Source organism: Mya arenaria, chromosome 4 (assembly GCF_026914265.1).
Source record: "Mya arenaria isolate MELC-2E11 chromosome 4, ASM2691426v1".
NCBI lineage: Eukaryota > Metazoa > Mollusca > Bivalvia > Myida > Myidae > Mya > Mya arenaria.
The window spans coordinates 47303092-47447270 of NC_069125.1; the positions used below are offsets into that span (position 1 = coordinate 47303092).

General features: G+C 37.6%; 6 protein-coding genes and 2 non-coding genes across 12 annotated transcripts; 5 read left to right on the forward strand and 3 right to left on the reverse strand.

Moving 5' to 3' along the window:
* Positions 1 to 27809: 27809 nt before the first annotated feature.
* LOC128232732 (protein RFT1 homolog) lies at positions 27810 to 39773 on the forward strand. Its single transcript, XM_052946448.1, has 13 exons — positions 27810 to 27944; positions 28179 to 28314; positions 28616 to 28818; positions 29562 to 29751; positions 31273 to 31374; positions 31635 to 31769; positions 32096 to 32225; positions 32632 to 32762; positions 34748 to 34892; positions 35876 to 35981; positions 36804 to 36932; positions 37187 to 37307; positions 37764 to 39773. The coding sequence occupies exons 2-13, from the start codon at positions 28210 to 28212 to the stop codon at positions 37917 to 37919; spliced, it is 1653 nt and encodes a 550-aa protein (XP_052802408.1). The 5' UTR covers positions 27810 to 27944; positions 28179 to 28209; the 3' UTR covers positions 37920 to 39773.
* A 15454-nt stretch (positions 39774 to 55227) lies between these two features.
* LOC128231405 (ETS-related transcription factor Elf-3-like) lies at positions 55228 to 68710 on the reverse strand. Of its 3 annotated transcripts, none has more exons than XM_052944195.1 (10): positions 68610 to 68710; positions 63593 to 63630; positions 63203 to 63359; positions 61996 to 62244; positions 61014 to 61124; positions 59423 to 59611; positions 58915 to 59124; positions 57923 to 58118; positions 57275 to 57404; positions 55228 to 56408 (listed from the first exon to the last, which is right to left on the reverse strand). In XM_052944195.1, exons 1-9 carry the CDS (start codon positions 68620 to 68622, stop codon positions 57299 to 57301), a joined length of 1269 nt encoding a protein of 422 aa, XP_052800155.1. In that variant the 5' UTR covers positions 68623 to 68710; the 3' UTR covers positions 55228 to 56408; positions 57275 to 57298. The 3 variants fall into 3 exon arrangements, with proteins under 3 accessions (XP_052800155.1, XP_052800153.1, XP_052800154.1); XM_052944193.1 differs by having other exon boundaries at positions 58870 to 59124; positions 68610 to 68709; XM_052944194.1 differs by lacking the exon at positions 68610 to 68710 and adding an exon at positions 65576 to 65714 and having other exon boundaries at positions 58870 to 59124.
* Positions 68711 to 70286: 1576 nt separating this feature from the next.
* On the forward strand, positions 70287 to 70378 carry Trnai-uau (transfer RNA isoleucine (anticodon UAU)). Its single transcript is given in 2 exon segments — positions 70287 to 70324; positions 70343 to 70378. It is a non-coding gene; the product is annotated as a tRNA-Ile (tRNA).
* A 1938-nt stretch (positions 70379 to 72316) lies between these two features.
* Trnai-uau (transfer RNA isoleucine (anticodon UAU)) lies at positions 72317 to 72408 on the forward strand. Its single transcript is given in 2 exon segments — positions 72317 to 72354; positions 72373 to 72408. It is a non-coding gene; the product is annotated as a tRNA-Ile (tRNA).
* A 10083-nt stretch (positions 72409 to 82491) lies between these two features.
* Positions 82492 to 88510, reverse strand: LOC128232880 (uncharacterized). Its single transcript, XM_052946662.1, has 5 exons — positions 88389 to 88510; positions 84837 to 85014; positions 83823 to 84316; positions 83385 to 83561; positions 82492 to 82666 (listed from the first exon to the last, which is right to left on the reverse strand). Exons 1-5 carry the CDS (start codon positions 88468 to 88470, stop codon positions 82539 to 82541), a joined length of 1059 nt encoding a protein of 352 aa, XP_052802622.1. The 5' UTR covers positions 88471 to 88510; the 3' UTR covers positions 82492 to 82538.
* Positions 88511 to 99509: 10999 nt separating this feature from the next.
* On the forward strand, positions 99510 to 100903 carry LOC128230876 (RNA-binding protein 25-like). The gene is made up of 3 exons (XM_052943303.1): positions 99510 to 99802; positions 100111 to 100464; positions 100675 to 100903. The coding sequence occupies exons 1-3, from the start codon at positions 99510 to 99512 to the stop codon at positions 100901 to 100903; spliced, it is 876 nt and encodes a 291-aa protein (XP_052799263.1).
* Positions 100904 to 117234: 16331 nt separating this feature from the next.
* Positions 117235 to 130531, reverse strand: LOC128230041 (uncharacterized). Of its 3 annotated transcripts, none has more exons than XM_052942023.1 (7): positions 129873 to 130531; positions 129227 to 129517; positions 123353 to 123478; positions 122677 to 123192; positions 121726 to 121812; positions 120512 to 120710; positions 117235 to 117791 (listed from the first exon to the last, which is right to left on the reverse strand). In XM_052942023.1, exons 2-7 carry the CDS (start codon positions 129390 to 129392, stop codon positions 117668 to 117670), a joined length of 1218 nt encoding a protein of 405 aa, XP_052797983.1. In that variant the 5' UTR covers positions 129393 to 129517; positions 129873 to 130531; the 3' UTR covers positions 117235 to 117667. The 3 variants fall into 3 exon arrangements, with proteins under 3 accessions (XP_052797983.1, XP_052797985.1, XP_052797984.1); XM_052942025.1 differs by having other exon boundaries at positions 122677 to 123189; positions 129873 to 130530; XM_052942024.1 differs by having other exon boundaries at positions 129784 to 129884.
* An 11113-nt stretch (positions 130532 to 141644) lies between these two features.
* Positions 141645 to 143251, forward strand: LOC128230877 (uncharacterized). The gene is made up of 3 exons (XM_052943304.1): positions 141645 to 142693; positions 142904 to 142992; positions 143211 to 143251. The coding sequence occupies exons 1-3, from the start codon at positions 141645 to 141647 to the stop codon at positions 143249 to 143251; spliced, it is 1179 nt and encodes a 392-aa protein (XP_052799264.1).
* The last annotated feature ends 928 nt before the right edge of the window (positions 143252 to 144179 follow it).

Here is a 144179-nt window from a genome sequence, read left to right on the forward strand (position 1 = left end):
GATTGGATATTGAGTTGATCTTCACTCGGGGCGTAAGTTTCATTGTGTAGCTAAAACGTAACACAAAATTGATCTGAAATAATTGGGTATAAAACGCTGAACGCTAATTTCCCCGACGTCAAAGGAATACCACGAGCTTTGCAGCTTCACGTCTAAATCCTTGTACACTGTCCGGCGAGACAAGATGTGCTCAAACACAAGCTGCATTTGGCGTTCGACTGTTCCGCCTCATGCTACATCAATAGTATTGTTGCGACCCGCGGACTGTGTACATTGGAATAAAACTACTTATCAAGATTTATGGCACGCGATCGTAAGTTTGTTCTCTTCAACTTTTAGAGTTCTTATAGCACTATAACAAATTTGCATTGTATAGTATAGTTTACGTGTAATAAATTCTGTACTGTTCTGTTCTGTTCTGATCTGTTGTTGGAATACATAATTTTGGAAAAACAGATATATTTTTTGTTGGCAGACATAGGATGCCTGTGATTTTAGTTAGAACAACAGAATTCAGTCTTGTTGGCATTAATGGGTTGTCCATTCATATATTTGGACGTAGAGATTAAATTGTTGTTGACATGCATTGTGCACCTACAGGCATTGCGTGGCTATATTAAGAAGAACAGAGAACACTGTCACAGAAAGCATAGGTTACCCTTGTTTATATTTGGAAAAAAAGAATGCCAATGATTTTATTTCGAAGAATAGAGTAAATTGTTGTTGCCATATATATGGTACAATGTTTATACTTGAAAGAACAGAGAAAATTGTTGTTGCCTATGGTTACATTAGGATATACAGAGTAAGTTGTGGAAGGCAAAGGGTGCCGGTGCCTGTAATTGGGAGATTAGAGTATTCTATTGTTTGAATATGATAGGTGTCTGTTTGGGAAAACAGAGTAAATTACTGTTAAAAGGCATAGGCCTGATAGGGTGCATGACGTTATATTTGGAGGAACAGACTATAGTGAAGTTGAAAGGCCTAGAGTGACTGTCGTTATATTTGGAGGAACAGACTATAGTGAAGTTGAAAGGCCTAGAGTGACTGTCGTTATATTTGGAGGAACAGCTAATCCTTGTTTGAATGCAAAGGATTCCAGTGGCAATATTTGTAAAAACATATTGCTGACACGAATAGAGTGCCCATGATTATATTTGGAAGAACAGAGCAAACTGTTCTTAGCAGGAGTTGTAAGACAATAAGTAATATTTGAAGAACACAGTAAATTATTTATATCAGTAAGAGAGGCCATTGTTAACTATTGAAGAACAAAGTAAAATGTTGTTGAACGGCATAGTAGTGTATTTTGCAATATTTCTTAGAACAGAGTAAATTGTTGCCTGCCATTCTTTTAATTGGAAGACCATAGTAATTTTTGAAATTTTTGAAGGCATAGGGTGCCTGTGGGTTTATTTGGATAAAGAGAGTACATTCTTGATGGCATATATATGATGAATATGCTTATATTTCGAAGAATAGAGAAAATTGTGACATATGATACCTCTGGTTATACTAAGAAGAACAGAGTAAATTGTTTTCGACAGGCATAGCGTGCCAGATGTTTTATTTTTCAAATGTGTTCCACTGGGAGAACAGAAATAATTGTCGTTGGAAGGCATAGGGTAGCTGTGTCTATATTAAGAAATAAAAGTAAGTAGTTTTCGGAAGAATAGGGTGACAATGCTCATATTAGGAAAAATAGAGGTACCCCCTTTTACGGTATTTTCGCGCATTTTTGACCGTAAGCGAGAAAGTTACACGCGTTAGGAAACGTTGACGCCGGCACGTCAAAGATGCACCGACGGTCACGCGTCACGTAGAGAATTGAAATACCTAAACGGCAATACCGCTCCCAACCGCCCCGAATTTGTGGTTACTGAGATATCGTCGGCATCAACTTTACATTATAAGGTATTGCAAAACCACTGAATAACTACGTTTTTTTTTGGTGCGAACTTTGCGGCCTTAGAAACCGGTGACCGGATAACATCCCAGGCACATCGAAAATTGCGCCACGCAGGAATGAGTAAACCATACAGAGAATATTTGGTCCCAACCTCTGCACGTGCAGGGATGCTTAGCCATCTTTGACACGAGGTACCCCATTTTACGATATTACGTGCCATTTTGACTATACAGGAGAAAATTGCACGTGTTGGGAAACGTTGACGCCGTCACGTCAGAGATGCAGCAATGGTAGCGTCACGTAGAAAATGGAGATACCTAAATGGCAAAACCGGTCCCGACCGCCCCGCGTTTGTGGTTCCGGAGATATCGTCGGCATCAACTTTACATTATAAGGCATGGCAAAACCGCTGAAAAACTACGGTTTTGAGCCCAATTTGCGGCCTGACAAATAGGTGAACGAATAACATACTATGCACACTGAAAATTGCGCCACGTAGGTATGAGCGAAACCTTCACAGCAAATATTGGTCCAAACCTCCGCCCGTGCAGGGATGCTTAGCTATCTTCGACACGAGGTACCCCCATTTTACGGCATTTTCGCGCCAGTTTGACAGTAAAGCAGAAAGTTACACGCGTTATGAAACGTTGACGCCGGCTCGTAAGAGATGCGCCGTTCATGGCGTAACGAAGGAAATCGAGAGAGCTAAATTTCAAGACCAGTACGGACCTCCTATCATTTGTGGTTTCGGAGATATCTTCGAGATTTGCGTCCTCTTACAAGGTAGGTTGGGGCATATCTTCGACACCGCATACTCCTGTTTAAAGGCATTTTTTCGCTGCATTTGAGAGTATAAATACCGTGTAGGCGAATGGAAACGGTTACGCAATGACGTCAGAGATGCGCCGACGGAAGCTTAACTTAGAAAATCGAAGGAGCTAAATTTCGAGACCAGTACGGACCTCCTATCATTAGTGGTTCAGGAGATATCGTCGAGATTTGCGTCCCCTTACAGGGTAGGTTGGGGCACGTTGAAAATAACGAAATGTCGCGAATTTGGTCATACTTTGGCGCTTTGGAAACCGGTGACCAAATATCATCCCGGGCCCCCGTCAGGTGCATCGTGTAGGGTAGAGTGTCCCCTAAATGGAAAAAGTGGTCCCAGCCGCGGCAGGTGCCGGGATGCTGAGATATCTTCGACACCGCTTCCCCAAGTTTAAGGCATTTTTCGCTACATTTAAGAGTATACTAGTAAAATAGTCGTGTAGGCGTATGGACACGGTGACGCAATGACGTCAGACATGCGCCGATGGTTGTGTTACGTAGGAAATCGAGAGAGCTAAATTTCAAGACAGTACGGACCTCTTATCATTTGTGGTTCCGGAGATATCGTCGAAATTTGCCTCCCCTTACAATGTAGGTTTTTGGCACGTTAAAAAGAGAGAAATGTCGCGAATTTGGTCATAATTTGACGCGTTGGACACCGGTGACCAAATTTCATCCTGGGCAACTCGACAGGTGCATCTTGTGGGTAGAGCGACCCCTAAAGGGCAAAACTGTTCTCAGCCGAGGCAGGTGCAGGGATGCTGAGATATCTTCGACACCGCATACCCCTGTTTAAATGCATTTTTCTCTGCATTTTGAAGTATAAAATAGCCGTGTAGGCGAATAGAAACGGTGACGCAGTGATGTCAGAGATGCGCCGACGGTGGCGTAACGTAGGAAATTGAGAGAGCTTAATTTCAAGACCAGTACGGACCTCATATCATTAGTGATTTGGAGATGTCGTCGAGATTTGCGTCCCCTTAAAAGGTAGGTTAGGGCACGTTGAAAATTACGAAATGTCGCGAATTTGGTCATACGTGTTGGAATCCGGTGACCAAATATCATCGCTGACATCCCGACATGTGCATCTTGTAGGGTAGAGCGTCCCCTAAATGGCAAAACTAATCCCAACCGCGGGAGGTTCCGGGATGCTGAGATATCTTCGACACCGCATACCCAATTTTTTTTTTTTATGTTTGGTTCCGGATATATCGTCGAGATTTGCGTCCCCTTAAAAGGCAGGTCGGGGCACGTTGAAAAGTACAAAATGTCACGATTTTATATGACTTGCTGTGGTGATAGACATATTTGAAAAGAAAACATTGACATCCTAGCCCTTTTTTGGCTCACCAGAGTCCATGGTACTTAAGATGAGACAAGGTCCGTCAATAATTGCTTAAAAATCTGATCGGAAACTACCTAGACAAATTCAATGAAACTTCGCAGGAAGCTTCCCTGGGTGTCTCTCTACAAAAATACAACAAGGAGTCACGATTGATTAACAACAACAACAATGAAATGGCTTACTTCCTGCTTTGCATTAAAAAGCATCTCCTCTGAAGCTACCAGTCCAAATTCAATGAAACTTTACAGGAAGCTTCCTTTGTTGGCCCTCTACAAAATCTAAACAAGGGGTTACGATTTATCAACAACAGCAGCAACAACAAAATGGCTGAATTCCTGTTTTGTTTTAAAAAACATCTCCTCTGAAGCTGTCACTCCAAATTCAATGACACTTTACAGGAAGCTTCCTTTGGTGACCCTCTACAACAATACATCAATTTGTCATGATTGATCAACAACAGCAACAACAAAATGACCGACTTCCTGTTTTGCTTTTAAAAATCCAAAAAACCACCAGGCAAAATTGATTTGAATGAAATTTTACAGGTAGCTTCATTGCATGACCAATTACAAATATAAAACAAGGCATCGTCATCAGTAAAGATATGTTTAAATTGCAACAATTTTATTAATGCTTTTTCACAGAGTTGTAGCCCTTTGCTTAGGTGAGCGTTGTATGGCCATCATGTCCCTCTTTTTATTGTTAGTATAGGTATTCTTACAAATACATACTTTGCCATAACAACTATAATAGAGAAGAGTTACATTGACAGAGAATTCACTGTGTCAATATATATATATATATGTGTGGTACCCTTTGTAGGACCACACATCCCAAATCCAATACCTTAATATAAACATGAATGTCCTTTGAAATCCGTATAGAAAACTCTGATCTTCTTTTCCTATAATTTCTCAGAGACTGCGAGACAAAAATGCTGCTGTTGGTAGTTTCTTATTTGTTTTTAATCAAATTAAGAAACTTAAAAAACAAATATTTTCTTCTAACCGCTTTTCCAAGAGATGAGTTTTAAGACCATATAACTGTATTTCTGTCTTTACTCTTTGAAATGTTTCTTATGTCTAAATAACTTGCTGGAGGGAACTTGTCCATGAACTGTGTCAAGTTTGTCAAAAGTTAATTGTAAAATACCTAGGGACTGTGTCACTATTGTCATAGCCCGAGTTCCAATATACCTAGTTACTGTGTCACTGTTGTCATAGCCTGGGTTCCAACATGCCTAATGACTGTGTCACTAATGTCTTCGCCTAGGTTTCGAAATGCCTAGTCGCTGTGCCACTGTTGTCATAGCCTGGGTTTCATTGCCTAGTTACTGTGACACTGTTGTCATAGACTGGGTACCAACATGCCTAGTTACTGTGTCACTGTTGTCTTCGTCTGGGTTTCGACATATCTAGGCACTGTCACTGTTGTCTTAGTCTTGGTTTCAACATGCCTAGTTGCGGTATCACTGTTGTCATAACCTTGGTTTCGACATATCAAGGTATTTTGTCACTGTTGTCTTATCCTGGGCTTCAACATGACCAGTTACTATGTCACTATTGTCAAAGCCTCTAGGTTCTGTGTCACTGCTGTTACAGCCTGGGTTTCAACATGCCTAGGTTCTGTGTCTATATTGTTACAGCCTTGGTTTCAACATGTCTAGGTATTGTGTCACTGTTGTTACAGCCTGGGTTTCAACATGTCTAGGTTCTCTTGCACTGTTGTCATAGCCTGGGTTTCAACATGACTTTATACTGTATCATTGTTGTCATAGGATGGGTTTAAAAATGACTAGGTACTCTGTGACTGTTGTCATAGCCTGGGTTTCAACATGACTCGATACTGTGTCACTGCTGTCTTAGCTTGGGCGTTTGCATGTCTAGATGTTGTGTCACTGTTGTGATATCCTGGGTTTCAACATTACTAGTAATTGTGTCACTGATGTTATAGCATGAGCGTTTATATGTCCAGATACTGTGTCACTGTTGTAAGAACCATCGTTTCAACATGTCTAGGTACTGTGTCAATGTTGTTATAGCATGTTCTTTTACACGTCTAGGTACTGTGTCACTGTTGCCATTGCATGGACTTTTACATGACTAGGTAGTGAGTCACTGTTGTCATAGCATGTGCTTTTACATGTCTAGGTACTGAGTCACTGTTGTCATAGCCTGGGTTTCAACATGTGTAGGTACTGTGTGACTGTTTTCATGGCATGTGCTTTTACATGTCTAGATATTAAATCAGTGTTGTCATAGCCGTGGTTAAAAAATGTCAATTTACTGTGTCACTGTTGTCATAACCTGGGCTTCATTATCACTAAGTACTGTGTCACTGTTGTCATAGCATGGGCTTTAACGTATCTAGGTACTGTGTCACTATTGTCATAGCATGGTCTTTTACATGTCTAGATACTGTGTCACTGTTGCCATAACATGTCCTTTTACATGTCTAGGTACAGTGCCAATGTTGTCATAGCCTGGTTTTTAAGTGTTGTGTAATTGTTGTTAAAGTCTGGGTGTCAACGTGCCTAGGTTATCTGCCATTGTTCTTACATCCTGAGCTTCAACATGTCTCGGTTCTCTGTCGCTGATGACATAGCCTGGGTTTGAAATGACTAGAAACTGTGTCACTGTTGTCATAGCATGTACTTGAAAATATTTAGGTACGTTGTCACTGTTGTCATAGTCTGGGTTTCAACATGTCTAGGTACTGTGTCACTGTTGTATATCAAATGCTTTAGGTAGTGCGTCACTGTTGTCATAGCATCGGCTTTTACATGTCTAGATACTGTTTCACTGTTGTCATAGCGCAGGTTATATTAGATGCTTAGGTACTGTGTCACTGTTGTCATATCATGGGCTTTTAAATGGCAAGGTACTATGTCCCTGATTCCATAGCCTGGGCTTCAACATGACCAGATAATGTGTCACTGTATTCATAGCACGGGCTTCAACATGACTAGTCACTGTTGTCATAGCATGGGCCTTTACATGTGAAGGTACTGTGTCACTGTTGTTATTACCCAGTTAACATGTCAAAGTACTGTTTCACTGTTGTCATAGCTTCGGTTTAAACATCTCTTGGTACTGTATCATTGTTTTACACCCTTGGTTTTAACATGCTTAGGTTCTGTGGCAATGCTGTTACAGTCTGGTTTTTAACATGTCTAGGTTCTCTGTCACTGTTGTCATAGCCTGGGTTTCAAAATGACTCGATACTGTGTCACTTTTTTCAAAGCATTCCTTTTCATGTTTAGGTCCTGTGTCACTGTTGTCTTAGTCATGGCTTCAACGTAACCAGGCACTGTGTCACTGTCGTCTTAGTCTGGGCTTCAACATAACCAGGTACTGTGTCACTGTTGTCTTAGTCTGGGCTTCAACATAACCAGGTACTGTGTCACTGTCGTCTTAGTGTGGGCTTCAACATAACCAGGTACTGTGTCACTGTTGTCTTAGTCTGGGCTTCAACATAACTAGGTACTGTGTCACTGTCGTCTTAGTCTGGGCTTCAACATAACCAGGTACTGTGTCACTGTCGTCTTAGTCTGGGCTTCAACATAACCAGGTATTGTGTCACTGTCGTCTTAGTCTGGGCTTCAACGCAACCAGGTACTGTGTCACTGTCGTCTTAGTCTGGGCTTCAACGTAACCAGGTGCTGTGTCACTGTCGTCTTAGTCTGGGCTTCAACATAACCAGGTACTGTGTCACTGTCGTCTTAGTCTGGGCTTCAACATAACCAGGTACTGTGTCACTGTCGTCTTAGTCTGGGCTTCAACATAACCAGGTACTGTGTCACTGTAGTCTTAGTCTGGGCTTCAACATAACCAGGTACTGTGTCACTGTCGTCTTAGTCTGGGCTTCAACATAACCAGGTACTGTGTCACTGTCGTCTTAGTCTGGGCTTCAACATAACCAGGTACTGTGTCACTGTCGTCTTAGTCTGGGCTTCAACATAACCAGGTACTGTGTCACTGTCGTCTTAGTCTGGGCTTCAACATAACCAGGTACTGTGTCACTGTTGTCTTAGTCTGGGCTTTAACGTAACCAGGTACTGTGTCACTGTCGTCTTAGTCTGGGCTTCAACATAACCAGGTACTGTGTCACTGTTGTCTTAGTCTGGGCTTCAACATAAAGAGGTACTGTGTCACTGTCGTCTTAGTCTGGGCTTCAACATAACCAGGTACTGTGTCACTGTTGTCATAGCCCGGGCTTTAGCATGTCTAGGCGGTAATGTGTCATTGTTGTCATAGCATTGGCTTTTACATGTCTAGATATTGTTTCACTGTTGTCATAGCATGTCCTTTAACGTGCCCAGGTTCTGTGTCATAGTTGTAACAGCATGGGTTTTAACATGTCTAGGTTCTCTGTCACTTTTATCGTAGCCTAGGTTTGAACATACCTCGAAACGTGTCCCTGATTTCATAGCATGTGCTTTTACACGTTTAGATACTGTGTCACTGTTGTCATAGCCAGGGTTTCAACATGTTTAGGTACTGTGTCACTGTTTTCATAGCCTGGATTATAGTATGCCTAGGTACTAAGTTAATGTTGTCATAGCCTGGATTTCAACATATCTAAGTATTGTGTCGCTGTTTTTATAGCCTTGGTTTCAACAAGTCTGGCTTCTGTATCACTGTTGTGACAGCCTGGGTTTCAACATATCTAGGTATTGTTTAACTGTTGTTACAGCCTGGGTTTCAATATATCTATGAATTGTTGAACTGTTCTTACAGCCTTGGTTTCAACATGCCCAGGTTCTTTGTCAATGCTGTCAAAGCCTAAACTGGGCTATGCGGTGTCGAAGATATCTCAGCATCCCTGCACCTGCCGTGGCTGGGACCAGTTTTGCCATTTTGGGGACGCTCTACTTTACAAGATGCACCTGTCCGGATGCCCGGGATAATTTTTGATCACCGGTTTCCAACACGTCAAAATATGACCAAATTCGGAACATTTCGTACTTTTCAACGTGCCAAAACCTACTATGTAACGGAACGCAAATCTCGACGATATCTCCGGAATCACAAATGATAGGAGGATCGTACTGGTCTTAAAATTTAACTCTCTCAATTTCCTACGTAACGCCACCGTCGGCGCATCTCTGACGTCATTGCGTCACCGTTTCCATTCGCTTACACGGCTATTTTATACTCTAAAATGCAGCGAAAAATACCTAAAACTTGGGTATGCGGTGTCGAAGATATCTCAGCATTCCTGCACCTGCCACGGCTGGGACCGGTATTCTCGCGCAATTTTGACCGTAAACGAGAAAGTTGCACGTGTTAGGATGCACGGTTTTGGACGCACTTTGCGGCCTTAGAAAACGCTGACCGAATAACGTCCCAGACACACGGAAAAGTGTGGCACGTAGGTATGATGAAACCATACATAGCAAAATTTGTCCCTAACTCCCCACGTACAGGGATGCTTAGCTATCTTCGACACGAGGTGCGTTCCCCTTTTTACGGTATTTTCGTGCAATTTTGACCGTACACGTCAGAGATGCGCCGACGGTCGCGTCACGTAGAGAATGGAGATACCAAAACGGCAATACCGGTCCAGACCGCCCCGCGTTTGTGGTGCCGGAAATATCGTCGGCTTTAACTTTACATTATAAGGTTTGGCAAATCCGCTGAAAAATTACGGTTTTGGGCGCACTTTGCGGCCTTAGAAACCGGTGACCGAATTATGCCCCAGACAAACCGAAAAATTCGCCACGTAGGTATGAGCAAACCCTACACAGCAAAATTGGTCCCAATCTCCGCACATGCAGTGATGCTTAGCTATCTTTGACACGAGGTACCTCATTTCACGGTAGTTTTGCGCCATTTTGACCGTGGACGAGAAAGTTACACGCGCTAAGAAACGTTGACGCCGGTGTAACGTTGTAAAGTGACCCCCATAGAATAATGACCCCCCGGTCATTATTTTATATAAAATAATGACCCCCGGTCATTATTTTATATAAAATATTGACCGGGGGGTCATTATATTATGACTGGGGGGTCATTATATTATGACTCCTCACACGTAGAAAAATGACCCCTCACGTAGAAATGTGACCCCCTATAGAATAAGGACCCCCCCCCCAATCCAAACCTTGACCTAACCTATCTAAGGTACACTTGCACAACATAATTATCTTCATCCATAGACATCGGAGGAGAGATGGCACCCGTCCGTGCATGCGTCCATACTGCACGTTTTTTTTTGACCGCAGTTAGATGGAATTGATCCAAGCTTCAGGGATTACCACTACCGATGCCTATTTGTGTGGAAAGAAAAAATGGTTAAAGTCTCCGACCGAGAATCACTTGCCCCTCACCGTTGTGAGTTCGACGCCTACCAGGGTCGTGTATGGGTGACAGGCATACAAACTGTGCGCTGCTCAGTTTATCATTTAAAACATAGGCGATGGACTGCATAGGAACGTTCCATCAACAAAATACGCAACTACTTGTTGTAATTTACGGCCTGTTTGAATATCAACAATCAAAAATATTTATAATCACAGAACTAGCTAGTTTTCAGGGGGCGAGGGTGGCTGGATTTCAATCTAGTATCGTTGGACTTCTTACCAGAACTCGTCTAATCCTGATCTGATGTAACATACTTCGATAGCTTCCTCGCCTAAGAATCGAATCTGTGCAACTGGATTAGGAGTCAACTATATAAACCTCTCTGCGATTGAAATTAAATAATTATTAATTATACAAGCAGAATCACTGTAAGTGCACTGTAAGTGACAAGTGTTTGTTAGTGATTTGAATCATTTTCGTAGTCATCAAAGTTGTATAGTGATTAAACGTCCCACACAGATTAATGGAACTAGCAATGATGAATGACTTAAAAATATTATCCCTTTTTTCTTTTCATGACCATTCGAAAAGTGGTTTTAGAAATCATTTAGCACAAAAAGGATAAGCAATTCATGCAAAAGATCTGAGTTACAGGTTAATTACAGCAACCTCTTATTATCATAAATGTTCTTTCTTCCCCAGGACTGTGTACCATTGGAACAACCTACCACTTACTGTTGCCCTCCTCCCTACCCCTGAGCAGTTCAGTGCAGCTATATTTAAGAAATGAACGCCTTCTCGCGTCGGTTCACGATTATATGAATACAACAAGTCTCGTGCATAGTTCGTAAACCCCGAAGGGGTTTACGTTAACTATGCACGCTACTTGTTGTATTCATATACCCGTTGAACTATAGCGAGAAGGCGTTCATTTCTTATATTTATATTATCATTTATATTATTTCTACTTATATCAAAAGAATAATAGTCGATTTATTGGATTATCTTCTAAGAAAATCGATTGCATCTTATTAACACGACGATCGCGTCCGTTATTCGGAAGAGCGGTGGCCAGCCCATATGACGTCACGGAGACTTGTTTATTTCGTATGTGCCAATCAGATTGCGTGACGAAATATCTCGCTCATTTTTTGAAGGAATTTAACATTAACTTGAGATATATTTTAACCTTAATTAGAAGACGTGTCGCGCACACCACCCGGATCCGCTCGTCAAAGGTCAAGGTCACACTTGGAGTCGGCGCAAAATCCGTGTCCGGAGCATAACTTCTATATGGATGGAGGGATTTTAATATAATTTGGCATAAATGTTCTCCATGGCAAGGCGGTGTGTCGCGCGAAAAAATTATGTCTCTGTGGCAAAGGTCAAGGTCACACTTAGAGGTCAAATGTCAAATAACAAGTTCAAGGTTACATAGACCTTAAAACTGAAAACGGTTTCCGCTCAATAACTTAATTATTGTTCAACCTTCAGCTGCCAAACCTGATAGGATGATCACCCATATTGAGTAAATGACCCCTATTGTTTTTGGGGTCACAATATCAAAGGTCAAGGTCATTATCATTCTTTCATCTTCACAAATGTCCATTATGAATCTTTCTGTGAAAATTTAAACCTACAAAGCGGGCTCGACATCTGCCCGTGGGCATGCAGAATGTATTTCTAGTTAACCCTTTTAAACATTCTTTTAAATCTTTTTAAACTACTCTTTAAACCTTCTTGCGATTTTGACGCGCAACCATGTCTACGTCCCCGGGGGTGTTTGACATTACCGGAAGACAGACAGACAGACGGACGGACGGACAAACGGACAGACGGACGGACATACTTCTAATTTTGACCTAATATGACTCAGTTTTAAACTCACTCGAATTAACTAGCATTCTGACCAAATTTTATAAAGATTCATATAAAAATGTGGCCTCTAGAGTGTTTTTACTTTTGTGTGAATATAGATACGGGTCTTGGTAGCATTATCGTTGAATTTGCTAGATCTGATTTTATCACATGACATCGCTTGTTTTTCATGTAATATAATCATTACGAATTTCTTTATATTTAACACGTGTAATATAACTTTGACGTGACTCATTTCCGCCAATACATTCCATATAGAAAAAAGGCGTGAAAAGCGTGCGTACTCATAGCGTTAAAAAGGGTTTATTTTATATGTTTTATTTTTATGTTTTAAGTCATGTGATAAAACGAATCTCACATTCGTTGTCAAAAAATATAATATTTTATTAAACTCGTTCAAGAAAATGTTATAAAGCTCGCCCGAGGCTCGCTATGTAACATTTTCTTGAGCTCGTTTAATAAAATCTTATATCATATGACAACTCATGTGAGATCCTATATATCCGTGGTTCGGGAGTGTTGTTCGGTATATAATAAGGACAATTTCATAAACGAAAGGACTTTTTATTTAAAACTGTATGGAATATAGAGGCGAATCCAACAAAACGTCCCAGGGTGTTGACCTGTGCTTTGGTAAAACTACATGTCACATATGTTTATATCTTAAGCTATTATTTTAGTTAGTAAATCACACAAGGTATATTTAGCACGCATTGTTATGCTCATCAGATGCAATATGTTAAACCAAATTTAGCATAAATTGTATCGTTCTCCACTGAGTTGTTGATTTATTCTTGCACGTGTCACTTATCAATTAAGTATGTTTTCGACATCGCTCCAGTCACATACTATATTGAAAATATTTGCATCCACCTCGTCAGATAACCCACGCAGCCCTTCTACATTGTAAGGCGTGTTAGTAAAAGCCTTCACATATACAGTCTTTACACTTTTGTCAAGTTTTAATAGCAAGGCTTCGTCTGCGTAACAATTCACTAAAGCAGCATCTAATATGTCATCACTTATAAGGGCGTGGTATCTTTCTGGAATGTGGTTCCGAATTCGTTTGTATGGCTTTCTTGAGAACTCTTCGCCATCTACCTCTAGCACCGGGACAAAATGGTCGCTGGAATTCTGAATGTACACTGCTCGACCCCTTAAATTACCACCAATGAGGCCTAACGGTTTGTATTCTAACCAACGCCACTGTTCCTTACTGCCATACTGTGAATAAACATACACAACGCTTCTGGTGAGAGTTGCAAAAGCAAATATCTCCACTTCTGTTCCCCAAGTGTTTTCGGAGGCCATCATTGACGTGTCTAGATATCTGGAAACCGAATCACGTGTAATGCCTTTCATTAGAGTTTCGTTTTCTTTCATGAAGTCAACAATCGCTTGCCTTATCAAGCTATGGTGTGTTTGTACGCCAAAAACTAAATAACTGAATGTTCTAAACAAACAATTGCCATCCCCACGCATGTTTACAGTTTTAGTAGGTTTGGCGTCTCGTCGTATATATTTGTCTGGACCGGATGCATACGTGTTTTTGACTGCCGACTTAAATACACTCGAGATTTGTTCCTGCCATTCTTGATTAGATGGTCTGAATTGAAATGGTTGGGGTTCTTGATTAGTAGATTCTGTAGAATTGGTAGGTTGTGTTGCAACATCTTCTCGCGATACTCTTCTCTTTTTTGGAGGGAGATTGCAGTCGTCAGATTTATCGTTTCTTTTTGCAGGTCTTTCAAACGCTTTCTCGTTTGCTTGGGTTCCTGTTTCTTTGTTTATTAGACTGTGGTCATCTTTTGGACCTTCAGTTGGTCGCTTTTCTGTGTTATCTGTAGCAGCATCGTCATTACTCTGCCTATAGCGATTCAGTCTGTTCCCACTTACACTTGTTTTCATTCCTTCTAGGAAATAAGTGCCTTTTCCAGTTACTTTTGTTATTTTGAATGGTCCTTTCCATTTTAGACCCAATTTCCCTCCTTTTCTCGTCAATTTTCTGGTGTTATGAAGAAGGACTTGGTCGCCGACTTCAAAACCTGCTGTATCGTCTTTAGGTAGTGAAGAATCGTAATATTTCTTCTGCTTCGATTGTGCCGTTTTAATATTGGACGATGCTTCTTTTCTGTTGCACGACAGTTTAATGAACGAGTCTATTCTTTCCTTTAGTGACAATTCAGAGTCTTGGTTATCATCCGATTGCATTGCTAAGTCTAGTTCTATTGGTAAGCGTGCGTGCCTTCCAAACACAAGATAGAATGGTGTTTGTTTCGTCGACTCATGTTTAGACGTTCTATAGGCAAACAGTACGTATGGTAACTTAATGTCCCAATTTTTCTGCGACAAATCTACACTGTGCACAAGCATATCGCACAAAGTCCTGTTAAATCTTTCAGTATGTCCTCCTGTTTGTGGGTGATATGCTGATGCAATTCTATGTTCTATCCCAAACTGCTTGCAAAACTTTTCATTCAAGTCGTTGCAGAATTCTCTCCCCTGATCCGTTATTAATACGCTGGGGCAACCATGTGTCGTGACAAACTTTGTGAATACTGATAGTACAGTTTCAGATGACTTGTCTGGAATCCCTTCTGCCTCTACCCATTTTGTCAAATATTCTGTTATAACGACAATGTACTTGTTTCCTGAAATGTATAAATGTAAGCATTTTACAATACTTATTTTAATCAACGATGCATTGTCAAAGACAATACTAGTATATCCCCAGCCGATAGATGTTTCTTTTCAAGTTTGAGTTTGCATAGAAACTAGAATTTCATTCTGCATGTCTACGGGCCAGCATCGCAGTTTTAAGATGTTGCATAAAAATTCCCTCATGCATATAGGATATCCTCTAGAAAAGCACTTCTAATGACCTCTGTTATCTTTACCTTTAACTGGAGACCTGGTTGATGCGTGCGACACTAGATCTCATGGTAGTTAACATTTGTGTGAAGTTATAGTAAAAAAAATCTCTTCATGCAGTTACCAGATATGCCCTGCACAAGCATTTATCAGTGATCTCTAAGAAGACCTTTACCTTTGACCCATAAACCCAGTTCATGCGCGCAGAACTAGAACTCATGGAGGTGATCACTTGTGTGAAGTTTTTACAGAAATTCCTCCATTTTCATTCAAATTGGAGTTATGGTCCGTAAAAATCAGGACGGACACATGCACGCACATATAGCGAACATCAAAACCTGGCGACTAAGGGTCGAGTTCACCGAAGGTGGGCTCGACAAAAATGGAAGGAAAATAAAAAAGCACTACTCTGTTTCTTAATAATATCTTTCTCAAGTTTACAGTTGATATGTTCTATACAAACTACTTTAAGAAAAAAATCCCCCATTCATTTCGCTTGAAAATTGCAAATTGCTAGTCAAATGCTATAACTCTTAAAAAAAATAATTGAAATCTGGCCAATAGTCTTCAAGAAATAGCCCGGAAACAAAATTTGGACGGACGGACAGACGGGACAGACGGACGGAGGGCAATCCTATCTCGGTTACACCGGTAGGGGAGTTCCATAAAAAAATTCAATGTACTTTTGGAGATATAGTGGAATCCAGTTAGGTTAAAGATGTGTTGAATGTTTTTTAAAGCAGACAGACAGACGGACGCAAAAACGAAAAAAATAAATAAATAAAAAGACGTGCATAATCTCCATATTGCCCTTTATCACTATTCCAAGTTTCATGAATTTTTTTTAAGTATTTTGAAGATATCGCGGGATCCAGATTTTCGGACGGACGGACGGACAGACGGACGGACGGACAGACTGACGGAGGGCATTCCTATAGTCCTCGTAGGGGACTAATAAGCCTGATCATATTTGACTGACAGGTCATAAACAGCTGGTACATTGACATATCAGCTGGCAACCGTCGACGGCGTTTAAGTTACAGAACTATCAAAATTTAATTTAATAAACTATGGTTTTCCCGTAAAAATACAGAACTATCAAAATTTAATTTAATAAACTATGGTTTTCCCGTAAAAATACGACATATATTTACAGTGCTTAAAAAGAAATGCAGTTGCTTTCGCACATGGCCCTGTTTCACATGGGCGGTCGCTTTGCTTGTAACTAATCGTAAACTGCGTAAAATCTATTTCAGTTTACCACCACTCAACAGGTGCATTACCGATACGTCTCTACCGCTCCAGTAACTAAAAATCTCAAGTTAAACTGACTACAATGTATTACAACGTTTCAAATGAGTACGGTGGTACAGAGGTGAAATACCCAGTAGGTTGTTTTCCACCATCATTTAGCATTAACTTCACCGTCAAACCACGTGAAGACTGGACATGGTGATTTTATCAATATAAGTATATTGTAACTTAGCAAACTGATCCTTATAGAAATATGAGTCGCATCATTACTTTTATGCATAATAGTGACTAAAAATGAGCAGTGCAACCGTTGGTACTATGTGAAGGGCGTTTTCTATGTGTAGGGGAGATGTAAAATTATGACCCCCAGTCACAGTTTATGACCGGGGGCACAATATTATGACTCTGCCTCACACAGAAAATAACCCTCATATAGTGGTTTGTGTGAGACTCATTTTCCTATGTGTGGAGGAGTCGTAATATTATGACCCCCGGTCACAGTATTATGACCCCCCGGTCATAGTATTATGACCCCCGGTCACAGTATTATGACCCCCGGTCATAGTATTATGACCCCCGGTCATAGTATTATGACCCCCAGTCATAGTATTATTACGGGGGTCATAACATTATTATGCCCTGTGGTGCCGCATAGCGGTGTTGCCGCATAAAGGTGGTCGGACTCGTTTATGCGGTGATTTTCAACGCATATAGAGGGTGACCACCTTTATGCGGCGACATGCCACGCATAAAACAACTAGATATGTGTCCATAGGACACTGGTGCACCCCTACATGATGCTTAGTAACATGTTATATCATTTGATCTTTAGCGCATATTAAGTTTGTCTTAAAAAGGTTGTTGTGCTCAAGCATGAAGAAAACTAATAAATAAATAGCAAAGTTTTAGTCACTTTTGGGAAATTTCAAACTTTAAAGTCCCATAAGGCTTTTATTTTTATGTTAAAAATGGGTTTAACATTTGTCTAAATAGGGAATGTCAACAATAAAACGTAAAGAAACACTCACTTTTAATTATCCTACATGTAAACATATAGTAAAAAGAATTAAGGGAGGTAATAAAATATTTTGTTTTCCTTATAATGCTTATTGGATATACAAATCTGTTAAAAAGCTTTAAGAAAACAGTTATTTCTTATATAATTTAACTTGAAAAATATATAATTTCTTTAGTATACTTTAGTCACAAAAATAGTGGCAGCCACTCCAAACACAAAGGCCTTATGAGGCTTTAAATTTGAAGGTCAAGGTCATTCAGAGGCCAAGGTTATCTTCATATTAATTTTTTGAAGGTCCAGTTCAAAGCTTTGTTGTGTTCAAATATGAAATTAATAAGTATATTAATACCAAAATTATTACTTCACAAATATTTCCTTATATAATGTATAGTGAATAAAACAACAAAGGGCCATAATTCTGCTAAGACTAAACGCAGCAAAAATTCCTGTCTGTACGATCATCAACATATTAAGGTTGATCATCTGTGAAAGTTTGAACAAAATCCCCCAAGCGGTGTAGGAGGAGTTGCGTTCACAATTTTTTTTCCATATATAATGTATAGTGAATAAAACATCAAAAGGCCATAATTTTGCTAAAACCAATCACAGCCAAAATTCCTGTCTTTACGATCATCTACACATTAAGGTTGATCATCTGTGAAAGTTTGAACAAAATCCACCAAGCGGTGTAGGAGAAGTTGCGTTCACAATTTTTTTCCCTATATAATGTATAGTGAATAAAATATGCCCCCACTTAAGATGGAATGACCTTCGGAACTTAAGACTTTTTCAGAGGAAGAGAGAGTGAGTACATAAAACTAGATCCTGGTCTGGTTGAAACTTCATAGAAGTAACTAGTAATTATCGTTTATGTTTTAATGGGTTTCTTTATGCGGCGAAAGGGGGCCTTTCTGCCGCCTAAACATGCCCTCTGCATGCGTTGAAAATCGCCGCATAATTTTGTTTGACCATCTTTATGCAGCAACACCGCTATGCGGCACCACAATGCCCCGACATATATTGTCTACGAGTCAAAGTCACCAGGGTCTACCAAAGCAGCCCAACAAACCGACAGACAAAACTTACCCTGATAAGAGGTTTCTAGAGGACCTATAAGGTCCATGCCCACTTGCTTGAAAGCCTCGGCGGGAACTGTGATAGGTCGCAGTGGCTTCTTTGCTTTCTTCAGGTTCACCTTTCTTTGACAGTTGTCGCAGTTCTGTATAAACGTGTGTACATCTTCGAAACATCCTTTCCAGTAAAACCTAGTCGAAATCTTTTCCCATCTGAAACAAAGCAAACATAACTATTAGTCCAGATAAGTTACCAAAATACAGTCAACCTTGCCTTAGCGACTCACTGATTTAGACAACTTCCTGCCGTATACGACCCTGTTTACGACCGCCTGACGTAAAAAAATCTATATAAAGTCACTGACTGAATTAAAAGACTCCCTGTCTGACGCCACAAACGACCGTAATGTTTGCACCCCGTGATGATAATATGGCTTAATTAAACGAATTTCATGCATTTTTCAGTCATTAACATATAGCGCTTCGGATCTTGGATTTCTTACCAGCGTGTTAACTTTACTGTGTGCTATGGCAAAAATGTTTATTTTTCTCTTTTATTATCTGAGTTAAGTCAATTTAACCATAACTTCTAATATGTCCAAAATTGGACGATCTGTGGATGCACGAGTTCATTTTATATAATCCGTACGAACAACTTTTCTTGTGAGAAAATCGAATTGGAGCTACCAACCTAATTAAAATTTCGAAATTTCAAAATCCCTGCTCCTTTTAGTATTACCAAACAATAATAAAATATGATGGAAATATAATCTCATATAAACCTATCCATTACCCGATGAATAAACGCGGGATTTGAAAACTCAACCGATGTGCAGTAATATGATATCACGGCAGACAAAATGGCTTGCAAAACAAGTAAAAAGGAATTAGACAAATAATAATGCAAATACGTATACATATTCTAAATAGGGAATATCTTATATCAATTTAAATACCATAATCCAAGAAAAAGACAGGCATCAGGATTTACAAGAACAAATAATAAATTGAAACACTTGACGTTAGTGGACCTGAATTAAAAGACTCCCAGTCATACGTGACCTTTTTGTTAAGGTCTCACGGAAAGTCACCTATTACAAGTTTCACTGTAGTATCATTACTAAAAATAAAGCTAGCCATGGATGCACCTGAGACAAGTTGAAATCCAATACATGTTGTTCTAAATGTTCTAAATGACGATAGAATTATTAGAATTAGTTTTGAGTTTACATAAGCAACTTTCAATGACTGTGGCGTAGTGGTATAATGGAAGAATGCGGAACACTACACATGTTATGATCATGGGTTCGATCCTCATAAGTGCACAGATACAACCTTTTCCTTTTCGGCGGAATTCAAATACTTTCCTGGCATTCTTATAGTTTACTTGGAGGATACTGTCTACTTATTATGTGTACTCGGACCTTATTTGAATTATACATGCAAAATCGAGATAAGTGAGGTTCTCGTGATTTAGATTTTTACATAACATTACTAAATACAAACTATGTAATTCTTTCCAAAAATGAAATAACAAGAGCTGTCACTGTAAGAGACAAATGCCCCCCTAGCACATTGACCTTAATTTGACCTTTGACCTTGAAGGATGACCTTGACCTTGAAATGTTTGAACTCAAAATTTGCAATTCTGTGAAGTTTGATTCAAATCCATTCAATAGTAAAGAAGTTATGGCTGAGACACGAAAAAATTGAACTTTGACCTTTAAGTGTGACCTTGACCTTGGACCTGGGGGACCCGAGAGTTGGATGCGACACACCGTCTCATGGTGCTTTACAATTCTGTGAAGTTTGATTCAAATCCATTCAATAGTAAAGAAGTTATGGCCAAGACACGAAAGATTTGAACTTTGACCTTTAAGTGTGACCTTGACCTTGGACCTGGGGAACTGAGAGTTGGACGCGACACACCTTCTCATGGTGCTTTACAATTCTGTGAAGTTTGATTCGAATCCATTCAACAGTTAAGAAGTTATGACGAAGACACGAAACGGGACGGACGGACGGACGAACGAACGAACGGACGAACGGACAGACAGTGCAATCACTATATGCCTCCCACTTTGTGGGGGGGGGGGGGGGGCATAAAAAAAACTTCCTCACTTGAGGTTCGAACCCACAACCGCTATCGTCATAGATCTGAACGATACCACTGGGCCAGCGACTCTATATGAGAAATTAATATCTGTAATTTCATTAAGTACAGAGCATTTTAGAGGACAATTAAATTAAAGTGAATATGCTAATGCATCAAGTAAATAAAATACTTATCAAAACAATAACATTTACCTGGAGTCATCCGATCATTACACCCCTATTTATTGACAATAAACTCGTATCTCATAATCAGCTTTTTTAAACGGACTATACTTTAATATTGCACACTGCATATCAAAATAAACCAGTATCATTTACTATTGGCATGAAAAGCGGACAATATATAGACAAAACACTTTATTTCAGTTTTATCTAATAATGGAATGATCCAAAGACCTGTTCACCTATATTATAAACTTTAAAATCAAGTACCGTTATATATTCTTTACCTTTTTCAGTATAATGGTTTTGTCAGCGAAAACCAAAATATTGCGTTCGGACTGTTCTCACAATATATTTACAGTTATTATAATCGAAAATTAATCATAACTGATACAAAGATCTAGAGCTTAATGTTAGTTTGTAAAACGACTCATCTGATACGCCTTATTTATACATACATGACTGTTTTAAAGCATGAAATAACTTTGAGAGTATCCCCTGCCTGTCGGTTGTTCGCTCTCAGTGTCCGTGTCCGTCATAATCCGTACAAGTCTAATAACAAGATAGTTGTCTCGTTATAACGAGATACTTAGTCGTTTTTACGAGATATTTATCTCGTTATTACGAGTTCAGTCACGTTTTGACGCTTTTGTTATTCAGCTTTCGTACTAATTTAAATAATCTTAAATGTCATATCTAACACAGGCTCACAGGAATCACAAGTTCCTTTTTGGTCATGATAATGAAATCATTATATCAAACTTACGTTTTTGAAACTCCCAAATGTCCTCCGTGATCTGATGCATGCATGCTCTGAATGATGTCATCTGTCTTCCCTTTCTTAACAACTTGCAAACGTTTTGATGAGCTGGTTTTCTTATAATACAACCCGTCATCAAAAATAAAAGGTTTGCACTTTCTACGAAAATTCCTCTTTTTGTTCTTGTCTTTTACAGAAACGGGATACTTCCCATTTTTTACAAACTCTACAACATCTGTGTAATCTTTCTCGTCCATGCTGCAAGGTTGGACTGACTGCTTACCACAGACCTTTATATATACACGCGTTTACGTAGAACTGCTTTCGGTGTCGCTGTCGTTTTCTTTGATGTTGAACGAGCGGCTTTTCTGAGGTAAATCAAAGGAACTATTTTTAGAAATGATGCAGTCTGCATAAAACATAAAAAACACCGCTCAGTGACATCATGGACTTTGATGTAAGTCATGGCACGAACAGTGACTGCTTAAATAGCTCCTCAAAGCCTTGCATTTTTAACACATTCGTTTTAAGCAATGCCTCCACGGTATGAACAAAGGCTATCTAACGTCAGATGAAGTAGAACAATGTTGTCTTTGAAGTTGAATCATATACAGCTACGTTAAAGCGACTTATGTATATTGTATTACATTGATGATAATTTAAATGAAATTCAAATGGAAGCAATTTTATATTTCATTTCAATAGATGTAGACACAGCAGCTTCTGCAGCAGTAACATGCAGCGGCTCCAGAAGCAAAAACAACAACAACAAATATAAAAGCCATAGAAACACGACAGTGACTTGAATTGATATAGATATGTTAGTAACAGGCTAAGTGGGGGGGGGGGGGTCAATATTTTACAGATAAAATCGGGGGGTCATTATTTTATAAGGGGAGTCAGTATTTTATAGAAAATGGTCATTATTTTATATAAAATAATGACCGGGGGGTCATTATTCTATGGGGGTCACTTTACAACGTTACACCGGCACTTCAGAGATGCGCCGACGGTCGCGTCACGTAGAGAATGGAGATACCTAAACGGCAATACCGGTCCCGAACGCCCCGCATTGGTGGTTCCGGAGATATCGTCGGCTTTAACTCTACATTATAAGGTATGGCAAATCCGCTGAAAAACTACGGTGTTGGGTACAATTTGCGGCCTTAAAAACCGGTGACCGAATAATGTCCCAGGCACACCGAAAATTGTGCCAATTAGATATGAGCAAACCCTATACAGCAATACCAATCAGGTATTTGTGTTCAATTATTTAACAAGAGTATCGTAAGCAGATGCAAATCTCGTTTTGGGCCATGCTACATATATGCACCTTGTATCTTGCAATACATAATGAATACAGAGCTTCATGTGAATACCGTTAACATCTTGTGGTCAATGTAAAAAACTAGCTTGAATTATAGATTTGTTTGCGTGCTTCTACATTCATAAAGCATAAACACATGAAACAACGGCCATCTATGCATTATGTTGTGTTTGCTTGACAAAATCGAGGACAGTAGGTTAAGGCAGCATTGTGATTTTTAAAGGGTGCTTTAAATATAAAGCTAAAAAGGTCTATCTATGGCTTCTTTTCGTTTAGAATCATGGACATTGCTTTGAAGCTGCTCTCTCACAGATATACCATTTTTACATATATTTTATTTTGTCTTGGAAAGAGCACATTTTGCGTTAATATTTGCAGACCAATGATACTAGAACCCTGACAAAAAATCAGATCGTAGATTTTAATTTTTCCGTCGGAAAATTAATGTTTTACTGTATGGCTTAAACCGTTACTAAGGATTGAAGAAAAGTGCATAAAACATGATTTTTTTAACTTGAATGTTAAAATCTGCGATCTAAATTCAAAAAAGGCTCGTTCAAAGACTTAATATTAAAAAGTTGTCAAAACGTTCAATCGTAGGGCTTTTTCCGTATAGAATCATGGACATTGTTTCTAGCGTGTGTTTTTTCAAGTGTTCTTCAACTCAACTGTTTGACATACTCCCCATAAACAGCCATGTTCTTACCTCTGCCACCCTTACTCTCACAAGAACCATCATTCTAATATTGTATTATATTGTATAATGGTCTTGTCTGCAACACTGCTCCTGGTATTTGGCATTAAACTGTGCTTGTATTTTTTTTGGTTTGGGGAGGAGGAGGCTGTAGCGGTTGGCAAGGCGGGCGGAGGGATGGGGACATATTGATCTACTTCGAATATATTACCTTTTTGTCCATTCGGTTAAATTCACTCCTACGCACAGGGTACAGAAGGTAGAAAATTCAGCTCTCTATGAGCTTATCAAATAATGCTCACACTGAGCCAATTTCTGACCACTGTGCGCAAGAGTGAATTATACTCATTAAATTATACCTCAAAATGTAAAAATATAATAGTCAATTCGAACATATTTGAAACACGAAACACAAAAAAATTAAACCGGTTATTCAACTTTTTGCAAGAATTCTGTTTAATTGAAACGTTTTTGTTTATTGTCATCTCTTGCTGCTATTTCTTTTTAAATAATAATATATCGAATTGACTGTTCGTAATCGTCATCACGTCACTCAGATAAGACAAAAAAAGGAAAACATAGTTTCAAGTTTTTCAAGTTTCAAGTTTTATTTATAATAAATCAGAAGGTCGTAGACCCATGAGGCATAAAGTGCACACTGGTGACAACTACAAATAATATGTACTCGTGCGGTAACATATTTACTAATAGTTTTTATACAAAATTAGATTTAGAACCTGCATACATTTATCGATCAACTTTTCGAGTAATTTTACTCTAACTTTTTCGAGTTTTATAAAACATCCTCCCTTTCAATCTAAGTTCGAAAATATAATTACCTAGAGCGTATGCAGGAAAAATACTAAAGTAAATAAATTGCTATCCATGTTTGTGATGTTTTATATGATTATGTTGAAATAGGATTGAAAAGGAAAATGTAATAGATATAATATGCATACATTTCAAATTCATTATGTACAATGAACAATATTCTGCCGTTAGAAATCAACGTGCATGAAAGCATACCTTAACAACAGAAGAGCTCATGCATGGACAAACTATGATAATGCCTATTATACTAACAACAGAAGAGCTCATGCATGGACAAACTATGATAATGCCTATTATACTAACAACAGAAGAGCTCATGCATGTACAAACTATGATAATGCCTATTATACTAACAACAGAAGAGCTCCTGCATGGACAAACTATGATAATGCCTATTATACTAACAACAGAAGAGCTCCTGCATGGACAAACTATGATAATGCCTATTATACTAACAACAGAAGAGCTCCTGCATGGACAAACTATGATAATGCCTATTATACTAACAACAGAAGAGCTCCTGCATGGACAAACTATGATAATGCCTATTATACTAACAACAGAAGAGCTCCTGCATGGACAAACTATGATAATGCCTATTATACTAACAACAGAAGAGCTCATGCATGGACAAACTATGATAATGCCTATTATACTAACCTGTTGGAAAATGTCTATTTAACATTATGTGAAAGCTTTGTAAACAAATACACTCGCATTCTTCAATTTTCCTTCATTTTTAGTGAAAATAAACTCTTTAAATTTGTGCATACTAGGATGCCGTAAATGAAATGATGGCAATACAGATTTTTGAATATCATTATACAATGGACCTTCAATAAAAAAAATGGTATTCGTCTTCTAAAATATTAGAGTCGATACATTTTCTTTTTTATTGTTGTAAGCATGGGTAGAGACCAATGGTTATATTTTTTAGGCTGAATGAGTAAATTGCTGATGGCAGGAATAATACGGGTCATGGTTTTATTTGTTAGAACATAGTAAATGGTAGATGGGAGGGAAAAGGGTGCCTGTGGCAATATTTGGAAGAACAGAGGAAATTATGTTTGGATTGATGACATTTCAAAGAAAATGTGTAAATTGTTGTTGGAAGGCATTCAGTGCATGCATGTGTTTATTTAAAAGAACATGTTAACGTTAGTGTTTTTTTCTTGGGAGGTATAAGGTGTCTGTGGATATATTTGAAAATAAAATATATATTCAGAATAAAAGTGTTTTTATTGAAAAGATGAAAAATAGACTTTAAAATGTTTTACTTGAAAATGATGTTATTGCTGCCAAAATTGTTTTCTTAATGTTTTACGCGCTTTCATCGACCTGTAAGCATACTATGTATAGTTTCAAAAATCGTAGAAAGAGTTGTTTACAACCAAATAGAATATTTCCTTGTTAAACATGGATTATTATACGAATTTCAAAGTGGTTTTAGATGTAACTATTCAACTGACTCCTGCCTAATTCATTTGCCCGACCATATCAAAGATCCAAATTCCAAAGGTCTATATACAGGAATGATTATGCTGGATCTTCAAAAGGCATTTGATATCGTAAAGAAATTGGTGTAGATTCAATTGAGTGGTTTCAGTCATATTTATCTGGTCGTAAACAAGTTGTCAATGTAAATAATACAACGTCTCAATTCATGAACATCTCTTGTGGCGTTCCTCAAGGAAGCATACTTGGACCGTTGCTGTTTTTTTTGTTATGTCAATGATGTGAGTATAAGCATAAGTGAAAAAAGTAAATTACTATTATATGCAGATGATATTGCTATCCTTTTCTCACACAAAGATCCGTCTGTTATTAGTAATGTACTCGGCAAGGAATTTGAAAACTGTAGTAAGTGGTTAGTTGACAACAAACTGTCTTTGCATCTTGGAAAAACAGAATGTATTTTATTTGGGTCTAAAAGGAAACTAACAAAAGTTGTTAGCTTTAATGTAAACTGCAATGGTCATAAAACCTAAACAATCCGTTAAATATCTTCGACGTATACTGGACAATGATCTCAGTGCTGCATCTATTGTTAACAATATTGTCAGTAAAGTTAATTCTCTGTTAAAATTTTTTTATAGACAAAATCGTTTTTTAGATATGAAACTAAGAGAATTGTTATGTAACTCCTTAATACAATGTCATTTTGACTATGCACCTACATCTTGGTACAGTGGTATATCTAAACAATTCAAGAACAGATTACAGGTCACTCAGAACAAAGTTGTCAGATTTATTTATGGCTATGAGTGTAGAACTTCCCTGAAAGTCTCAGCTTTCAATGATATTGGATGGCTTAATATAGAAAATAGGATAAAGCAACTACGACTTAACCATGTACATAAAATCTTTAATAGCAAATGCCCATCACACTTACATGAACATTTTACTTTAGTCTCATCCACACATTCTTACAACAGTAGACATAGTGCTGGAAATTTTAAAGTGCCACAGGCTGACAGTTTTATATTAAATAATTTCTTTTATCAAGCAATCCAGGACTGGAACAGTCTTCCAATAAAGTTAAAAGAATTGAAAAATAAAAATACTTTTAAAAAAGAAGTGAAATCACATCTCATTGTTGGTATGAAATGTGCAGAAATGGAAGATTTCCTATTTTATTAATTATTATTCATTTAAAATTGCATATCAGTTCTAAGATTTTTGTCATATTATGCTAAATTGTCATATGGTTTTAACAATCGGTTGCATTATAACTGTAAAAGTTCGATCTCAAACATTTAATCATTCTTTAACTGGTCAAGAGTTCATGCATGTTATTTTTGTATAAGAAAACCTAATTTAAAAAGCTTACAACTGAGATCTGGGCAAATAATTACATTTGTCGTAAGGACCCCATTGGAAATAAGTTGAATAACTTTAATGAATTATCCTGTGTTAAATATTTGTCACATTGAATTAAATCTTTATTAACGCACGTATGTATCCAAAAGCATTCTAATGATGTTGTGCTTTAGTATATATATCATCACTACTACTTTGTTAATCAGTCTGTGTTATAACTTTATGAGATATTTGGTTTGTTACTATGAGACCTGCAAGCAATTGTTGTTAATGACCCAGTGCCGTGAATTGTGTAAGATTTTGGAATATCGTTCTCAGATGCAGTTTTTTTGTGTTTTGTTTTATGGTTCCGTGGATAGTTTTTATGCATGAATTGGGTCACAAAATGAATATGGACTTTTTCCCTATAAAGTCATGACTTCCATGGATATGAATGTAACAGAATTGTTATATTCAGGCTGTGTAACTGCTTTACAATTCTACATATTCCTATACCGTATAAATAAATAAATAAATATATATATATATATATATATATATATATATATATATATATATATATATATACAGTATAGTTGTTTTTAACCTTACGGTGTACATTTCACAAAACAAACAAAAATTGTTCACCAAAGATGTCAGCCCCCATACGTGTCGTTCGTAATTTGGAATTCCTAGCAATTATCACGCTTGTTGAAGATACCTTTTCTTGTTTTTGACATAAATCTGAAAGTTACATTACGCAGAGAATTAATAATTTGTAAGTAAATATGATTTATAGACCTCAGTTATAAATCTTTAAATTCAGTATAATTCGGACCATACAATTTTCGGATAGTGTCTTTGTTTTGTTATTTAGTTATTGAATAACAATGGTTTAAATCCCAGTGTTTGTTATTAATTTAACAGTCTTCTTCTTTAACCTTATAATGGTTCTTTCAAAAGTTATTAATCATATTTTTGTATTGCTGTAATAGTGTAATGAAATTTACAGTTCAAGAAAATCTGACTGAAAACTGTACAGAATGAGCAGTGTACAAGGTAGAGGTGATAAGTGCCTTCTGGTTGGAGATGATAAGCACCTTCTGGCTGGAGCAGTCAAAAATGCATCGTACAGCATGGTGTTGCAGGTATCATATACAATGTAGTCCATTTAAAGTCAAGATATTTTCAATTAAACAAAAATGATAATTTAATCACCGTAGAGAATTATATGTTTTCAATAGTAAAAATACATTAATTCTTATAAACAAAAGTGTCACAGTTCAACACATCAAAATAAAGCTCTTTGGTTAAAGCACACAAAATAAAGCTACTTAGTTTTAAACTTATGTAAAAATGTTAAGAAGAGTCTCTCTATTATAAATAAGAGCTTTGTATAAAAGTTCAATTTTGTGTCCCTAACACAGTGTCATTTTCCCTCCCTTTCAGCTTTTGAGCAGGATGTTAACATTCGCCCTGAATGCATTTGTCCTGCGATATATTTCACGTGACATGCTGGGAGTTGTTAATATTCGTCTAACACTACTGTACTCTACCACGCTCTTTCTTGCCACAGAGGCATTTGACAAGGCCTGCCTTAGTCGGCTAGATACACACAACTGGTCACAAGTCATCAACCTCATGTGGTGCACGTACGTTTAAATTTACATGTTTATTGTTGTTTATGTCATGAATAAAATCACCATCGGGCATCATGATTTAATGTCATTATATATTCAGGGCTTTTTCTGCCCATTTTGGCAAAAAGACCCTAGACATTTTGGGAAAATTTGCGTCATGAATATGCAGAAATTGGGAAATTTTACAGTGAAAAGAACAAGATTTCAGTCTCCTGCGAATGAGGAAATTATAACATATTAGTTCCTTTTCCATTTCAAAAGACCCCAAATGGCTGATATTGCGTTTTAAATATCTATTGCAATAAATCATGACAGATAATATTTCATACTGATCTCTGAATGTGATGAAAATCAATGATTTCTGACTTCAATTATCCCCAAGACATTACATCACCCAATTTATTAGGATGTTGAATGAACCAGTACAGGTAAATAGACTTTCATAAAAAAAATATTTTGATTGGGATTTTTTTCTGAAGATTGGGAAATATATCATATATTCTCTATACATCAAAAGGTATGAACAGTTGTACTTCATTACAAACAAGTATATTATCATTTCAAAATGAAATTTGGAAATTATGAGTTTACTTGATCCAGATTGTTAAATACTTGCATACTTATTTTCAGTTATGCATTTCTTTTAAAAATCACTATTTCCTTTTTTTCAAATTGACTACCGGTAGCTGCTTACACAGTGTAAGTTAATGTAACATGTTATAAATGTTAAACTCTCTCTCTTACCTACCGTTCAGTGTTCCAGCCAGCCTGGTAGTAACAGGTGTGCTGGGGTGGGTGTGGGTGAACCTGCTGGAGAACCCAGAGCCCACTCTCATGCCCGGGTACAGTGTTGGAGTGGCCAGTTTTGCCCTGGCCACTGTCCTTAACTGCCTCTCTCAGCCACTCTTCGTCCTTGCTCAAAAGCACATGTTTGTCAAGCTGAAGGTAATGCACTATTATGGGAGACTGTTTTACATTTACTTGGCAACTGTGTGTCATATTATGCACCATTATATATTTGTAAAAAAAAAGAGCAGGGAATGGGCCTTAACCAGGGTCCCTGGGGTGTGGGGCATTTCTCGGGGATTTTGCCAGCAGTTCATATCCGCAGGGTGGGGCTTTACCCGTGCTTGGCTGGACTGAAAGTCAAAGTCCCAGCTATTCCCCTGACCTTGGGGGGCCATGGTTATAATTGACTGGTGCTTTACATATAGGCAACTATGAAAAATGGCTAGGACTATTGAGTAATCTGTTGTTTCTTCTTGTCAAACTTAATGGCAATTGGACTGTATTGTTAGCCTTATTAAAGCTGCAATCTTAACAGATTGAACGTTTTGACAACTTTCTGATTTATTTTTTTGAACAAGCCAATTTTTGCAAAAATCCATGGAAACCAGTTATATAGACTGCTGACAAAAAATTAGGTAGCAGATTTTTATATTTAAGTTCAAAAATTGATGTATTATGCATTTTTCTTAAACCGTTAGTAACAGCTTAAGCCATAAAACATCAATTTTCGAACTGAAATATGAAAAATTACCATTTGAATTTTTTTCAGCATTGGTTTGAAGATGTTTACGCAAAAATTTGCTCTTTCCAAGACAAAAAAAAAAAAAGTTGTGAAAATGGTATATCTGTGAGAGTGCAGCTTTAAGATAATACATGTACATATACACATAATGTTGAGCAAGTCCACTTATGTTTTATTCTTGCTTGTTAAAAAATTTATTTTAAAGCAAAAAGTTACATGTAGTCTATGTTTATTTAAAAGTGCTTTTTATGCACCCGAAGGTGGGCATATTAAAATCGCGCCATCCGTCCGTCCGGCTCTGTAACTTTCCCTTGTATGGACAGATTTTAAAATAACTTGCCACATGTGTTCCACATACCAAGACGACGTGTCGCGTGCAAGACCCGTGTCCCTACCTCAAAGGTCAAGGTCACACTTAGTGTTTATTCACAATGGAGTGCTGCATATAAGGACATAGAGTATAGGTTGTCGTGTCTGGGCTGTTACTTTCCCTTGTATGGACAGATTTTAAAATCACTTGCTATATGTGTTCCACATACCAAGACGACGTGTCGTGTGCAAGACCCATGTCCCTACCTCTAAGGTGAAAGATACACTAAGTGTTTATTCACAAGGGAATTCTGAATATAAGGACATAACAGTGTAGGTTGTCAAGCAGGGGTGGTATTTTTTTATGTTCATAGGCAATTTAAAATAACTTGCCATATGTATTTGACACGTAAAGGCAAGATCAACTTTTCATGTACTGACCTTGTTCATAGGTCAATGTCACATTCGGGGGCATTCTTCACATACTGTGACAGCTCTTGTTTTCACTATATTTAAATTTGCATTTTCTTTTATTCACCTTCAGACACTTAAAAATAAAATGTCCTGAACATATGATATATTGTTGATAAAATGGTCCCATTCATTTATTTCTTTGGTTTTTACAGGTGTTTTCACAGGGGATTGCAGAGGTGTGTAAGAGTGTCCTCACTGTGTTCCTGGTCATCTATTTCCCGAGTCTCGGCCTCTACAACTTTGCCCTTGCTCAGGTACATTGCTTCATAAATAAAAGGGTGTTGAGGATGTTTACCTGTTTTTGCTGGTTTGTTGCCAGATATAATATGTAGATATTTTGTCAGTTTTTAAAAACATTAGGTCAATAGTTTGGAAATCGTTATACAGAATATTATCTTGAAACTCCAGAAAATGCTAGTCTGATTGTAAATTTACAACTGTATATACTATAATTTTACATGTTTTCAGATTTTGAAAATATTTGTGTAATGTTTGAATGAATCTTTTACTTCAGGTGGTTTATGGAGTTGTAATTAGTCTGGTGTACTATGTCTATTTCATCTACTACATCGTTGTGTATGGCAAGAAAGATGACACATTCCCGTTTACATCAGTATCTCAGCTGTTTCCAACATCAACAAGAGATTTGGTAATGCACAAGGATGTAATGGTGTTATAGTAAATAGGATTATAATAACTTATAATTCTGTTTTCTGGTATCTTTTTTCTATTAAAGCCTCATTGATTTTAATGGATAAGTTAAAAAAGGTTATTTCAAAGAATGTCCAGAAAATAAGCTTGTCTATCGTCGAGGTGTAGCAAATATTAAAGAATTATTTGTAAAAGTTAATTTATGTTAATATGTTTTTAATTTCATCTTAATGTATATCTTTTCAGTTTATATCTGTATCTGCTTCCTAATACTTGTTATGTATTTAATGTCTGTTACTTTAAGCTTCTGTTTGTCTCTTTCAGCCTTTCATAGATCCCAGACAGGCTTGGCTTACAGTGAGCTTTTTCAAACAAAGTTTCCTGAAGCAGCTTTTGACTGAAGGAGAAAAATATGTCATGACCATTTTTGGTGTGCTCACATTTGCTGATCAAGGTATTGATCCATTTTTGAAGACTTATGTTTTAGAAATGCTTCTTCATTAGAAAAACGGTTTGATGTTGTTGTTTTTTTGTTTTTTTATGGCACATGGTTAACACATCTGAATTAAGAGATTCATGTACAATTAATATTTTTGAGTATATATATCCATAGAGATTTTTGTTCATTCAATTGTGTTTCTTGTATAATAAAACACTGAAACAGTTTTATATAGATATGATTATATAACATGAACTTTTTTAATAAAGCAATATTGTTATCATTAAAACAGAATATTGCAGTAATATGATTTCTTTTAGAAACCTAAACATCTAAACAAAGTCATCGTGGTCTTGAAGTAAGTATCTTAGTACTAAAATCTGTTTAACCAAACTAAAGAGCATAACCTGTTTTTTTGCAGGTATATATGACATAGTCAACAACCTTGGCTCATTGGCGGCGAGGTTAATTTTCCAGCCCATCGAGGAGAGCGGGTATCTTTTCTTCTCACAGCTACTCACACATGGCCAGCCTAGAGACAAACAGAAACAGGTCTACAAGTCGAGTCATGATAGAAAATATATATTTTATTGAGATTAATGGCCTGTATCTGAAAAGTCTCTATTCCAGAAACTATGGTTACTGATGATTCTAACTGGGACAAAATGCATAGTATAATAAAAAAAATCTGTGCATGTGGCGTCACAAGATACTAGCTTAACTATTCGAAGAATAAGGAGAGCATTAGTTCCCTGGACTATCCTAATGCAAATTATGGACATTTTTTCAACTGAGAAATACTGGTTAAAGTTTTGCATGTAAGCACACATAGGTAAATATCTCAGCAACTACGTGAGGTATTGCATTGAGACTTAATACAACAATACATAAACATCACCCACTGGAATAACCAAGTTAGATAACTCTATTTTGGATATAATGCAAATAATGACCCTTTATGATTTGAATTAAAATATTGTTATAGTCTTGCATGTAAATACATGTAAGTCAATATCTCAGCAACACATCATGAATTGCATTGAAGCCTTAGATATGAGTTCCCAATTATCGAACTACTAATTTATTAAGTTAGATCACTCTATTTTGCAGACAATGCAAATTATTGCCAATTTAGATAACTATATCTTGCATATAATGCAAATTATTGCCCTTTATTATTTGGCTTAGAAATTCTGGTTAAGGTTTTGCATTTTTTAGCACACATATGTTAATGTGTCACTAACTGCTTGATGTATTGTATTGAGACTTTATGCAATGATACCTCAACCATTTAACCTACTTGAATAATTTTGCATTATTACTCTATTTTGCATTATTACTCTATTTTGCATATAATGCAAGTTTTTGGCCCTTTATCTTTGAACTTGGAAATTGTGGTTAAGGTTTTGCATGTAACAATAATTAAGCCATCATTTCAGCTCATACAGTTTTGAAAATTGAGGCTTGCATTTCCAACTACCCATTCTACTTAATTATTCATGTTAGATTATAAGTATCTTCCATGGCAGAGAGTGTAAGATAGGTTCATCCCGACCCTAGTGTAGGGTGTTTTGCGGAAACGAGGTCTACTGAGTTTCCGCGAAACACCCTGTGCGAGGGTCAGGATGAACCTATCTTACATGAGCGGCTATGGTAGATGCTTTTTCTCCCACCTCAGTTCAACAAAATTAGGTAAAAATGTATTTTTTGCTGGAACTCTTTTGTGTGTAGTGAAAATAAATGTGTATGAGTCAGGATGAACCTATCTTACACTCTCAGCCATGGAAGATACTTATAATATGCATATAATGCAAATATTGCCCTTTATTATTTGACTTCAAAATGCTGGTTAATGTTTGGTACGTAAGCTCAAAGGTAAATATCTCAGCAACTGCTTGATGCATTGCATTTAGACCTAATACAACTTGATAATTTAACAAAGTTTGATCTTTGAGTACTGTTGTATTAGGTCTAAATGCAATCATCAAGCAGTTGCTGAGATATTTACCTTTGAGCTTACGTACCAAACATTAACCAGCATTTTGAAGTCAAATAATAAAGGGCAATATTTGCATTATATGCATATTATAAGTATCTTCCATGGCTGAGAGTGTAAGATAGGTTCATCCTGACTCATACACATTTATTTTCACTACAAAGATAACTCTATTTTGCAATTGTTAAACTTAAAAGCAGCAGAATAGTCAAGCACGCACACACGGTTTCAGTGACAATTCTTGTGTTTTATGGTTTTAACATAATGATTTTTTTTTTAAAGTAAACATTGGGTATAGGTTCACTGTTGTCATTGCATTCAGACAGACAGAAATACACAGGAATGTTCAGTCTTGACCAGTGTGCAATGTTTGTGTCTTGTGTTTTTTGAATTTCTTTCATATAAAATTAGAAACATAGTTATACAATAGATGTTCGATTTACAAATGTATCTTGGAGTGCTCTCATTTTCTTGTATCATTTGCTCTGATTTTGATAGATGACTGTTTATACATCCTTAAGTTGTTTCATCCTATATGCAGGATTCCTGTGCTCTAGCAGTTGATGTGCTGAGCTGTCTGTTGAAGCTGGTTGTCCTCACTGGGGCCATAATCCTTGTTTTTGGAATGGCCTACTCATATCTAGCCTTGGACCTATATGGTGGGGGTCTTCTCTCAACAGGGACTGGTAAGTGGTTGTCCTCACGGGGGCAGTAGTCATGGTGTTTGTAATTATCGTCTCACATTTTGCCTTGGACCTTTCTATTTGAGTAACAGGAGTTATAAGGCTAAACAGTCAGTACTCATGCAGATTCTATTTCAGCTGCACCCAAAAGCAGTAAACAGTTATTATCTCTTCTCTACTGCCAGGTTGGGAGTTGTTGTAGCAGAACTGTTTGTATGGGAGGATTATTTCCCGCACCTTTGTATGGATCTGTTTAAATATTTCTTCTTAATACTCTTTCTATTTTTATGGATCTGTTTAAATATTTCTTCTTAATACTCTCTCGATTTTTATGCCCACCTGTATTAAAATCGCACCGTTGTCCGTCTGGGCCAACCTAGAGGTGTTTTGGGGGTGTTTTTTATAGGGTAACTTCAACTGTAAGGAGTTTATTTGGTTATGTTTTCTATTGTGAAAAGACATAAAAAGACTCATTTTAGGGGCTGTATTAATGAAGGAAAAAACTGATAAACAAGAAATGTTGGAGCATCAATCCATTGGTCAGGCTCAACTTCTCGTGTCCAGACTGTAACTTTCTCTTTTATGCACAGATTTTAAAATAACTTGCCACGTGTGTTTGACATACCAAGATGATGTGTTACGTGCATGACCTATGACTTCTTGTCAGGGTCACACTTAGTGTTTTTTAAATATGGAATGCTGCATATAAAGAAATAAAGTATAGGATTTTGTGTCCAGGCTGTAACTTTCTCTTGTTTGGACAGATTTTAAATAACTTGCCACATGTGTTTGACATAATAAGACAACGTGTCCTGTGCAAGACCCGTGTCCCTACCTCTAAGGTCTATCCATCTGTGCATCCGGCTAAATTCCTTTCTTTATCCACACATTTCATTGCTATTGTTTTCCTTTTCTAAATGACCGCTTCAGAGGCATTCGTCACTTACAGTGAGAGCACATGTTATTTCTTATTTGGCAACTTTCAGGCCCAGTGTTGTTAAGATGGTACTGCCTGTATGTTCTGGTTATTGCCCTGAACGGGACCACTGAGTGCTTCGTGTTCGCCACCATGAGCAAACAGGAAGTTGACAGGTGAGCAGAACTATGTATTGCCTGACAGATTAAAGTTTTCACCTATAAAATAAGCCATGCTAGCATTAAAAGCCCCACTCTCTGCCTTGACCAGTGCACAGGTATTTGCCTATATTTACAAATAAAGAGATTACAAATTCAGTTGCATAAGGCCCCTTGAAATCTTCTCACTATCCTACTACCTGATAAAAAAAACTTTCCACAAAAATTAATGTCTTATTCTAAAATATTTTATTTAAGCCCAAAAAATAGACATTCAATTGTTGACAATTTGTTTAAATATTGACAATTTCCACCGCAGTTTTCATTTCATTTGACATATATGTTACATAAAGCTGTCTGAGAGTATATATCTGCCTTGCTGCAGTAGATATGGTCCCCAACAGCAGAACCAGAGTGCCTGCATTTCGAATTTGGCTACCAACTGAATAATTGTTTCATTTTCTTATTTTCTTTTTTTGTCGTTATATTTATTGGCTAATTAACATGTGGTTACTTTTCACCTTGATGTCTTCTTCGAATTGTTTTGCTGAAATACAAATGATTACATCAAAACTGCAGCTTCATTAGACAAAGTCTCTGGTCAGTTGTTATTTTATGCACTGTTATCATATTTAATTATTTATCAAAGAATTGAGTAAGTTAAAGCTCTGACATGGTTTGATTCAGTATGCATAACATACATGTAATTCCAACAAAGCTGCCAAAAGTTCCGTACCTATTTTCTGCATGTCTCAATTGTTATGTAGAACATTGGAAAAGCTACTTATTTGTATGTACTTGATTAAACTTGTTTCCAAAACATTTATTCTGAAATGGCAGATATAACCAGAAGATGGTGGTGTTTTCACTGCTGTTTTTGTTGTCGTCGCTGCTGCTGACATCTGTGTGTGGAAGTGTGGGGTTTATACTTGCAAATTGCCTCAATATGGCTGCCAGAATCGCTCACAGGTAATAAGATATTGAAGAATATTTGTTAAAAAAAAGGAATAAAAATGAATGCATAATTTTCCCCTCCTACTCTTTTAAATTATTCATCTTTCAATATGCCTGGGACAGCTCTTAACATTAAAGCATCTTTAATTTAAATGATATACTCATTATGTTAATTGCTGCGGAAAATTTAAAAAAGGCAGCAAAACTTACTTAATTAGTGAATACAATACCCAACGCTAAACTTCTATATTTAATTATCCTGTTTCCAGTATCTACTACATCCTGCAGTATTTCCGAGGTAGCAAGTTTAAACCTCTACATGATGTGATACCTCATCCAGCTGTGATAGCCAGCCTTCTAGCAGCATTGATAGCTACGCTAGCCTCTGAGGTTTTAGTGACAGCTTTTTTACAGATTTAATTGTAAAAAGAATTATAATTATGCACATTGTATGAGTCTCTTAATTTAATTGAAATCTGACAAGTTGTGGTATGAATATGTGGACAATATTACTACAGTCTATGTAAACATATATATCGAAGGGTCAAAATGTTCAAGTTAAAGGACATTTTAAATAAAAAGTAAGCAACATCGTACAACTTTATCCTAATTCATTTGCCAATCATATTCATCTGCCAACTATACTTATTTGCCAATCAGTTTTGTCTTATCCTCTTCTGAAGATATATTGATATTTTTATAAATAAGTCATTAATGGAAATGATATAATAATTATTTAATGTATTTTATATGCCATTATACTTTCTCAATACAATCTAATTAAACTATATAATCCTAGTGAAATGGTTTTCATATCACTAATATAATTATGTTATCCATTTCCAGCGTATTCTGTGCTGTGATCAGGGACTTGTGGGGCGGGTGTTACATGTTGGTGTGGGCGGGATCTGTCTGCTGGCCGTGCTGGCCCTGGTCTACCTCAAGGAGACAGCCCTGGTCACCTTCATAAAACAGCAGTACAACAACTGGCATAAACACTGAGGGAACTTTGGAATGGGGGTCTATGTCTGAATAGTGGGCTGTAATAATCAATCCAGTTACAAGTGTTATAGAAAGAAACCTGTAATACATGTACATTGAAAGACAATAATACTGGAATTGTTGGGTTTTGGTGGGTTTCACTGGGATGTAGTTTGTGATACTAACTACTGTATTGTAGAACAAGGACAAAACAGAAATATTTTACTTTTGAATTGAAAATTTGCCTCTGCTGATAGTTTCTGCGTTTCTCGAAGTACAGAGACAGACAGAAACACCGAGGGCATTTGTGAAAGGGACACTGTGTGCACTATTTCTGCTGAAAATTGTAAGCAGTAGTACAAGAACAGGATTGAAGGACATTAGGGGAGGGGAACTATGTCCTGGGATAGTAAGGACTCATTTCTTTCAGTGTTACAGTTATTGACAGGAAACAGCAGTGAGAGAGAAACAGAGTTTGTGGCAAGGAAAAGGATTGACGGTGATAGTGTTCCTTCATTCCATTGCTTTGAAACAAATGTGTCACCATCATTTCAAATTAACCCTGACTTGGAGCTGTGTTCAGTTTGACAATGTGCATACATGCCATATCCCCGGCGGAGGAAAATCCCCCGGAATTTCGATCCATCCCCCGATCTCCCGGCGGGAGATAAAAATCCCCCGGAATTTAAAAAAAAAAAAAATTACATCAGGCAATAATGACAAAGTGAAACCACAGTATGTGAGTGAAACTCTCCAAAAGGAAACTTTTACAACAAGTGATCAATTAATTTGTAGTAATTATCAAAGGCAAAGAAATATTACTCTTTTGGAAGAAAGAAATTAATAATATTTATTCTATTCTCTTATTGTCTGAAAGTCATCAAAGCTGATAGAATTAAGCACAATTTTTTTAAAGACTTTGGAGGAAGGTAACTTTAATTTAATTGTCTCGAAAACATATTTTTCCAATGTCGTATTTTGTTCTGCAAGTGCATTACAGTATGACATGACAGTGTATCATAAAAATATGATAAATCATGACATAAAATAATTTTGTATAATGAAAAAGTGAAGAGGTTTTCAAAGCAAACTATATGTGAATACATTTTTTCATACTTGCGTCTAAAAATACTTTAAAATTTCGCCAACTTAGACCTGCTAAAAAAATCCCCCTGAATACAACCAAAATCCCCCTGAATTTTCAGCCTTTTGAACAAATCCCCCTGAATGGTCTCCAGAAAATATGTCATGTATGAATGTGATTTTCAATTTTGAGCACGTACCGGTAAATGAACTGACATGATGCTGATAGCGATAAGGCTGTGCCTGCTGTTTCACCCGAACCCTTTGTAAGGGCTCTCCGACAAGTACACAGAGGCAGAATATTTATATACAGCAGTTATACTCGACAAACAGATAAAAATCGCACGAAACTTGGGTCTGTAAAGGTTAAAATTATTTGTTTTTATTAATAATGGAACTTTATTACAGTAGTAATTTAGGCAGTCTCTATCTTAAAACTCAACTTTTTGGGATACAAAACATGTATTTATTTTGAATTCAAATATAATAGATGTCTGTTTAGTAAAAATGTCAAAACTTGGGTGTGGCTGTTTTCCTTCTTTTCTCCATTAAAAGTAACTTGTTTTATTAAGTTTTGATGACAAATTGTTATTATTTATATCAATAATGACCCCATGTATCTTTTCAATGTATTAAAGGATATGCCAAACTGTCCTGTTTTATACTCTTACTTGAATTGTTTGTTTGAAAGTAATTGTTCACTTTGAATAAACATCCATGATTTTCTATCTGTTTAAAATAAATTTTAATGATATACATTTATATGTCTTTGAAATACGTGCCATGCTTATGTTCTTGTCTTGATGTTATTTCATGGTTTAAAGATACTCTCTTACTCCCAAATAAGATTTACCACAATTAATACTATCGTCTTAATATTCGAAAAAGGATTAATAAATGTCGAAAACAGTTGTTCTTATGTAGGATACCGAGTTTGAGTTGAAAGAAATGTGCATACAGCACGGTGATGCTACCTTATGGGACTAAATGTGCATACAGCACGGTATTGCTACCTTATGGGACTAAATGTGCATACAGCACGGTGATGCTACCTTATGGGACTAAATGTGCATACAGCACGGTGATGCTACCTTATGGGACTAAATGTGCATACAGCACGGTGATGCTACCTTATGGGACTAAATGTGCATACAGCACGGTATTGCTACCTTATGGGACTAAATGTGCATACAGCACGGTATTGCTACCTTACGGGACTAAATGTGCATACAGCACGGTGATGCTACCTTATGGGACTAAATGTGCATACAGCACGGTATTGCTACCTTATGGGACTAAATGTGCATACAGCACGGTGATGCTACCTTATGGGACTAAATGTGCATACAGCACGGTGATGCTACCTTATGGGACTAAAGTAGATCACAGAAAAAAATTCAGCATTCACCAATCTTTTAATATTTTTGCGTTTTCTGTTATTAAATACACGGTTACATCTTTGTTATCAGTAATATCATTTTTCAGAAATGCATTATTTAGTAAGTAGTTAAAGGTTTATAAGTCAAAATTGATGTTTGTTATACATGTGTATGTATTGATTTTGAATAAGAGTGTCACTTTAATATTTTAACTTGAATGTTTTTGTTTCTAATATAGTGGCAATCATGTGAACGAAAGGAAACAATAAAATGGAGAAAAACCTAAATTTCTGGTTAATTGTTCAAACTGTTGAACAAGTGTACGTATGCAACTACGAGCTTCGACATGCATTCGTTGAAGTTAACATTACAATAGAGGGGTCTATGGGTTGTCAGACTGAGCGTGAAAGATGTTTTATATTCCCTCCATCAATACCCACTGATATAGCTGCATACATCATGAAATAGGATGCCTCATAAAATAGGATGCCTTGTATTTAAAAAAAATGGCTGACTTGCCTAAGACAAAATGATCTGTCAATTATGACGAAGAAAGGGATCGTGTAAGTTTTTAACTTTCGATGATTTTTTTATTTATTTATATCGAAATATATCTTGTTATTTGTATTATTTCATAAAAATATGTGTTTCAATCAATGGCAATGAATCCTTTTAGGTTTTAATCACTTGCTTTTGCGGCCCATTTTAATTAATAATGGAATTAAGTACAAATTACTTTAACATTTTGATTGAATGCATACATCTACCCACTCACATTCTTGCCTAGTCTGCACATTCAATAGGAGAAAACGATTGGCGAAAGGTGAATTAAAAAAATATAGACGCTAATATGTTCCATCCGTTTATTACATTTCGCTCAGGCAAAATAAAGAGGCATTTTATAGAAGTGCCAAAAGCCACTTCATTTACACAACTTCTTAACATTGTTAATGAAATTCGATATTTACATTTATGTTCGATATTATTTTGGTCATTAAAATTGATTCCATTTTTGAGACAATATTTACTTAATTCCTTGGTTATTGATATTCCATTTCAAGCATTTCTCTTGGGAGTATATAACATTAATCCGAGACCAACAATAATTTCCGGTCTAAGATTTAATTATTACAGACTTCGTTGGAGTCTTATATCAAATGCGGCATACAACAACTCACGTATGTTATTGCCTAGTCTCCACAGTTTAAGTTAGAAAAGAATGGGAATTAATGTAATTTGTCATAGGTGATACACGTTTTGAAGACATTGCATGTATTAGATTCGTCGCTCTTATTGGACATGTCAGGGAGTGGCGAAGAGGCCCCGGATGACCGATGGTCGGCGTTCCAGGACCCTCAGCGGAACCTCACGCGCCGAGTCAAGAAAGAGGTGGACCCCGGCCCGGACCTCGAGGAATTCTTTAGAAAAGTGCTTCGTCATCGCTCCCCGAGGAAACGCCATGAGAAAATATACAAGGTATTCCTCTCAAAATTATGATTGCCTTTCTTCTACACAAAGTCTTCAATGAATATTCTTGTAATCAAAAACACTTGATCGTCCATATGGAATGCAGAAAAATTGCTTGCGAGTTCCAAACAATATAAGACCTTATACACTTCTGCTTCAACTGTTCATTGTTACAAACTCGCTCCATATTACGCTGTATTTCCTGTGACAGGTGGCAGCCCAGCTGGTGCAGCTGATCACGGGCGTCGCTTACTCGCTGACGTCAGAATGGAAGCTCTTCTTCACGTGCACAAAGGCGTCTGGCGTCAAAACCGCTCCCCTGAGGGCACTGACGCATGACTCGTATGAATGTATGGTGCCCCTAATGAGGCCATTAAAACCAAACGCCTTCAAGGTATGGGTATGTGGGATCTCGTGGTAGTTGTAGATGCCCGCCTTTCACCAAGTCCATCGCGTGGCTTTTTACATCGAACTATTCGTTTGGTGTTATACCCACAAAACGACACCATCACTTCTATCAGCTTCCGCCAGGATTGAGCTATCACGAATTTGACTAATGATATGATCTGTGTCACTAAAGGGGCACATTATAAGTTGTATCATCAGCTTAAATTGTGCATGATATCGTGCTCGTGTATCGAAGGATCTCGTGTCGTTTTGCGGGTATAACACCAACTGATATAAGAAGCTACGTGATGGGCTTCTTTCGTGAAAGGCGGACATCTTAAAATGTAGGCAATATTAAGCATTTGAAATTCAGGGTTTAGTGAAACTCTGTGCATAGCACGGGATATAAGTGGTGCCTGTTGTGCGCAATCAAAGCTGTTTTATTAATCGGTTAAGAAGACTGAAGACTACTTGGCAAGGCATTAACGTTATAAAAACTGGTTGAAAATGAGATCATTCACGATTCTGAACATGTCACTTGAGAGCAAAACCAACAGTTTTATACGGCTTGAATTGTGAATTTGAGAGATGATATTTTAAATTGTTAAAACTCCATCACCAGGTCGTCCAACGCGGCTTTGACGAGATGCCGCAGCACCGGTGCCTTGTGCAGCTGAGTCCCGGTCTGAGCCGCGAGGAGACGATGCTGGTCCGTAGCGAGTGGGAACCACACGTGGACAAGGGCGGCTTCCTGCCACCCAGGGGCATCAGTGCCTGGTTCAACACAGGTCCGTAGAGTATAAACGTTATCTTATGATAAAGAGTGGGCTCGAACCCCAGCACAGGCACATTCTCATAGCGTCCAAGGAACTACACTATATTATATATAACTGGTTCATCCTCGGGAATCCGAATCGAAAGTGATTCTAATCACCTTTTTCTCTCCTCACTATCAAGCTAAAATACATTAGTATAAACCAACTGAGGTACATACGCATATCTCCTTAGGGATGGTTCCACTGTCGTGCAGGTCTTCTTTTGAAAAACAATTCCTTTTCTGGATATGTTTGGGAGTGTGGAGCCGTTTATGATAATTACGAAATGCATTTTTAGCCATTTAACAGTTGAATAAAAGTGAAGAAATTTTCTTAAATATTTTGAAATGTGACAGTAGCTGTTGATCCATCTACCAGTATGAAAGTATTATCCGATATCATGGAGAGTATTTTAATGATATCAGCTGCCAGTTTCTGGTAACCTGCCCTGTGTATTTTACACGTCCGCAGGCGTGTCGAAGGCGTGCTCCATCCTTGAGAGTGAGAGCAACAAGGTGCGGCTGCTGCGGTTTTCCTTGGCGGCCGACGGCACGGCGCTGGTGCACGCGACACTGGTTGACCTACAGTCCGGAAATACCAACGTCGACGGAGGGATTGGCCAGCATCAAGGGGAGTTCGTGTTCACCTTGAACATATTTCCGGTGTTTATCCTGGACGAGCTGCCTTCCAGCGTCCAGCTGTGCGCTCCCGTCCCCAGCTTCGGCCAGTACATCCCCGCCCAGAAGCGTCTCCGGGAGTTAATCCGGTCGGATCTGGAGGCGGGAAACATGCTAGCTGTCCTCCAACCCAAGGCAAGGTTGCTTGCAGTAGAAGTATCAATTAAATCCGTGAACTGACAGTATTATAGATTAAAGAGATTAAAATCAAGTTTGTCATATCTTTATCGATGTAACTGCGATATCAAATAAGTTGTACTGGCATAATTGTGACAAATGACAAATTAACGTGTTTTAGACGTTACATGAATGTGTACGTCGCTCAAGATTGAGACTTTACAGACTATTGAGCATTGTTTAGTTTGACTAAGCAATGGGGCGATATTGGTATTGAATACTTTATTCATTACACTATCTACATTCATTAAACAGTAATATTATTGTTCATATCAGATCGCCTTTATCATATGATTGTCATTTTGATAATGAGATTGTTGTACCTTTTCAGAAGGAATATCATGTTGGCGCTATCCGGAACAACGCTAGCAAGGAGACGCGGTCATGGCAGGTGGACGTCAGCCTCACGGAACATCACCTGTTCACCATTCTAAATGAGAACAACCAGGGGATCAACTTCCGCCACATGCTCATTATCTTCAACATAATTCGGGAGCAGTTTCCGGCTGAGCTTGGCAAACTCAACAACGACATTCTAATAAACGTTTTGTTCACCATGACGCACAAGAATCTTGGACGTCTGACGTCAGTACAAGACTGGTTCCTGGAAATGATTGCCACCATCGTCCACGGCTTCTCCATCAAATTCTTACCCTCCTACTACCACAGACGGCTCAATTTGGTGACGCTGCACGGTCTGGTACCGTCGGAACTTGAGACGGCCGCGGGAAAGCTCCGAGAGGTAGCGTACGCCGTCAAGGCGTACCCCAAGCGGATATACGACTTCACCGGATATGCCGAAAAGAAGAAAGGACGAGGGGACAGCAGTGGCAGTGATAGCAGCGAATCGGAAAGCGACGGCGAATCTGACGGCGATGGTGGTAATGATGGAAAAGACGAAAAAGATGGGGAAAATGAATCAAAAGAAACAAAAAAGTCTCAAGATGGCGGTACAAGTGAGGCTCATGGAAAGGAAATAGAGGCATAAAAGCCAAAATAAGATGCGTTTGATATTGAGTTTATAATAATGATATAAGTGTTATTATTAATGTCACTTTGTGCATTTTTCAGATGGTTTCTAGTCTTATTGTTTTCATTTGTATGATGGTGTGGTTTGTTCCTGTAAAAGTATAGGCATTTCCCTATGCCTAGAGAGCTAGAGGCAAGAAGAAAGACAACTTCGCAGGGAATCAATCACGACTGTGGAACTGGATTATAGACCGTTTGATTGTCATGTGAAGCGCGGCGTAGCACATGTCCATGTCTGTGTTAAAGTTAGGGTGTTCGCAAATGCCTGTCTCGTCGTTTTCCGGCTTATCTTTATAACAATAAGCACAATTTAGGGGAATTATGCGAAGGACCGGTTATCCAGCGACTAGGCAAAAAAACGCCATTGATTGACGGAATGTATTATACTATTTATAATTAGGATCTATATTAAGGAGATAAGAAAGAAATAAACAAATGTATTTCATGGCTTTACAATCTAGCTGAATCATTCTATCCTTATTTGGACTCGTAAATTTATAGTGAATGGTGTCAAGTATAAATCTGTCAAAACTACTTTATGCGTTTGATAAATGGTTATGATTAAATGGCCGGGTATTTGTACGGATGTAACGTGCAGAACACAATAAAAGCCAGTGGAACGAATAATAGAAATATAAATAAATACGATTTAACATCGTAAAGTGTACGTATCATAATAATAATGTTTCCTAGTTTTTGCACAGTTCTCACCAAATTTATAGAACGTTTTTTGTCCAGAAAAGAAAGAAATGAATAAAAGTAAGAAATTTAAGACGTCTGCAAACAGGGCAATTAAATATTTACGAATTTATTTTTTATTTATGTTCAGTTCATTTTCAAACCTAATACAAATCAAGCTGAAAAAATAAATGCATATTAACAAATAAATATGTCCCTAATTATCTTAAGACGTTTGTAGAAATGTTTGCGTTGTACATCATTTAAATCCACGTCTAAAACAAACGATCTATAATAGGTGCCTCCCAATAAACTTTGCTGAATCGAAGACCAACAGGAATTCACTACCCCACCACCACAACCTTTTTTGTGAATTACTGATTAAGGGATCGCATGCCCACGACGTGACCCCACCCCCTTCTAACGTTAATTCCTTGCCGCCCCTGTCGTGTTTTAAGCTCAAGGGTTTATATAACATGTAATTTGACGGTGACATTATTAATAACTAGTACAATGCTGGCAATACTAAACACAGATTCATTCCTTAGGTATCGTTTTCAAAGTTATATAAAAAGAACAAATAGCAATAATCTCGACGAAAGAAGATTCGAACTCAATATTTAATGCACTGTTCTTGATGACGGTGAAAAATTAACACTATATATAGGTTAAATTTACCCAAGGGGATTATTGCATTAATATTTACCACATTTGCCCCAAGGGTGAATTTTACTCATATAAACTGCGTAATAGTTCTGAGGTTCAATTCTTTAAAGTTTATTAATACATCCTTTGCAAATTGTGTAGGTGTTATAAAGACGAAAGATATGATCAAAATGCATTTGTATTTTTAAAGTCCTTCTACAAATTTAATATGTTTTGTGTGACAATACTACCCAATCAACAATACATTGTGGTTTTGTGGTTATTGCTTCTATTTCAAGAAATACACTTGCATTTTTGTAACCAGGAACTGAATTTAATTCACTATTTGTCATTATTTTATTGAATATCTTTCTTATCAATCACGAAACCACAATACATCGTTGCTTGGATAGTCAGGCTGGAGTATCTTGAGTCATTAGTTGAATAGTCAGACTGGGGTATCTTAAATTGAGTCGTTGGTTGTGCAGTCAGGCTGGAGTATCTTGAGTCGTTGGTCGGAAAGTCAGGCTGGAGTATCTTGTGTCGTTGGTTAGGTAGTCAGGCTGGAGTATCTTGAATCGCTGGTCGTGTAGTCTGGCTAAAGTATCTTGAGTCGTTGGTTTTGCAGTCAGGCTTGCTTATCTTGAGTCGTTGGTCGGAAAGTCAGGTTGGAGTATCTTGAATCGTTGGTTGGGTAGTCAGGCTGGATAATCTTGAATCGTTGGTTGTGTAGTCTGGCTAAAGTATCTTGAGTCGTTGGTTTTGCAATCAGGCTTGATTATCTTGAGTCGTTGATCGAGAAGTCAGGTTGGAGTATCTTGAATCGTTGGTTGGGTAGTCAGGCTGGATAATCTTAAGTCGTTGGTTGTATAGTCAGGCTAAAGTATCCTAAGTCGTTGGTTGGGTAATCAGGCTAAAGTATCTTGAGTCGTTGGTCGGAAAGTCAGGCTGGAGTATCTTGAGTCGTTGGTTGGGTAGTCAGGCTGGAGTATCTTGAATCGTTGGTTGTGTAGTCAGGCTAAAGTATCTTGACTTGTTGGTTGGGTAGTCAGGCTGGAGTATCTTGAGTCGTTAGTTGGGTAGTTAGACTGGAGTATCTTGAGTCGTTGGTTGGGTAGTCAGGCTGGAGTATCTTGAGTCGTTGGTCGGAAAGTCAGGCTGGAGTATCTTGTGTCGTTGGTTGGGTAGTTAGGCTGGATTATCTTGAATCGTTGGTTGTGTAGTCTGGCTAAAGTATCTTGGGTCTTTGGATTTGCAGTCAGGCTTGATTATCTTGAGTCATTGGTCGGAAAGTCAGGCTGGAGTACCTTGTGTCGTTGGTTGGGTAGTCAGGCTGGATTATCTTGAATCGTTGGTTGTGTAGTCTGGCTAAAGTATCTTGGGTCTTTGGATTTGCAGTCAGGCTTGATTATCTTGAGTCGTTGGTCGGAAAGTCAGGCTGGAGTATCTTGAATCGTTGGTTGGGTAGTCAGGCTGGAGTATCTTGAGTCGTTGGTTGGGTAGTCAGGCTGGAGTATCTTGAGTCGTTGGTCGGCTGGAGTATATTGAGTCGTTGGTCGGAAAGTCAGGCACGAGTATCTTGTGTCGTTGGTTTGTAGTCTGGCTTAAGTATCTTAAGTCGTTGGTTTTGCAGTCAGACTTGATTATCTTGAGTCATTGGTCGGAAAGTCAGGCTGGAGGATCTTGTGTCGTTGGTTGGGTAGTCAGGCTGGATTATCTTGAATCGTTGTTTGTGTAGTCTGGCTAAAGTATCTTGGGTCTTTGGATTTGCAGTCAGGCTTGATTATCTTGAGTCGTTGGTAGGAAAGTCAAGCTGGAGTATCTTGAATCGTTGGTTGGGTAGTCAGGCTGGAGTATCTTGAGTCGTTGGTTGGGTAGTCAGGCTGGAGTATCTTGAGTCGTTGGTCGGAAAGTCAGGCTGGAGTATCTTGTGTCGTTGTTTGGGTAGTCAGGCTGGAGTATCTTGAATCGTTGGTTGTGCAGTCTGGCTTAAGTATCTTGAGTCGTTGGTTTTGCAATCAGACTTGATTATCTTGAGTCGTTGGTCGGAAAGTCAGGCTGGAGTATCTTGTGTCGTTGGTTGGGTAGTCATGCTGGATTATCTTGAATCGTTGGTTGTGTAATCTGGCTAAAGTATATTGGGTCTTTGGATTTGCAGTCAGGCTTGATTATCTTGAGTCATTGGTCGGAAAGTCAGGCTGGAGTATCTTGTGTCGTTGGTTGGGTAGTCAGGCTGGATTATCTTGAATCGTTGGTTGTGTAATCTGGCTAAAGTATCTTGGGTCTTTGGATTTGCAGTCAAGCTTGATTATCTTGAGTCGTTGGTCGGAAAGTCAAACTGGAGTATCTTGAATCGTTGGTTGGGTAGTCAGGCTGGAGTATCTTGAGTCGTTGGTTGGGTAGTCAGGCTGGAGTATCTTGAGTCGTTGGTCGGAAAGTCAGGCTGGAGTATCTTGTGTCGTTGGTTGGGTAGTCAGGCTGGAGTATCTTGAATCGTTGGTTGTGTAGTCTGGCTTAAGTATCTTGAGTCGTTGGTTTTGCAGTCAGGCTGGAGTATCTTGAGTCATTGGTCGGAAAGTCAGGCTGGAGTATCTTGTGTCGTTGGTTTTGCAGTCAGACCTGATTATCTTGAGTCATTGGTCGGAAAGTCAGGCTGGAGTATCTTGAGTCGTTGGTTGGGTAGTCAGGCTTGATTATCTTGAATCGTTGGTTGTGTAGTCTGGCTAAAGTATCTTGGGTCTTTGGATTTGCAGTCAGGTTTGATTATCTTGAGTCATTGGTCGGAAAGTCAGGCTGGAGTATCTTGTTTCGTTGGTTTTGCAGTCAGACCTGATTATCTTGAGTCATTGGTCGGAAAGTCAGGCTGGAGTATCTTGAGTCGTTGGTTGGGTAGTCAGGCTTGATTATCTTGAATCGTTGGTTGTGTAGCCTGGCTAAAGTATCTTGGGTCTTTGGATTTGCAGTCAGGTTTGATTATCTTGAGTCATTGGTCGGAAAGTCAGGCTGGAGTATCTTGTGTCGGTGGTTGGTAGTCAGGCTGGATTATCTTGAATCGTTGGTTGTGTAGTCAGGCTGGATAATCTTAAGTCGTTGGTTCGGTTGTCAGGCTGGAGTATCTTGAATCGTTGGTTGTGTAGTCTGGCTTAAGTATCTTAAGTCGTTGGTTTTGCAATCAGACTTGATTATCTTGAGTCATTGGTCGGAAAGTCAGGCTGGAGTATCTTGTGTCGTTGGTTGGGTAGTCATGCTGGATTATCTGGAATCGTTGGTTGTGTAATCTGGCTAAAGTATATTGGGTCTTTGGATTTGCAGTCAGGCTTGATTATCTTGAGTCATTGGTCGGAAAGTCAGGCTGGAGTATCTTGTGTCGTTGGTTTGGTAGTCAGGCTGGATTATCTTGAATCGTTGGTTGTGTAATCTGGCTAAAGTATCTTGGGTCTTTGGATTTGCAGTCAAGCTTGATTATCTTGAGTCGTTGGTCGGAAAGTCAAACTGGAGTATCTTGAATCTTTGGTTGGGTAGTCAGGCTGGAGTATCTTGAGTCGTTGGTTGGGTAGTCAGGCTGGAGTATCTTGAGTCGTTGGTCGGAAAGTCAGGCTGGAGTATCTTGTGTCGTTGGTTGGGTAGTCAGGCTGGAGTATCTTGAATCGTTGGTTGTGTAGTCTGGCTTAAGTATCTTGAGTCGTTGGTTTTGCAGTCAGACTTGATTATCTTGAGTCATTGGTCGGAAAGTCAGGCTGGAGTATCTTGTTTCGTTGGTTTTGCAGTCAGACCTGATTATCTTGAGTCATTGGTCGGAAAGTCAGGCTGGAGTATCTTGAGTCGTTGGTTGGGTAGTCAGGCTTGATTATCTTGAATCGTTGGTTGTGTAGTCTGGCTAAAGTATCTTGGGTCTTTGGATTTGCAGTCAGGTTTGATTATCTTGAGTCATTGGTCGGAAAGTCAGGCTGGAGTATCTTGTGTCGTTGGTTGGTAGTCAGGCTGGATTATCTTGAATCGTTGGTTGTGTAGTCTGGCTAAAGTATCTTGGGTCTTTGGATCTGCAGTCAGGCTTGATTAAATTGAGTCGTTGGTCGGAAAGTCTTGCTGGAGTATCTTGAATCGTTGGTTGTGTAGTCAGGCTGGATAATCTTAAGTCGTTGGTTCGGTTGTCAGGCTAAAGTATACTAAGTCGTTGGTTGGGTAGTCAGGCTTAAGTACCTTGAGTCGTTTGTTTTGTAGTAAGGGTGGATTATCTTGAGTCGTTGGTCGGAAAGTCAGGCTGGAGTATCTTGAATCGTTGGTTGGGTAGTCAGGCTGGATAATCTTAAGTCGTTGGTTGTATAGTCAGGCTAAAGTATACTACGTCGTTGGTTGGGTAGTCAGGCTAAAGTATCTTAAGTCGTTTGTTTTGTAGTAAGGGTGTATTATCTTGAGTCGTTGGTCGGAAAGTCAGGCTAGAGTATCTTAAGTCGTTGGTTGTGTAGTCAGGCTAAAGTATCCTAAGTTGTTGGTTGGGTAGTCAGGCTGGATTATCTTGATTCGTTGGTTGGGTTGTCAGGCTGGATTATCTTAAGTCGTTGGTTGTGTAGTCAGGCTAAAGTATCCTGAGTTGTTGGTTGGGTAGTCAGGCTGGAGTATCTTGATTCGTTGGTTTGGTAATCAGACTGGATTATCTTGATTCGTTGGTTGGGTAGTCAGGCTGGATTATCTTAAGTCTTTGGTTGTGTAGTCATGCTTAAGTATCTTGAGTTGTTGGTTGGGTAGTCAGGCAGGAGTATCTTGATTCGTTGGTTGGGTAGTCAGGCTGGAGTATCTTGAGTTGTTGGTTGGGTAGTCAGGCTGGAGTTTATTCCTACTTTGAATTTCTTAAGTGTAAGCTTATAGCAATTCGTACTTTGGAGTCTTTTGTGTAAGTTGATAAAGATTCGCACTCTGGAGTCTTTAGTGTAAGTTGTTAAAAAATCACACTTTGGAGTCTTTAGTGTAAGTTGATAAAGATTCGCACTTTGGAGTCTTTAGTGTAAGTTGTTAAAGATTCGCGCTTTTGAGTCTTTAGTGTAAGTTGATAAAGATTCGCACTTTAGAGTCTTAAGTGTAAGTTGATAAAGATTCGCACTTTTGGGCCTTTAGTGTAAGTATATATATATTTTACTTTGGAGTCTTTAGTGTAAGTTGGTATAGTTTCGCTCTTTTGAGTCTTTAGTGTAAGTTTATATAGTTTCGCACTTTGGAGTCTTTAGTGTAAGTTAATAAAGATTCGCAGTTTTGGGGCCTTAAGTGTAAGTTAATTTAGTTTCGCACTTTGAAGTCTTTAGTGTAAGTTGATAAAGATTCACACTTTGGAGTCTTTAGTGTAAGTTGATAAAGATTCGCACTTTGGAGTCTTTAGTGTAAGTTGATATAGTTTCGCACTTTGGGGCCTTTAGTGTAAGTTTATATAGTTTCGCACTTTGGAGTATTTAGTGTAAGTTGATAAAGATTCGCAGTTTTGGAGTCTTTAGTGTAAGTTGATAAAGATTTGAACTTTGGAGTCTTTAGTGTAAGTTGATAAAGATTCGCACTTTGGAGTCTTTAGTGTAAGTTGATAAAGATTCGCACTTTGGGGCCTTTAGTTTAAGTTTATATAGTTTCGCACTTTGGAGTCTTTAGTGTAAGTTGATAAAGATTCGCAGTTTAGTTGATAAAGATTCGCAGTTTGGAGTCTTTAGTGTGAGATTTAAACTCATACCATTAGGCAACATGGGGCACAGGATATGTCAACGGAAACATAAACCTTGTAGTTAAGATGACCTCATGTTATATAAAATACCCATTGAAACGGAAAACATCACTGATTTCAACAGTGGAAATTTACTACAATTTTTAAATGTACTTAAAATATTTGTGTGTTTTTTATTATTATTCCATAACATTAAATTATTTATGTTTATCTAAATGACTGTTTGCTTTCATAATAAGTTGAAAGATACATTGTAACTGCAATAAAACCCAGTACTAGTCCTAGTTCAGCCGAACTCTGTACAAACTAATGATCCTTGTCAGCAGTTATTTTTCTTATTTGTAAAGAATCCGAAATGACAGAGGTCTTAAATAACATTTAAGATAATAGTATGGTTTTATGTTCTAATAAACACTTTGAAAAGTGCATTTGTATCCGATTGCAAGCCAAGTAGTGTTCGTGAAAGTCACCGTTGCATGAACTGAAGTAAACCATCCAGGGCCGTAGGAAACTCTCTCTACATTCATTACTCCTTCGCATAGAATATAATGTAATAGTTTGTCGAATTCTGTTGCAAGTCTGACCATAGGCTGCTATATCAATCATTATATTGGTGAATGCAGTTGCATATGCTTGACCGATCAAAGAAAACAAGCTTACACAAATACAAGTTATAACAATGACTATCATTTACAAAACAAGATTGTCAAACTGGCACCATACATATTCTTAGAATTACGCCAATAGCGGCATGTCCCTTCTCGACCTTAGCGTCAACTCGCTGGTCACATCGACATCAATGCAAACAGTTAAACATGTTATTCGAGAGGCCACAATGTGTGTACCAAATGATTTATGAGTTTTTATATTCATATCATGCACGAAATCTCAAAAATGTCATAAAACTGAAGCCAATATATCGCGTTCCTCTCAAGCACGGGTGTATGATCAATTGTGGTTGTCTGCTTAAATACCCGTTTACAAGATAAAACAGAAATATATGTCTAAATATAGTAATCTGGTAATCCGAAGGTCGAGCCGCAATAACGGGTATTTCCCCAATATGGAATCCTGCCTTTTGATTGGCCTTCGGAGTTTGTATACATTTGGGGCGGGTAATTACAACAGCCACCACACGCATAGAATTTTCATTGTCCATGATCAATCCTGTTGATCAATAAGGGCTTCTTTCCTTATATGTCTTTTATTAAGTAGCGTAGGGGATTTTTTAATAAGTTACACTGTCAATGTAATTCTAATATCATATTAAAGCTGCACTCTCACAGATTGAACGTTTTTACAACTTTTTTTTTATTCCTCGTCTTTAAACGAGCCAGTTTTTGCGAGAATCCATCGGAACAAGTTATATAAGACTGCTGACAAAAAATTAGATCGCAGATTTTTATATTTAAGTTAAAAAAATGATGTTTTATGCATTTTTCTTAAATTGTTAGTAACGGTTTAAGCCATCAAACATTAAATTTCGAACGGAAATATGCAAAACTACGATCTGATTTTTGTCAGCAAACTTATATCATTTGTTTGCAGATATTTATGCAAAAAAAATGTTTTTTCCAAGACAAAAAATAAAAAAGTTGTAAAAATGGTATATGCTGTTAGAGTGCAGGTTTAATGCGGAATGTCGGGATTGTTTATAACTCGGCGACTGAATTGTGAACGATACATGACTTGTGCATTGCACATTGAAAATGTTGGGCATTGTGTTTGTTGACAGGTGAACTGAATGGACCAAGTTTGCAGAACTTGTATCTGAGTGACCATCAGAGTTGATCTTATTGTTGCATGACCACGTGCACTTACCAAATATCCATTGTTTACGATAAATAAGTACATTTAACGAGCCATATCAAAATGATATAACGTTTCAAATTGCTGGCTGTAATACAGAATTGAAGCTTTAACATGCACTTTTAAGAAACATTAGGACGTTTGCAACATTTGTCCAAAAAGCAGACGACAGAACTTATTTGGCATGCAGGTAGCGCATGACACAACCATGAGAACTCCTATGCGTGATAGCCTTTAAAGGACCAATTTATAGAACTCAATTGATTGTCATCACCAAAAGAGAAAATTATATGATTTGTGTACAGATTAAAAAAATATTAGCGATGTTTTGACGCGTTTTTAAATGGGGAATGTGTGACCGCGTATCTATTAATTATTTTATTTTTATTTAAGCTAATGGTCTTTGAACAGCACACATATCATATGATTTTGTTTGTTTTGATAATTATATATTTGTATAAATATATCTCATACAGTCAAAATGAGTTAAACATAATAATGCATTAGAATTAAAAAAAACAACAAATACACAAAAACAATAACCTATGTCGTGCCCCTGTTTATGTGTATAATATCATATTCTTTTTTAGCCTTGCGAATTTGACGTCACTCATTCACTAGTCAATGCGTCTGTTACAGCGTCAAAAAGTGTCTCAATACCTTAGTAATGGAACAGTTCTAACGAAAACTCTTCATTTCTAATCATTTTTGAAGCCTGTGTTGTTAAGCACAGGACTACACGTATTTTGAGAGTGTCAAGGTACAGTTTCGACTCCCCAAGAATCACACTCATATTTTTTTCTTATTTTTTTCATTAGTTAATGATTTTTAAAAGAAGTCTCATTACTTGCAGGCCCGAGTTCCAAACTCTTATGACGGTAAATCACTGCCATTTGTTTGGCTCCATGTTCCATCATGTTCCCTAAGTATTAAAGATTTTTATTAATCAAAACGTAATGTTAAAATTGTAATACCATATATCTGTACAGTTTGATTATGTCTGTTGAAACCAGTACAAATGTCTTTTTTTGAGACGACATAGTCAAAAATTGGTGTGGATATCGATGAGGAGGAAGAAACTGGCGAGGATAATGATGAGAAGGATGAAAATAAGAAGTTGCTGAACGAGATGAAGATCAGCTTCAATGACTCGCCAAGAAGAGGTCGAGGTGCGTGGCAGACCGAGAGGTCCACGCGGTAGCCGGGCTGGTGGAGGTCGTGAGGACAGACGGCCCAATGCCGCACCCAAGTTTTATGATAAGAACTACTTTCCGTCTCTCATTAAATCTACTGCATAGGACTTGAAAATCCAGTGCTACATTTAAACCTATTAATGGGTTGTCGGTCTCGAACGCATGACATCCTGGTTGAAACCTATATACAACAGGTCAACTCAACAGCCAGTTGCCTACACATAGGTATCTCTGAGTCGTGACCCACACAACAAGGTTTCATCTTCGATGAAAACAGAAAAAAACAGCATTGGTTTGTTTGTTTAAATTTATTATGTACAAAAATAGAAACATTTGATACAGAAAACAACTATGAATACAATTATTAAAACAATCGTTCCCATTACAAAACATGTTTATTCAATGTAATTGAACTATTGCACAACCCCTGTTTCGCCTGTTGCAGATTGTTTTCTCTGTCTGATAACGGATAGTACATGCGAACATGCATTCATATACGTCGTGTTAACCTAATACTTTGCTGAGCTAAGTGTGGACGCCGGCCACCCACTCGCCACAGTGGGTGCAGCGTAGGCGTTTGAATGAGATTAATTAAAGCATAAACAGTGACAATTTAATTGTCGCACAGAATAAACCACCTACATTGTAGGGTTTTATAACTCATTTTCTTCATATTTTGAAAAGCCCTATTTTTTATAATGGGTAATTTACAAACTGTAAGTGAACATACCGCGATTGTCACGACAGACGCTGAATGTACACCATTGTCATGGAGATGCTGATATTAAGATTCATGCGATGTTTTGGAATGAGTTTGAATAATGTCCATAATTCAGGACATATCAGAAACCAAGTATGTTCTAGTTTGGTTCAAGATTCTAGCACCCTATGACGATCGACATAAACACGATCATTGAATGATCTGGTTACGGAGTTATTTCTCTTAATATATTACATTGGTTAAAACTCTGATTGTGGAAATGGAATTTCATATTGATAGAAAAATAAACGCAAGTGTGCAAATGGAATGAAATATTGAGTCATTTAAAACGTTTTCAATCGGCTGGGTCCAAAGGCTCTTTGTCCCAGTTTTGTCATGCATGTACTATACAAATATCAAAATGATTGAAGTTAATGACAAATGGATATTTGAACAACATTTTTATACATGATTAGCACTTAAAAGTTAGCGAATAATGCAGCTTGGTTATGGGCGTGATTTATCGGAACTAGTGTTCCCACATTCGCTCTAAAGAGTCTGAGATACAGACGAACGCTTGTTACTGAGATCACAATAGTGTTCACTAGGCCCCTTGTACGTCATGGCACGTGAATGCCGCACGTGACGTCATCGAATGTCACCTGACCTCATAATACTGACATTACTTCCAGCCGTGAGAGTTGACGCCAAATTTGTAGACGAGTCTGCGGCCGTCGACTCGGTCGAGGATACCTCGCTTGTAGTAATACCTGAAAATGAAAGGCGAAAAGTAAACTTCCTGCTGTGTGTGTTTGTTTTTGATGTTATATTGTCAAACCCAAACCTGACACCATGCTTATAGGCTAATACATGTTAGTGTAAACAATTTATTTACATGCATTGAATCCATTCCACAATTTTAAATTGTAGTATATATAGCAAGTTACCGTAAACTGAACTCAAATTAATATTTTACGTTTCAATGATAACTTTAAGATTTTGAGTCATTAAATTATCATCATACAAAATTTAATATATAAAGTTAAGATATCGAACATTTAAATGTTGTTTTTTTACAAATATTTATGACTAAGAAAGGGAAATTATTACCAGAAAGGTATGCGAGGTTTTAAAAGGCAGTGAGGAAATAGTTTAGGGAAGAAGTTCTACAAAATGTACTATCCAGACTAGCAAAGTTGATAAAGTTGATAGAGGTTTACACCGAGAAAGGTTTAGAAAACAATCTAGCACAGAATGGTTAGAAAGAGTTAAGGTCCAACTGGGAGATGGTAAAGAAAAAAATTGGTAACACATTCATAAAGCTGACATGAAAAGCAGGGGAAAGTAAAGCCAAACTTAGGACATACGGAAATAAGCAGTCTTAGGCTATACGAGTTGAACATATACTCCGCAAAATTAAAAAAAAAAGTATTCTAAAAAGAAATATATTCATGGCATCTATGACAAGCACTTTATTGTTTTAATTTTGGAGAGAATCATTCTAGACATTTTGACCTTATATGAGTTTTTTTTTTTAATTTTGAGGAGTATACATGCTATGCAAGGCCGTGTTAGAAGACAAATGGTGAGAACTATGCGGGCAGACGACAGACACTATGTGCAATTGCATATTAACCTAAAGCATCCACGGCTTTATATCTTAGTCGTCCCAGCCATAAGCTTTCGTTCCAAAACGGAAACACAATTTCTTGGGAAATTTCCCAGTTTTTGGAACTTCTGCGAAGTACCCAGCTGTTCGGCAAAACCTAGTGGGAGTAAATAAGTTTTAATATAAACATTGTTATTAAAAACAATCTTCATGTCCCCTGTGATAATAACACCCTGTTCCTATATTGCATTTTGGTATTTAAAGCATGCGGAATAAAACTGTTTTCCTAGCCCATGCAGAACTGTCTAAGGAAATACTTCAACAATTACATATTGCACCAAACTTGCATGCAAAAATATAACAACATCACCGAAACTGAACTTAAATATAACACAAATCTTACTTCGTAATGGCTGGGCAGAGAGTTTTACCGTCTGAAAACGATCATCTCGTTTGGAAACATGTCCCCATTTTCAAATTATTTATTGTCTAAATGTAAAAGCCCACTTTCCAGCATAACGACAGCTTCAATTACCATGTCAAACGATGTCAGTTTAAGTTTTCATTTTACAATTAAGAAGCCCCAGACCTACATTTATATCTAGATGTCTCTGCACAGCCATTACATACAACGAACAACAATAACACCAAAACAAAGGCAACAATCCGCCCTACCTCATTGCTCGGCTAAGCTTTTCATACGTCATCCCGGGGTTATTCTTCTTCCGGCCCCACATCTGGGCCACCGCCTCGCTCTGTACGAACCGGAAGACACCCGTTTCCTTTTCCTCCCATCGCAGCAGGTGCGGGTTGCACTTGGGGTCCTTTAGAAGGTCCCGGATAAACTCCCATAAGTGGTTGCCCTTTGAAACTGGAACGAATGAGGAGTACCGTTATCGAACATGTTTGAGGCTATGTTTAGAGGTATATTGTAAAGTAAATTTGATTATTCAAAACTTCATTTACTGAAAAGTATAGTTAAAAAGTTGATACTGTTGACAATATTTGTTGTGTTTTTTTGCTGAATAATAATATATAATTATCCAAAACAAACCGCGGATTTTCAGGAAGACTTTCAGGCGATACAAAATCAAAATTAGCTACAGTAATAATACGTTCATGTAACATATGTTCAAAAGTAAATGGAAAGAAGAAAGGGGGAAAGGGTGGGGTAGACTCGCTTCCTCGTGCCTGGAAAGCCGGGGTAAGTCCTCGTGACTGTTGTCGGATGGCTAGACAACATCAACATTTCTGGCGTTCTCAAACAATGACCATTTTGATGTTACTTCAAACGATTTTAGATTTTACGATGATAATTTATATCATAATCATGCATGATCTGAATGGTGTAAAGATTTAACATTAATATAGGGATCAAAAGGTTTACTCGTTTGAAACCATGCAAACAAGCAGAAAAGAAAAAACACGAAACATGATCATTCTTTCAGCTACGTCTACTAAAATGCATATCTAATCAGTCCAATTTCACAATATTGTCAATTAAGTTACTTCAATCAATAAAAACAATGATTAAACTGTATATCTATTGTGGAATTGGACGTGATCGGAAGTCTATAATCTATACGGAGGCATGCAGGGGTTGGTTACACGAGGTGGCTTACTTTGGCCCGGTTTCCGGCCACGATTTTGCGGCTTCCCCTGCTCACCGGATTTCTGTTTCCGCCTCGGACTAGGCTTCTTGTTCCGGTGAGTCTGTTCGGTCGGATTTTTAGTTAGGACCGCTGATGGGACTTCGTCGTCGGAAAATGTGTCGGAACACGACCCTGTCCGGGGATTTGCTGTCGGAAGGGCGGAATTCTTGTACAGGAGGTCAAAGGCCGATGTGTCCATTTCTGAGTCGCTTAATGATTCAATATCTGTAAAACAGTTTATTTACGTTGTAGCTTTTCATAAAAACAACACGTACGAATCATTAACGTGCAATTCACAAAGCACATGTTTCATGGACTACAATCATGCAAAACGTTTCTATTTTACCACATGCATCTTACACCAAATTACCCATATCGTTTCAAAGCAATGTAGTATACATTTAAAGCAATTTCATGAACCAACGCGGGTCGGGTCTGCACAGAACAGTTGCAGCTGAAGTCCAAGGTTTCATGGTCAATTTGCTCAATCTCAATAGGTGTGTACGTGTTAACGTGTATTTACCGGAAGTTGAGCTGCCGTATCCGCTGCTGACGGACATGTTGCGGAAGGTGGGCATCTGGCAGGATTCTATGATCGTCTGTATCTCTCCGGTCATATAGGGGTCGATAGGGTACCAGGACTGGCCCAGGAGAACCTCCAGCTCGTCACCCTTCATACTGGTGATGATATTGTCCATCTCTGACTCGTCCTCTGTAAAACATAGAGGCGGGCTCCATGAGTCGCCTGTCTCAACAGGAAGTACTTACACTAGCGGTACTTGAGACGCCGGGGTCAATAAGCTGTATACCGGAGGGACGGTGTCGCCTTTGTAGTGTAATCACTGGCTCCCAAATGTGTTTATCCGCCAACGCATTATAATACTACATAGTTTTACCCTACCTTATAACGCCTATATATAGATAAAGATAATTTCTAAAATGTAACTTGTATTCTTCATTGGATATGATGCTGACGGGTTAGTTGAGGAAGAGGAACTTGCAGCAGAAATTGAAGCAGCCACTACATAGCAGACTTCAGACTGTTAAGAGCGATAGTCTTGGACTCCAATGCAAATGTTCCGAGCAGGAGGGCAATCTTGGTTAGCATACATGCAAAGCACTAATGATTATGAAGATGATAATTATGAAGATAATGATGATGCTGTTGTTAATGATGATGATGATGATGATGATGATGATGATGATGATGATGATGATGATGATGAAGATGATGATGATGATGATGATGATGATGATGATGATGATGATGATAATAAAAAGTTGATGAGAATTTCATGTATGAACTAGAGTTACTTGTATGGAATGATTATTGTGTGCAGTTTCAGTCTAATAGAAAACACTAAAGAAGAATCAAATCTGACACTACTGTTTGAATGCATGATGAGAAACTTGAGATGCCTGGTCATAATAATTAATATACATCGGTATGATTAATGTTTGCATGATTGACTCCACTAAACTGCTTTGTGCAACGTGACTCCAAAATTACAACATATTTCAGGTATTTTAATGCCAAATTTAATAATGCAAATTATCGTCGCTTTGCATAATATAGCACGTTTACTGTAAAGCAATATTAATATATTTGCAGGAAAAGGCATGAACATTCTGCAGAACAGAACAAAAGTTATGAATAAATTTTGCCAAAGAAAATGTAAAACTTGTTCGAGTTGCATGGACAGCTGCAAAGAACAGTTCGAAACAATTCAAAGATGACAATGGTCCCTATCTACGTTTAAGCAAGCATACAGACAAGCGTTTCTATACGTCATGCACGACGCCGTCACCACACATACACGACATCAATTACCATCAAGCAAATAAAACAAACCCATGACAACATCAAAGACAAAAGTGAAAAGTTGACATTCTTGCTCTACTTGTACGTAATTATAAGGTATGATAACTTTAAGGTAACATGCATTTTATAGATTCATGCTTGTTGCGTTCTTAATTGTCGTATCAACTCGTGGTCATAAAACACCTATGATTTAAGATGGTCTATTAATAATCATAGATAACCAAAATAAATTATGTCAATATTAAGTGTCAGTGCAATTCTTTACTTCTTTATACTAATAACCATGACTCACTGTTTCGTTCTGTGTAGTCGCATGGGCTGCATTTTAGTTCTGGTTTTATAGCGACCCTCGGGCTGGGGGCCGACATGGACTCGCCTAAGTCCACTGGCCTAATGAAGTGCGCTGTAACAAAGTCGGGGTAAGTTGTTAATTTCAAAATGCAGTGCGCAGTAACAAAGCCTTAAAGTGTTCTAATAACAGACTGCGTTAGTTTTAATAACATGACTTACATAAGACAAATTGCCATTTGCAAACTTTTCAAATTACATTTAGCGCTTTTCTTCCGACATTATGTTTCCTTGACTACTGGATTAAGCAACATGTTAATGCAACATTCAATATTTCAGATATGTACAGTTTTTAATGTACTCCTTTCAATTTTATTTCGTTTTATTTCCGTTTCCATCCGTTTTATTTTTTAAGACAAGTGCCTGAGTGAATCAGGTTCAGGGAAATTTGCTCCTCCTCGACTTCTGTTTACCCTATGTTGCACGCTACAAGGAAATCCTTACAATAACTCAGAGTACCACAAGTGCTATATCTTATTTTTTAATTGGGCATATTGTAAATTTTCTGCGGTTTTGAAACTTGATACTTGACATGTTGCGAGCAAAGCTACAATTCTCTAAGTCATGGTCATTAAGTGAACAAGGACCTATTGTCGAAACTTGATGCGACCACATGTGAGATTGGAAAGTGTATAAGTCATTTTTAACTCCATATTCAGACAAAATTGTTGGCGCTTGTCATAATTACTAAGTGCAAATCATATACTGAACAAAACATAATCATACTGAAAATTGTCAAAATGAGGTTGTTATTTAACTGAAATTACTGAGTCACCGTTATCAATACTAGCTACCATCATAGCGAGGGTTTTCTCGTATTAACACGCAGCTTAATTAAAACCAAAGTGTTACTAGTGACAACCTTGTTAAATAACATAATGACAAGAAAACATTATTTTCTTTTTACATGCATCAACTCAACTCACTATCTTTGTGAAGATCCCTGAACATATCATAGAAGAATTGTCCGTTGGCCGGGTCCCTGCGTTTAAAGTCCTCCAGTGACATGCGACAGAGTTCCGGCCCCGTGATCATCTGGAACCCCTCGCCGCGGATGGTGGCGGGGTCCACGTTTATCTCGCTCGCCACAAAGTAGATCCAGTCCAGAATCTCGTTCTGAGACCAATGCTCCGGGTGTTTTGTCGTCCAACTTAACAACGTGTCCGGGTCGGGCTCTGGAGGCGACGAAACAATGTGCATATTGTTATGCGGCACGATTTGTATTTGTTTACGTATACATAATAACATAAGTATTAAGGTTCATCGTGTTTTGTTACGTAACTGACATGATTCGTCTACCATTGACCCTCTTACTTGTAAACTTCGAAAGAAAATTAACAACGTTTTGGGGGGTTTTTTTTATAAAAAGTAAAGCGATAACAAACAAAATAGGTTCTATAAGAATCAAATGTTATCGGCCGTTTTTTTTATAACACAACCTTTTTGCACTACATTTGGTTTTAAACGTTTGTTATCGACATCTGCAAATAAAGCTACCCGTCCATTCGATACGTTCATGATTTATTCCCCGAAGATATCGCATATCCGGCGATATGGTAACATTACTGTGTCAAGTGTTTGGTGGTGATCTGGCGTGTCGTGCAATTATTTTAACGTTTAAATGGTCTGAATTTATGTCAGGTGAACGTGAATACAGAGTCGTTTGAAGGGTTGTTTGGAGGGCATTTCTCTGGCAAGTACAATGTTTGTACACCCTTGGAGTCGACCTACCCGGTAATTTATATTCGCAAAGGTTTAAAATGATACATAAGAGTAAATGATCTGTGCCCTTACTTGGGCTTGCTTACTTTTTTGAGGACAAAGGCAATACAACTCCTATGACATTGTTCCATTAACAACTGCGATCTAGCTCAGCAGTTTTTTCTTTTATAAATCCGATACATTAAACACGAATCAGTGTGAATGCCATGTAATTAATGAAAATTCAAATGATTTGTGACAAAAAAATTATCTCCAGTATAAATAATCTCATTGTTGATGTATTAACCTCAACTGCAAAGTATATCAGTATTTCAAGTATATCAACTGCAAAGTTGCATATCTTTGGTCCGATGGTAATTTCGAAACGCATTTGCTTTATTATGAAGGGAAATATGCTATAACTGCACGCACCTGATTTGATGTTTGGGAAGGATGATTTGCTAGTAGATATGTCGAGGTAAGTTGGACTGTCGGGGCGTTCCTCACACTTGATGGCCCTCTCGTCCTCATACATATAAACGTCTTGCTGGTGCTCAATGGAGCTTGGTGAAAACTCGGTGTCCGGCATCTGAAAACAAGTAGAAATGGGGTTTATTATTGACCTATTTATAACACGCTGTGCATATTTATGGCACTACAGGAGCGCAATAATGTGAACGATTCTCATGAGACACCAGACCCGATGTCAAATGTTGGGACTCCAACAATGATATGATACTTCGAAACTATCTTATCAAATTTAAAATATATATTTTAGAGGTTACTTAATTAATACACTGCTATTGGTTAAACGTAACTTACAGTCTGGAAAGGTCTTGATTCCATGTCCATAAGCATATCTGTAAGAGCAGAAAATACAGCATATGATGGAACAATCAATTAATTGTATAAATTAGACGCTTATATATGACTCTGAAGCATGACTTATTACTAAGATCGGCTGATGAAAGACCATGAGATTCTATGACTTTTTATTATCTGATGGCAAGATAAGATGTTGAAATCATTGAACACCTAGAAGAGATTTTTGACCCGGGGCCCTTAAATGTCTGTTAAATGTCTCAAGGTCACCTCCGACATGCCATTGCTATATTTGGTGTCTAAAACTGGGTTGTTATTTTTCAATTATGCACCTCCTTGATATGTTGGCGATGCGCCTGTTGCTGTAAGCCCCATCCCAATCGTTACACTAAGACCATTAGTTATCATGACTAGTTTTAACTGATGTAACAACTACAACAAACCTTGTAATTAAATGCATTTTATGACACAGAATACGTTATAAATTAAAAAACTGACTTGTCTTATGACTGAACCAGTGTAAGGAAAGTAATTAATATAACGTCTAGTCGGTCTTTCTAACGTTGAGAATAAACGTAGCGTAAAACGCGTTTTAATAGCTTGTATAAAGATGTCAAGAAAAAATCAGTAGGTATTGTGTTTCATTCGTCGAGAGATTGCTCTCGCTCAACCAATCGGATTGCTCAGAATCTCATGGTCTCTTTTAAGAGAGAATTGTGATCGATATTCCTGCTGTTACAGCCAAGTTAAGTATCAGTCGTATACTCTGCATACTATGTAGCATGCTAACCCGGCTTTTATCGAGCTACAAGTCGGAGTCGCATTATTTTGTTCTACGTCTAGCCAGCGTCATAATGATTCATCATTAGATAATACACAGACAGACCTAATTAAAAGCTGCTAATTAAATATCGAGAAAGTCAAGTGCTACAAATACTTATAAAATGCGATGTTTTGATTAAACAAGTAGGATTTCCGTCCATTTACTGCGAACAATTACTGATGTAATTACCAAATTATCAAGTACAGTTCATCCTGATGATTCTACATCAATGTACTGTCAAATTTAATGACATTGTTTTCCATAGTGAGTCGAGTTCATGGAATAGCTCCTTAGTTTATAAACAATGAACATGACATGATAGCATTTTCGTCATAAAAGTGCTAGCAATTATTTCCACACTAGATGCACGGTCCTGAATATTAAATTTTGTCCTATAACAGTTGCATGGTCCTGAATATTTAATGTTGTCCTATAACAGTTGCATGGTCCTGAATATTTAATGTTGTCCTATAACAGTTGCATGGTCCTGAATAATTAATGGTGTCCTATAACAGTTGCATGGTCCTGAATATTTAATGTTGTCCTATAACAATTGCATGGTCCTGAATATTTAATGGTGTCCTATAACAATTGCATGGTCCTGAAACAGTTGCATGGTCCTCAATATTTAATGTTCTTACTATTATCTTATAACAGTAACATGATCCTGAATATTCCCTTAAACAGTATGCTGACCCGAGTATGCCGCTAACATTCCCTGATAACATGCACCTGAAGCCCACGGACTGTCCTTATAAAGCGCTCTTCATATTGTACTAGAACAACCGTAATGTCCCGGACCGAACTGTTCATAACTTTTGCATCAACGCTTAAATAAATGTAAATTTGGTCTAGGCCTTATCATCATTATCGGCCTGATAAAACAGCTGAGAGTAGCGCAACATTTATACTTCACAGATAGTTCAATCTGCATCATAATACATTTTGTAAATATTTGGATAATGTATACTAATGTTGTGAGATTACTATTAATCTAAAGCATTATTGTCATAAAGTCTTTAAATATTTGCCTTAGTACTTGACTTTTTCACGCCGAGTGCTTCGCAGTAACTACTGTAGCTTAAAGACCGAACCATTTATTGAGCGTAATTAAGTAAAGCAGCATTAATATAGATGTAATTTAGTTAAATTTTACTTACATATATACTATTGTTTAAGAATTCCAAAAGTAAACACACTGCACAAATAGCTGTTGAAAACAGGTTCCAATTCTGAATTATTTGTTACATATCACAGAGTGCAAGCATTAGAATTGTCCAAAAAATACAAGTTTTCATATTATAAACCATTTATGGAAGTCACGTGATAACAAGCCTGTTAACCAATCGCTGAGCTCGAGCGTGAGAATGGGGAATCCCCTATCTAGATACAGTGGTTAAGTGAGTTAAGTGTGCGGCGAGGAATGGCGAGTTAACTGATTTACTTGTAGCGATACTCTCCTTGCTATGCTTTCGTATTGGATGGTGTTCGGTGACAGTTTTATCAATGAACAAAAAAGGTCACAATATAATAGATAGATATTCACAATGTTACTACGATTATTGGCTCGACTGTCGAAAAATATGCATGGAATCACACTCGTTATAGCGCTTCAAACACATCTTTTGTCTAAATATATAGATATAATATATATATATATATATATATATATATATATATATATATATATATATATATATATATATATATATATAATAATAATAATCAGACGACAAGAACATAAGCAGACGACATAAGCAGACGACAAGAAAATAAGCAGTCGACAATTAAGGCAAACTGGACGGAGCAGATTAACCTATCACGATTGCCGTGACATACACTAGCGCGTGCACGGGTCTGCATGCTGCACTGAGCTATGCCTGGAAGTGCTATTATACGGTCTCAAATTGTTTGTTTTTTTAATAGTTTAAATGGTTTCTGCTGTCGATTGCCATATATTGTCACTGGATATGCAACCCATAGACTGCTGAGAGTCAGAATCCATTCGCTTGTTCCGTTGCCATGTTTTAAGGTTGACTTAGTTAATTGAATGTGAAACTTTTTTGTTTGCTAGTGCTAACAACAAAATCCATACCAAACGAAGCGTTTGTACATACAGTTTAATATAAATTTATTCGATACTGTGTTTGAATGAGCTTTTAAATCGTAAAACTTTAAGATTTATTTAGTATTTATTATTGGTTGAGATGTTTGAGCGTTCCGAAATGTAACCCCGACCGGGTTGACAAAAAGCCAGGGGGAAACCCGGCTCTGGAAGTCGCATACGATTGGCTGAATGAATTCCATCTTATATGGAATGAGTATGCAAAGTAACTGACTAGTCAAGTGAACTTTATCCACCTTAACTCTAGCGAAAATAATTGTCTTATATATATATATAGCGCATCTTACTTAACAATGATCGGTGAAGAGCTGGTGGCGTGACTTTTACCCATAATAGATTATATACCGGCATGCAAGCTTCCCAATGACCTCGGTCTACGAAATATAGACCATCCAGGGTACCCTGATATTATGTCCTCACCTTTGTTCGTGTTTTTATTGGACAACAATAGTTTGAAACGATTTCATGGGAAGATTATTAAGTCTCATGTATAGAAACCACAATAACAACAAAGAGTGGGGTCGAAAGGAAGAAAAAACACCCCCATATTTGGGTATCATAGCAATACGGCCGCGAATCTGCAGAAAAAATGTCGCTGGTATGTTGACCTTCACCTAGTCAATATGGAATTTTGCAGGGCCATCTTACAAACTTATCTTGATATTTTATTTGTTTGGTAAAATATCTGATAAGTATCATCAAATACTGTTTTCAGGTCGAAATATCGATTGCAATCCCGCACTGCAATAATAATGTCACTCATGTACACCAGACATGCTATCATAAAGGATCAGTTTATCTTTTCATATTTGATAATTTGCTTTTTTCAAGTCATGCTCTCAACTATTTAAGATAACAATATGTATTGAATGTTGATAATACTTTCATCTAAATACCTTTGAATTTGAATTGAGGTGTACATGCATGGTCAAATCAGTTGCGAACAAATTTAAATGGTTTATAAGTAGAAAGTTTCATTCAAGTGTGATTATTCTACAATGAACAAAGATTTTTTTAATACTTTGAAAACTGTTTACTGATTTTGTTTTATCGCTGACTGGAAGGTTATTCAATGTTGCTATACCACAAAATGGTTGTTTAGGTTTCATAATTTTATTCTGAGCGATACTATTCAACCACATTTTTAACGATATAATTGTAAACACATTTTTATTTAAAGCTTGTCATAAAGTGATAATTTTGTTGATGTTTTATTTACTTTGCTGATCGCGATAAGACTTGCGAAAAGTGGCGGCCCTCAAAGACGTAACGTTCAAAGTGCCATCGGCGTGATGCGGCATGTGATAACGTCGCTAAATGATTTGTTTACGTCATGCACTTAAACGTTGCTTTTTAAACGTGAAATTTTATGGTAATAAACTAGGCGATAATTGTGTTATCAAATTATTAATTGAAATACTATCGATAACGATCCGTTAAACATATATAACTAAGCCCATTGCGTCTTAGCAATGTCTGGCAATTGCTTAAGACCATTTTCTGAAAAAGGAAGTTAGTAGTAAAAACAACAATAATCCTACTGTAAGCAAATGCATGTGACCTGTAGAAAAGAAACATGCAAACAGCCTGATGAATATCTTTAAAGATGCACTCTTACTCCCAAAAAGATTTACCACAATACATGCAATTGTTTTCATATACCAAAAAGGAATGAATAGATGTCGATAACAATGGTTCTTATGAAGAATACCGAGTTTAGTTTAGAAGAAAAATGCAGAAAACACGGTATGTCTACCTTGTAATACGAAAGTATATTACAGTAAATCTATTAGCACTCACCAATCATTTAATATTGTTGCGTTTTCAGCTATGAAATACTCGAATACAATCTGGTTATCAGTAATAAATATTTTACATAAATGCATTATTTAGTAAGTTGTTAAAGGTTTACCACTCAGAATTTTTGTTGTGTATGTATTGATTTTGAATAAGAGTGTCACTTTAACATGTATTTATTTTATATCTATACAGTCGTGTAGGTGCACTGGATCAATTGATAATTATAAACTATGCATGTATACATGAATCATGATGACGCGTTATCTTACCTATGCCAAACATTCCAGATTTTGTTTAAACGAACAAAGACTTAAAATGAACTATTCCAGCTTGGTTCTATTGGGGAACACGGTGGTATGATTCTGCAAACGAGAGTAGTCAGGTATAAATATAAAGTTTTTGACAAATTTAGGATTTCCTTAAACGAATGGTTTAGGAATAAAATTTCCCTTGCCGTTTGTCGTGACTTAAAACGGGGTGGTGGCTACGGATGATTAATTCTTTCAACTATTTACCCTGCTAAACAAATGTTTCTTTTTAAGATTACCACGACAATATGTACTTAGGTCAAATTGTTCGTGACTTCAGTGAAGACTGTCCTAGTTATGTACCAAAGATATTTTCTATGGATTTATTTCTACGAAAAGTCAATTATTTCAATGAATATATCAAAGTTTAACCCAGTTACCCGTTTGCATTTTTATTATTGACAGTAAGCTGTTTTGTATACCCAAGCCAATGACAATATAGACAGCTTTCAAAAGGGGAATTTGTGGCGTTTTTGAAATAGATATTTATGAATTACGATTATATCAGTCGTATTTCAAAACAAACGGCAATATGCGTTTCCGATATGGAGTGTTCATATATATAACAATATAATGACTTTCATTCATTTCTATTTTAATGCTTTATGCCATCGGGGTGGTAAAATAAAGCGGGCATGTTAAGGGAGGGGAGGTGGGGGAGGGCTTAGGGTGGTGACTTCGACTTAGGTGTGAGTTAGCTATATTTAACAGGCATAATTATGGTCTGAGATATTATGATGAAATTAATGGGGTGCGAGTGTGTTACTTAAATATTTTCAAAAAAAAACGGAGGGTGAGAGAAGAAATCGTTTTGCCTGTTTTTTTAAAATATAAAACTATTGGGATGTAGGGTTAACGGAAGTGTTGTAATGCACCAGTCAATTGTAACCACGGTCCCCCCAGGTCCGGAGGGTATACCGGGGATAGCCGGGGAAATGGGCCGTGTTTTTACCTTCCATGTGGCCCCGCAGTGCCGGGTGAATGCGGTGGTTTTGTCTTCGCGCCAAAGATAGCGGGGGATTGGGCTTATCTAGGGTCCCTGGGGTGCGGGGGCATTTGGGGGGGGGGGATTTTACCAGGGCTTGGCTGGACGGAAAGTCAGAGTCCCCGCTATTCCCCGGACCTGGTGGGGGCGTGGTTACAATTGACTAGTGCATCAGGCCTGGCTCCTATATCAAATTATAGTGGCGTATCTACATATAGGCCTTAAACCTACAACTTTTTTGAAAAATGACAAAATTTAAATAACTCAAAAATGCAATAAAAACTTGTATATAGCGTTATTATAACCAAGGTAAGTTATAATAACTACGTGCAGGGTGTATTGCTTGATTTTATTGTAATCATTGCATATATGATTAAGTTTAAATGGATCTTATTGTGCCTTTTGTTTTCTTCTGAAATGCTCCAAAATTTCACTATTTTGCTTCTAATTAAGAAAGAAATCTTGGAGTGGGGGAACCATCGGGCCGACAAGTTTTTTAAGGCCTAGCTACGCCCCTGATATCATATTTCAACCATTCATCCAATAGTCATATTAACCATGGTCATGAAAACAGATAAAGAGAAGTATTGCACATATACAAATCTAAATACTTCAAAGGTTATTTTATCTTTACATATCTACGGCGTTTGTGAGCCCCGGTGGCGCAATCGGTTAGCGCGCCGTACTTATAGACAGTATCGGCTATGAAATGCGGAGGCTGTGAGTTCGAGCCTCACCCGGGGCACAATCTTTTGCTACCCAAAGCTTGTTGCCAAACGCCCTGTAATCAAAGGGGGGGTGGCTCAGGTTAAATAAGCCTGCGTTGGTATAAGTGAGTTTTTTGAGTCTGCAACCAAAGAAATGGTAGACAAATTAATGAAAATGCCGAATGTTAAGTCCTTGAACGAATATTTCTATTCCGTAAGTACAAATGTATGTCCTTTTGATTTCACTAGGTTTAACATTTATTCTGGGTTGTTTTTTTTTCAAATTCGTAAGTATTAAAACAAAATGTAATTTAAGAACAATTTTCACCATATCTGAAGGGAATGATGGTTTTAGTGCTGTTAACTTAACAACACATGCTATTAGTCAATAGTTTCTTTTTCAAGGTCAGTAAAATAATATAACTATGCATTCAATTTACTAGAATCTTCATGACCAAAATTATTTGGTTTATGCACCTTTATGTTCATCTGATGTAAATTTTGGCATATTTTGAGACCTGATGCTAACGAAACTGACGAGCTTCGCACATGCTTATATATGACACTTATACGGTAAAATGTATACTGAATGTATATTGTTTCTAAGGATAAACTCGACTTGAATTCAATTTGATGTAAAATTTCAACAGTTTGAGGAACTATAATGATCATTTTATATTTCATTTGGGTGACTTTTCCGCCCTTATACAAATGCATATACATTCTAGTACATAACTGTGAACATACTGATTAACTCGATTAGAATATTTGCCTTTCTATAGTTAGGTTTAGCAACTACAAAATTATTGTTTTATAATATCACTTAATAGTCTACTTAATTAAAAATAATTAATCTTAATTGAGATATTCCTTAACAAACATTCATTGTTGTAAAGGCTCATTTATTGTATTTTATTGTAACAGTTGTTAATACATAAATACAGGTGGTCTTACGTAATTGATTTGCTTACATATTTTGTTTTTATATTATTAAAAAGAGGACAGCACAAAAATGAACTTCATCTTCCACATCATTGGTATTGCAAACAGACTATCTTTGGTATCTATTAATGTTATTTCTGGCTTGTCTTTCAGAGTGGATGCACAAAGAATTGTAATCAGTGCCATTAGTATCATTAAAATAATCTGCATCATAATTACTACCACCCAAAGTATGGTTTATCACAACTTTGCATTTTGATGATTTGATGCATTTCATGCTCAACTTAGGCGTTTCTCAGGATTGCTAGGGCATCCATACCCAACAAGAATACATACAAGTATAGCTGCTCTAAAGTAATTGGCTTGGAAACAAATATCAGCTATATGCCGCAAGGGATACCAACGTTTTTTAAGAGGTGTTAAGCTGTCAATATGTGCACATTTGAGTTAATCCTGGTAAACATTGTTTTGATAATCAGCATTTTAGAACGCTTTTTATTCGAATATCTTATCACTTAAAGGGTTTTCCCCCTTTCAACCATAACAGGTACTCGGGCATAGTAGTGCTAAATGTATCGTGGTGGTTCTTTGCATGCAGGTCTACGAGTTCTATTATCAGCAGGTTTCAAAATGTGCGTGAATTGGGATGGAGTGAACTTAAAGGCGGTTAAACCAAATTATTTTTGTATGTGAATGCGTTATTGTAGCAAAGACATCGTCCAAAATACTCTTATTTTTATCATCATTGAATTATGGATATAACAAATCCCGTTTTTACGGGGGAAAACGGCAATGGTACCACTAAGACATTGTCATTATCAGATTTGTCAAAGGATTACCTTCAATACATATACATATAAATATACATATACATTAACATAATACATATAAATATAAATATACATATACATTAACATAATACATATACATAAACATATACATATGTATATATACATTTTATTACGAACATGAAATAAAAGAAGAGAGGAAATCTAATAAAGTTTGTTATCTCGACATATCAATTGAAAATGTGAGCCCCGGTGGCGCAATCGGTTAGCGCGCCGTACTTATAGACAGTATCGGCTATGATATGCGGAGGCTGTGAGTTCGAGCCTCACCCGGGGCACTGTGTTTTGCTACCGTTTACACTTACATTTCTGCGTATAATAAAACGCATTGGTTTGTTATTTCGTATTGGATCTTCAATTTTCCGACAACCACAAAGGACAGGTATGGTCAGTACTCACACACGTATTGAACCTGAGCTTCACACTCAGGCTCAGAAAATTGAACTCTTGAACGTTTTAAAAATATCTATTATAACTGATGATAACAAATGGCATGGCCTGAATGTTAACACACATATACCATTTTACCGTCTTTGCTCCTATAACAGCATTTTGATAACAAAATTACAAATTTGGTGTTTCTGAGTCAGAATCTGAAACACAGAAGCAGGCAGCTCAGGTTCAAAATCAGACTAAGGACGTAAGTGAATACGGACCCAGGTATACTTGTACGAACAATACACAGAAAATAAAAGTCATATCAGTCAATCTTTAAAATAAGACTGGATCTAGGGTGCATTCAGCCAACAACAACATACACGTGTAAACAACATGGGACAACGACAACATGAACGTGTATGCAGCATGGGACAACAACACCATGAACGTACATGCAGCATTGGATAACGACAATATGAACGTGTATGTAGCATAGGACAACGACAGCATGAATGTGCATGCAGCAAGGGATAACCACAACATGAACGTGTATGTAGCATGTAGCATGGGGCAACACGAACGTGAACGTGTATGCAGCATGGGGCAATATCAACATGAACGTGTATGCAGCATGGGACAACAACAACATAAACGTGTTTGCAGCATGGGACAACGACAATATGAACGTATATGCAGCATGGGACAACGACAACATGAACGTGTATGCAGCATGGGACAACACCAACATGAACGTGTATGCAGCAAGGGACAATAACAACATGAACGTGTATGCAGCATGGAACATCAACAATATGAGCGTGCATGCAGCATGGGACAACGACGACATGAACGTGCATGCAGCATGGGACAACGACAATATGAACTTGTATGCAGCATGTGACAACGACAACATGAACGTGCATGCAGCATGGAACAACAACAACAATATGAACTTATAATTATGCAGCATGGAACAACGACAACATGAACGTGTATGCAGCATGGGACAACAACAACATGAACCTGTATGCAGCATGGGACAACGACAATATGAACTTGTATGCAGCATGGGACAACGACAACATGAACGTGCATGCAGCATGGAACAACAACAACAATATGAACTTATATGCAGCATGGGACAACGACAACATGAACATGTATGCAGCATGGGACAACAACAACACGAACCTGTATGCAGCATAGGACAACGACAACATGAACGTGTATGCATCATGGGGCAGACAACATGAACGTGCATGCAGCATGGGACAACGACAACATACGTACAACGACAACATGAACGTGCATGCAGCATGGGACAGCGATTATTGATAATAATAAACTATGCATGTATACATGAATCATGATGACACGTTATCTTACCTATGCCAAACATTCCAGATTTTGTTTAAACGAACAAAGACTTAAAATGAACTATTCCAGCTTGGTTCTATTGGGGAACACGGTGGTATGATTCTGCAAACGAGAGTATAAATGCAGCATGGGACAACGATAACATGAACGTGTATGCAGCATGGGACAACGATAACATGACCGTGTATGCAGTATGGGACAACGACAACATGAACGTGCAATTAAATGTATACCCGTAAATACTTTTTTAGTATTTCAATGCTTGGTTTAAACAACATTTATTGGGAGATAACATTTACAAATAGTTCAGTTCGGAAAATTTTGAGCATAGTCAAAACTAATAAAGACCAAATGTGTTATGCATTAGAAGAAAACATGTAAATTATGTACAAAACAATAGTGTAGACAGAATTGAGAAGTGAGCCGCTAAGCTGGTGATATGTCTCGCCTCTATTTCAATGCTTGGTATTCGGTTTGAAGATTCGCCACGACATGATCGGTTGTTTTTTAAACATGACAACTGATTCACATTCAAAGATTGCAGTTTGTAGATATTAACCTATAGCCAAAATGTTTGCGCAGTGACTGTAGACCAGAAATAAAACAAGTCACAAATTATTGCTAAACTACATGTTTTGAGAGTGAGGTCCTTCTTGAAAAGAATAATACACAGCCATCACATTTGTAACCGATGCATACACAGCCATCACATTTGTAACCGATGCATACACAGCCATCACATTTGTAACCGATGCATACACAACCATCACATTTGTAACCGATGCATACACAGCCATCACATTTGTAACCGATGCATACACAGCCATCACATTTGTAACCGATGCATACACAGCCATCACATTTGTAACCGATGCATACACAGCCATCACATTTGTAACCGATGCATACACATTTTTTAACTTAAGACCTTATTACCTTTATGTCTTGGTGAAAAAAAGGTTTTCGTCACCCCGTCAGATGGCTAAAATGAGTTTCCGTTTGAAGGCATAAATGTCTGCGAGCGGTGTGCCTGAAACAATCAACGTGAACAAAATACCTCATTTAATGAGTATGTTATCTATTATGCACACATTTTGCACTGTTTTTTTTTTAATTTCTATGGAAAATGTGTGGAACTTATCAAACTGCAAACTTTCTAAATCATGTTTTCCTTTCTTGTCTTAAAAATGACATTGCCGCGGTTGTAAATTAAAGAGGCAATGCTCACTCTAAAAAGTACTTTAACCAGGGTTATATTTTGAATATACTCGCCACATGGGTCAAGGGTTCAAATCTCACCTAGGGCGTTTATATATCAAGTTTTATCATGATAACAATAGCATATCTTTCACCCAGTCATGTAACACGACCACGCCCTATGTGAAAACTCGCGTTCTCATGGCGCTGAAAAACGAAGCACAATCAAGAAATCAACACGTGTTCGCATACTCTATATTTACAATAAATATATACCTAAATTAGGATTGTTTCAAGAGTTTCCTTGTTATCATTGTCATCAAGGATGCACAGGAAATTACCCCAGCCTCTTGCCATCAGCTTATTTCCTAGAAGCACTTACGCTGGATTGCTCTTCTTAGATGTTAAGTATTCGGATGATAAGTGTTCGGATGCTAAGTGTTTGGATGAAGGGTCTAATTAAATTGCAATTAATATAAGCGCTATTACTTATACATTGTATCGTGCATCAGTTAATCACAATAATTATTTATTTCTATTGTACTCATTATGTGACTAGCTCCGGTGTTCAATGAATTCAGTCGGTATTTTAAAAGGTTTAATCTCTTCTGTGAACCCAGCTATTTAAAATACAGTCATAGCCAATCGGAGACCAGCCTCTTCTAAAATGAAATTCCCCCTTTTTTTTTAAAGCATTTTACATACTTATATTCTGTTATCGCGTGGCGTGTGAAATATGCGTTCTTATTATAGCATGGGTATAAAACAGTCTAGAGACATTAAGAGTCGTATAGTGTTGCAGTATTAGAATATTCATTCATTTTTTGTATAAATGAAATAAATACGAAATGAAGCCATTGGTGTGTTGTAATGATTTCAAATACAGAACGCGCGCTGCATTAAAATACACATATCAGAAAATGTATAATGATACTAATTATATTTTTTTAGATATAATACAATTGAAAATAAATTATCATATAGTGCAATGTGCACAAATTTATCCATGTACATTACACGTAAAACAATAAACAATGAATAAATGCTTTTTGAACCGGAATATAATTTAAAAGGGTTAACATCCTCAGTTGCATATTTTAAAATGTTTGAATTTGATCTCTCTCGATGTTTTATGCTATATACAGGTGTTGCGGTCGGGAAACCCAAAATACGTGTTGGAAACTTCTGCGTCATCATTATTTATTTATTCTCATTCTTACAACTGCCCGATCCCTGTTCTAAGAAATTATATGATTTAATCAGAATATCATATGAGATGACAAAATATGGTTTTAGTTACATTACTATTACGTATAGAGTTAATAAAGTTAAAAACGCTATGCTATGGCAAAGTCGGCATTTGGGTGTATTATTAACTTCTATGTCATTTTCAAAGCAATTCGAAAACTTCGAGTACGCGTTTCCATGTCCCCGAAGGGCGGTGTTGAGCCTTATTTTCTCAAACAGTTTATGCCACATATATGTGTTATATTCCTATATATGCATGACACAAATAAAATGTTATATACGTTTGGTTATTTTGTTGGATTTTAAAATGAAACGTATAAGGGTGATCTACATGGTGGTATAACTTATGTATTGGACATGGTTGATCACTGTAAAAAGCAAACATTTACATGCAGCAAAACACAATAGAACGCATCTTCTCTTAAACACATCCTAGTAATGCGCTGTTACGGTGTCTCAACAAAGTTCAGCTTTGTTACAAACTCTCACATCCGTGACGTATTTACAGAATACAATCCGTAACGTTTCTTATGATAAGGAACTATACATGAATGATCGTCGTCACCATGTTTGTTTGTAACAGTGGTACAATCGGTGTTGCGAACACTGACCATGAGCAACAACTACATTTGCAAGTATTCAATAAACAAAGAAATCAGAATGCTTACGATAACCAAGACTTGTTGCAAAAACCATGAATTCCCTTTGTCCCTCAGAATTGGACCCCACCCCTGGAAATAGCTGCCTGAAATCCTGGCTGCATTGGACCTAACCCCTGGAAATAGTTGCCTGAAATCCTGGCGGCATTGGACCTTACCCCTGGAAATAGTTGCCTGAAATCCTGGCGGAATTGGACCTCACCCCTGGAAAAAGTTGCCTGAAATCCTGGCGGAATTGGCCTCACTCCTGGAAATAGTTGCCTGAAATCCTGGCGGAATTGGACCTCACCCCTGGAAATAGTTGCCTGAATGCGCCATTGGACCTCACCCCTGGAAATAGTTGCCTGAAATCCTGGCGGAATTGGACCTCACCCCTGGAAAAAGTTGCCTGAAATCCTGGCGGAATTGGTCTCACTCCTGGAAATAGTTGCCTTAAATCCTGGCGGAATTGGACCTCACCCCTGGAAGTAGTTGCCTGAAATCCTGGCGTCATTTGATCTCACCCCTGGAAATAGTTGCCTGAAATCCTGGCGTCATTGGACCTCACCCCTGGAAATAGTTGCCTGAAATCCTGGCGTCATTGGACCTCACCCCTGGAAATAGTTGCCTGAAATCCTGGCGTCATTGGACCTCACCCCTGGAAATAGCTGCCTGAAATCCTGGCGGAATTGGACCTCACCCCTGGAAATAGTTGCCTGAAATCCTGGCGGCATTGGACCTCACCCCTGGAAATAGTTGCCTGAAATCCTGGCGGCATTGGACCCCACCCCTGGAAAAAGCTGCCTGAAATCCTGGCGGCATTGGACCTCACACCTGGAAAAAGCTGCCTGAAATCCTGGCGGAATTTGACCTCACCCCTGGAAAAAGCTGCCTGAATTCTGGCGGCATTGGACCTCACCCCTGAAACTAGTTGCCTTAAATCCTGGCGGAATTGGACCTCACCCATGGAAATAGTTGCCTGAAATCCTGGCGGAATTGGACCTCACCCCTGGAAATAGTTGCCTGAAATCCTGGCGGCATTGGACCTCACCCCTGGAAATAGTTGCCTGAAATCCTGGCGGCATTGGACCTCACCCCTGGAAATAGTTGCCTGAAATCCTGGCGGAATTGGCTTGATGTGCACAGAAAGTAACGACAGACCGATGATTTTCTTTTCACGAATTCAAGATTTCAACTTCACTTCTTCACGAATGTCGTGAAATCGTGAATTTGTGAAGTTGAAATCGTGAAATAGTGAACTTATGAAAGGGGAACTCATGTAATATTGAGTTTGAAATGTCACCAACTGTCTTTCGAATGGTTTACATGTATGTGCAATGTTTTGGTTTGCCTGTCTTCTCGCCATCATGCATACACGGGCACCAAGTGAAAAGTCGCTTTTAAGTGTAAACGGCGTCCAGATAATACAGAACAGAACAGAACAGAACAAAACAGAACGCAAGTTTATTTCTACACCTAACATCGCATATAAATACATAAATGAAGTAGGTTATGACAGCCCATGTTTTTTTTCATTATCTAACATGTGCTTGGCGGTTTCTATAAGTTTATGACCAGTTGAAATTCTTGATATTAACATACATAGTACCTATTTCAGAAATAATATTTCGTTAAAATCTTTCCTGAAAAATAGTTTTCAGTTGGTACTAAAACATTTTATAAATCATGTATGTAAATTGTAAAGTAATGAAAGTTTTTCACTGAGCAAATGCTTTATTCACGAAGATGTAACAAACCAATATTTACTGTATTCAACAATTCTAGGTTTTTTATACATATTTGAATGAGTACGATCATTTAGATCTAACATTTGTATATATGCTGTATTCAATCAAAAATGAAATTTGTGCTTCAAGACATTACAATGTGGACAAATTCTCTGTTCCAGAACTTTATCATTCCTCATCGACTCCAACTGTCAGAAGGTTCGAATGCCCATGAGTTCAAAGATGAGAGAAGGTATTGTATTTAACTCTAATCCCTAACTCTTAACGCTACTGCGCGCTTTGCGGGCAAGCGGAATTTGGTGTTTGCGGGCAGACATCATTTTACATGTACATTTAGCAAACCATATTTTATGAAGATAGCACTATGAAATTGGCCTATACTTGCACGTGAGGATAAGGTTACAAATAGCTGACCTTCAGGACCTTACCCGTATCTTTAAACCTCACCTGTGTAAAATTTCGATCACGGTTTATTAAATTCCAATGAGCTGGCAACGAAATCCAGGATTTTCATTTCACTTTAGTACTGTAATAGTGACAGTATGGGGTATTTCTTTCTTTAGTTTAGTTTAAACTGATGTGTTTATATCTATTAAGTGAAACAAATGTTTCAACAGCATTTTAGGGCAAGATATAGTATTCAGACCGTCCGTCCGTCTGTCTGTCAGCGAGTCCGGCCAAACAGATTCCGATCAATACGCTTGGGTCAAGAAGACACGAATTTTGAAGACATGTTGGTCACGACCAACAGATGCCCCCCTCCCCCTTCCACTCCCTTACCCTATCCCCGCCCCCTCGAGTGATTTAAAGGCCAGCCAGGGTTACGTTGACCTTTAGCTAAACATGTTTTCCGACAAATAACTGAAGAACGTTCGGGCCCAGGAACCTTAAACTTGGAAGTCATTATCATCAGATGACCTTTATAGATTGTGAGGTCAGAGGGTCAAAGGTCAGGATCGGGATGATCTTTTTCGATAGAAGCATTATTTCACAAATATGTCAAGCTTTATGGGAAGATATGTCGGGCATGTCATTTCTCTTCTCTCATCTCCAAGTACAAGGTCACATTTCGTGGTCAGCGTTGAATACAAGTATCCTTCCTAAGCATACCTGCTAACAAGATTTAAAAAAAGCATTTAAAGGGCTTTTTGAAGGCGTTTGTAAAGATAAAAGGTATTTTAAACTAACCTTTTATTTAACAGAGATTGCATATGTTATTTACAAAAACCTATCCATCCGACAAGGCCCAATCGGGGGCAGCTCTTGATATACTGATATAAGTTTATACTATTCTGATGTAAGAAGATGACATATTGCATACAGTAAACCGAACTTGAAATTTGAAATTCTCACCAGATCCGCCTAGAGAGTTATAATAAATGAATATCAACTTTGGAATTGCAGAATTCATATAGAATTGGTAACGCTATATTGTCAATTTCACATGAAACCGCGATCGCTTGTGTTCATATTAAATAACTGCGAAAATTAAATCTGGCTATGGCATAACGTGCACTGCCATAGTCCAATGTTGCTTGATGAGAAAATGTGGTTTTTGTAAAAAAAAAAAAAAAATTGCTCTTTATTCAATTTATCTTGGGGTGGGGGTGGGTCAACCTTGAAAATAACATTGCAAGATATTTCCTAACGGACTTAATGGAAACTTGGGTCGTTCGAAACATCAAATCACTCGAGGTTTTAGCTCGGGCCCGGCGTCCTCGGGCAATCGCAGTTTTACTGTACTATTACTACTTCAGATGCAGTTGTTAATTATTCATTTCCTATACTGCTGTGTGGGTTCAAATATTCGTCCGCAAAAAATAACATAATAATAATAATAATAATAATAATAATAATAATAATAATAATAATAATAATAATAATAATAATAATAATAATAATAATTAGGAGCCAAAGGCTTTAAATCAGCATTGATATAGTTTCCATGTTTTGCACATTTATTTCACGGCATATGATTATTTTAGGATGTCATTCAGTATATCACGTTCTACAAAGATAAGCACGCAATAGTTAAATATGGGTAGCTGACGGTAAAATACCCCAGACAGTCACATGGGTCGTACAGCTCTTCTGATTGGCACGTCTACACTTTTCAGGTCATTCGAACTAGTTGTATTTTTGTACATGAAATGGGTTTTATTTTGGAATTTCGCATGCTTTGTCATGATTAAAGCTGTAAACTCGCGAAATAAACTGTCGTAAAGAAGACTTTGAAAAGGAGATTAACAATAAGTTACTGTGTTTCAAGGCACACTGAGGTGAATAGTTTACCAATGTGTCCATTATTTTTTAAGACTTGAACAAAAGAGCGTATTAAAACAAGAGCATTTGTCTATTGGCCTGAGCATGGAGACATGCCGCGGGTAAATGAAACGTATTTTGAGACCATAGTCTTACATTTCGGTGAAACAAATGGTCGCTTCATTGTCTAAGCAAAATACATGTATAACACAATTATAAATATTTCAATTGGTACCCATTCCCGTTGCAAACACGCGCATGGCAAAGATGGCAATGTCAGTCAGGGATTGTGGTCATGTCATATATGACACCGGTGTGGCCTTTTCTGAAGGTCCTAAGGAAGGACTTTCCTTATTTTGTGATGCAGCTAGATCCATTGGCACTGCTTTAAGTGTTTAGGGTTGCTCGATGTTATTATAACAATTGCAAATTGATTAAAGTTATATGCATTAAAGACGATAAATAGAGTCTAAGAGCTTGCTATTCACACGGGATGTCAATGTGACTTTAATTTAGAAACGCATTCCAAAACGAGTTTTTGAAACTTATATCTATCAGGTATTTAGGTCGAGGTGCAGGTCTGTAAGCTTTAATCATTGGCAGATACGTCAACCAATGGCTGCAAGATTATGGACTAATTTATATCGTCTTATTATTAAGCTTTACTTAATTTACAGTCGCCTTGATAGTATACCTTATTTTAATATACTGAATACGACGAAAAGACTTTACGCATGACTGTTAATAGTAGTAAAGATCTTTCAAGCATAGTGATTATGCAAATACTTGACAGATTTCAGACCGATTTAATGTCATTTGATACAAAGACTTTAACTGGTACGCTATTTTGCAGAGTGCGCTTAAATTTTCATAATTAGAGGAGGTGCACCAACACTAACGTTCGAATGCCTAGTAAAGCTGTTATGTCGATTTTTTAGAAATAAACGAGAACTCTTTTACTACTGTTATTATTATTATTATTATTATTATTATTATTATTATTATTATTTATTTTTTATTATTTCTTCTTCTTCTTCTTCTTCTTCTTCTTCTTCTTCTTCTTCTTCTTCTTCTTCTTCTTATTATTATTCTTATTATTATTATCATTATTGTTATTGTTTATTTATTTATTTATTTTGTTGCGTGGGGTACCGAAGTTGTAGTTTTGTTACATCTCCTGAAGGTCAAATCACATATTTCTTCCGTTATGTAGGGGAGATAAATTCAGTTATCTACTGCTTAACGTTAAAATATGCTCGCAGTAGTAACGTCACTTGTGTCACATCAAGTCATATCAATAATCCTATGGTTTGCCAAGCAATGAGACAGTATTTGATGTGAACGGACACATAGAATAACAGGTTGATGCCGTGGATCTGGCTCGACCGCGGAATTTATCAGGTTCACATTGTTTATCCTCGTCTCCTTTACCAGGCTAGACTTTGCAACTGACCTGAAGGCTCCATGTTTGCCCATTAACATTAGGTTTAACGGTTAACCAAGAAAAAAATCAACATATTCGAAAGAGTTTTATTGCAGGATAAAATCTTCCCAATTATCTTAGAGCTGCACCTGGCGTTCACACATAGTCCCTTCGAACCCCTCAGCACACTCACACACGTAAGAAGTCCCTTCCACCTCGAAACATAGCCCACCATTCTTGCATGGATGACTCGAGCACGGGAAACCTGCACGTGAACAAGATCAAAGTCAATGTCAGGTAGTTCGTGGTTACGTTTATCCAAGAACAGGAATAGATGTCATTAGTTTCGAGAGAAATGATGATATAAATGCATTCTAAAAAAAAAGAGATCTACATAACACAAGAAAGAAGTCTTTGGAACTATTGATACCTTTCATTGACAACAATGGTGGGTGTATTGTTCTATTTCCAAAATATCACTGTTTTTATAAAAAAAAGTATCAGGAAATAACTAACTATTCTATTGACAAAGTATACGGGGCGACCGACTACAGCAGTCCAGTTTCGGAATTCGTATACATCCAAATTTAATGTTTGCTTTAAAGAGACTCGCTCATGGTTTGTAAACTGCACTTTTTTATTACGAAATAAAGTGTAGCAAATCATTAGGAGATTTTAAACAAAAATACAACATGTACTGACAGCTGGAACCTTCAGCAAATGTTAATATTTGCTCAAATATCGCCTTTGCAGACCACCATTTTCAATAGCGTTACTAACAGGTTTCAGCGATAGATTGTTGCATGATTGGTTTGATTGACATTATCACGTGCGTGATGTTATCACTGTATTGTTAAAAGGTCAAAATATCCGTAATTGCAGTATAGGTATGTCTGGCCTAGTGGTTAAGGCGTCGGTTTTTCAAAAATAAATCTCCAGTAACGAACAAACTGGAAGTTATTACTATATAAATGTATTCATACTAGCACAAGTAGGGGTGAGCCCTGTCCATCTGCCGGTATCTGCACACGTCTGCGTCAGATCACCAATCTGGCGCGTGTAGCCGAGGTCACAAGTATACGTCACCGTCCCTCCTACTGACGTCGACGTCATCGATTTGGTAGCGTGTTGAACGTCAACAGGAGTCGGGCAGGATATGTCTGAATACATTCAAACATTCAAAACAATGTTACGCCAGAACATGTTTGTAGCCATTGATTATGCTTTGTATACGCGAGCAGCTTAAACTGACCATAATTCTTATAGTAAATTACGAAACTCTTAAATCATCTTGAATCATCCGAATATTCAGTCACTGATAACTTCCTTTTGCATTGTACATTAAAAAACTATAAGGGTATAAATGGACTGAAACTGCAAAATATATATGCATTTTCGATGAAAGATAAAAGTTTACATACCATAGCGTAGACCGACGGCGGCTCCATCGACGAGCGGCAGGTGCTGGGGCGTGCCGTAGGCGCCACATCCGCCAAAGTGCATCTCGAAGAAACTAAAATAGCTCGTTGGTAGGTACTGACTTGGAGGGACGGCGCGGGCGGAAGTGATCCACTGTTTCTGCAGGCTTGAGTAGGTTGGGTGATACGGGGAGGGAGCGGCGTTGTTTCCGTTAAGTAGGAAAACGAAGTAGCTGTTGGTGTTCCCATCACAGTTAACGAAAGTAAGATCACGCCCGTCCTCGTTGTATCCCTCTGTGCCGCCGCGGTGAGTGTTTGCTTTCGGGATGAGTCCGACGTAGATGTACGGCCCCATAGTCGGGTTCTGCATAGAGGTGTATCCGGTATAGCTATTCCACTGAATGGACAAAGGGATGTTCTGGTATTGAGATATTTGTGAAATCGCCGCCAAGTACTGGGTGCCGTCTTTCCGGTGGTCCATGATCAACACGTGTGATCTGGAGAAAAATAAAGACATGCGCGACATAAGATGAGTCTGAGTCTTGAGTCTTTGTCAACAAGGTAAGTCTCCAGGGAGTTGACAGACCGTACCAAGGCGCGGTTTCTCTAACATCCATCAATGACAAAGTATGCTGTTAAGTAAGCTGTCGTGTAGCGTTGTGTCTTATGTGATATCAATTGTGCTTGATATTTGTGCCTTTGAACAAAGGATTGGTTAAATGTTGGGCTAATAAGCTTGTCTCTGTAGTTTCCAATGCGTTAAAGTGCTTAATTAGTTGTGAACTTATAAAGGAGGACAAGCAATCGATACTAGAGAAACATAGAAAAGTGCTTTAAGCAAGGTTGTTATTTATACATGTACCTTTACATTACCACCAATTTTCTAACAGTGAATCGGCAAGGTTTTTTTTAATAATGGTACAGATATCGGTCTGAACCATGTTTTATTTTTTTTTATAACATAATAATAAAGTAAATTTAGTAACCAGTAAAAACAATTTGATCAAAAGTTGGTACTTGTTAGTAACGAAGTTGTCCATGTCCACGTGCACACGCGTGTCAGGTGATATGAACGTGTATCCGTACCCGTGCCGGAAGTCACAATATACGCGGAACTGCTGGCCCTGATTGTTGTACACCATGAAAACCCCGTTCTTGCGGAGGATGTTGGTCCGGTACAGGTCCGCGCATGACTCTATTATTTAGTTTAAAATAATTTATTTTAAAACGCTTGTGAGACGAATTTGTGGGACGAACTCACGTTTTCGGCCCGGACATCTTTAACCGATTTCACATGACGCTATAGTTTATAATAAGCATAATTGTCATTTAAGATCGAGGGACATTAGTGGGTATGAGCGACACATTCAACAAGCACACAAAAAAACATTATATAATATGACTACTTCATTGAACCATCCTTATAAAAATATACACACAACATATATATGAATGCATAATACAGTCAATAATATGCAACAACATGACATATATTCACAAATTGCTATCAAATTCTAGGCGTGTGTTAATAATCAACCTCAACTCAACTCGATCACGTCTTATAGATCAGAAATATTGCAAAAATATCATAAACTCATATAAACTCATATACAAAATCCATCATAAAAAACTACGTCTGGTCAGTTTGAATGACCGAAGCTAAATGACCGAATTGACCAAAAAAAAAAATTTCCTCGTGCTTACTTCAAATACCCCAACATAGCGCTCATTTTATTTTACCAAGGAAATTTATGATCTTCTTGTGTGTAAGTTAAGCTATCCTTTTTAATGTATACACAAATTTGACAAAGGTAACGTTTCACTTTGATCAATGCATCTGACAAAGGGTACGGTGTGCGTTCATACAAACATTTTGCAAAGTATAACTTTGGCTTTCATTCATACATTTGACCACGTATAAGTTTCGCTTTGATAAATATATTTTACCTTAAGTCACACATTGATACATACAGTTGGCCAAGTATCAGTTACACTTTGAGCCATACATATCAAGACAGAAGCGTTTTCTTTGATGCATTCATTTTACCAAAGACACGTTTTTCTTTGACCCATGCATTGAAACTTTGACAACGATACGCTGACGCTGAAACTTCATAAATTTGGTAAACGAAATGCTGTTCTTTACTTCATACAATTGGTCAACGATATGCTGTAACTTTGCTTCATACATTTGGCAACGACATGCTGTAGCTTTGCTTCATACATTTGGCAACGACATGCTGTAGCTTTGCTTCATACATTAGGCAACGATATGCTGTAACTTTGCTTCATACATTTGGCAACGACATGCTGTAGCTTTGCGTCATACATTAGGCAACGATACGCTGTAGCTTTGCTTCATACATTTGGCAACGATACGCTGTAGCTTTGCTTCATACATTTGGCAACGATACGCTGTATCTTTGCGTCATACATTAGGCAACGATACGCTGTAGCTTTGCTTCATACATTAGGCAACGATACGCTGTAGCTTTGCGTCATACATTAGGCAACGATACGCTGTAGCTTTGCTTCATACATTTGGCAACGATACGCTGTAGCTTTGCTTCATACATTTGGCAACGATACGCTGTAGCTTTGCGTCATACATTAGGCAACGATACGCTGTAGCTTTGCTTCATACATTTGGCAACGACATGCTGTAGCTTTGCGTCATACATTAGGCAACGATACGCTGTAGCTTTGCTTCATACATTTGGCAACGATACGCTGTATCTTTGCGTCATACATTAGGCAACGATACGCTGTAGCTTTGCTTCATACATTAGGCAACGATACGCTGTAGCTTTGCTTCATACATTTGGCAACGATATGCTGTAATTTTGCTTCATACATTAGGCAACGATACGCTGTAGCTTTGCTTCATACATTAGGCAACGATACGCTGTAGCTTTGCTTCATACATTTGGCAACGATATGCTGTAATTTTGCGTCATACATTTAACGAAATGCTGTTCTTTGCTTCATACATTTGGCAACGATATACTGTAACTTTGCTTCATACGTTTAGTCAAAGATGTGCTGTAACTTTGCTTCATAAATTTGGTCAACGGAATGCTGTTCTTTGCTTCATACATTTATTCAACGATTATAAGTATCTTTCATGGCTGGGAATGTAAAACAGGTTCAACCCGAGCGTAGGGTGTTTTGTGGAAACGAGGTTTACCGCAGAATACCTTGCACGAGGGTTGAGATAAACCTGGCTTACACGAGCGGCTATGGTAGATGTGTTTTCTCACACCTCAGTTAAACAAAATAAAGAGAAAATGTAGATTTCGCTGGAACTCTTTTGTGCGTAGAGAAAAAAGGTGCGTATAGATATGTCATATTTCGTGGATTTGTCATGGATATGCGCGCAGTGATTCAGATTATATAAATAGTCAAATAGTTCTTTAAATAGTTCTGAGATGAGTGCAGCAATATAGTTTGAATGGAGCGTGAAAACTTGTTAATGGTGCCATTTGAAAAAGGAAAATAATTAATGAGGATTTTAAATACTGCTACAAGACAAGGTTTCCTTGATGCAACAGACGACGGTCTTCAACAAGGGAGGCAATTGAGTGACGAGAATAAAAAAGGAGTTCCATGCGATATTTGTTTCATCTTTGCCCGTGGGTAAGAAAAGAATTTCCAGCACGACAAAAATTTTGGATCTACTTATCTGAGGTGGGAGAAATGCTGTTCTTTGGTTCATACATTTGGACAACGGATATGTTGTTCTTTGGTTCATGCATTTGGTCAACGATATGCTGTTCTTTGTTTCAAACATTTGGTCAACGATATGTTGTTCTTTGTGGGTCATACATTTGGTCAACGATATGTTGTTCTTTGTTTCATACATTTGGTCAACGATATGTTATATGTTTCGATATATATAATGTTTCAGACATTTGTTCATTGACACTTCGATTTTTGTGTCATACATTGGCTAATTTTTGCATCATATATTTGGTCAACGACATGTTGTTCTTTGTTTCAAATATTTGTTAAACGACATGTTGATTTTTGTGTCATACATTTGTTATTTTTTGTTTATTACATTTGATCAACGATATATTGTTATTTGTTTCAAACATTTGGTCGACGACATATTATTCTTTGTTTCATACATTTGGTCAACGATATGTTTCACTTTGTTAACTTTGTTTCATACATTTGTCCAGCCCGCAGCGTTGCGGTTTGTTTTTTTCCTTTATCGTTTGGTCATGGATTTGTTGTGACTTTCTGCATAGATTTGGCTATAAAATATATATATAATATGGATAAGTTTCATATTGTTTTATACACTTGGATAAGCATATATTGTAGTTTGCTTTATACTTTAGACAAAGGACATTTTTCACTATGATCAATTTATTTAAATATCATCGTGATAAATTGAGCAGACTGTCTTTGAATTTAATACGAACTATACTAATAGCTATCTCGCTTTGATGGTAGCTAGTACGTGCACCCCCCCCCCCCTCTAGCATCTAGTTGTCGCTAGGCCATGCATTTAATATCTTAAATAATCTACTCTTTATAAACTGTATACAAAATTGTACTAACTTGGTTGTGCCTGGCTGTGGACACCCGCAATACCAAGGAGAATTACGAACGCCAGAAACGAATACATGATTGAATCTCCCATGAATATTACCTTAATTATGATCTTAAACAAGCAAAGGTCATTTTCGAAATGTTTTTCATTGTCTGATAACAAATGCCACACCTTTTGTCTGTCTTATCTCCTTTGTTTCTTGTTCTCAATTTGATCACCTTACGAGTGAAAATGGGTGATGTAGAAGTACATCTGTTTACAAAGACGAACAGAGGAAAACAATAAAAGAAAATGAAACACACTAGTTTGTATCCAGCCTACACTAGAATGAAAACACACTTTTGTGTTCCCAGCCAGCGTAGTGTTGGTTAATATTTCTTCATTATGAGAGAAACAATATTTAGAATGAAAACACTCTATTTTGTATCCAGCCCACAGTATGGTGTTAATATTTCTCCATTATGAGGGAAACAATATAAAGAATGAAAACACACTAGTGTGCATATAAACGGAGCAAATATGTGCATATAAACGAAAAGAACCTCAGGGACAGATTTGCTCAACGCTCGGAGTTGGGGTATATTGGCCCAGTGGGTGTTTCATGTATTACAATATAAACGCAACAATTGATTTGCCCCAAAGGTATTTTGAGTATGACAGGGAAAATACGTGCATATACTCGCAAATACCCACAGGAGAGAGTCTTTGGTCCAAGTCTAGAGCAGGTTAAAATTGCCCCCGAGGGTATTCTGTGTCATATAACGGTACATGTACTTTAAAAGACGGAATATGTTTAAGTTTATTGAGTTGATGACCTCTCAAAAAGCTGTTGTTAATAGAAATTTGGCGATGTATGTGCATAAAGCGTTCGAATTACTAAACACTTTTCATATGTATTATGAGCAGAAAACATATCTTATTTTCGCTGTTAATGCACCATGTCTTACGACCTGTGATTTATTTGTATAACAATTTACGCTTTATAATATGTATACTCATGGACATATTGAAAAGAGCCTTTGGCCACATGGCAGCTCTTGCGAATTTGCCAAATTCAAGATGGCGTTCAAAATGGCCGCCAAAATTTGTAATATGAAATATAATCAAATAATAGGTTGTTAATATTTTGAAAGTAAATAATTATTAAAACCAAATTATTTTTAAATATATACATTCACTCACTACTGTTCATATTCAAGTTTATTTATATTTTCAAGGTCAAGGCCATTTTAGAGGTCAAAATGCTAATTTTGAGAAAAATACATTATCGGATAGGCTTCTTTCTTTTATTATTTAAAAAATGATAATGTGTAACAAGCTTATATATGTACCAAAATGAACTGCTGTATATGTTTTTTTTCAATATTTTATTTTGAATGCACCCTATATGCTGTAACCATGGAGATATTCAAAATGGCGTACACACAATCAATACTCAGAATAAGCTAAAAATGATAAGAACAGATGGCTTTTATAAGTTGCCAATTCAGTAAAAATGTAATGTTTCAATATAAGCAGAAACATTCTCGTGGATATGACTTCTCTCATAATGTTCTTCAAATTGACATACAACCTTAACTCTTTCAAGAACAAGGTCATTTTTTCAAGGTCAAATAATAAAATATACCCGAATAATTTATTTTTCCTGTATTATTGTTGATTTTTTTTTATTTGTGTATAGTTTGTGTCAAAATGTGGCGGCAGAAATGCAAATTGTATGATCCTTCATTTATAACAATATTAATAACGTAAAGGTTTTTGATTTTGTTGAATAGGTGCAGATTTGATATCATTACAGAGTGCCAAAGGTGTTGATATTGCTGTAAGAGTCTTATTAATAAGGCAAATTGTGCAAGTGTTACACTATAGGTCTTAGTCAATAGTATATCTAAATGTATGTCATGCATCTATTTCATAATGTGTTTCATGTTACCATGCATAAGTGATCTCTTCAATGTCAAGGTCAAGTTCATTTTAAGGTCAACATACAACTACACAAAATTCTTGTATCTTTAAGAGATCATGTCTATTGTCTATTTTCTTCTCTTTTTAAAGTTTACCATTGCATGTTTATTAACAACGTGTGATTGCAGAACTTGTTATCATGAATATATATATATTTCAATATTAGGTCAGTTTTCAGAGAACAGTGTCAGTGTTTCTAAAAACGTTTACCAGTTCACATTGCATAATGAAAGTGCAGAAATTGGCGTTACCATTAAGTTTTCCAGTTAAATATTTGACTACATACCTATGTCTAAATACAAGCAGTGTTTTTATTTTATAACATGCTTGAAATTATAAATTAACCCACAGGACAGACGACATAATGGTTACTATAAGGTCATAACACAAAATTGTACGTTGTTGGAGTGTTTTCTTGGTTTTCGTCTATAAAGTAACTCCCAAATCTGAATGGTAACCAGTAGGCGGATCCTAACCATTCAGTTACTAGAGTTAAGTAAATAAACAAAAAGCAATTCACTTTTATACATGATAATTATTGAACATTTTCCTTAACAACAGTTATGTTACCATCTACTCTCATTAATGAAATATATAAAAGGTTGTTGATACACAAATATATAGCTTACTTTTAGAGATTGCCGATCTATATACTAAAGTATCGTTTTGAAGATATTTCAAGTTCAGTTTGGTTAAAAAAATATTGCCAAATTCTGTAATTCTTCTTCATTTTATTTAATTTATTTTAATGTGTAAAAAGAAAGCAGCTTGAAATTGAAAAGGGGTCAAATGTTTTGAAAAAAAATGTGGAATGAAGGGAAACTAGTCAAATATGAAAAAAAAAACTTATAGGATGTACAAGTAAATTTAAAACGAAGAACAAACTTCGGATTTCATTGGCCAAATATATCATATCATATAAAAATGAATCACCCGTTATGAGTCTTGCTTGGATTTGGTTTGCTCTAAATATACTATATCGTTCCCAAAATGTGGTCTTAAGGGCATTGAGTATGCTAACTTAGAGCTGGACATGGGTTTGTTTTGGTCGGAATGGGCTTTATGGTTTCCAAAATGTAGTCTAAATGGCACTGTGTATGTTTACTTAGAGCTTCACATGGGTTTGTTTGGATCTTAATGGGCTTTATGGTTTCCAAAATGGGGTCTGACACTGAGAATGCTTACTCAGTGCTGCACATGGGTTTGTTTTGATCTAAATTGGCATTGTATTTGCCAAAATGTGGTCTGATGTGATCTGTGTAAGCTTCTTTAGAGATGCACATGCGTTTGTTTTCATCTAAATTGGCTTTATATTTGCTAAAATGTGGTCTAATGGGTAATGTGTAAGTAATATTTTACTTCATTTTCTCGACAGGTTAAAATGTTTGAAATATGTATGCTATCAAAATGGAGTGAAATAAAGGTTCAAAATACATGTGAAAGCTACCGCACTCCAATTTCAGCTGATATATATTCTTAGAAGTACACACACGATTCTGATTTTGTTTTTTTATCGAAACAGTCAAATCTGAATTTGTACAGTTAAAATGATTCAGATAGTCTTACAATATTGGTTTTGAAAGACACATAGATTTCTTTATTATTTTCCAAAATGTACTCAACATAATAAAATTATCGTGTGTAAGCACGTATTTTCTACCATATGCTAGTAATAGTTCACAATTATCTTCTATGTACCTTTGAACATCTTATACATTGTATTTAAAATGTTCTCATTCGAGTCCAAAAATGGACATATCAACGCACTATAACGGTAAACATGTGCCAAATAAAACAAAAGAAAAGATGGACATTGCTTTAAAACAACTTTATTTATTTTATCAAACTTTTTTTTTAAATGTCTCGAAAGATAATTCTACAAAGGATTGAAAAGTGTGAAATATCATGTTTATGTATGATTAAACTATTTGGTTTTCAATTGGTCAATTTGGTCTTTCTTTGAGACTCTTATGCCATGATAGTGAAATGGTAATCCTTTAAGTATATTAACTAATTATATATCTAATTAAATTCCTTTCAATTTCAATTTTGAATGTAGACTGTTATTTTTTTAAATGAAACAAATATGAGCAAGTTCAGTTCAAATGTTTTCTGACAGTATGAGATTATTATGATTGAAAAGACACACATAATTATTTTCTTATTATTTTAATAAAATACTGCAACATAATCTCGATAAGTAAACGAGAAAGGTAATAAATACAGATGCCTTTATCATACGTTAGAAATATTAGCTTCATAATTACTTACTAACCGCTAACTTAAATATAATTTACATAAACACACCTACTAGAGTTACGAATATTTATAATACTATACTTATCTTAGACCCTACCGCGGTATCAGAACAGAATTATAAGCGTCTCAGACGAAGGAGCTTGTGAAACTATTTCACACATAAGTGATAATATATCCGATCAAGTTCTTCAACTGAAGGAAATGTATGAAGCGGATTTTAATCAAATAGACAATCTTATTCTAGCACTGATTGGCGCGTTAAACGAAGGAAGCGGATTTTAATCAAATAGACAATCTTATTCTAGCACTGATTGGCGCGTTAAACGAAGGAAGCGGATTTTAATCAAATAGACAATCTTATTCTAGCACTGATTGGCGCGTTAAACGAAGGAAGCGGATTTTAATCAAATAGACAATCTTATTCTAGCACTGATTGGCGCGTTAAACGAAGGAAGCGGATTTTAATCAAATAGACAATCTTATTCTAGCACTGATTGGCGCGTTAAACGAAGGAAGCATTAATGAAGCCTCACATTTGTTTAGTAATATGTTCAGCTGCATAATTAAAAGTTGCCTCCAAACCTATTTTGCAACTATTAGAAGCTGAGATAAGCGTTTGTTCAACTCAAATATTAGAACAACGTGATACGCCAAAGAAAACGGCCACTTTGAATTTATAAGCCATATAATTGGTCTCAACAAAGAAAAATAAAGAACAAAGTTACTTATATAAGAATTTTCTTCAGTAACTGTGAAAAGATGGTTGAGTTTAATAGCTTAAAATCGTGTTTCTATTGGAAAATTGTCGAATGCTTGTAAAAAATAATAATACAAAGAATGGAAATAGCATACCTCCGTTGCACAATCGTGATAACACATATTTGTTTACTGACTTACAGAAAGCAGATTCCCTGAACGATTATTTTGCTACTTTCTATGGAATTTATCCTTAAATATGGTTATTTGCAAACATCTTGCCTCTATATTAAAAGGCGATCGTACTTAATGACATCCATTTTTTATACGGAAATGTATTGGAACATATTATATTTAGACATGTATGCTACTATATGCATTAAAACAATCTCAGATAAAGAGTTTGTCAAGTTTTAAACTTATTGATAGCTACAATCAAAAATGCAAATCATTCGACGACAAACAAGTAAATACCCTTGTTTTCTGCGATATATCCAAGGCCTTTGAAAGCGTTTTTCATCGCGGCTTTAATTTTAAACTAAAATGAGTACGGAACTACAGGAAACGTAATCAACTTGATATCCCATTGCTTACAAAGAAGAATTCAGTAAGTGTTTGGGACACATTTTCTCCGTTTAAACTCATTATAGCAGGTGTACCACAGGGTCTTGTTATATGTCCTCTACTCATTGTCAAATACATTATTGACTTAGGTGACGCACTTCAAGGCACAACTTTTAACTGTATTTCTTTCTAATAGTTTAGTTTATATTCAGTTACTGTCTCGTCAGTTAGCACAAATCATATGGAAAACACTATAAATGCTGACATGCAAACCATTTCTGACTGGTCCAATCAATAAAAAAAATAAAGCAATGTTTTATACACACTCCAATAAACCGCATAAACAACTTATATTTGATATACATGTAACAGCCATTAAATATTTTGATGGACACAAGCATTTAGGACGTCACCCTGCACCAGTATATTGACAACATCATTACTTCTGCAAAAACGTTTCTTGATTGAATGCAAGCTCTTAAATTCAAACTTTAACTAAAAAAAAATACCCTTTTTACTAGCGACCAGTCCTTGAATATGCATCTGTATCTTGTTTCCCTAAAAGAAGAATAAAGATATACAGTCGATCGACGATTCCTTCCGTCATTTCTTCGTGGAATTAACTCGATATAGACAAAAGTCATTCGCCTACATATTCGTCTTTCAAGCGTAACTTACAACAAAATTTTAAAGGGCCTGTTGTTCAATCTTTAATATTCGTCTGTGGAAACGCCGCTGGTCAGTATAATATGCACGTATCAGGACTGACCTTAGTGATCTTTATTCTGATTTGTGTAATCTTCATATTATAGCGTGTCCGATATGTAGTCGCTGTAATGCTGAAAAGAAAAACTACTTTTCTTTTAGCTGCTCGCTATCCCCCCTCCCCCTCCCTTGTGTGTCACTTACCGGATGTTACACCAGCAGTTGAACATCTTAAGGAAAAACTATTAACACACCATACAAGACAATAATTTGGCGGGCTTGGCTTATTATTTTTAGACTATCTGCGCATACGCGCAGGTAGTATTAAGACCACAAACTCCAAAGAACTACTTCTATTCATGTCGTTTTAACCATTTTTTTTGTCTCAATGCGCTCTATGTTTAGCAGAATGACGTCGAAACCATACAAATGGATTGGTCGTGTTGCAGTCCGAGTATGAGTTTTTGCTTGTTCGGCTATTTCCGCGCTGTAATTATGTATCCCGGCGTTTTATTTTTAGCAGAATATAACTAGTTTTAGATCGTTATATTTATCAGATAAATGAGGGTCAAGATTATAAGTATCTTCCATGGCCGAGAGTGTAAGATAGGTTCATTCCGACCCGAGCGTAGGGTGTTTTGCGGAAACGAGGTTTACCGAGTTTCCGCAAAACACCCTGCGCGAGGGTCGGGATGAACCTATCTTACACGAGCGGCTATGGTAGATGCTTTTTCTCCCACCTCATTTAAACAAAATTAAGCAAAAATGTATTTTTGCTGGAACTCTTTTGTGCTTAGTGAAAATAATTGCGTATGGATATGCGATAGCACGTGGTTGTCATGGATATGCGCGCAATGATCCAGTAAATGTTAATAGTCAAATCGGTCTTTTTAAATAGTTCTAAGGAGAACGAAGCATTATTTCTTGAATGGTGCTTGAAAACTGTTTTATGGTGACATTTGAAGCGAGAGATAAATAATTAGCGTTCTAAATATTACCATAAGACAAGATTTCCTTGATGCTACTGACGACAGTCTTCAACAAGGGAGGTAATTACAATGTTGTGACCATTAAATAGGAGTTCCATACGGGCATTTTATCTTCGCCCGTGGGCAAGATAAGTATATCTAGCATGGTTAAATTATTGGATCTACTTATCTGAGGTGGGAGAAAATGGAGGCTCTGGTAGGAAGATAAGATACAGTCTTGATATTCACCCTAGTTTAGTCCATGATGTTTCAGAAATTACTACCGACCACAAGTGTCACATCGCCTGCAGGATTTGTTATTTAAATCTGACGTGACCCTGAAGCACGATTATTTGTAATGGTGATTTTTTATTTGACTTTTATGAGATAAGAAACAAATATAATTATTGTCTTAGTGTTAAAATAGTTGTGTCCGCATTGCTAATGCTTCAAATACTATACATTGTAATTTACCTGCTACACAATAACAAGATAAGATTCATTCTATGATTTTAGGCGTTTATATTTCTAATGAGATGTTTTCATTTTTGCATAAAAGCTTCGTTCCGGTGTATTCTTGGCATGGTTTAAGACATTAGGCTTTCAATTTATATAAGCACACATGCCCTGATACGACAATGAGTCATGCATATGTTTGGTGAAGCAAAGTAGTTCGGATTAAACCTGTTTAACATCCAAAGAGTACGAAGCATTCATAACAGCACTAGTACTGTTTCTACACAGGTACTTACATTAAACATAAATAACATTAAATTTATCAATAAACTTTAAAAAGCAAAATCCTATTCTCATTCATAAAAACAGACTAGTTTCGATAATCTAAAAACAGTTTCAACTTCATTAACTGACCTATATTCTAAACATAGTTTCTACATACATTAACTGACCACATGTTTGTCCTCACCGCGGGAAAACGATTATCTGATAAGCTCTGCATTTTTAAAGGTATTATTGCTAAAGTTGCTCGTAAAAATAAAATCATTTTCCTTAAAGAATTAAAACGTGCAAGTTCATAAAATTTGTCAAACGTATGCTATCTAATCAAAGCACCGAAAAACCTTTAGACGCGATTGAAAAGAGCATTGACTGTAACTTCAAATGTGCTCTTCACCCATTCCCATAGTTCAAATAAAATTTGCAACTCTCACATATTTGCCCGCAGTCTTTCAGCGCCTCGCGCTTTGATTCAACATTGTTATTAGAAACTTCAGCTGAAACTGAGACATAACAGTGTTGTTTTCACGCACCCCAGATTTCCGATGCATATTGTTTAATTGGACAAACCATTTTATCGAAGGTGTATCTGAATATTTACAGGTAATAGCACGAATTTTAATCAGAAGAGAAAACATAGCACTACTAGCTTGACTACAAAGATGACATTTTATTTTTGTAAATATCCCAATGTAATTTAAAGCTGCACTCTCACAGATTGAACGTTTTGACAACTTTTTTTTATATTTTTTTTGTCTTGGAACAAACCATTTTTTTGCGAAAATCCATGGAAACAGTTGTATAAAACTGCTGACAAAAAATTAGATTGCAGATTTTTATATTTAAGTTCAAAAAATGATGTTATGCTTTTTTCTTAAACCGTTAGTAACGTTTTTTTTGTCAGCAATCTTATATCATTAGTTTGCAGATATCTACGCAAAAATTTGCTCTTTTCAAGTAAAAAATAAAAAAAGTTGTAAAAACGGTAAATCTGTGAGAGTGCAGCTTTAACAAATTTCCAAGGTAGCTAAAGTGATCAACAACCTCAACAACATTCCCTTGATAATAAAAAGATGGCCGTTCTAGAAAACAAAACGAATATAGCTTTTGTAACATTAACCTTTTACTTCTATAACATTCTTGGCATTAAGAACCAGCTGCAGATCCTTTAATACTGCTGTGTCATCTGCCTATATTAAACAACAAATATATTACGAAGAAAACTACGAAGTCCTCTATATCTATAAAACTATACATATTATCAGGTATAAGCTTGAGTTCATCAAATATGCTGGACATTTAAGTATCAATATCGTTAAGGACAACAGAATATGTAGCGGTGACAATTTTTCTATCTCATCTCACTGAAATCCCGCGAGAGTCGTCAACCTCCCGGCTCAACAAGGGTCAGTAACACTGGTCTCGAGTTCAGCAGAGTAACAACAGTTGCTCCCCTTGATCAGTTTCGCCAGACATGTCTTATTAGGCAGTGGCATTTTTATCAATGTAGAGATATAATTGTTGAAAACACATTTTAAAACCAATCGGATGGCAGCATTTTTCAAAATAAATTTCTTTTAAATTCCATAGTGAACGATATTTTACATGCTATTGGCCTTGCACAAAAAAATCATTTATTGACGCAAGCGTCTAATTTTTGTAACAGCGCTGTAAAACGTACGCGGGTATTTACCATAATGTGGTTCCGCCTATAAGGTTGCACAGTAGTTTAACCTGCAAAATTAGTTTTGTTTTAAAACTGACTTTTAGCACTATGAATAAATCACTAGAAAACCAGAGCTTAGTAGCTAGATGGCCGTTAGTCAAGGAGCACAAATCAGCATTTTTTTAACTTGAAAAAATCGTCTTTAGTCTGGAGAACCTTCCCCTAACACTATCGTTATCGTTCTGTATGAAATATCAGGCAGCAGGGAACCAGACTAAACCGTCTTCAGATTCCTCTTCAGTTATGGGAGAAATCATTAACTGTTTTTAACTATTGATCAACATATTTTCATGACTTAGACAAGGCCTGATATGCATGAAAGACAAGTTATTTAGAGATTGTCTTGGAGAAAACAACAACAAACCACGACAACACAATCTTAAATGCGGTACTGAAGAAATGTTAAGTCCAAACCTTATTCAAGCTTTATAAACAGAGAAGAGAATAATGTGTAAAACACTAGATAACATGGTATCTGCTTATATCAAAATTTCTATTTACTGCAACTATTTACTATTCTTCGAGCTTTATATAACACCATCACTAATAAAATGCGATGTCAGTAAAGAAATGAAGTATCATATACGGATACATTTGCTTAAGGCTATATCAATGAAAAATAATATATAAACTATAATAATCATATAACCGGGATACCGGACAAATGCTTATCATAACAGACCAATGCAATATTGAAGGCCGAAAATATATAGTCAATCCCTTTCCGTACAAGGACAATCCGAACGGCTCAACACGGGAGACAATCGCCATGTTGCCGACGTTTAGCAGAATAACTATAGTTACTCCCCCTTGATCGAGCGTCGGCATGTGTTTGGGCTATCGTGACGTCATTCTTTTTGAGCGCTACCTACAGCTCATGGAAGTGACCGAAGTCGTTGGCGACGTACTCGGAAAAGAAGTATCCAGCGTATTCTGGTAACACAATGCGTTTTGGCAGGTCTACTCTTGATACTAAAAGTAAAATAAAAAACACTTGTCAGTTATAGACATAGACATATTTATAAACATAGACAGATAGACAGACAAACAGACAGACAGACAGACAGACAGATATACCACGGACCGTCAGCCATCTTCCTGCGAGCTGATGATATTCATCGTTTTTTGTACATACTTGTACATTACTGTTTGTTTTGCAACTTTCTTCATTGCAATTTGTGACCCAGATGAATATTTCTTTTTTCAAACAAACCGACATTCCACTCATTCTTCATACGAAATAGTTCATACGAGATATACAGAGAGACACAGAAAGAGAGACAAACAGAAAGAAACACACAGAGAAACAGACAGAGAGACTTTAGCAGAAAGACACAGATAAAAAGGCACAAACATAGAGATTGACAGAGAAACAGACAGAGGGTCTTAAACAGAGAAACAGAGGGATTAAAACAGAGATACACAGACAGAGAGACACAAACAGAGAGACACAGCTATAAGACAAAGACAAAGAGACTCGGACAGGGTTTATCAAACAGAGCACACTAACAATGAGACACATACAGAGAGACCAAGACAGAGAGACACAAAGAGAGACAAAGACACAGAGACACAAACAGAGAGACACAGACAGAGGGACACAAACAGAGGGACAGACAGAGAGACACAGACAGGGAGAGACAAACAGAGCGACACAGACAGAGGGACAAACAGAGAGACACAGACAGAGAGACACAAACAGAGAGACACAAACAGAAGGACAAACAGAGAGACACAAAAAGAGAGACACAAACAGAGAGACACAGAGACAACAACGAAAAACACTAAGAATGATAAACAGGCAGTGAAATAAATAGAGAGACACAGACAGAGAGACAGGCAAAGAGACACAGACAGAAATACAAAGACAGAGCAACACTAACAAAGAGACACAGACAGAGAAACATAGACAGAGAGACACAGACAGAGAGACACAGCCGGAGTTACACAGACGGTGAGACATACAGAGAGACACAGACAGAGAGAGGGAGACAGACAGGAACTCAGACAGAGAGGAAACCAGAGAGACAGACATGGTGGTACAAACAGAAAGACAGACATAGAAATACAGACAAAGAGTCACAGACACAGAGAAACAGACAGATAAAATAGACAGAGAGATAGACAGAGTGTCACAGACAGAGATACACAAATTAAAGCTCAGATAGGGAGGACAGAGAGACACAAACAAGGATACAGAGAGAGAGACACAGAAAGAGAGACACAAACAGAAAGACTGACAGAGATACAGTCAAAGAGTCACAGAAACAGAGAGAGAGACAGACAGAGAAGCAGACAGAAAGACACAAATAAAAACACAGATAAAGAATATAAACAGAGAAACAGAGATAGACCGTTACAGAAAGACAAACAGAGAAACTCAGATAGGGAGTTACAGATTGAGAGACACAGACAGGGAGATACAGATAGAGACACAAACACAGAAACAAACATAGAGAAAGACAGGTAGACAAACAGATAAACAAACAGAGAGACAAACAGAGAGACACTGACAATGAGACACAGACAGTACAACAAACATAGAAACACAGACATAGAGACACAGGCAGAGAGCCACATGCAGAGCAACACTAACAAGGAGACACATACGGAGAGACACATACAGAGATAGAGACAGAGAGACGCAGACAGAGCAACACTAACAACGAGACACAGACAGAGATACACAAACAAAGAGACGCAGACAGATCAACACAAACAAAGAGGCACATACAGAGAAACACATATAGAGAGACAAACAGAGAGACACAGACAGAAAGACAGAGTGAAAAACAGAGAGACAGGCAGAGAGAAAAACAGAGAGACAGACAGAGAGAAAGAGAGACAGACAGAGAGAAAAACAGAGACACAGACAGAGAGAAAAACAGAGCGACAGACAGAGTGATACAAACAAAAAGACATACATTGAGATACAGACAAAGAGTCACAGACACAGAGAAACAGACAGATAAACAGACAGAGAGACAGAGAGTCACAGACAGAGATACACAAACAGAGAGACAAACAGAGAGATAAACAGAGAGACACAGAAAGAGAGACAGACTGAGACATACAGACAGAAAGATAGACAGAGGTGCAGACAGAACGACACAAATAAAACACAGATAAAGAAACTTAAACAGAGAAACAGACAGAGGAACACAAACTGAGAGACAGACAGAGAGACAGACAGACAGAAGGACAGACGGACAGACATGAAGAAAGGCACACACACACACGCGCACGCATATGACATTTTGACTTGTAGGCATTAGACGTAGCATAAAGCATTGTCGTTTAACATGTAGTTCTCTATAAAGTATACAAGTACTGGTTTCTATCCTGAACGGACATGCTGCTATAAGCTATCAGCTTTCATCACAATCGCAATGAACGAAATTAGTATAAACTAAGGGTCTAACAAAGCAACCAATTTCAAGACCATGGCTGGAACCAATTGAACTCAAACAAAATGTTAACACTTTTGCAAGTTCGTGCACTCTAGACATAATGTACAATTGGCAAGTTTCAATGTGCCTCTCACAATGATATAAAGGAGTGTAGTCAATGAATGCAACAGTGCATGCACCGAACAATGCACTGTAAAGAGTCATTGGAAAACCAGTAATTTATGTTTCGGGGTATAGTAGATTAATGGACAAGATTTAGTTAAAATAATGTATTTCCAGTCCAAAGACAAAAGCGCCAACTGAAACATGAATGAATGGTCTTTCCATGAATGCACTCATGTTCATGGAAGGGTTTTGCGACAGTTTGAAGAACTGCAAACTTAAACCTTAATAAGTTGCCCTGTTTTGTTACTGATAAGAAAAAATAAAGTATTACAGTATACATGATCCAAATCTGTTCTAAAGCTTGAGGTCGGTAATACTATATATTAAGCCAAAAATGAATTTAACCTAAAAACAAACATTATTGGAGAAAGGATTAAGACCCGAAATAAGACATCTGCTCTTGTTTGTTTCATATCGTAATGCATTTGAAAAGGTTTGATTACACATAATAAGATTTTTTACAAACTATGTTCGTATCAAACTACAAAATGAAATATAATGTTCAAATGGCATCCTCTCATACAAGGGGTCTTGGTTAGAGCGTCCCCCACCCCCCGGGAACGTTCGTCACCATTATCAATGACACCGGGCTTGTATCCATACAGCTTCTTAGTGAAGTGTTGATTTTCAACTTTATGAAAAATGTTGTTGTTATCTTCTGAGTTGAATTGAATAGAAATAAAACGGAATTTGTTACACCAAAATATAAAAAATAAGCAAGCAAAGATCCAGATAATAAAGGCATAATAATAATGTAGACACAACATAGAGGGTATTCGTTTTTAAAGATTTGTCTTAGCTAATGATTTTCACTAAGAGGCTTTATGAATGCGGTCCACGTAGGACTGGTTACCTACGATATATACGTGTACTATGGAGTTATTCTGATCTGTTTGTATTTGTTATTGTCTTCAAAGCAAGGCTAAACTAATTATGTATAAACTATACATTCAGATACTCGATAATTTTCATTAAGAAACTTATGGCGCATTTCCACCTTAGATGATGACGAAGACAACGACGATGACGATGACGAGAAAGATGATGATGCCGCGGCGATATCGATAATGATGATTGTTATGACGACAACGACGACGACGACGACGAAGACGACGATGATGATGATGATGATGATGATGATTATGATGATGATGATGATATGATGATGATGATGATGATGATGATGATGATGATGATGATGATGACCATTTCAGAAGTTTCATTGCCACCCTTTTATGCGTCCTAAAACACAAAGGACCTGTCTACTTTCACCCCTCAAATCACACGCCTGTGTCCTCAAGGCGTTCAGCATGGTCCTCTGGAAGTTGCAGGCGGCGAAGAGGCGCTTGCATGCCATCATCAGCTCTCACAACCCCTAACCAATCAACAATTAACATTTCAGGCGTTTGGAGATGTGTTAGTAGCTTTTGTATATTTTTTTGACTTTATTATAACTTGTTGGCAGACTATATACGGTACTTCCTTAGCACTATCTTTGTCATCGCAGCGTGAGTTGACCTTTTTCTATGAAACAGTATATTACATGGCGACACCTTCTTTGTAATAAATATAGCACCGAGTTCATCCTGGAGCAATAACGAGTTCTCTGAAAAATAGTTTTTATCAATGTCTTAAAACAAGGGCATTCATAGAAGACAACGTTCTCATATTACGAGTGTTTTTTGCATGAGGGCACCTTTAATTTTGGCAACCACTATGTACTTAGAGCCATTAATCAAACGTATCTTTAAAACTAGCACGCGGTGAACAATTTGAATCTGAAACAAAAGAAGATCGCATCGTTGCTTTGCAGCTGCAGGTTAAAGGGTAAGAGGAAAAGAAAACAGATATGATAAATACAAGTTACAAGTTTCAAGTGGGAAAATATGACCATTGATAATTGAACAAACATTGAGACTAAATACAATTATGCATAAATTAAAATATGAGTGGACGTATACAAATCTTAGATCGTCCTAAAAGTACAACAAAGCATACACTTATACAAAACAGCACGACTTTAGGGACATTCCAAAATGAAATAACTATTTTATTATAATAAATGCCGTAAGTAATAGTATGTATAATTTTTACCTCTTGTAGATATCATAAAATCAAACAGTTGTCTACTATTTTTTCAGTCTGCTTAAATATGCATACATAGGTGTGAACAATACGCTTATTGGCACCATGGATGTACGTGAAGGTAGCGGCCTAGCGGCATAGCGGCGTGAAGTTAGCGGCCTAGCGGCCTAGCGGCGTGAAGTTAGCGGCCTGGCGGCCTAGCGGCCTAGCGGCGTGAAGTTAGCGGCCTGGCGGCCTAGCGGCGTGAAGTTGGCGGCCTTGCGGCCTAGCGGCCTAATTATTTTTTCTATTTCCAAGCAATTGTTAATGCGTTTTTTTTAAAAAACAATGAAAAATCAAGGTTTTTTATTCATATAATTACATAGCGGCCTTAAATTGTTATCTATTCAGAATATTTTTCTTTACCTTTTATTCTAAAACAATTTTAAATTAACTTATTATGGACAAATTATCATTCTGAAGCATTTTTCAACTTTTTTTCAAAAAAGTCGATCAAGCACTTATGCGACCTAGCGGCATAGCGGCGTGAAATTAGCGGCCTAGCGGCCTAAACTGAATCCTATTTCAAAGCATGTATACATGCATTTTCTTCTAAAACAATGACATTTTAACTGTTTTTATGCACAAATTAACACATTGAAGCGATTATCAACAGTTTTTTCCCAAAAACGTCGATAATGCATTAAACATGCCTGTTCTTCTAAAACAATTAAAGTTATCCCTTTAAGGATAGCTTTCGTTATTGGTATCTTGGTATTACATCTAATTAATAGTGCTCTACAAACATATCGCCAGCAATTACGTGACGTAATTTAGTACACTGTTCTGATTGGCCGCAGTGCGCGCCCCCTACAAAGCACATGGTTATTCAGGCCTCTTTTGCTCTGACTATCGTAAGAGAAAGGTCAGTCTGTGGCAGCTCTTATATTAAATTCTGATTTATTTTTTCCCACCCTCCCAAAACCCCAAGCTTCGCCTACGTACATGCATATATGTTATGAATGATACTTTTTTCGATACAGTTCATGTGTTCTGCTTGCTTGCTATATATATTTTCAGTGAATTCGGAAATTGACTCGAAGTTACAAACGAAATCGTACTGCACATCGGGCTGACCACTCGGCTTTCTACCTTATGCCGAATTCCAGCTGACTGATTCCAATTCAAAATGTGCTGCTCCTATTGTGTTTCCTTTGCTATTTGCCATTACAATATTTTGAAGTTGCTTTGTTCGTTTTTTGTTGTTGTTTTTTGCTTTGAATTTTTCTTCTTCTCTGGTAAGGCTCTGACGATTTAAATTTCAATCACACCCAGCAGCTGAGTATTCAGAGGGAGTAGTATACCGCTTCCTCAGCATATTGTTTTGCTCGGCGATTGGCTACTCTCAAAGAACTGTTTATGGACAATTTGTGGTATTTAAATAGATTGGTCGGATCTGATCATAGATATACCGTGACAGAACCGTTGATATTTTATCTACTCTTCGTCCGAGCCTTGCCCATTATTTTCCAAACATAAGATAAAGACAATGTAAATGAAATAAATATTGAAAAGGCTATGTTTTCCTTGATTGAAATGATTGGTAATAGGATATCCACTACGGGCTTGCCCTAGTTGCTGATCTACTTCCGATCATAAGTATACCAATAATGATGTATTTACTGTTTTTATGCACAAATTATCACTCTGAAGCGTTTTTCATTTTCCCCCAAAAAAAGTCGATCGAGCACTTCAGCGGCCTAGCGGCCTAGCGCAGTGAAGTTAGCGGCCTGGCGGCCTAGCGGCCTAACGGCCTAAGATGGTTTCCTATTTCAAAGCATGTATACATGCATTTTCTTCTAAAACAATGACATATTAACTGTTTGAATGCACAAATTTACACTTTGAAGCTATTAGCGATAATCAACATATTTTTTTCAAAAGCGTCGATTAAGCAGTCAGCTATTTCAAAGCATTAAACATGCCTGATCTTCTTAATCAATGATATATTTACTGTTTATATGCACAAATTATCACTCTGAAGCGTTTTTCAACTTTTTTTCAAAAAAGTCGAATGAGCACTCCAGCAGCCTAGCGGCGTGAAGTTCGCGGCCTGGCGGCCTAGAGGCCTAGCGGCCTAAAATGGTATGCCATTTCAAAGCATGTATACATGCATTTTCTTCTAAAACAATGACATATTAGCTGTTTTTATGCACACATTAACACTTCGAAGCTATAAGCGATTATCAACATTTTTTTTAAAAGCGTCGATAAAGCAGTCAGCTTTTTCAAAGCATTAAACATGCCTGTTCTTCAAAAACAATGATGTATTTACTGTTTTTATGCACAAATTATCACTCTGAAGCGTTTTTCAATTCTTTTCCAAAAAGTCGATGTAGCACTTCAGCTGCCTAGCGGCGTGAAATTAGCGGCCTGGCGGCCTAGCGGCCTAAAATGGTTTCCTATTTCAAAGCATGTATAAATGCATTTTCTTCTTAAACAATGACATATTAACTGTTTGAATGCACAAATTAACACTTTTAACGCTTCAGTGACAGCTAACACCAAATGGCTTAGATATGAACATAGCGTTTCATGGCAGCAGTGACAGCTAACGTGCAATGGCTTAGGTATGGACATAGAGTTTCTTGGCAGCAGTGACAGATAGCCCCCAATCACATAGGTATGAACATAGCGTTTCTTGGCAGCAGTGACAGATAGCGCCCAATCACATAGGTATGAACATTGCGTTTATGGCAGCAGTGCCAGATAGCGCCCAATCACATAGGTATGAACATAGCGTTTCTTGGCAGCGGTGACAGCTAACGCCCAATGGCTTAGGTATGGACATAGCGTTTCTTGGCAGCAATGACAGATAGCGCCCAATCACATAGGTATGAACATAGCGTTTCTTGGCAGCAGTGCCAGATAGCACCCAATCACATAAGTATGAACATAGCGTTTCTTGGCAGCGGTGACAGCTAACGCTCAATGGCTTAGGTATGGACAGAGCGTTTCTTGGCAGCAGTGACAGATAACGCTCAATGACATAGGTATGAACGCAGCGTTTCTTGTCAGTGGTGACAGCTAACGCTCAATGGCTGAGGTATGAACATAGCGTTTCTTGGCAGCGGTGACAGCTAACGCTCAATGGCTTAGTTATGGACAGTGCGTTTCTTGGCAGCAGTGACAGATAACGCTCAATGACATAGGTATGAACGCAGCGTTTCTTGTCAGTGGTGACAGCTAACGCTCAATGGCTGAGGTATGGACATAGCGTTTCTTGGCAGCAGTGCCAGATAGCGCCCAATCACATAGGTATAGACATAGCGTTTCTTGGCAGCGCTGACAGCTAACGCTCAATGGCTTAGGTATGATCAGAGCGTTTCTTGGCAGCAGTGCCTGATAGCGCCCAATCAAATAGGTATGAACTTAGAGTTTCTTGGCAGCATTGATAGCTAACGCTCAATGGCTTAGGTATAAACAGAGCGTTTCTTAGCAGCAGTGACAGCTAACGCTCAATGGCTTAGGTATGGATATAGCGTTTCTTGTCAGTGGTGACAGCTAACGCTCAATGGCTTAGGTATGGACAGAGAGTTTCTTGGCAGCAGTGACAGACAACGCTCAATGGCTGAGGTAAGGACAGAGCGTTTCTTGGCAGCGGTGACAGATGACGCTCAATGGCTTAGGTAAGGACAGAGCGTTTCTTGGCAGCGGTGACAGATAGCGCCGAAAGGCATAGGTATGAACATAGCGTTTCTTTGCAGCAGTGACAGATAACGCTCAATGGCTTAGGTACGGACAGAGCGTTTCTTGGCAGCGGGGACAGAAAGAGCCAAATAGCATAGGTATGGACAGAGCGTTTCTTGACAGCGGTGACGGCTAACGCCCCATAACGTAACATTTCTTGGGCAGCATTGAATGCTTACGTCACATGGCATAGGTATGGACATAGCGTTTCCTGGCAGCAGTTATAGATATCGTCACATGGCATAGGTATGAACATAACGTTTCTTGGCAGCAGTGACAGCTAACGTGCAATGGCTTAAGTATGGACATAGCGTTTCTTGGCAGCAGTGTCAGATAGCGCCCAATCACATAGGTATGAACATAGCGTTTCTTGGCAGCGGTGACAGCTAACGCTCAATGGCTTAGGTATGGTCAGAGCGTTTCTTGGCAGCATTGATAGCTAACGCTCAATGGCTTAGGTATGGACAGTGCGTTTCTTGGCAGCAGTGACAGCTAACGCTCAATGGCTTAGGTATGGATATAGCGTTTCTTATCAGTGGTGACAGCTAACGCTCAATGGCTGAGGTATGGACAGAGAGTTTATTGGCAGCTGTGACAGACAACGCTCAATGGCCTAGGTATGGACAGAGCGTTTCTTGTCAGTGGTGACAGATAGCGCCCTATGACATAAGTATGATCATAGCTTTTCTTGGCAGCGGTGACAGGTAACGCCCAGTGGCTTAAGTAAAAACACAGCGTTTCTTGACAGCGGTGACGGCTAACGCCCCATAACATAACATTTCTTGGGCAGCAGTGACAGCTAACGTCAATTGGTATAGGTATGTACATTGCGTTTCTTGGCAGCAGTGACAGATAACGCTCAATGGCTTAGGTAAGGACAGAGCATTTCTTGGCAGCGGTGACAGATAGCGCCGAAAGGCATAGGTATGAACATAGCGTTTCTTTGCAGCAGTGACAGCTAACGCTCAATGGCTTAGGTACGGACAGAACGTTTCTTGGCAGCAGTGACAGATAGAGCCGAATGGCATAGGTATGAACATAGCGTTTCTTTGCAGCAGTGACAGATAACGCTCAATGGCTTAGGTACGGACAGAGCGTTTCTTGGCAGCGGCGACAGAAAGAGCCGAATAGCATAGGTATGGACACATGCTTGACAGCGGTGACGGCTAACGTCACATGGCATAGGTATGGACATAGCGTTTCCTGGCAGCAGTTATAGATAACGTCACATGACATAGGTATGAACATAGCGTTTCTTGGCAGCAGTGACAGCTAACGTGCAATGGCTTAAGTATGGACATAGCTTTTTTTGGCAGGAGTGACAACTTACACCCGATGCCTTAGACATGGCTATTGCATTAATTGGCAGCAGTGACAGCTAACGCCAAATGGCTTAGGTATAGACATAGCATTTCTTGGCAGCAGTGACAGCTAACGCGCAATGGCTTAGGTATGGACAGAGCGTTTCTTGTCAGCGATGACATCTAATGCCCAATAGCGTAACGTTTCTTGGCAGCAGTGACAGCTAACACCCAATGGCGTAAGTTTAAACATAGCGTTTATTGGCAGCAGTGACAGCTAACCTCAAATGGCTAAGGTATGAACATAGCGTGTATTGGCTGCAGTAGCAGCTACCGCCCCGTTGCAAAGGTTTGAACCTAGCATATCTTGGCAGCAGTGACAGCTACCGCCCCGTTGCAAAGGTTTGAACCTAGCATATCTTGGCAGCAGTGACAGCTACCGCCCCGTTGCAAAGGATTGAACCTAGCATATCTTGGCAGCAGTGACAGCTACCGCCCCGTTGCAAAGGATTGAACCTAGCATATCTTGGCAGCAGTGACAGCTACCGCCCCGTTGCAAAGGTTTGAACCTAGCATATATTGGCAGCAGTGACAGCTACCGCCCCGTTGCAAAGGTTTGAACCTAGCATATCTTGGCAGCAGTGACAGCTACCGCCCCGTTGCAAAGGTTTGAACCTAGCATATCTTGGCGGCCGTGACAGCTACCGCCCCGTTGCAAAGGTTTGAACCTAGCATATCTTGGCAGCAGTGACAGCTACCGTCCCGTTGCAAAGGATTGAACTTAGCATATCTTGGCAGCAGTGACAGCTACCGCCCCGTTGCAAAGGTTTGAACCTAGCATATCTTGGCAGCAGTGACAGCTACCGCCCCGTTGCAAAAGTTTGAACCTAGCATATCTTGGCAGCAGTGACAGCTACCGCCCCGTTGCAAAGGTTTGAACCTAGCATATCTTGGCAGCAGTGACAGCTACCGCCCCGTTGCAAAGGTTTGAACCTAGCATATCTTGGCAGCAGTGACAGCTACCGCCCCGTTGAAAAAGTTTGAACCTAGCATATCTTGGCAGCAGTGACAGCTACCGCCCCGTTGCAAAAGTTTGAACGCAGCATATCTTGGCAGCAGTGACAGCTATCGCGCCGTTGCAAAAGTTTGAACCTAGCATATCTTGGCAGCAGTGACAGCAACCGCCCCGTTGCAAAGGTTTGAACGTAGCATATCTTGGCAGCAGTGACAGCTACCGCCCCGTTGCAAAGGTTTGAACCTAGCATATCTTGGCAGCAGTGACAGCTACCGCCCCGTTGCAAAGGTTTGAACCTAGCATATCTTGGCAGCAGTGACAGCTACCGCCCCCTTGCAAAGGTTTGAACCTAGCATATCTTGGCAGCAGTAGCAACTACCGCCCCGTTGCAAAAGTTTGAACCTAGCATATCTTGGCAGCAGTGACAGCTACCGCCCCGTTGCAAAAGCTTGAACGCAGCATATCTTGGCAGCAGTGACAGCTACCGCCCCGTTGCAAAAGTTTGAACCTAGCATATCTTGGCAGCAGTGACAGCTACCGCCCCGTTGCAAAAGTTTGAACCTAGCATATCTTGGCAGCAGTAACAGCTACCACCCCGTTGCAAAGGTTTGAACCTAGCATATCTTGGCAGCAGTGACAGCTACCGCCCCGTTGCAAAGGTTTGAACCTAGCATATCTTGGCAGCAGTGACAGCTAACGCCAAATGGCTTAGGTATAGACATAGCATTTCTTGGCAGCAGTGACAGCTAACGCGCAATGGCTTAGGTATGGACAGAGCGTTTCTTGGCAGCGATGACATCTAATGTCCAATAGCGTAACGTTTCTTGGCAGCAGTGACAGCTAACACCCAATGGCGTAAGTTTAAACATAGCGTTTATTGGCAGCAGTGACAGCTAACCTCAAATGGCTAAGGTATGAACATAGCGTGTATTGGCTGCAGTAGCAGCTACCGCCCCGTTGCAAAGGTTTGAACCTAGCATATCTTGGCAGCAGTGACAGCTGCAGCCCCGTTACAAAGGATTGAACGTAGCATATCTTGGCAGCAGTGACAGCTACCGCCCCGTTGCAAAGTTTTAACCTAGCATATCTTGGCAGCAGTGACAGCTAACGCCAAATGGCTTAGGTATAGACATAGCATTTCTTGGCAGCAGTGACAGCTAACGCGCAATGCCTTAGGTATGGACAGAGCGTTTCTTGGCAGCGATGACATCTAATGTCCAATAGCGTAACGTTTCTTGGCAGCAGTGACAGCTAACACCCAATGGCGTAAGTTTAAACATAGCGTTTATTGGCAGCAGTGACAGCTAACCTCAAATGGCTAAGGTATGAACATAGCGTGTATTGGCTGCAGTAGCAGCTACCGCCCCGTTGCAAAGGTTTGAACCTAGCATATCTTGGCAGCAGTGACAGCTACCGCCCCGTTGCAAAGGATTGAACGTAGCATATCTTGGCAGCAGTGACAGCTACCGCCCCGTTGCAAAGGTTTGAACCTAGCATATCTTGGCAGCAGTAGCAGCTACCGCCCCGTTGCAAAGGTTTGAACCTAGCATATCTTGGCAGCAGTGACAGCTACCACCCCGTTGCAAAGGTTTGAACGTAGCATATCTTGGCAGCAGTGACAGCTACCGCCCCGTTGCAAAGGTTTGAACGTAGCATATCTTGGCAGCAGTGACAGCTACCGCCCCGTTGCAAAGGTTTGAACCTAGCATATCTTGGCAGCAGTGACAGCTACCGCCCCGTTGCAAAGGTTCGAACTTAGCATATCTTGGCAGCAGTGACAGCTACCGCCCCGTTGCAAAGGTTTGAACCTAGTATATCTTGGCAGCAGTGACAGCTACCGCCCCGTTGCAAAGGTGTGAACGCAGCATATCTTGGCAGCAGTGACAGCGACCGCCCCGTTGCAAAGGTTTGAACGCAGCATATCTTGGCAGCAGTGACAGCGACCGCCCCGTTGCAAAGGTTTGAACGCAGCATATCTTGGCAGCAGTGACAGCTACCGCCCCGTTGCAAAGGTTTGAACGCAGCATATCTTGGCAGCAGTGACAGCTACCGCCCCGTTGCAAAGGTTTGAACCTAGCATATCTTGGCAGCAGTGACAGCTACCGCCCCGTTGCAAAGGTTTGAACCTAGCATATCTTGGCAGCAGTGACAGCTACCGCCCCGTTGCAAAGGTTTGAACGTAGCATATCTTGGCAGCAGTGACAGCTACCGCCCCGTTGCAAAGGTTTGAACGTAGCATATCTTGGCAGCAGTGACAGCTACCGCCCCGTTGCAAAAGTTTGAACCTAGCATATCTTGGCAGCAGTGACAGCTGCCGCCCCGTTGCAAAGGTTTGAACGCAGCATATCTTGGCAGCAGTGACAGCTACCGCCCCGTTGCAAAGGTTTGAACCTAGCATATCTTGGCAGCAGTGACAGCTACCGCCCCGTTGCAAAAGTTTGAACCTAGCATATCTTGGCAGCAGTAGCAGCTACCGCCCCGTTGCAAAAGTTTGAACCTAGCATGTCTTGGCAGCAGTGAAAGCTACCGCCCCGTTGCAAAAGTTTGAAACTAGCATGTCTTGGCAGCAGTGAAAGCTACCGCCCCGTTGCAAAAGTTTGAACCTATCATGTCTTGGCAGCAGTGACAGCTACCGCCCCGTTGCAAAGGTTTGAACGCAGCATGTCTTGGCAGCAGTGACAGCTACCGCCCCGTTGCAAAGGTTTGAACGCAGCATGTCTTGGCAGCAGTGACAGCTACCGCCCCGTTGCAAAGGTTTGAACGCAGCATATCTTGGCAGCAGTGACAGCTACCGCCCCGTTGCAAAGGTTTGAACCTAGCATATCTTGGCAGCAGTGACAGCTACCGCCCCGTTGCAAAAGTTTGAACCTAGCATATCTTGGCAGCAGTGACAGCTACCGCCCCGTTGCAAAAGTTTGAACCTAGCATGTCTTGGCAGCAGTGAAAGCTACCGCCCCGTTGCAAAAGTTTGAACCTAGCATGTCTTGGCAGCAGTGACAGCTACCGCCCCGTTGCAAAGGTTTGAACCTAGCATGTCTTGGCAGCAGTGACAGCTACCGCCTCGTTGCAAAGGTTTGAACGCAGCATGTCTTGGCAGCAGTGACAGCTACCGCCCCGTTGCAAAGGTTTGAACGCAGCATATCTTGGCAGCAGTGACAGCTACCGCCCCGTTGCAAAGGTTTGAACCTAGCATATCTTGGCAGCAGTGACAGCTACCGCCCCGTTGCAAAAGTTTGAACCTAGCATATCTTGGCAGCGGTGACAGCTAACGCCCCGTTGCAAAAGTTTGAACGCAGCATATCTTGGCAGCGGTGACAGCTAACGCCCCGTTGTATAGGTTTGAACCTAGCATATCTTGGCAGCAGTGACAGCTAACGCACCGTTGTATAGGTTTGAACCTAGCATATCTTGGCAGCAGTGACAGCTAACACCCCGTTGCATAGGTTTTTTAAAACATCGCGTTGTTTGGCAGACAACATAGCGTTTACTGGCAGCAATGTCATTTAACGTCATAGCATAGGCTTACACCCCCTCCCCAACACACACGCACACACTCGGGGCTTGCTACATACACCCCGTTACTTTGTGTGGTGAATAAAGGTAAACAACAGAACTGCTTTGAATCCTTGTATATTATCATTAACATTTAAGAATTTGAAAGTTCGGACACAAATAAAAGCCCGAAGAAAGAAGTCAGTAATAATTCAAGTAGACTTCCTAGAAACTGCCTTATTTAAAAGGAATGCATGTGTTAAATATCTGTGCTGTTTTGGAGTCTAAATCGATGATGAATGTATGTTATTCGTTGATACACGTGCCTAAAATACGTTATCAGTTATACTTGTTCACTGACTAGGCTTGTCCTTGTAGTTTCCACTCTAATATATTTGGCTTTTGTTTGACGACATTGAATCGTTTTTGAAAAAAAATCAAAATCATGATCGTGTCGTTGCAAATATTGCCTGTTTCTTGCTGTTAAGTGAGCAGTTGGTAGCATTTTAACCTAGACATGCATCGTGATAAAGTGGTGAAAAATTATTTAAGTTGTTTGTCTTTATGGACGCATAAAACTGTCACTCATTTCAAATGTCGCATTATAGAATGTTTTTCTTGGTCTTTTGGAACAATGGCATCTATCACTGGGTAACCAAGGACAATGGCATATATCACTGGGTAACGAAGGACAATGGCATCTATCACTGGGTAACAAAGGACAATGGCATCTATCACTGGGTAACAAAGGACAATGGCATCTATCACTGGGTAACAAAGGACAATGGCATCTATCACTGGGAAACCAATGACAATGGCATCCATCACTGGGTAACAAAGGACAATGGCATCTATCACTGGGTAACCAAGGACAACGGCATCCATCACTGGGTAACCAAGGACAATGGCATCTATCACTGGGTAACCAAGGACAATGGCATCTATCACTGGGTAACCAAGGACAATGGCAAATATCACTGGGTAACCAAGGACAATGGCATCTATCACTGGGTAACGAAGGACAATGACATATATCACTGGGTAACCAAGGACAATGGCATCTATCACTGGGTAACAAAGGACAACGGCATCTATCACTGGGTAACAAAGGACAATGGCATCTATCACTGGGTAACCAAGGACAATGGCATCAATCACTGGGTAACCAAGGACAATGGCATCCATCACTGGGTAACAAAGGACAATGGCATCTATCACTGAGTAACAAAGGACAATGGCATCCATCACTGGGTAACAAAAGACAATGGCATCTATCACTGGGTAACAAAGGACAATGGCATCAATCACTGGGTAACCAAGGACAACGGCATCTATCACTGGATAACAAAGGACATTGACATCTATCACTGGGTAACAAAGGACAATGGCATCTATCACTGGGTAACAAAGGACAATGGCATCTATCACTGGGTAACAAAGGACAATGGCATCAATCACTGGGTAACCAAGGACATTGACATCTATCACTGGGTAACAAAGGACAATGGCATCTATCACTGGGTAACAAAGGACAACGGCATCTATCACTGGGTAACAAAGGACAATGGAATCTATCACTGGGTAACCAAGGACAACGGCATCTATCACTGGGTAACCAAGGGCAATGGAATCTATCACTGGGTAACCAAGGACAATGGCATCTATCACTGGGTAACAAAGGACAATGGCATCTATCACTGAGTAACGAAGGACAATAGCATCTATCACTGGGTAACAAAGGACAATGGCATCTATCACTGAGTAACGAAGGACAATAGCATCTATCACTGGGTAACAAAGGACAATGGAATCTATCACTGGGTAACCAAGGACAATGGCATCTATCTTTGGGTAACAAAGGACAACGGCATCTATCACTGGGTAACAAAGGAAAATGGCATCTATCACTGGGTAACCAAGGACAATGGCATCAAACACTGGGTAACCAAGGACAATGGCATCCATCACTGGGTAACAAAGGACAATGGCATCTATCACTGAGTAACAAAGGACAATGGCATCCATCACTGGGTAACAAAGGACAATGGCATCAATCACTGGGTAACCAAGGACATTGACATCTATCACTGGGTAACAAAGGACAATGGCATCTATCACTGGGTAACAAAGGACAATGGCATCTATCACTGGGTAACAAAGGACAACGGCATCTATCACTGGGTAACAAAGGACAATGTAATCTATCACTGGGTAACCAAGGACAACGGCATCTATCACTGGGTAACCAAGGACAACGGCATATATCACTGGGTAACAAAGGACAATGTAATCTATCACTGGGTAACCAAGGACAACGGCATCTATCACTGGGTAACCAAGGACAATGGAATCTATCACTGGGTAACCAAGGATAATGGCATCTATCACTGGGTAACAAAGGACAATGGCATCTATCACTGGGTAACCAAGGACAATGGCATCTATCACTGGGTAACAAAGGACAATGGCATATATCACTGGGTAACCAAGGACAATGGCATCTATCACTGGGTAACCAAGGACAATGGCATCTATCACTGGGTGACCAAGGACAATGGAATCTATCACTGGGTAACCAAAGATAATGGCTTCTACCACTGGGTAACCAAGGACAATGGCATCTATCACTGGTCAACCAAGGACAATGGTATATATCACTGGGTAACCAAGGACAATGGCATCTATCACTGGGTAACCAAGGCAAATGGCATCTATCACTGGGTAACCAAGGACAATGGCATCTATCACTGGGTAACGAAGGACAATGGCATCTATCACTGGGTAACAAAGGACAATGGAATCTATCACTGGGTAACCAAGGACAACGGCATCTATCACTGGGTAACCAAGGGCAATGGCATCTATCACTGGGTAACAAATGAAAATGGCATCTATCACTAGGTAACCAAAAACAATGGCATATATCACTGGGTAACCAAGGACAATGGCATCTATCACTGGGTAACCAAAACAATGGCATATATCACTGGGTAACAAAGGACAACGGCATCTATCACTGGGTAACCAAGGACAATGGTATCTATCACTGGGTAACGAAGGACAATGGCACCTATCACTGGGTAACCAAGGACAATGGCATCTATCACTGGGTAACAAAGGACAATGGCATCTATCACTGGGTAACAAAGGACAATGGCATCTATCACTGGGTAACCAAGGACAATGGCATCTATCACTGGGTAACCAAGGACAATGGCATCTATCATTGTGTAACAAAGGACAATGGCATCTATCACTGAGTAACCAAGGACAATGGCACCTATCACTGGGTAACCAAGGACAATGGTATCTATCACTGGATAACAAAGGACAGCGGCATCTATCACTGGGTAACGAAGGACAACGGCACCTATCACTGGGTAACCAAGGACAATGGTATCTATCACTGGGTAACCAAGGACAACGGTATCTATCACTGGGCAACGAAGGACAATGGCATCTATCACTGGGTAACCAAGGACAGCGGCATCTATCACTGGGTAACGAAGGACAACGGCATCTATCACTGGGTAACCAAAAACAATGGCATATATCACTGGGTAACGAAGGACAATGGCATCTATCACTGGGTAACCAAAAACAATGGCATATATCACTGGGTAACCAAGGACAATGGTATCTATCACTGGGTATCGAAGGACAACGGCATCTATCACTGGGTAACCAAGGACAATGGCATCTATCACTGGGTAACCAACGACATTGGTATCTATCACTGGGTAACCAAGGACAATGGCATCTATCACTGGGTAACCAAGGACAATGGCATCTATCACTGGGTAACCAAGGACAATGGCATCTATCACTGGGTAACCAAGGACAATGGCATCTATCACTGGGTAACCAATGACAGTGGCATCTATCACTGTGTAACCAAGGACAACGGCATCTATCACTGGATAACAAAGGACAACGGCATCTATCACTGTATAACCGAAGAAGTGTCGACAAGTACATGCTTCTAGTTGATTAAAAAATGGACCATAGGGATAATATATACACGAGTACACGTACAAGATATTGTTATTTTGTAACATTTTAATAGACCAAACAGCTGTTTCACATATATTATAAAGTTAACAACAACAAAAGCAGTATGTGTATTAACATAAATTATTAATTTATATTAATATTATGTACATTATATAGAACAAAACAATAAACTTTTAAACCCATCTTCTAAAATATTTGAGCAAACTAAGTATAGCTGAGATACTTTCTGGTAAAAAAGACGTGAGGCTGTGGAGACATATTCCCTTGCTTAGTAGCTGCAATTATCTACAACATCGTTATCAAAATTAGTATTCAGAGTTATAGAAACACCCATGTTAAAACTACACATATTAAATGGTTAAATAAATGGCCATAGTACGGAGTCCATGCTTTCCACGAAACACAATGTCAGCATGCTAGTACTTCATTTGTTCTAGAAACCTTTGAATGGGTTTGGTTTATTCAAAAGCAGTGTGCTTAAGCTCGGAAGCCACCTGTCTCCACCCTGTAGCTTGCGGACCAAATTGGTAGATCAGCCTCTTCCCAAGTACCGGCTGCAGGGCTCCGCGCTTGTAGTGGTACCTGCAGTCATATAAGGAATACAAATTATTTATTATCTTAATAGTTGTGAAAAGTGTGTGTGTGTGTGTGTGTGTGTGTGTGCGTGCGTGCGTGCGTGCGTGCGTGCGTGTGCGTGTGTGTGTCTGTCGCCGATCGTTCAGTGTGCCGTTTAACATTTTCACAGTTATTTCCTTTGGTTTCTGACCCTAATTCATGAAGCTTTTTTACAAACGAAAGTCAGCTTTTGAATACTTTCCTTCCTGTCCGAAGGGAAACCAAACCAAATTCATTATTCTTTTAATTGATATGTGTAAACTATTCGAGCAGCTTTATATTTTCCCAGTATCACGGACACAATTTTCTCAAAGTATTGATCCGTGTTCTATAATTATGCGGACGTAGGTTTAACAAATATGTATAGTTAGATGACACAAAGTAACAGTGTAATTATTAAAGGAGCGGAGTAAGCGTAGTGAACGAGCCCTTCTTAATCATTAAAATTTTACTTCAGGCCATGTAACTGTTATAGAATACTACATCATTGGCTTACAAATTGTCATTGCAAAATCTGACACAGGGAGTGTGTATCGGATGAGTGGCAGTAGGCGAAGGTTGAAATTCCTAATGATTAAGCCTCGTACTAAATGATTGCCTATCTGCAAGTTCATCTGCCGAAAATGTAGGTTGTATTCTAAATAGCATTGAGTGTTTTTTTCCGTCTAGTTTGAATTTCATAGTGGTACAGATAGTTTTTAAAGCCTTTAATGTATGACAGACACTAGAGTGTAGGGTTAGGAACCCATGTATTATCTCGTCTAGAGTAGAATATCTGACAGAATGTAACTTTAGCACAAGTTCATGATTTCATCGTAAAACCAAGTCCAAAACTCTCCCCTAAACGTATGTTAGATACCAAAATACAAAATAGCTAAATCGACATTCATGGCTGTTTCACTGAAAATTATATTGTTACGGTAATAAAAAATGCATAGAATTTCAGTAATATAATATTCTACCCTGAAGATGTTACGGCTGTGGTCGCCTGAACCAGGAAATATATACAGTACTCGAGTCTTTAAATTACCCATCATCAACAATGACATATCATTCCGATTCATGAAAGCATTTTTATGGTTTATCAAAACGTGTGGCTTTCACACTGGCTTGATGCACCGTCTTAACGGAGAAGGGGTTTCCATTTTGTTGTCAGATTTTGACTTACATTTATTTCGATATCAAAGTGTATTATCCAATAATGAATATGTAAATGGGTATTCTGAGGTATCATGTTTAATTGTCACACACACCACTGAATAAAACAGTTCAAGCATATTCATAAAACGAGATTTTGTCAGTTAATACATAGGTTAAAAAACAAGTCGGAGTGAAATTGACATGTTTAAAATATTTATATATGATTTTAATCATTTCTATTGTGTATATCGACAATTAAAATATGAGAATATGTAACCTAATATACAAAACTGCAGCCAAACGTTTCAAGTAATGAACGACCGTCTCTAAAATTATTTTGCATAAGAAGTCTAAGCTTCTTATTTTAATTTTCTAAACTACTTAAACTTGAATTTACAGAATAAAAGTAGTAAATAAAAGTAGTTTTTACTTGATGACCGTAAAGAAAATTCACTTAAATAATCTCGGAACACTTGCATGTAAGTGTATAATCCATAAATTATACACAAAAGGTGAGCAAACCTTGATTCTCTTTATAGAAATTTAAGATGTTTTGAGAGATTGGGACCAGAAAAACAAAACAAATTCTAACTTGAATTGCATTGAAAGGGATATATTACAAAGCGTCAAATAGCAATTTAACACCTTCCTATTTCTAATGACATAACGCATGCAATAAAAGAGGCTGAAAACACTTATACGAGTCTGGGCACAAATACACTATTTAGCTATGCTATGTGGTGTACCATGTGAGATTTGGCTACAGATATCCCGTAATCAGGAATAATTAATAAGGCAGTTTTATTGGTTCCGCAAGGTATCAATGCCGAAATATGCCCAGGCATTCATACTCATGTTTTCTCGTAAAAATATACTACAGCGAAAACTTCATTTGACCTCGGATCACCTTTCCACTACAATGTTTTCATCATCAGCGTAGATCACTGGCCTATGGAGACACCTGACAATTCTAAGAAGTTAAAGAGTATTTAATTGTTACCTACGAATTCGTTGGAAGATGAGTTGTCTCCCCTGATTCAAGCTTATTCATAAAACGAGATTTTGTCAGTCAAATATGAAGTGTAACGGAAGATATACACTGGTTGCCATCAATGATCCACGGGGTGTGGCTTTTAACAACCTTTCACGGTTGTTTTATTGAAAGTTAAAAACAATCTTAAAGAAAGGTCTTTCAAAAGCCCAAAATAGATCAAAAACAGAAATTTCGGATTGATAAGAAATATGAATTGCAACATCAACACTGTGAATGCCTATAAGCACACAATTAAGCGGTTTTATGTACAAATTATTATATATAGCTTGAACAATGTCAACGTCTTAATTGTTTTGTTTAATTTAGCTGCACTTCTAGATTCACAACAATAGGGCTCATTTTATTCTTGACTGGTTTGGCGTTTTCTTTAAGCTGACCATTTGGTCTGGTTTTCAGAACGTGAGGTTATGCTTGATGGAATAAATACGTCTTGTTAGGTTTTCAGATTTACCAGAGAAAGCGATTTTGGTTGAACAAGCACAAAAACACATACCGCATTGCCCTGCTGAACTTTTCGTAATTCATGCTCTCATTTCCTTTCTGCATGCCCCAGATAGTGGCGATCTGTCGGGATTTGACCAGTCTAAACACGCCCGTCTCCCGGTCCTCCCATCTCACCAGGGCGGGGTTGTAGTGGGGGTCGTGTAAAAGGTCGCACAGAAACTCCCAGATCTTCCGACTCGTCTTATTACCTGAAGTGAGTGTAAATTGTGAAACGTTTTGTCCTTAAGACTTACCATTAGATCGAACGCAAGCTTTTTAAGCTGCACTCTCACAGATAGAATGTTTCTAGTTTTCTAAAAATTGTTTTGTTAGGGTTACATCCTTTTCAAAAATAAGTAGGCTTTTTTTTTATTAGGCTTTATATTAGAACGTCATTTTCATCATTAGGTTATGGATTTTATGTTATCTTCTGTATCAGCATTTAAGGTTTTCAACTACAAAGTTAAAAGCAATTAAAAAAGATTAATTAAAATTAATATTGTTTTTTAGTTTTTCATTTTTTTTTTCAAACTGACTATAAAAACGGTAGTGTCGGCGCTTATTCCGTATGTAGGGACGGGTAACCCGAACCAAATGTATTTTCTAGGCCTTATTTGAAAGTCAGAGTTATATACAGGCTTCGATTTGATTTGGAGGGTATCTATGTCGTATTCCACTGAACGCCAATGACATGTAGGGTGGTATTTACGTTTACGTTACGTGGTGTCTACGTTTTGTAACGCAAATTCAGCTTGAAAATATGAAAGTGTATATTTATTTGTCCATATGGGCCAGTGCTTCCTGGATGTTTTGTATATAATTTTTGTATGTATGTCTGCAATGTTAATGACCAAATGCAATACGCCGATTAGTCAATAAACTTTGAAACTTGAAACTTAAAAGGGTGAATTAAAGAAGAACGTTGTGTGTATCTTAAACACTCGTATTACGTGAACTGGTATTCCACTAAGTCGGTATTTTAATAATAGTGAAGATTGATTTTGTCTAAAAATTATCAAAACTGATAAAAATATAATGTACCCATTGTTATTTGAACATAGTGAATCTTCATCAGTTATAAATATTTATATTCTCAAAAAAGTCTCCATATTTCAATTGGATTATTTTAAGTATTAATTTGGCTACTTTAAACTTGAAATTTACTTGTTATTATCAAAATGATGAATATCGGCGAAAACTAAATGAAACAAATGAAAATTCTACTTTTTTGTCTTTCGTCGGTTTCCATTTTGGCTGGATTAGGTGAAGATATCGTGGGGTAAACAGAAGATCCCGGCATATAATTATTTCCTGAAAGGGAAGAATTGTTAACCTTGTTTAAACAAAAAATAAATAAATCCTGTTTAACAAAATTGTTTGTTTAGGGTAACCTTCCCAAAAAATTTAGCTAGGGTAGGTAGGGATTTTTTTTTTTGTTTTTTTTTTTCAAAATCTGTCGTAAGTTCAGAGTGTTTCCTGGCACATGGCAGTCTTTCCTACTGTCATTGCCTGACTTTGTTTTATCATATAAACAATAATTCTGATCGTCCAATTCGCATTTATCCGCCCTTCGTAACTCTGTATTCGCTAACGAATATTTTTTTGCTCAGAAACGGAAAAAATAGTTAGGGTCGGCGCATTTTTATAGGTAGGGTCGGGTTACCCGAAACAGACATTTTTTTAGGCCTTGGAGCGAGATCATCTCTATGTGGAAAACGTTGCGTTCACATTTCCCCCGGTCGTTGTTCGTTGCCAAAAAAAAAGAATTCCCACGTATTTCTCTAATTTGTATCACTTAAAGATGCACTCTTACTCCCAAATAAGATTTACCAAAATTAATAAAGTTGCTTTAACAGACCAAAAGGGAAGAATAAATGTTGAAAACGATGGTTCTTATGAAGGATACCGAATTTAATTTGAAAGAAAGGTGCAGAAAACACGATATATCTACCTTAGGAGACGATAGTAGATCACCAATCATTTAATATTTTTGCGTTTTCAGCTTTTAAATACACTCTAACAATTCTGTTATCAGTAATGAATATTTTCATCAATGCATTATTCAGTAAGTAGTTAAAGGTTTATCACAAATTTATATTTATACATGTGTATGCATTGATTTTGAATAAGAGTGTCACTTTAATGTTTTTATATTAATACAATATATAAATTTACCTGGAGCCATGCAATACTGTTGAGAACCACTTCCATTCATGGTGTTTGGAAGTGTAGGAGAACATTGGTTTCTATAATCAGGTTCAGCTGTTTCTGGTCCTTGGGAAATGAACGAGGGTTTTTGATCTGATACTGTGGGCGATGATCTTCTCAGTCCTACACTTTGATTATTTCTCTGAGTAAAAGTTGACGTTTTAAGTTTCTGATCTGAGCATGCTATGCACGAGACAACTGTACAAGCAGACGATACGGTCTGTGATTGACTTATATGCATTACATCTACCTCAGAACTCATTTTATTTCCAAAAGACGAGACCGGTTCTTCTGATAGTTCACAAGGTTCTTTCTTCATCCAATCGTAACACATGCTTATTCGATTGTAGGCGTCGAGCATGTCATCTCTGTCAACTGTGTTGTTGGAAATGTCCATTAGGCTGGTTTTCTGACTTTCTGGTTTATCGTCTTCAAAACGACCACACAGAGGTCTTTCAAAATGTTCTTGTGTCCCGAATTCTACTGAACAACAAACATATAAGGGTTACTAAGCTAGAATAATTTAAACAAACAGAACCTCACACAAAAAAGACACACTAATAATAGAAAACATATACTCAAACAGTTAAAAAGTATATAAAAAATAACCAAATGCTAAAGATGGTTTCACATGTGACTGTACCCGTTAGTTCTTCTCCTGCAGAGATCGTGGTGTCGATAGGGTATGTATAACCTCCCATATGTACCATTGTCTCCCCATTTTGGTTATGTACTTGTAGTTGAGCGTTCTGATGGTGTGCATTCATGTCTGGAATAGCAAGTTAAAACATGCGTACATGGCTGTTCAACAAGGACCGTCACTGATATGTATGTATGTACTAAATTGATGTGTTTCCTATATGTTGGAGAACCTACGTTTGGGGTGGGGGGATGTACGCCTATAGCTGCGATGTTGTATGTCAGTTGTTGTGATGTTGTATGTCTATCGCTGCAATGTTGCATGTAAATCGTTGTAATGTTGCATGTCTATTGTTGTAATGTTGTATGCCTATAGTTGTGTTGTTGTATGCCTATCGTTGCGGTGTTGTATGTCTATCGTTGCGATGCTGTATGTCCATTTTTGTGATGGTAAATGTCTATCGGTGCGATGCTGTATATATTTCAGTGCGATGTTGTATGTCTATCGTTCTAATGTTGTATGTCTAGCGTAGTAATGTTGTATGTCTATCGGTGCAATGCTGTATGTCTGTCGTTGTGAAGTTGCATGTCTATTGGTGCGATGTTGTATGTCTATCGTTGTAATGTTGTATGCCTAGCGTTGTAATATTGTATGTATATCGGTGCGATGTTGTATGTCTATCGTTGTACTAGCGTTGTAATGTTGTTTGTCTATCGTTGTAATGTTGTATGTCTAGCGTAGTAATGTTGTATGTCTATTGTTGTAATGTTGTATGTCTAGCGTAGTAATGTTTTATGTCTATTGGTGCGATGTTGTATGTCTATCGTTGTAATGTTGTATGCCTAGCGTTGTAATATTGTATGTATATTGGTGCGATGTTGTATGTCTATCGTTGCGATGATGTATGTCTAGCGTTGTAATATTGTATGTATATCGGTGCGATGCTGTATGTCTATCGTTGCGATGTTGTATTTCTATTGGTGCGATGTTGTATGTCTATCGTTGTAATGTTGTATGCCTAGCGTTGTAATATTGTATGTATATCGGTGCGATGCTGTATGTCTATCGTTGCGATGATGTATGTCTAGCGTTGTAATATTGTATGAATATCGGTGCGATGCTGTATGTCTATCGTTGCGATGTTGTATTTCTATTGTTGTAATGTTTTATGTCTATCGTGCGATGTTGTATGTCTATCGTTGTGATGTTGTATGTCTAACGTGCGAGGTTGTATGTCTATCGTTGCGATGTTGTATGTCTATCGTTGTGTTGTTTTATGTCTATCGTGCGATGTCGTATGTCTATCGTTGTAATGTTGTATGTCTATTGTTGTTATGTTGTATGTCTATCGGTGCGATGTTGTATGTCTATCGTTGTTATGTTGTATGTTTATCGTTGTAATGTTGTATTTCTATCGGTGCGATGATGTATGTCTATCGTTGTAATGTTGTATATCTATCGTGCGATGTTGTATGTGTATCGTTGTGTTGTCTTATGTCTATCGTGCGATGTTGTATGTTAATCGTTGTGATGTTGTATGTCTATCGTTGTAATTTTGTATGCCTATCGTTGTAATGTTGTATGTCTATCGTTGTGACGTTGTATTCCTATCGTTGTGATGTTGTATGTCTATCGTTGTAATTTTGTATGCCTATCGTTGTGATGTTGTATGTCTATCGTTGTGATGTTGTATGTCTATTGTTGTGATGTTGTATGTCTATTGTTGTGATGTTGTATGTGTATCGGTGTGATGTTGTATGTCTATTGTTGTGATGTTGTATGCCTATTGTTGTGATGTTGTATGTATATTGTTGTAATGTTGTATGTCTATTGTTGTGACGTTGTATGTCTATTGTTGTGATGTTGTATGTCTATTATTGTGACGTTGTATGTCTATTGTTGTGATATTGTATGTCTATTGTTGTGATGTTGTATGTCTATTGTTGTGATGTTGTATGTCTATTGTTGTGATGTTGTATGTCTATTGTTGTGATGTTGTATGTCTATTGTTGTGATGTTGTATGTCTATTGTTGTGATGTTGTATGTCTATTGTTGTGATGTTGTATGTGTATCGTTGTGATGTTGTATGTGTATCGGTGTGATGTTGTATGTCTATTGTTGTGATGTTGTATGTCTATTGTTGTGATGTTGAATGTCTATTGTTGTGATGTTGTAGGTCTGTCGTTGTGATGTTGTATTTCTATCGTTGATGGTCGTGGTGCCTTCTAACATTATATTGTGTTTAGTATAAGGTGCATGGCTAGTCCTTGTCACTTCCTCTGATTTAAAGATAGGCACTTTGCTGTCATATTGAATAGTCAAACCAAACATCATAATTCTGGATATCCTATCAAGGTTATTGGCACAAAGATATTATAAAAACAGATAAGTCGTACATTTTTATTTATTCATTTATTCATTCATTCATTTATGCATTAATTTATTCAGTCATTAATTAATTAATTTATTTATTTATTTATTTATTTATTTATTTATTTATTTATTTATTTATTTATTTATTTATTTTTTTTTTATTTTTTTTTTTATTTTTATTTTTTTTATTTATTCATTCATTCATTCATTCATTCATTCATTCATTCATTCATTCATTCATTCATTCATTCATTCATTCATTCATTTATCCATCCATCCATCCATCCATCCATCCATCCATCCATCCATCCATCCATCCATTCATTCATTCATTCATTCATTCATTCATTCATTCATTCATTCATTCATTTATTCATGTATTCATTTATTTATTCATTTATTTACTTATTTATATATGTTATAAATTCTAAATCGTTTCTATATAACGTTACTCATACATTTATTAACATTAAATATATATTTTGTTATTATCATTTTGCATTCATTGATACTTTAAAATTGTTCTAATGTGTTATAAGAACATTTATCAACTTGTCCGTATCCTGTTCAAACAGATTGCAAATACTTCTGTGTGTCACTTTCATCGGAGTCATCAAATATAAACAATCCGCTTTCATTAAACATCCTAATAGTTGTGTATCCAAGAAGTACTGGACGCTGAAACTGAGCTGAATCATATTTGATGTAAGGGGATTTTGCTATGGGGGTTTTCTTTGGTGCGATCTCCCTTTGTGTTTTCAGGTTGGTGCATGTTTATTTCACCATGAATAGTGTATATCCTGTCGCTTTGATTCACACTTCCTTATTATGGTATAATTTATTCTATTTCAGTATTATAGACATTTTATTTATTCAATTTTACTCAACAAACTAAAATCCCATCATAATCTGTGACATTTTTTCAGTTCAGGACACAAACTAACATTGGTCGGGTTTTCGTCCCCATAATTTTGTCATACCCGATTCTTTGAATCAGCTAAGGCAATTATCTTAAGAAAAAGTGAAATGATAAAATAAAATACATTAAAACACCAGTCTCTGTTTTAATTGACATCAATGCTAAGCGAAACTTCATTTATTCCCATTCGAGTTCATGTCAATTGACGTGTATCTTTGATAATAATAAAATAATAAATAAATAATTCCTTTTCTACACTGACGGATTTTATGAGTTCAGAGAACTTACCCTAAACGGACGATTACACATTAAATATGACAATAGCTCCATTTTGCCTGAAAACGAACCAGCTAAACGTATGTAGGTGAAGCAAACTATATCAAATCAGAAATATGCAAAACTTAATAATTTCTTCATGCTTAAACATCGTATTTTAACTTTTCCGTGGTGAAATGTCTTTGGTCACTATTTGCTTTTTTTACAATTGGACAAAAGAAACTAAAGGGACCGGGCGAGTGACCGAACATTGGTAAATATTCCGGCCTGACAGACGTTAGAGGAGGGACACACAGCGTACAGACAACACAGACAGACCACACATGTATAGCCGTATTTCATGTCTATCGTTGTGATGTTATATGTCTATGGAACCATTGAAACCATCACCGGCTTTGTTTTCTAACTTTTATTTAGACCTCGTTGCTGTTCTTTGTCCATAATTAATATTAGGTTTATCCGCGGAAATTTTGATTTTATAAAATCAACAGAAAGGTTATATTGATATTTCATCTTATAAATGGTATCAAGGAATAATAATTCTTGACTTGACTGAACTTGACTATGATATTATTTGTCCGACAAGGAATCAGCATTGTCCGAAGAAACAGAATAACACTATCGGGTCCATGGGGTGGGGAGACATTCCTCCTAAACCTGCCGAAGTGAACGTTTTTTTGACAATATAGTTGAAAGCATGTAAAAAAAAACAAACATAAAATACACCACTTTAGTTAACAATTAGCCTCTTTTTACCTGGGGAGGACCACATTCATGAAGTCTATGTGTCGGGAAAAGCGGGGAGGGGGCGCACTTATATTTACGCTGGCCACTCAGTTACGCCATATATAAAACACACATCTTCTGAACGTGAAGTGTGTTAATTGTTTAAGAACTTAATATAGCTGTTGTTATTTGTTTTCATTGTTAATTACAAGTGTCCATCGCATGTGATTGAAACATGTGTGAAAAGTCAAAAACAATTAGAAATGTTTCAAAATATATTCATCATGCTATGCTAAAAAGACAAGAACAACTTGATAATATACCTGCTTCTTAACTTTTGCTTAATATCTATCTATATGTTCTTTAAGAACATGTACTCCTTATAACTATATATGTAATTGTGTTGTAAAAATATCATTCGGCCGTCTGTACAATGTTAAATATATTTAATGGCCAAAGGTATTGTTATATGCCGATTTGTCAATAAACTTTGAAGTTGAAGTTGAAGTTGTAAATGATGTTCACTCATAGTCAACTGGGTCCTATCTGTATATTAAACTTTCAGTTCAAACCTGCTCTTATGGGAAAGAACACATTTATTTCCTCATTAGTGCAATAATACACTGGCATTCATTGACAGATGACATAAACATCAAAGAGATTTGTAATCTAAAAAATCAAAATGTCTTAAAAAACATGAGTTAAATACAGCGAAATAAAACTATAGTCTAGAGTATGCTTTTTATGAAAATATAATATATATACCTAATTTCATAGACATGTCAAAAATGCCGTCAATTTGACGTCTTATCCTTAAAATGTATCTTCTGATTAATACATCTTCATTTTTTTAAATATTTTATTTGATATGTATTAAATAGTTAATAAAATTACCAAGGACCTCATTGGAAATAAAACTTCAGGGCTTCTATGGGCCACCCTAGGTTATTGCACCCTTACTGAAGTCGACATACCAACTATAGTTTCTACCTTATTAGTCCATTTATGCATTGCATATTTTGCTTTCATAATCACTCATTTAAATATCCTGTATGTATTTTAGATTTTAGCATGTTGTGATAAGTCTATGTGATATATTTTCAAGTAATTTAAATATGTATTATTATGTTAACATTAATAATTGACTCCACTGTAATATAAAAAACAAAATGTATTGTAACCTGAATAAACACTAATCAAATCAATCAATCAATCAATCAATCAATCAATCAATCAATCAATCAATCAACCAATCAATCAATCAATCAATCAATTATAGTTTTAGTCTTACTAAAATAAGACAAATATAATTTGACAGACGTACATAGCATTCGATATTGCAATCTCAGATCCTTGTTAGAATGCGAGCCAACGTGCAAACGACTGTGTTATTATTTCTCATTAACTGACCACAGTACATGGTTTCAAAAAGGTATCGCAATTAAATAATCAAAAAGTTCTTTGACTGATGTACAAAAAGTATATTTCGAAAATCAGCCGACTCTAATTGAAATGATAAAGATTAAGACAAGCTTTTTAGCCAGTAAATAACAAGTTGAGCAATTACGGAAACAAATCTAACCTTGGGGTGTTCTGTCTTTGGACGTTGTCTTTTCGTAACTCTCAAATGTGGTGTCAAGTTCCCTCCTGCCCGTTAGAACATAATTCATGTTGTGGTCAAACATGTCTATAACTGCTTCGTCTGTTGAGCTCCTTTTTATGATGAATTCAAATTCGGCGAAATCCATCCAATTTTATTGCGACAAGCTCAATAATACTTGAAAACCTTCCGGTATGAAGTAATGAATCTTCCGAGGCGGCTGTTTCAGGTTAAGTTACAAGTAAGGATTTTTTTCCGTCACTCCGTTCTAACCTGGAGATTGATTACAAAAACAAACACTAGCAATTATAATAATATTAATAAGTAGGTAGTAGTAGTAGTAGCAGCAGTAGCAGTAGCAGTAGTAGTAGTAGTATTCTTCTTCTTATTTTTATTATTCTTCTTCTTCTTCTAATTATTATTATTATTATTATTTTTATTATTATTATTATTATTATTATTATTATTATTATTATTATTATTATTATTATTTTTTTTTAATCACAACAAATATAATTATTATTATTTTTATAATTTACCTTTAAGAACTAAATTATCACGAGCGTTAGTGTAAATCCGGGTGTAATCAAACATGAACTGTGATAATAAAAGTCTACACAAGTGTTACCTGCAATTTACGGAGTCAAGGGTGTTCTTCAGTAAAAGTACCCTTTCTTGGCATATCCGCTTTCAAAAACTACCCGTCAAAGGCATCACCAATCGTTTCAGTCCCGAATATGAGATTCTACCCACGCCCTCTTAGAAATTGTTTAATATTTCAACTAAGAATAGACACGGATATAAAAATCACAATTACAAAAGATATTTTATTTTTCAATATATTGAAAAATTAATCTGTCTTAAAATACATTCGTGTTTGTCAAGTAGCTTGCAATTTCACACTATGGAAATTGTACCACCGTCATTGCTTTATAGCGGGGTAGCGTGCGAACATGCAAAAACACATAAGGAAGTACATTGTTAGTTCAGTTTAAATATGTCAAAGATGACTCCGTACTCTGTAATTCAGATGAAAGTTCGTTTTTTGTTTGTTTGACATTTGTGATTAAACAGCGAGCCTTAAAATTCAATTTTCGATAACGTAAGTTCCATTCAATCTAAAAAAAGTTAATAAGCATAAATTGCTTATTTTTTCTTGAAGTACACTTTATGCAGCCTGGTCGGTAGATATGGCGGCAATTGGCTAAAGTTAAATAAATAACCTTACACGTTGTCATTACAGTAGACAGAACTAAAATCCTTCTTGAACGTTTGTGCAACTGTTATAAAGTAAATGTTCTTTGTATACCAACCAATAATTCTGTTCTTCGAAAGAGTAAATAAACAACTAAGATTTGCTAATTTCCATGAAATAAAAAGAGATTAAGCGTAGTAGAATTACTATTCACGGGGTCCGAACTCAGTCACACGTTACAAGGTTGAATGACGAGTTTGTGTCGAGGGGACATATGGAACCATTTTCCTGGCCATATTAACAAAGGAAGCAATTTAGTTAAGACTTTTGAAAACAAAATAAAAACATAGGGAATTTGACTACCTTGTACGCAGATTTCATTATCTGTCTGAAACATACCAAATGTTAGAAAATTGTTATAATTAATGTAACTAAAGTAAGGTTCTGTTTATTTTAACACAATATTTTTTTAAACTATTTGTATCAATAAAGCGTAAAGTGTACTGATTATATTGTTAATATACAATAAACACGTACAATAAACACGTACGTACAATAAACACGTACAATAAACACGTACAATAAACACGTACGTACAATAAACACGTACGTACAATAAACACGTACAATAAACACGTACAATAAACACGTACGTACAATAAACACGTACAATAAAGATCTTAAAAATCAAGACCTTAACAGTGTTGGTGGCTAAAATTTAACCAAGATTCAGTTAAAAGGTACAAGAATCAAGGCCAAACAATATCTTACCTTATTACCGTAAGTAAAATGTAAGTGATAAATGTAGGAGTGGTTGGAGGACTGGTTAACGAGTGCCCAATCGCTCGCCTGCCCCGACATCTATCAATAAGTCTAAAATTATAAATTAAAGTTTCGTAGGAGCGAGCACGCATTTACTTTTCAGAAATTAAGCATGAAACAAAATCATTTGATACATTAACTTTAAGTACTAAACGACCAGATATAGACATCATCTGCAAATGTATTGATAGAGTTAACGTAACAATATTGACTCCACTATAGAACGATGGAACCACTTGTTATCATCAAATGTCCCCGGATCATATTGAGTAATTTCAAAACAAGCATTTTTCTGCTAGCAGTTGTTTTTGTGCCCAAAGAAGTTGCATAAGATGTGCTTCTCGTTACATCCTCTATATGTTTAAATTTGTTATTTTTGATATACTATTATTGTAAAGATATACATGTGTACACAGGTTTATTATGTGAGTATCAATTTCCTTTTCCATAACGAACAGTAGAAATACAGAACGCCATACTGTTAAATTCTTATCACGCTACTCGTCCGATCCACAGACAGATGAGCAAGATGGGATGTGAACAATGAACCAAACAATCTGTTAACAAATGTTGAATTTGTTGTTTTTTTGTTTTGTTTTTTAAATAGTGTTCTTTGAAAATTAGTACATTTACTTATAATAATACCATCATTTTTATAAGTCTTAGTAAAGTGACTAATGTTAACTAACATATACGTTACCCTATAGTAATTTTATATTCAATATATTATTTAATGACTGATTGACATTTTCAATGTGTGAGTAATTGTGTTTTTCTTTTACTTAGATCATCTTATAAATGAAATATTAAGGTGCCAAAGAAAATATCGTAGGGAAAAATTTAAGGATTTTTTTTAAAAGCGTTATTGTTTGTTTCATTTTAGGATACTACACAAGAGATTTGTCATTGCAGCTTTCTGTTTTACAAAAAATATGCTAGCATTGTTATTTTTGCATAATAACCATTTGTGAAATCGAAGTAAAAATAATTGAAAATAATAAATTATTCTTAATAACGTACTGCACTGTGCAAAAGGATCTGTACAAATTGTTTTAAAACTGATCTCATCATAAAAACAAAAACTGCACTTCTGGTGGACGTTTAGTTCCCTGACAATGATGAAGTTGTGCACTAAAGAGGAATGAAATGTATGGCACACGTGTGGCACATGAAGACAAATGTTAAAATCAGACAAGGGGTCGCACTATCAAGTGCATATTTGGCACAAATACATGATAATAAGCTAGTAATGGGTGTCACTGTAACGTATCTGTTTCTGTAACGTATCTGTTACTGTTACGTATCTCTTTTATCATTTTTTGGTAAGTTTTAGTCCATGTAACACTGCTGTTACTTAGTATATGACCCAATCCATTGGCTTTGGTTGATTCCATACACTTGGGTACTGTCGAGATCTTGTGCGACTTATGTTTGTTTAAATATAAATCGAAATACATATAAATTACCTGTTGTGCTTTTAAATAATAAGCAAACGTGTGAAAAAAAATGAGCCCAAATATTGCAAATGACTAAATTGTGTGTTTAAAGGATGTGTATTTGTTAAAAGGTGATATAGATGCACATCAGATGGGTAATTAGGATGAATGTTATAGTTGCTGTATGCCCCTCTTTAAGAGCTTGCAACCAATGTGTCACAAATTTCTCCGACAGAGATATGTATACAGCGTGTATGGTTGAGATATCTAAACGTAAAATGCTTTAATTAAACTTTATATGAAAGTCCATGAAGTGTGTGTTGTGTTTAAGGTAAAAGAGCACCTCTTCGACAACTGTTGAAAGTTAATGTATAGCCACGACCACCGACATTGCTTAAAGGCCTTTTTCGTCTTTTTATAATCTCGTTCCTGACTTAAATTTGTAAAAGCTGTTTTATTCAGACTTGATATCAACCCTTTGCATGTGAAAACAAACAAGTTCCTTAATATACTTTGATTGGAATTAAGGGTGATATGCAAATATCTATTCTGTTCCTTCACTACTGTAGCATGTGTTGAGTGCTACCTGATTTACACACTGATGTTCTTAGAGTTTTGTACGATATAAGTTTATTATTAAAAAAAAACATCTCTTTTTCGGGAACGTACTCTATTCCCAAAAGAAATCATTTGAAATTAATTTAATTGCTGGTTTGTGTTTATATTAAAGAAAATGCACTTAATTATGAATGCGATTAATTTATGACGTCATTTCCGGAATGGAAATTCTGGTAAATGTTGTGTAAAATCTTAGGGCAGTTTCGTTGGTCAATGCGTTTAAACAAGGAAAATATTAAAGCGGCAAATAATAAAGGAATGTTACGAAAGGACGCTTTTCTGACGACCTGTTTCATATCTTGTTCGGTTTATAAACAAGCACCCATCTTGTGTTTAGATCGTCATAAAGTACGTGGTGGTTGAAAATCACAAATTAAACTATAAACCATATTAGTTTAAAATATGTATGCAACAATAATATACACAGAGTACAGAGCTTAAATATTCTATTAATCAGAGAGTTCTTTTTATATTCGAAGTACATTATGTATATGATATAAAAAAGCGACTTTGAAAGGCGTTTTATGCCTTTAAACCTTATTAAAATTACCGGGCAACATTGTAACCTTTAATAGTTTAATTCACATACTGTGATGGGAATCCCGGATTCATTTTATAACAATTATTCACTATTCTAATGAATTTAATACCTGTTTACAGTATCTAACCTAAGGATACCCTTAGCGCGTCTTTCAACTTTTTATCCTGTGACTGAGTTGGGACCCAGTGCTATTTTATAATAAGCAGCGTAGAAACAAAAGCATTCATTCAAAAAACAACCTTGTGCAGCCGAATACCACAGACCTTAAGATCTCCGATATACAATTATGTTCCCAATAGCATAGAACTTTACATAGACATTAAGGTCTCCGATGGTCAATTATGTGCTGTCCAATATCATAGACCTTAAGGTCTCCAATGTTCAATTATGTGCAGCCAAATATCATAGAACTTTACATAGACATTAAGGTCCCCGATGGTCAATTATGTACTGTCCAATATCATAGACCTTAAGGTCTCCAATGTTCAATTATGTGCAGCCAAATATCATAGAACTTTACATAGACATTAAGGTCCCCGATGGTCAATTATGTGCTGTCCACTATCATAGACCTTAAGGTCTCCAATGTTCAATTATGTGCAGCCAAATATCATAGAACTTTACATAGCCATTAAGGTCCCCGATGGTCAATTATGTGCTGTCCAATATCATAGAGTTCAATGCATCCGATGGTCAATTACGTGCAGCCGAATATCATAGACTTCAATGTATCCGATGGTCACTAAAGTGCAGCCGAATATAACAGACCTTAAGGTCTCCGTTGGTCAATTATGTGCATCCGAATATAACAGACCTTAAGGTCTCCGATGGTCAATTATGTGCAGCCGAATATAACAGACCTTAAGGTCTCCGTTGGTCAATTATGTGCAGCCGAATATCATAGACTTTAATGTATCCGATGGTCAATTATGTGCAGCCGAATATAACAGACCTTAAGGTCTCCGATGGTCAATTATGTGCGGCCGAATATAACAGACCTTAAGGTCTCCGATGGTCAATTATGTGCAGCCGAATATAACAGACCTTAAGGTCTCAGATGATCAATTATTTGCTGTCCAATATCATAGAGTTCAATGCATCCGATGGTCAATTACGTGCAGCCGAATATCATAGACTTCAATGTATCCGATGGTCACTAAAGTGCAGCCGAATATAACAGACCTTAAGGTCTCCGTTGGTCAATTATGTGCATCCGAATATAACAGACCTTAAGGTCTCCGATGGTCAATTATGTGCAGCCGAATATAACAGACCTTAAGGTCTCCGTTGGTCAATTATGTGCAGCCGAATATCATAGACTTTAATGTATCCGATGGTCAATTATGTGCAGCCGAATATAACAGACCTTAAGGTGTCCGATGGTCAATTATGTGCGGCCGAATATAACAGACCTTAAGGTCTCCGATGGTCAATTATGTGCAGCCGAATATAACAGACCTTAAGGTCTCAGATGATCAATTATTTGCAGCCAAATTAAATAGACCATTATGACACCGATGTACAATTGCGTGAAGTCAAATATCATGGACCTTAAGAACTCAGATTTACAATCATGAGAAGCCAAATATCATGTGCCTTAAGGCATCCGATGTACAATTATGTGCAGCCGAAAACATGGCCCTTAAGGACTCCGGTGTTCAATTATGTGCAGCCAAATATTATGGCCCTTAAGAACTCCGGTGTTCAATTATGTGCAGCCAAATATCATGGCCCTTAAGGACTCCTGTGTATAATTATGTGTAGCCCAATAGCATGGACCTCAAGGACTTCGATGTACAATTATGTGCAGCCGCATATCATGGACCTCAAGGACTCCGATGTACAATTATGTGAAGCCAAAAACCATGGACCTCAAGGACTCCGATGTTCAAATATGTGAAGCCAAATATCATGGTCCTTAAGGACTCCGATGTTCTATTATGTGCAGCCGAATATCATGAACCTTGAGGATTCAGATTTACAACTATGTGCAGCCGAATATCATGGACCTAAAGGACTCCGATGTACAATTATGTGAAATCAAATATAATTTACCTTATGGACTGAGATTTACAATTATGCGAAGCAAAATACCCTGGACCTTAAGGACTCCGATATACAATTATATGCAGCCGAATCCTGGACCTTAAGGACTGAGATTACCAATTATGTGAAGTCAAATATCATGTACCTTAAGGACTGAGATTACCAATTATGTAAAACCAAATAGTATGGACCTTAAGGACTCCGATGGTCAATTATGTGCAGCCGCATATCATGAACCTCAAGGACTCGGATATACAACTATGTGCAGCCAAATATCATGAACCTCAAGGATTCGGATATACAATTATGTGCAGCCGACTATCATGGACCTCAAGGACTCGGATATACAATTATGTGCAGCCGACTATCATGGACCTCAAGGACTCGGATATACAATTATGTGCAGCCGACTATCATGGACCTCAAGGACTCGGATATACAATTATGTGCAGCCGCATATCATGAACCTCAAGGACTCGGATATACAATTATGTGCAGCCGCATATCATGGACCTCAAGGACTCGGATATGCAATTATGTGCAGCCGACTATCATGGACCTCAAGGACTCGGATATACAATTATGTGCAGCCGATCATCATGGACCACAAGGACTCGGATATACAATTATGTGCAGCCGCATATCATGAACCTCAAGGACTCGGATATACAATTATGTGCAGCCGCATATCATGAACCTCAAGGACTCGGATATACAATTATGTGCAGCCGCATATCATGGACCTCAAGGATTCGGATATACAATTATGTGCAGCCGACTATCATGGACCTCAAGGACTCGGATATACAATTATATGCAGCCGACTATCATGGACCTCAAGGACTCGGATATACAATTATGTGCAGCCGCATATCATGAACCTCAAGGACTCGGATATACAATTATGTGCAGTCAAATATCATGAACCTCAAGGACTCGGATATACAATTATGTGCAGCCGACTATCATGGACCTCAAGGACTCGGATATACAATTATATGCAGCCGACTATCATGGACCTCAAGGACTCGGATATACAATTATGTGCAGCCGCATATCATGGACCTCAAGGATTCGGATATACAATTATGTGCAGCCGACTATCATGGACCTCAAGGACTCGGATATACAATTATGTGCAGCCGCATATCATGGACCTCAAGGACTCGGATATACAATTATGTGCAGCCGATCATCATGGACCACAAGGACTCGGATATACAATTATGTGCAGCCGCATATCATGAACCTCAAGGACTCGGATATACAATTATGTGCAGCCGCATATCATGAACCTCAAGGACTCGGATATACAATTATGTGCAGCCGCATATCATGAACCTCAAGGACTCGGATATACAATTATGTGCAGCCGACTATCATGGACCTCAAGGACTCGGATATACAATTATATGCAGCCGACTATCATGGACCTCAAGGACTCGGATATACAATTATGTGCAGCCGCATATCATGGACCTCAAGGACTCGGATATACAATTATGTGCAGTCAAATATCATGAACCTCAAGGACTCGGATATACAATTATGTGCAGCCGACTATCATGGACCTCAAGGACTCGGATATACAATTATATGCAGCCGACTATCATGGACCTCAAGGACTCGGATATACAATTATGTGCAGCCGCATATCATGGACCTCAAGGATTCGGATATACAATTATGTGCAGCCGACTATCATGGACCTCAAGGACTCGGATATACAATTATGTGCAGCCGCATATCATGGACCTCAAGGACTCGGATGTACAATTATGTGCAGCCGCATATCATGAACCTCAAGGATTCGGATATACAATTATGTGCAGCCGCATATCATGGACCTCAAGGACTCGGATATACAATTATGTGCAGCCGCATATCATGAACCTCAAGGATTCGGATATACAATTATGTGCAGCCGCATATCATGGACCTCAAGGATTCGGATGTACAATTATGTGCAGCCGCATATCATGGACCTCAAGGACTCGGATGTACAATTATGTGCAGCCGCATATCATGGACCTCAAGGATTCGGATATACAATTATGTGCAGCCGACTATCATGGACCTCAAGGACTCGGATATACAATTATGTGCAGCCGCATATCATGGACCTCAAGGATTCGGATATACAATTATGTGCAGCCGCATATCATGAACCTCAAGGACATAAATCTTAAGGTTTCCGATGAACAAGTGTGTGCATTTCGAGGTGCTGGTGACCTCACATTATTGAGCTTTTTAATGATTCTATGTGTAGAAAAAGATTATGTGAACAGTATACCGTAATCATATAACGAACATTTGTGGTATTGAAAGATTTCAAATTACGGTAGGCATGTTCAATCATTTCGCAGCCAAATAGTACATCAACCTTAATGGTCTAATGAAATAAGAAAACAAAAATAATTATTACAGAAGTGATTGTTTTCTGTTATATTTGTTTAACAACCTGTAAGGAACAGAGTAACTCACTAAGACATTATAACGTTTAACATGATTAGCGCTATATTACGTTAATTGGATGATAGAATGTAAATTGATTGTATCAAAAAAACTGAAGGTAGAGATTTTTTTCGCGCGCTTTTCATGGAAGAGCAGGCTTTAAAAACCTGAATGTGTCTAATGTTTGAATGAACAAAAAGCGATTCTTACAATAAAGTGACAGATAATAGAGACTGACAGATCGCCTTTAAATAGATAAACTACCAAAGATATTGAACTTTCGAACATTTTCCTCAAGCCCGGGAGTCAGAAGTCTATTTTGGGGACTGTATTGTTTCTAATAAATGTGAATAACATTCGAATAAAAAAATCAGAAACTGTTATTAGATGGGTTTTTTGAAGATGCGAATTACATCATATCAATTTGATACATGTTCATTAAATTACGTGCGCCTCCTGTAAATGATCTGAGACACACAAAAAATAAACACAGTTTCATAGGTCAAAACGTTCATCTCATGTTTAGCGTACTTTGGATGGCCCCGAAACCTGAACAAAAACATGAGCAGTGTATTTTCACAAATCAGCTGGTGGACAGGTAGTGTTTCAGTTTTAGACTTGACAACTTATTCTTTTTATTTGGTGTATTCATTCACAATGTATACGTACTATTTATACATGTATATGTAAACCCATCATGGTTAAATCGTTGTCTATACATATTTAGAGTTTACATTGTTCATAATCAAAAACATATTTGTGTGACCTTTCCTAAAATTCCAGTAGGCAAAACGTTATTTAAATAAGAATGCCCACCGACCTGGCATGAAATACCAGTAGTGTTCATGTCAATACTACAAAGGCATAGAGGTGATCTGTTTGAACTCTTTTTTACCTCATAACCACGACTAACTAACTCGTTCCTACGACTTAGTATGGCCTGGCCACGACTAAGACATAAGTCATGGGAACGAGTAAATAAGTCATAATCTCGGCAACGAGATAACTCAGTCATGGGAACGAGTAAATAAGTCATAATCACGGCAACGAGATAACTCAGTCATGGGAACGAGTAAATAAGTCATAATCTCGGCAACGAGATAACTCATTCACGGGAACGAGTAAATAAGTCATAATCTCGGCAACGAGATAACTCAGTCATGGGAACGAGTAAATAAGTCATAATCACGGCAACGAGATAACTCAGTCATGGGAACGAGTAAATAAGTCATAATCTCGGCAACGAGATAACTCATTCACGGGAACGAGTAAATAAGTCATAATCACGGCAACGAGATAACTCAGTCACGGGAACGAGTAAATAAGTCATAATCACGGCAACGAGATAACTCAGTCACGGGAACGAGAAAATAAGTCATAATCAAGGCAACGAGATAACTCAGTCACGGGAACGAGTAAATAAGTCATAATCACGGAGACGAGATTCATGTAACTTAGTCATGGAAACGAGTAAATACGTCATAGCTACGGGTACAAGATAACTAAGTAATGGGAAGGATCACAATGACTATGAGATAACTATGTAACGGGAAAGAGTAAATAAGTCATAACTACTACTTCGAGATAACCAAGTAACGGGAACGAGTAAATAAGTCATTACAACTGCTACGAAATAACCAAGTAACGGGAACGAGTAAATAAGTCATAATTAATGCTACGAGATAACTTAGTAACATGAACGAGTAAATAAGTCATAACTATACTGTTAAGAGATAACCAAGTAACGGAACGAGTTAATAAGTCATAACTACTGCTACAAGATAACTCAGTAACGGGAACGAGTAAATGCGTCATAACTACTGCTACAAGATAACCCAGTAACGGGAACGAGTAAATGCGTCATAACTACTGCTACAAGATAACTCAGTAACAGGAACGAGTACAATGACTTTGAGATAACTAAGTCTTGGATACGAGTAAGTAAGTCATGATCATGACTTCAAAATAACTAGGTCATATGAACGAGTAAAAATTATGTCATGACCATGAGATAAAGCAAATCCGACTAGTCACATTTGTGCAGCCGTACAATACAATACCTAGAAGTGTAAAAATAGACACCTTCTTTGGACAATCGTTTACAATGTCACGCAATTATAACAAAAGTTTCAAATTTCAAACAACATCTGCACATAAATAGATCATTTAGATATTTAAGACTATAGTAGTTCTGAAGATGCGACCGATTAAAGAGATTAGTTCACGAACATGGATATTGTTTGTTTTATCCGTCTTAGATTACGTTGTTGATTTATTGTATTTAAAGGAAACAGATACATTTCATCCTTTCCTGTTTCCACCTGTCCATCCACTCATTGCCTGAACATACCTCGTGATAAGAAAAAATCGTCACAAGTCTTACTGTTTTTTCGATTTGAAATTCAAAAAAACGCAACGCATCGTCGGATACCCCCGATACACTCTACGCACTGCATTCGGAGCTCCTCGGCCATTTTTTTCAAAAACAACCTCGGATGTATGCCGGTACATCAGTTAAAGTAGTTCGTAATTTTTTTAATTAAATAATTTTAGAAATGTAGTGTTTTAGAATTGTATTTATTGATATAAGTTTAAACTAATTGCCATTGAAGTATATTATTGCAAACATAATTCTGATTTCCAAGCGTAAAGTCATAAAGTTTAACTACTAAATAAAATCACTACGCGATCTACTTGCAGCGGACTTAAACGTACCTCTTTTTGAGTATGTTAACCGTCCAAATACATCCGAGGTTGTTTTCGATAAAAATGGCCGAGGAGTTCCGAATGTACGCACTGCTGTTAATGTATGAAGTGTGACCGGAGAAAGTACCGTGGCTCCCGACGATGAATGCAATGTTGTTTAAGTTCTTTAAAACAATGACACCAGAATTGAAATACTCTTTCATGTGCGTTTAATCCCTCAATATGTCATTGAGAATGAAAAAGCCTGGCCAACACACCAAACGAAATGTGTCACGAAAAGTACTGTATTTGTCATATTGGTAACCGATACTTGGTCGTCTACACGTCAGAAAGTTACTAGTATTTTAAATTAGTACGTGTGATACTATAGATCTTCAGATATAGATCTCACGTATAAGTAAAACACCATTGGGCGTCTGTAGAGAACCAGCGACTTCCGTGATCTTACTGGCTAAATTCTTTACACGCAAAGCTGAGCCCGAGTTCGAACCTACCCACTTCTAGACCTGTTTTAATGCATTGAAATCCAACCACCTTGGATTTACAGTCTGGCACGATGGGCTCTTTTATAAATGACTGAAAATGAACTTGGACTGCAATTCTCCAAACCCAACGATCGACGCGAATACTCTGTTAGCCATTCGCGAGATGTACGAGGGTGCCAAAAGCCGTGTGAGGTATCGGGGGCTCTTCTCGGAGGAACTTCCGGTAGTGCAGGGGACCCGCCAAGGTGGCAAGAGTTCCCCGATCTTGTATTTAATCTATATCAACGACTTGATTAATGAACTACAAAAAAGTAATAACGGACTATGTTTGTATTACATTAATATGAGTGCGCCTACATTTGCCGATGACATGGTACTTGTTTCCTTCTCGAAGACCGGCATGGACAATATGTTACAAATTTGCTCTAATTACTCAAAACGTTGGCGATTTCTATATAACTCGAGTAAATGTGCTGTTGTTGTGTTTAACAAATCAGGTGTGCTAGTACAATCTGTAAAACCGTCCTTTTCTCTAGGACACGACCTCGTCCCAACACAGAAGAAATACACCCATCTTGGTATTATTTGCAATGAGACTCTCTCTGTGCAGGAATGTGTTCAAGAAGCGTGTACAAAACTACGTGGATCTTATCTAAATATATGCAGCAGTGGTATAAACCCTGATACTGTCAGTGCCAAAACCCTTAGGACATATTACCAGTCAGTGATCCTACCACGGGCACTGTACGGGTGTGAACTATGGACTAATATATCAAAGAATGAAATTCAGAGACTAGAAGTTGCGCATAGGTTTTGTGTAAAACAAATGCAAGGATTTCAAAGAAGTGTTGCTACTAAATTCGTTTTATCTACTTTGAACATTACATCTATTGAAGTACTTATCGATTGTAAAAAACTTCAATTTTTCGGTCAAATGTGCAGACTTCCGTGTCAATATTTAGCGAAGATCATCTTCAACAGTAGACTAATACGCTACATCAACTTTGATAGACAAACTGTAGGTTTTGTACCTGACATTTATCGCTTGTGCCAAAAATACCTTTTAGTCGATTATATAACGCAATATATAAATACTGGGCAATTTCCATCCAAATATGAATGGAAAAAAACTATTCATAAAAGCGTGTTACTCCAAACTAGACAAACTCATTTTGAACGAACCTTGAACGAAAATCGAGCAATGCAAAATATGATATCTTTTAATAATTGTTCGCCACTTTGGATTATTGCAAGAAATAAACCCAAACTGCGATCAATCTGTAAGCAGATTCTAAGTGATTTTGGTCTATTTGTGTCACGCTCATATTTACAAATTTGTAAATGCTGTAATTTAAGGACAGACAATATTATTGTTCATCTCTTACTTTATTGTCATGCGAAAGAAGAGTACCGTAATTCCCTTTGGGATACAATTTACGAACAATGTAGGATCGACAATTTTAAGTCGATAATGACAATGACATGTACTGATCAATGTATGTATCTATTTTCACTTAGTACCGATATTTATGATGAAAGTTTTGTCAACTATCATGTCACAGTTGCAATAGTCAGACTCTTGCGGAGGGTGTAACTTTAGATTACTAAATAGCTTCAAAAACGGTTTTCACTACAAACAGTCTTAATTTTCGTTTTGTTTAAGGCAACCTTAGAGTTGAGTTTACTTTGCTTGGCTATTACTAATCTGGACAAATGTGCTCACTTGTATTTTACACAGAAAGCGCCATGTAGAGATTGTCTGTAATACATCTTGAGTAGATAACTCTGAATAATTATCGTTCATATATTTTGCCAATTTAGACTACATCTGACTATCTATACATAGTTGTATGTGCATGGAAGATGTTGTTTTTGTAAATGATTACTGGAAATGTTTAATGTTCGTAATGTCCATCTATATTATATCACAATGTTCTTTTGGTGTTCGTGTATATCATATCATCGATGTGTGTATATATTTTTGTTACATCTGTATATATGTTAATCTCTTCACTTATGGAGGAATAAAAAGTATCTATCTATCTATCTACCAAACTTTTCTGAGTAGTGTCAGCAGAGAAATGGCCCTAGACTAAGAAAAAAACACACCGTAGTTTCAGCTTGGGTCATACATACATGACACGACTACAGGTGATATTCAATATTGGTCTTTATTGGATCTAAGATTGATGTAGCCAATCGGATTACGTTGTTGGAATAACCAACATGTACAATTAATATATTCAATGAAGTATGACCATAGGATTGACTTATTTCAATACCGAATGCCAACCTTGATAAATTTTCAACGAGGTCATGGATTAACAGTCGGGGTCAGTTTTCAACGTAAAGAAATGACCGTCATCAGTTTAAAGTGACCACTGGCCGCGGCATTGGGTCACTATTCAAATGGGGTCAAAATGTTACACCGGCGCGCGCTCGGAATTATATTGTTCCATAACACGCCAACACGCCACGATAAGATGGCAGATATATTTCACCATACTACAAAAGTAGGTTGACAAGCGTTACAAAGTTCTCAAGGTCAATTTTCGGCGGTATCGGTTTCGTATTGTTAGCCCAATCCCAGAGAATAGTTGAAAGTGCTTATATCGTTTTTGCAGATAACAAA

What these genes read in the sequence shown, in the direction of transcription:
- LOC128232732 (XM_052946448.1), top strand. Translation starts at nt 28,210, where the DNA reads ATGAGCAGTGTACAAGGTAGAGGTGATAAGTGCCTTCTGGTTGGAGAT. An exon ending in ATCAACCTCATGTGGTGCAC is followed by an intron (nt 28,819 to 29,561) that starts GTACGTTTAAAT and finishes CCTACCGTTCAG; the next exon opens with TGTTCCAGCCAGCCTGGTAG. An exon ending in ACATGTTTGTCAAGCTGAAG is followed by an intron (nt 29,752 to 31,272) that starts GTAATGCACTAT and finishes TGGTTTTTACAG; the next exon opens with GTGTTTTCACAGGGGATTGC.
- LOC128231405 (XM_052944193.1), bottom strand. An exon ending in CGACTACACAGAACGAAACA is followed by an intron (nt 59,612 to 61,013) that starts GTGAGTCATGGT and finishes TATGTTTTACAG; the next exon opens with AGGACGAGTCAGAGATGGAC. An exon ending in AAGCTTAGCCGAGCAATGAG is followed by an intron (nt 57,405 to 57,922) that starts GTAGGGCGGATT and finishes TACTCCCACTAG; the next exon opens with GTTTTGCCGAACAGCTGGGT.
- LOC128232880 (XM_052946662.1), bottom strand. Translation starts at nt 88,470, where the DNA reads ATGGGAGATTCAATCATGTATTCGTTTCTGGCGTTCGTAATTCTCCTT. An exon ending in GACAACTTCGTTACTAACAA is followed by an intron (nt 84,317 to 84,836) that starts GTACCAACTTTT and finishes ATTTTTCTCCAG; the next exon opens with ATCACACGTGTTGATCATGG. An exon ending in GCTCACCCCTACTTGTGCTA is followed by an intron (nt 82,667 to 83,384) that starts GTATGAATACAT and finishes GTTCACGTGCAG; the next exon opens with GTTTCCCGTGCTCGAGTCAT.
- LOC128230876 (XM_052943303.1), top strand. Translation starts at nt 99,510, where the DNA reads ATGAGACACATACAGAGAGACCAAGACAGAGAGACACAAAGAGAGACA. An exon ending in CTAAGAATGATAAACAGGCA is followed by an intron (nt 99,803 to 100,110) that starts GTGAAATAAATA and finishes CAGATAAAATAG; the next exon opens with ACAGAGAGATAGACAGAGTG. An exon ending in ACAAACATAGAGAAAGACAG is followed by an intron (nt 100,465 to 100,674) that starts GTAGACAAACAG and finishes AACGAGACACAG; the next exon opens with ACAGAGATACACAAACAAAG.
- LOC128230041 (XM_052942023.1), bottom strand. Translation starts at nt 129,392, where the DNA reads ATGGATTTCGCCGAATTTGAATTCATCATAAAAAGGAGCTCAACAGAC. An exon ending in AACCGACGAAAGACAAAAAA is followed by an intron (nt 120,711 to 121,725) that starts GTAGAATTTTCA and finishes CACTCACTTCAG; the next exon opens with GTAATAAGACGAGTCGGAAG. An exon ending in AAGTTCAGCAGGGCAATGCG is followed by an intron (nt 117,792 to 120,511) that starts GTATGTGTTTTT and finishes ATATGACTGCAG; the next exon opens with GTACCACTACAAGCGCGGAG.
- LOC128230877 (XM_052943304.1), top strand. Translation starts at nt 141,645, where the DNA reads ATGAACTTGGACTGCAATTCTCCAAACCCAACGATCGACGCGAATACT. An exon ending in AAAACTATTCATAAAAGCGT is followed by an intron (nt 142,694 to 142,903) that starts GTTACTCCAAAC and finishes CTGTAATTTAAG; the next exon opens with GACAGACAATATTATTGTTC. An exon ending in GGATACAATTTACGAACAAT is followed by an intron (nt 142,993 to 143,210) that starts GTAGGATCGACA and finishes GTTTTGTTTAAG; the next exon opens with GCAACCTTAGAGTTGAGTTT.